This window comes from Echiichthys vipera (assembly GCF_963691815.1).
Source record: "Echiichthys vipera genome assembly, chromosome: 12".
Taxonomy (NCBI): Eukaryota; Metazoa; Chordata; class Actinopteri; order Perciformes; family Trachinidae; genus Echiichthys; species Echiichthys vipera.
Window position 1 is genome coordinate 7,226,278 of NC_139837.1, and position 144,179 is coordinate 7,370,456.

Consider the following 144,179-nt stretch of genomic DNA (forward strand, 5'->3'; position numbering starts at 1 on the left):
ACCGCTTTTCTTACTGTGTTTCTATAAAAAGTGAAAAGGCACAAGTGAATTTATCGACTCCCAGAGTGCATTTTGTAAAGAAACATCCAACCACTGAGCTTATAAGTGCCAATGGTGAGCTGAAGCTAAAGCCCACACTGTTGAAGAAAACTATTGATAAAATCTGCAGCTTTAATTCATTTTCTCTTGGATTTTGAGTCAATTTTTGATGAACAGTGCAACTATGACGCTGTGTTTTGCGGCAACGAAAAGGTGTTTTGAATTTGCTACTGAACAAGGGCAAGGAAAGTTTATTTTTACAGCACACTTCTGCAACAAGCCAATTCAAAGAAAGGCTGTCAAAAGTTTCTAAACCTCAATACTTTTCAGTACCATGTGTTTCAAAACAATACAAAATCCACATGTGATAGTATCGGAAGTATCGAAACCATTTAAAAAAAAAAAGCATATCTGCAATAATCTTTTCAACCAAAGTGCCAGCTGTGTGTTTGTCTGTGTTCAGTGGCTTTTTCTGTACCAGTACTGTGTGCAGGTTGTTCATTTTTGTTAAAACAAGAGAGAAAAATGTTCCCATTTGTGTTTTTTATTCATTTTGCAGAGGTATCGAGTATCATTTTTTTAATACTAGTATTGTATCGAAGTTTAAATTGCGGTTTTCGTGACAACCTTAATTCAAATCGCTTTATACAAAACATCAAACGTATTGCGGAAAAGTGCAAAAGGACATTTTAAAACTACTCGTCATGAAAGAGCCAAAACAGGGAGAACAGAGGCCGTGGCTGAGGGGCGTCCACTTTACCAAATGACCCAACAGATAGACAAAACATGATCTTTTTATGTTTTTTTTTATAATAGATTATGGCAAAAATCATAATCTCGATTATTTTGCTCAATATTGAGATTGCAATTATTTAACACATGACTCACTGACTTTGGAAAAATCCTGGATTTATTGAACTTTAGAAAAAACACTGTCTTTTTAACAGTGGACTTTCATGAATAACTTAACTTTTCAAAAATCGGTAAATATTTAAATATCGGTAAATTTTATTCAACATATTTCAGTCAGTAATGCTGCGAGTGTAGTCAGTCCTGTGTCTCCATATGAAGTAACACAGAGGATATAAATAAAATACAAAAATGAAATGGGGATGTAGAAGACGTTCACACAGATGCTCGTGCTTTGCATTATGGGAAATGTAGGCTCCAGTGTTTGTAGACCTTGACTCATAGTCAGGACATCTGTGCCCCTGCTGCTTTGATTTGAGGAAAGCACAATACGAAATCTCTGGAGTTTGATCTGTGTTTCCTTGTTTCATTTCCACTCATGCTGAGAATCATAAATCAGAGGAAAAGCAACAATAGTAGTAGTGCGCCTTTAACCAGCGTGCGTGCGCACATGCGTAAAATATAGTAGGTGGCCGCGCATGGCATCTCGGTGCCTGCTTGCGCTCTGCCGTCCTCTGCCGCTGGGTCGCTGATGATGCCGAGCGGAGCGGGGCGCTTGTACGTTTCTATGTGCGGCTACAACCGCAGTTCCCAAGATTGAAGTCGGATGAAACGGGAGAGGAGGTTGAAATGTGGTGATGGATCGTCCGAGCTGCTTCTCATCGCTCGGACAGCTGTAGCGTCGGCGGACACGCGCGGATTCATCAAAGGTGAGAGTGCGGCTGTGAATCACGGAGGAAATATCCCCCTTATTCACCCTGGACCACTTATCCCCCTCATCTGATGCTGCTGCTGCTGCTGCTGCTGCTGCCGATGATGATGGTGATGGTGGTGGTGATGATGATGATGCTCTAAACGCAACCTGCGTGATTATCCTCCGGTAAAGGCCAAGCTGAGCTCACTTCTGTCTCTTATTCGACTGTCGAGACACCAGTGAGAATTGAAAAGATGCAGGATTGCCATTGTTTGGTACCCCCCCCCCCCCCCCCCCACACACACACACACACACACCAAAATGATGGGCATCACGACACATAATTTCCAATTGCGGAAATAAAGTAAATCTGCTGTTAGATCAGCGGTATGGCTGCGTTTGCGTTCTTCCGTCGCTTCAGGAGTGCATTTGAAGTGCTGCAGGATTGCTCACTGTGAGAAATGAGGCTCGCAGAAACCGAGAAGTGGATGATATCAGCGGAAGGGAGGTACTGCAGTAACCGAGTCCTTATGTTGACTCGCGTCAAAGGATGTTGTCATTACCCCGAAGCTGAAGGTGCGGTTACAGTAAAATGCACCTTTACGGGCCTATAACGATCACCACACAGTCTTTTGTGTCACAGAAGGGCTGACATCAAACGTGTTACGAACTTGGGATTGTGTATGTGCGAATGAGTGACTAAAAAATCTCATGCATTCAGATCTTTTGGACAGGCTGTGCCTTTGAATGTGCCCTGGTCTGTGAATTAATTGTGTCCATGAATTATTGAGAACTTGTCTCAGTTTCCTTATCTACCACAGAAATGATCAACTCATCCATTTACTGTCACTTACTGCTTACATTTCTCCAAACACTGCCTGCCAGTGCATGGACTGAGTTGCCTACAGATGAATTTCTGCAGTTACTTCATAGGCTCAATATTTACAATGAAGCATTGTGTTTGTGTTTTGCTGACATGTGTCTGCTGGGTCTCCCACTGCATAGCAAACGTTTTCTTCCCTTTCACCAAAAGTGCATCGGTGCTCCTCCTGGCATATTAGACCTGGAAATACAGTGTGCGATGCCCCATTTAGGACGCCATTTAATACGTAATTAGGCTGACCAAGTGTTTTCAAGTGCAGTAATGGCCAAAGTGAATCCTTCATCCTGAATGAGTTATAGCCGTGATTTTCCCACTGAGCTGCAAAGAGCCACAAGACTGTTTGTTGTTTAATTTAGCACAAAGTGGTTTATTGTTGACCTCGAATGCAGATATATCATTCACTTCATTTTATGTAAGTATTCTTATAAGCAATTTAACATTTCATTCATTTTTCAAGAGAACGTGTTAAACATTCTCAGGTTTCAGCTTCTCCAAAGTGAAGATTTTCTCCTACTCGTTCCTACATCATCGTAAATATATTTGCATTGCTGGTCATAAAAAACAAGACTCTTGTCACCTTGTGATGGGTAAGGCTCCAACCGATGGTTATATTCACTATCAATTAATCTTCAGATGATTTTTTGATTGATTGCTTTGTCCATAAAATGTCAAAAAGTAGTGGGAAAATGACCGTTAGCTTTAACTTTCTAGAGCCCAAGGAGACATCTTCAAATGTCTGTCCATGTCCGTCCACTCCACAATCCCCCCAAAATACTTAATTTAGTATCACATATGATGAAGAAAAAGATTAAATTCTCACATTTGTGAAGCTACAACGAGCAAATGTTAGTATCTAAAATGATTATTTGATTTTCAAAACAGTTTCTGATTAGTTTTTTTGTTGATTTAGATGATAATATAGTATTTAGTCCACTAATCTTTGCAGCTCTAGTCATGGGCTTTTTTGATATTTCATAGTTTAAATCGATAAAATAATCATTGATTGTAACCCTGATCATAAAATATATTGTTTTGAATAAAAATGAAATAATGCATAACTGAATTTCAGTGGACAATGTTCTAGCTGGTGCCTCTGAGCGGCAATAAGAACCACTTAACACAAGCCAGGGTAGCAAGTGACTGGAAATAGGCTGCGTTATAACAGTAGAGATCAACGTGAGAAGAAGACAAGCACTGAAAAAAAAGCAGAGAGAACCATGCTTGTGTGTAGACTACCTCGGGGGAGCAGAACCTTGGCTTCTTTGCTTACGCTCTGCTGGTCAGCGTACTCACCCTGAGAACATGCATGTGATCCAGGCATGTTTGGGCCGTTTGGTACGAGGCTGTCCGGGGCACCCAGCGCTTCCCCCTCATTGGCCAGCTGTAATGTGCTCTGTGCCCGTCATCATTAAGTGCTTCCTTTGCTCTCAGTCGGTGTCATTAGCCCACAGGATGCAGTCACTGCTGAGCGGGATGTCATGGAGAATTATCATTTGCACAGACCACAGGCGCTAGAGTGTTCCCCAGTCGGCTCGCCAGTATCTCTACAGGAAGAGAGAGAGAGAGAGGGGAAACAAAAAAGTACAAATTGAGAGTTAATGAAGTCCTTGAAGGAGGGAGAGAGGGGACGTGTTAATTACTTCTTCAAAAGTCAAGTACATTTTGTCAGCGAGGAATAGCTTCTCTCTCATAGTAATGGTGACATTGAGCTGAAAGACACCCTCATTTACTCTTCCGATCTGTCTTTTCTTCACAGGGTCGACGTTTCAGGCTGCACTTTGTTTGAAATTCAGCCAGCGACAGGTGAATATTGAAATCTTAAGTTACATCTTATGTGTTAAAAGATATGGTGTATCTGTCATGTATAGTCTAAAAGCAAATTACACTATTTTCAAATACATTATACCACACATTTATGCCACTAATATAGTACTATTAAATGTTGTAATTTCATAAGAACACAAGGTAATATCGCTGTTGAAGAGAAAGATCTGTTTTAAATTAAAATGCACACTGTTGAAGAAAAATGTCACCTGAAGAAACGACTTGTACCACAACATTAAAAGCCCCGATGACACTTGTTGAGGAATAGCAGAATGAAGGAATAATGAAATAAGGAAACTTGGATTGTTTCAAAGGCAATTGGTATTCCACAAGTATGAGTACTATGTTGAAACAAAAAAAAAACAGACACACACAGTGAATCCTCTTTGAAAACACACAGCAGAGTCCACTCTGAAGTTGTATCAGACGTCAGAACCAAAGCTCAAGTTTAACCAGTTCAATAGATGTAGAATCTTTGGTATGAAAGAGACGCGTTTCCTTATTGATCCTCCGTACAGCATCTGACACCTGCTGCATCCTGAAGATTAAAGTCCTCTTTATCAGCTTGTGCAGTTGATTTTAAGGCTAAATACAGATTGTCAACACAATTTAAAGGAACTGTTTGACATTTTCGGGATATGTTTCCTATTTGATTTGTTTACGGTTAGCTTAGTTAAGGAATAATAATCTAGCACATAACATCCTACATAGAACCACAACACTACATGTTTGCTTTTTGTACAGATTAAATGCAAATATACAAGAGATATACATCTTTTATACATCAATGTGTGGGCTTTTAGTCGTGCTGGTAGGTAGATCTGTTCTCCTTTAACTGAGCCGAGCTAGTTGTTTCCCCCATTTCCAGTCTTTATGCTAACCTCAGCTAAACGTCTGACAGGTACAAGGCGATAAATATCATCAAACAATATAAAAAACGTATACATATTTCTATATAGTTTCTATTCCTCAAATAACCAGCTGTTATTAACTGTGTTATGGCATATTTACATCCTTTGTCAAGTATGTAATTAACACAGAAAGGCTTTACCATGTGGTTATTTCATAAACTCAATTAAGTCATTGAATTATTTACAAGAAAATAAACTATTTTGTGATTATTATTGTGAGTTATGAAAATACATATAACAGGATAGAAGATTTTGTCCATATCGCCCAGCGTGGTGTCAATCTTATCATATAATTCTTAGCAAAAAAAGCAAATAAGTGTATAAAATGTTGAACTATTCCTTTTGAATAAAAGTTATATTTTTGTCAAGATTACAGTTTCTTAGTTGCCGCTGAGCAACACTGTTGTTTAACTGAGCCACGATACAAACAGTGACGATTTAAATGTAAGACATTATACTGTACCTCTTGTTTCCATATCTCTCATATTTTCAGTGATTCAAAAAGTGAAACAAACTGACCTCAATGTCATTTCAACCCTTTAATAATCTACCAACCAAAGCCATGTAATCTATTCATTTTACAGTGAAGTGAAAAGCAGGAGTGATGACTAATACAGCCCTTTATGTACACGGTAAATAATAAAGATGAAAGAACACATTATATTCTTCAGGTATACCAGTGTTCAAGAGCTCACATGCACTTTAGCTGACCATGAAACGGGCGCAGTAATTCACACAGAAACAGCAGATCTTCTATATTTAAAATATGTTTATTTATGAGTTTTGGGTAATAATTTATTTTGAATCCAACCACAAAATTATAAGTTATAGTCTACAACATTTTCTTCAATTGTACTAATAATATTTATGTTAATCATTGTCACTTACATGGTTTCTGATGTATTCTGTACAAAGAAAAGAGCTGTAATTGAACAGTAAGCGTTGAATGCTCTACTGTTTGATGTGCCACAGAATGATCGAGGAAGGCAGTAAACGAGGCAAGGCCATGGTGGAGAAGAGGCAGCTCTTCATGGAAATGAGTGAGTGGAGTCGACTGAAAGAAATCTTTTTTCACTATTCATGCTCAGCAGCGGCACATGCAAGCCTTTGACTGGCTCCAAGTTTCGCAGGAGATATTTGTTTCCTCACACGTATAGTATGATTCCTCCCACGCAAAGACAGTGATAGTGTTAAAATGTACCTTCTCTAAGCCTGGTTGTGGTTGGAAAGACTGCAGTGAAGTGGACAGGCATAGCATTAATCAGATATCTCTTCTTTTCCTTTATGCTTTTGTTTTGCAGGAGCTCAAAACTTTGATGTAATTAGACTGTCGACTTACAGGACCGCCTGCAAACTCCGGTTTGTGCAAAAGAGATGCAACCGTAAGAGCATAAAGATTCTCCTCTCATGACACTGTGCCACCAACAGAAGTGTTTGTTCCAACATGAACACAGTCACAGCCTGATCGCAGTCTGTCCGTTCCCTCCCTCACAGTTCATCTGGTGGATGTCTGGAACATGATCGAAGCCTTTCGTGACAATGGGCTCAACACATTGGACCACAACGCTGAGATCAATGTGTCGCGGTTGGAGACCATCCTGTCTTCCATCTACTACCAGCTCAACAAGCGGCTGCCCACCACCCACCAGATCAATGTGGAGCAGTCCATCGGGCTGCTGCTCAACTTCATGGTGGCGACCTATGACAGGTATGGGGCAGGTGGTCAGTGCAGAGGAGCCGCTACACTGATCATTGGAATCACTTTGTTGTTAAGCTAGCGTCGATGCAGAAGCTGCAATACATGTTTAAATGTTAACAATTGGTTTCACATTTCACATTTTTTGGCGGTGGTTCCCAATGAAGGTATGTCTACTAATGGGACTTTGCCACTGATTGCATACACTGGTTCTAAATCACAAATGAATCATGATATGATATTATATCGATTCTTTAGACAACCACACTATAATTACTGATATCACAAAGTCTGGCGCGATATGATTTCGATTTGATACAATTCAGGGGCAATTGATCGGTGTAAGATGATGTCATATTAATGTTAATACTAGAGACCGTCTTGTGATTGGATCACTCTATCCCCACTGCCAAATCGGACCAGGGGTGTAAAGTGGTGGGGAAATGGCCCCTTCCTAACTTTCTAACCCCCTACTTCTGCCGCCGTTGCTCAGACCACACAGCAACTAAAATAGGATTTGACAATGTTCCAGATCAATGTTACCCTGAAAATCCAGACACACCGCTCTGCAGCTGCCTCTGGGCACAAACCTCCATTAACATTAAAGTACACATTAATGCATCAATATAATATGCATTATTCTGAAAGTCTATTCTGCATAATTAGTAGCTTCTGCCAATACTTTTGTATTTTTACATCAGTAAGATTTTTATTGTATGACTTTTACTGTAACAGAGTGTTCAGAGTCATTTTTGTGGCATCAGGGCAAAGTGGTACCCTTAATGACACTCAAAAGAAAGTTGAACATTTTGGAATTATTTATGCATGTAGTGGTTAAAATGTTATAGTATTATTAAAATTGAGAAGTGCAAGGAAATATCTTATCCAGCAAAAATGTAAAAACGAAACAAAACATAAAACAGCGGTTCTAGCTTCAGCAGGGATTTACTGGATTTAAGACGGTTACATATTGGGGACGAATCTTGGGTAGAGGTGAATGTGTGTCAATAAAGTTTACAAAAGAGCAAAAAAAAAGTCAACACACAGTGACCGTGAACATGACAAGACAGAGGGATCTGAAAGAACAGGTTGTTACATCTTACTGCCAAAGAGGCCGCTAGAAAAAAGTTAAAATCTTACGGAGTGCAACTTTAAATTCTGGTTTAAAAAAACTGTAGAAGGTAAACACCCTCAAATTCCCAGTAAAAATGCGTGGCGAGTGACTTTAGTGTTGTCCATGGTAACTCTGGCCCTGACTTCAGACAGGTTTTAGTCCTCAGAAATCAACGAACTGACAAATGTTGGACAAAAGACATCTGCCTGCTTTCTTTATCACACAGCAGATGGAAAAAAAGTCTCAATCAGCTGAAGTATTCCTGGTGATGTTTTATTGTATATCCCTTGTCTTAACGTCTGCTCTGTGGAGTGCAGAGGTTTATTATTGACTGTAAAGCTCTCTCTCATTATTGGACCCCGTGCGCTCAAATTGATTGGCTGTTTGCCCCGTCCATTCATCGACCCATTCGTCTACTTTTATCTGAAAGGCCATTCTGGTCCCGCTCTGTTATTGTTCATGCTGCCGTATCTCTGGGAAACTTTGTGGAAATGACTGTCTGTGATCACAGGAAGCAGTTTCGCTATCTGTCCCTGAGGTCCAAACTGAATTAGGCAGAAGAGCTTTCATGTACTCGGTTACCTCTACTCGGAAGCCAAAGCTAAATTAATCTGAAATGAAAACGCTGTTGTCTCTCTCTTAAGTTACGGGGTCTTGAGGCAGCGTAATAGTGACCTGAATATGTACTCTGCATGTTATTGTGTGATTTAAGGCTTAGCTCATCATTTTTGACATTTTACACACTATTGGATGCAACCACAAAAGTGCACTGATAATTCTCAATTTAGGTTGGCACACGTTTTATAATCTGTTCATCATGGTGTCAAGGTTTTCATCTCAAATTCATGATTTCTCATGTTAAATTAGATAAAATACATCCCACTTTTCAATGAAACGCGTAATATTTCTGTGCCAACGTTACATTATCTTCTATTAAAGCGAGTTTGCTGTCTGTAATTTGATCTGAAATGACATTTGTGGGGTAATATTATATGCTAAAACATAGAGTGACAGTAACATAAGTAGAGAAGAGTTAGTAGTAGAGAAAAAGTGACTAAGATCTACTGGTCAGACCAGACCAGCTAAGGCTGGAGTGGCAAAACCAGTAAGTGAACTGAACAAAGGTGTGTGTGTTACTGCTCATGAATTTAATATTCTTTCTTTCTACTTGCAGTGAAAGCCATGGGAAGCTGACTGTTTTCTCCATGAAAGCCATGCTGTCAACAATGTGTGGAGGGAAAATTGTGGACAAACTACGCTGTAAGTACATTTCTCAGCACGCTAATAGGGATGGGACAATAATTGTTGTTATCGCGGTGTAAAAACACTCACAATAAGTTAATTGTGGTGAGTAAGTAACTGTTCAAATCAAGCAGAATGTATTTTATTTTACAGAAAATTCATCTTCTCACTTAATGTAGCCTACTATGTACCTGTTGGATCTTCCTCACAGCAGCAGCCCGGGTTCATCTCCCACCTGCAGCCCTTTGCTGCATGTCTCTACCCCATTTCCTATCAAACTTCAGCTGTACTGAAAGATTAAGGCATAAAAAAGCCATAAAAAATAAACATATCACCGTACATGTATTTATTAACCTCGTGATTACTCAAAGTCTGTTCCGCTGTGATTTTTTATGACATTCTTTACTATGACTTATTTTTAGTTAATCAGGGGACCTTATGATTTATGATTTCATTAATTTAGATGGTTTGTTTTTTACTAAAAGGGATGTTCACAAGAAGATATGTGTCCTGTCTGTGATGCAATAAAAATATTTCCTAACAAAATGTAATATAAAGTGCTTCCAGTGTGTTTTTGGTGGCATTTTAAGAGTTTTAAGTATATTTGGATGATTATCTGGATAACTTTGTAACTCACAATTGTGGATAATTGTGACATGAAACCTTTACATTGTCTCATACCTACACCCAACACATACGCTGTCAGAAGATATGCATGTGAAGAGCTGCATTTTTGATATGGTCGGATTTTCTGAACTTACGTCATGGCTACCTTCATGTAGTTGCTCCACTTAAACACACGGGGGCACTGTTGGAGCATGTATGCAGAATTCATTTGTGCATATTTGGATCCTCTACTGAGTGTGCAGACTGTGGATCAATAATGGGTTAAACATTTACAGATGTGCCAAAACCCTGCTTTTCACTTTAATTTTTGCTAAGAATAATAAATCTGACATTTGCTGTCTTGCAGATATTTTCTCACAGATCTCTGACTCAAGTGGAGTCATGATGTTTGCAAAGTTTGATCAGTTTCTCCGTGAGGTACTGAAGCTCCCCACAGCCGTGTTCGAGGGCCCTTCTTTTGGCTACACCGAGCATTCGGTGCGGACGTGCTTCCCTCAGCAGGTATGAGGAGGATATTTTAACCATGCATCCTCTTGTTCTTCTTCTTCTTCTTTTAAATCTCTAATACTTTTCACGTCTTGTTTAATACATGTTTGTGTGTGTTTGTATCTAGAAGAAGATTATGCTGAACACGTTTTTGGATGTGTTGATGGCAGATCCTCCCCCTCAATGCCTCGTATGGCTACCACTCATGCACCGACTTGCTAATGTTGAAAACGGTGAGATTTGGACTCTCAGCTATTTATATTCACACTGTAAATTCACACTGAAATATCAACAATTGAACATAAGCATTCCTCATTAATTTCTCTTAATTATTGTCTGACATCTGATAAATCATTTTTTGTGAATTAATAAGGGTGAAACTCACAAGTTTTATCACAATACAATATTATATTGATTCTTTTGACAGCAGCATGATATTTGCTCATATCTCAAAGTCTGCTGTGACATGATTTCAATTCAGGGGGTGCGATCAATACCAGATGATATAATTTGCCCAATTAATTTATACCAACTCACAAAAAGCCACTAAAATACGATTTGACAATTTTATTACTGAGCTTTTCCAGACGTTTAAATAAAAAACGAATTATTATTTTTAGTAAGAAGTATAAATATAAAGTGGGAATTTCAAAATAAATCAAGAACTTAAAGTTGACGATATGCATTGATATTTTCACAGTACATCGATGATATTGTGTTGATCATGGAATTTATATAAACCCAGCTCTGTGTCGTGCTTCCCTCTGTGGATGAAATCCCTGCAGAGTGGAGCATTGAAGGGCCACCAAAATCCGAAAATGACAAATTTTGTGGTATCTTACCTCGAATGCTACGAGCTCCATGCGCTCCAGCCATGAAGAGAAGCCATACATGGTTCATCCGCACTTACTGCCCACCCTGCCATGACACAGAGCGGGTTTAAAGTCAGCAAAATGTCTCTTTAAATAAAATATGAGAGTACTTCTTCCATCACCTGTTTTTTTATTAGGATACACAAGCCTAGCTTATCATATCTTTTGCCATCTAAAATCTTAATCTATAAGTAACTAGTCACTATATTTGTTAATAAAAGTAGTGGAGTTAAATGAACAATATTTCCCTGTGGAGTAGAAGAGAAGTAGAAGTATGAATTAATATAAAATGGAAACGCTCAAGTTAAGTACCTCAAAATTGTACTTAGTACAGATCTTGAGTAAATATACTTTTTTACTTTCCACTACTGGTCCCAGGGCGACATCAGACAAAAAAGGTTGGGAACCACTGTCTTAAAACTAACAGTATGCATAGGTTTTTATAAATAAGATAAGAAAATACTTTATTGATTCACAGATGGGAAATGTTGGTGCTGCAGCAGCACAAGGTCAGAAATAAGCTCAGATACCAAGTGAAAGCTATAAAAAATAAATAATTAGAAGTACATCAAATAAAAACAACAAGATAAAAATAGAAACTATAAAAGCGTAACTCATCAATAAAGATGTCTCTGCGCTGATAGAAAATCAATGTCTTTGTGCGTTTTACCGCTCAGTCTTCCATCCGGTGGAATGTTCATATTGCCGGAGTGAGAGCATGATGGGTTTCCGGTATCGGTGCCAACAGTGCCACGGCTACCAGCTCTGCCAGAGCTGCTTCTGGCGTGGCCATGCCAATGGTCCCCATAGCAACCAACACCAGATGAAGGAGCACTCATCTTGGGTAAGGCAAAGCCCTGATCAGTCTCTGTTTAACATCCTGTTGTTCCCTTTTATAAGACAATCCCAAAGTCAATTTCTCTGAGAGAGTGGAATGATTTTACAGCATGGTAGATCACTCAGCCCTCTCTCTTCATTTCCTGTCCCATCAAAGCAATCTAAGAGGGATTTTATGAGGTTTTACTCATTTTGGCAAATGAAGTTGTATTGATTGAATTTTTTGTGTTGCCGCATCCCCACAAACTCGATCATTATGTTATAAATCCAAACAAGGGAAGTCGTAGCCGCTGGATCCCAAATCCAATTCCTATTCCATTTGGTTTTTGACTTGAAAAACATCCCTGAATGCATGAAACACATAACAGTCTGAAAAGCATATCATATTTATCATGAAGGTTAGGTGGATGAATCTGTTCTGAAAGAAACATATCTGGGTCATTGTTCATCAAATTTTATTTGGTTTCAAGTGCTGAAAACAACCTGTATTGTTTGGCTGAGTTTGTTCAACCACCACAGTTCTAATTAGTTGTAGGATTACTGGCCCATATTAACATTATTTATTATATTTATATATTATAGCTGCTCATACAGGAGCAAGACCATTGTTGCGTCTGCTGCTAGTGCACTATACATACTCTCCATCGTAAGTGTAAATTGCACTATATAAAGTCAAGGCTATTGTATTTCTTAAACACATTTCAAAACAAAAAAACGCTTGTGATTTACATTAAACTCTTTTCCTAAATGATGATGCATGCTACGCTGATCATCCCGCCTTAAGACACTGGTATCCCGTCTCACATGAAATGATGAATTCATTTTTTTTTTCACCGTATAGTTAAATTACAAATCTTGGAGTTTGTTCCTTTTTATGCACGACAACAGTCAGATTTGAAACACTGAAATTGGTTATCAGTAAATTAAGATAAAAAAATATGTAAAAGTACAGCTACAGGATCCTTTTATATCAATAATGGTATGGCTATGCCACATTTATGTCACATCAGCAATACGGTAACTGCCCATTTCTGATTTCTAAATTATGAATGGAAAAATGAAAGTTCCTGATAAGGTAATTTAACCCAAATTTGGCATATATGTTGTTTTTGCACAGTATAATTGTTTTATCCACAATAAACTCTGCAATCTAACAACTGTCTTCAGTTGTCCAGATAAGATAATTTATTGTCATTGCATGTTAAACACAATGAAAATTGGTTTGGCAGCAACCCACTCCATGTACCAGCAAATGTGTAGATTTTATTTAGCTTTTATTTGGATTTTAAGTACGTATACATAGTCATAGTTATATACTGTCCATTAAGCACATGGCACATACAATTATAAAAACAGAACACAACCATACATGGATCTAACATGGAATGGACTTGTACTTAAACAGTGCCTTTCTAGTCTTCCAACCACTTAAGGGGCTTTTACACTACTTGCCACATTCACCCTGCACACATTCATACACTGACTGGCTGCCATGCAAGGTGCCACCAGGGTCTTATTTTAAACATTCAGACATACATTCACACACACCGACGACACAGCCTTCAAGAGCAATTTGGGGTTTAGTGTCTCGCCCAAGGACACTGTGGACTGGAGGAGCTGCGGATCGATCCGCTGATCCGCTCTACCTCCTGAGCCACAGCTGCCCGACAGTTATATGACATGAATGTAGAAGAATGGACTCATACTCATACAGAGTAATATGCACAAACTACAGCTGATCCACACTTTTGGCACAAAAACAAACTGTTGACATAGTTATGTAAATTACTTCTGAAGCAACAACACAAACAATACTTTGTTTGTCATGCCCTCCTCACAGAAGTCTCCGGCCAAAAAGCTGAGCCACGCGATCAGCAAATCTCTAGGCTGTGTCCCCATCGGAGAGCCGCCACATCCTGTGTTCCCCGAGCAGGCTGACAGACCACAGGAACTCACCCATACTGTGTAAGTGCCATTCCCAAAGCATTTGTTACCACTGGTTGTGTCATTAATGAGGGAGCCCAACTGATTTGCCAGTGTGCTCATGATCTATAGTCTGTCCTTGTCATGTAACTGCCTCTACCTTTCCATTTCGCTGTCACTTCATGATTGATAGAGTGTCATCTAAGATGTCAAGCCAATGATTATTTGCTAACGTGGACATGGTGATATACAATGCAGGTTCAGCAGCTGCTGCCGTTAACAGCACCATTGTCCTCATCAGTCTGTTGGCAATGAAATGGGGACAATGGTATAAATCTCACACTCCAGGCTTGGAGGCTCCTGGATGTCATTATAGGGAACGCATTATATTCTGCCGCTGTCTTAAACCCAGCACACTCATTTACATTTCAGTTGAAAAAGTGTACGATTTCCATAATCAATTCCACCACTGAGATACATCCGCAGAAGTCCACATCGCTACGGTCACTTCATATTTTTCTCATCATCGTTGCACCAAAACCCCGTTGCTTTTGGCCTCCATCAAAACAAAATCTAATAATGTTTTCAGATTTAAAAAGTGATTTATGATTTTGCTTGTTCATGGCATTAATAGGATCACAAGAAATCTCTCAACTTACTTTTAACATTCTCATGGTACATTTCATAACAAAATCCCGCTTCATATTCCAGTCACGACCATAAATCTAAGCTGTCTGTATATGGCTTTGCTTCTGGCAAGTGTCAGTGAGTAATTGAGAGTGAGCTACATCGTGGGGGAGAAACCAGTTTGGAGGATGCCAAGAAAAATAGACACAACACAAATACATCAGCATGAGTCCCTGTGTTACTGCATGGTAGACACCACCATCTCTGAATCAGCTCTCATATCCAGCCTCTGCCTACTGCATTGTGCCCAAACTTATGCATTTAAGATGAAGTTTACATCTGCATACCTTTACAATTCATCACAACGCGCAGGGAGAATCAAGTGTCGCCCCGCATTTTTTCCTCCAACTGAGAGATAATGCGATTGGATTAGCCCGGCGCTATAGGCTGTGTAGCATGAAATTACATCACACAAGTAGATCAATATTGATTAAAATGTAATTTGGGGCTAAAAATAGTTTGGATTATGCCCCTCCAGTGCCCTCAGCAAGTCTTAATCTTTGTCCATTTTTTGTTTTTTTTTGTTTTTACGATGTTGACTATTTCAGATGATGAAAATATTGAGTTCTGCCCAGTTGGGGCTCTTGGTTTTATCGGATTTTATAGCACAAAAGCTTTTTACGGTTATTGTTTTGCTCAAAAGGATTTTTCCATAAAGTGGAGTGTCCTGTCTTGACCCTTTAGTATTTTTACTGTAAAGATATATTATTATTTGAAGTGGTGGAACGTTTTCCATTTTATGTAACTTGTTACATTTCAGAAGGAAATAATGTACTTTTTATTCCACTGCATTCAGATAATTACTAGATACTTTTCAATTGAAGATTTTACATTTAAAAACATATGATTAGCTTATAAAATACAATGTGTTGTTAAAGATTAAAGCAGCGGTTCAACCTTTTGCTTTACAAAAAAGCAGCGCCTAACTTGGGCCGCTTGTCACGTTTCAGATGTCTGTGTTGTTAGATGTTAGAAGCTCCACCAAAGAAACATTTAACAAACTTTATCAGATGGTTTCATTAAAAAAAAATACTCTAGAGGCCTTAATAGGTCAAATGATCCAATCTTTCATAAAAAGCAAAAGAAAAATTAAATCAAATTAAAATCCTCTCCCATCAATCATCTCAGATTTATCTTGTTTTGGAACCACGGGGCAACGTTTGATATAGAGTTTGTTAACTTTATATGAAGTAGTTCAAACTAGCTCGACCAGCTACAGTAGTACATTTCTGCTTACACACTGATGCATGAGTGTTGACAGCCTAATAATGAGATATATAAAGTGGTGTTTTAAATGGAAAATTTATTGGCAATAACTACTTTGGACGTTATTCCCTATTTCACATTTCCCACACAGTTTAACACAGGTGATAAACCGTCTGAGAACATACTCCTCAACTTGCCATTACACTGCTAAACCCCCGTTTATATGTGCTGCCAGCTTGCATAGCTAACGTTATTTGCCTAATCTCACTGCATTGTCCCGCTTCTTTCATGTTTGGTAATCCTCTCAGAAGGATGCTTGTGATCCTGAAAGCCTGTTCTTGACCAGGTAACATCGCCTCCGAACAATAACACACAAGGGAAGCAAAAAACGTCTACTCTGAGAAGCTAGAAGTTAGCAAAATGATCCTGTAGAAGCACTTCATGTTGAATCTGGTTATTTTTACCAGAGGTTTTGTTTATATCCTGCAGCTGGTCGTCACCGAGGTGTTACACCGCAAGTTTTTTCTTCACGTTTTTGTTGTGACAACCGTTAACTAAGTTCTTTAAAATAAATACTAACGTATGACAACAAATGATGGCAACAGTAAAACAGCCGGAATCAAATTATTGCCACCCACTTTCAAGACTTTTGACAGGCACATAGTGGCTCTTAGTGTGCAGCTTTCCCCACTTCACAGCCTTTTCAGCCAATTTTAACACCATTTTAAAACTACTGTAAAAGGCTTTATCCAGCTACTAACCTTACCTTGTAGGAATCATCTTATCTAAGTTGCTCAATAGCACTAAAACTACACATTTTTCCTCATGTGTTGCCTCTAAATTTACAACAATAAACAATAGCTCACAGGTGCCATTTTTCTGCCGAAAAAAGTACTTGCAACACTTCTATAGACCAGTATACATGTGAATGCAGACATTTCTTCCTTGTAACTTCGGATTTTATGGTTTGTGTTCTGGTACGGTTTCTTGAGTGAAAGGTCTGAATACTTCTTCCACCCTTTGGTTATTGGATACAGTATGCTGGTGTATGTATCTTTAATATCCCTAAAAATGGAAGTTTTTGAGTAGAAATTCCTGGAACTTCTTGTCCTTATATTCACCTTTAAGACTTTAATGGACAAAGTGCATTTTCATGCTATCGCAGATGGCATTTCAAGGGTGGTGGCACTGCGTGTCTGTGTTCGCTGACTTTTAGGGTAATGGATGTGACTGTTGACCCTGGAGACTTGTTTGCATGTCTCTCCGTCTCTATTGTATTGTCTGACGCAGGTCTATTCTTGTCTATTTTCAGTTCCAGAAGCATTTATGTTTTGATTTGTGTGTGGGGATGGACTAGCACCTCTCATCAACTGTATCACGAAAAAATGATGTTTTTATTGGTGACTACTATCTTCAACTCTGGTTCAGATTTAATGCTTTCATATTTAACTGTGAAAGTCCACATTGTATTCTTTATAAGAGATTATAAAATTTAAAGAAGATGCTGATACCCCTCCGTCTGCCCTGCATATCTGTCTAATTAATATGAGGCCACAGCCACAAAAAGTTGAACTATTATTCCTTTACAACGTAATTATTGTCTTAAAGTAAAAGTCTTTCTTCTGCACTCTCTGTAGCCATGAGCTAAAGGAAGAGCTGGCACTGATGGAATAATTCTCACTTGTTAACGGTAAATTTCAGAGAAATTATGGGTGAATATAGTAATTGTTCGCCTCCCATTCCCATGAGGATTTCCCTGCTTAGCACAGAAATTTTCTTCAAACTGGATCCCTCAGATAATTAGTCACAGTAAAGCTGCCAAGCCTCCAATTTATTCTGAATTTCATTTATTTAGCTGTTACTGTTATGCAGCAATATTTGTGCCTCAATACTTTTGGAAAAAAAAGTTTAAACTCACCGAACTTTGCTCCTTTGAGTTCCCTCAAAAAAATGATGTTGCTCCCTGAAAATGGTCTTAATGGAATTTTATTTTCTGTTTCTTGAAAGACGATAAACTTCAAGCCAACAGGGTGACTTCAGGGACACAGTAAATGATGGAAGTCATTTAAAAAAAGGTTACCATACTTCTTCATAATATATAAATAAATAATAAATAAAGATAAATCACTGAGAGTTTAACATGGCTTATAAAATGAGAGTATTTCATAATTGTATGGCTTATAGTTCTTAGTCATGGATGTGGTGAACTCGTAGCCTGGAAACCAGATCTGTCAAACTCGTGTTTCATTTGTTTCGTAGGTCTGGCATAGAATGGACCAATTACAACAATTTATCTCATGTGTATTGGACAATAACTGACAGCTTAACCATCCAGACTGCATGTCAGTAAAGTGCAGTTTTTTCTAAGGTTCATGAAACTCAGATCAAACTGTGAAACCAGTCATTGCTGATCAAATTTGACTCAATATTCTGTCACTGTGTTGCCTGTGTGTGTGTGTTCTCAGAAACGCATTTTATTGTACCGTTAAGCTGTAAATTGAGAAAGTTTGTGACCCAGCCGCCATTATTTTCCACTGAGCAAGCACCAACGTTTAATTGCTGTGATTGGCTGCAGATTCAATTGCGTCCAGGAGCATTTCGCCGTGCACCGTTGATAACGCCCCTTGAAAATTGAAAATGAACTGAAAGGGCCCAGACTAATATCTATTTTGATGGTCTGGTGATGCCAGGCTAGAAAGATCGAGCACATACCAAAAAAAGGTCAGTAAAGTTAAAAAGACAAAGAAAAACGTTTTTGACGTGCATTGTTTGGTGTTCACATGATTAAGAAGACCGTAATCTATAATTTAAGCCATTTGTTATAAATATTTGACACATTTAAAGAAAATATGAGGAAGTAATGGGGACAGAAACGTTGCTGCATAACAGAAATGATGATCCATAACAGAGAGAGAAATGTAGTGTTTGTTTTCTAAAACTAGTGCCAATCCTGATGAATGTTGTCTGTGAAGAGGTGTTATTTCATGTTGTGAGCATGAGGGAGAGAGAGAGAGAGAGAGAGAGAGAGAGAGAGAGAGAGAAAGAGAGACAGGCAGAGAGGCTGACGAAGCGCCTGTGAGTGAGTAATAATGGCAGAATCGGGGTAGAGCGTCAGTCTTGATCAAAACTCCCAAACTGAACGGACATGAGTCTCCCAGTTGTCCAACCCCTTGCATCGTCTCCAGACAAAGTGTATCTATTCTGATACAGTTTTTGAAATATTTACTGGCATCTGAAAGCAAAGACTAACAGTGAGCTGAGCTGTGAGTTTTTTCCCTCCACTCAAAATGTCAGTGAGATTCTTGAGGTTTTGTTTTGGAGAAGAGTTATAAGTTTGGGCACCGGTTCTGCCAAAAGACTTCAAGCACGGAAATAGAGTTGAAAATAGGAATCTTGCTGTATTTTGCATTAATGTGCAACACACACTATAGTGTCAAATTCTCAGTGCCATGTTTGGTTTTTAGCAGTTTTCAACTTTCTATATAATCCCCAGAAATCCCTTCAAATGATAAAAATACCTTCCTCTGTTTTCAACATTTTGCTAATTCTCTGGGTCAATGCGAATTCCATCAATGTCATTAAAATGAAAAGAACAGGCATGTAATTCACTTTTCTGTAAGCGTGATGCTTTATTGTTGTTTAAGGCTGAGGCATTCGGAAATAGGAGCACCTTTGCCAGCAGGAGAGGATGCTTCATATTTGCGTATTCATTTTAGCCGGCTGAGGGCGATTAAAGGCAGCCATGCATCCGTTGTTTGTCAGAAATAAGGTGAATGTGTGTGGACTTAATTTCCCCTTGTACCCCAGCCAACTGCCAAGTACAAGGAAAGCTTGGTACATTTCCATTCCCGGCACGCAGGTAGCATGAGGCTTAGCGCATTGCAGACTTTGATCTTTTAGTGCCTAAATGTTGTGTCAACTTACTCCCATTTGACCTCTGAGGCACCGGCTGAGTTACTGGACTGTGCGTCTTTAATCAGCATTTCTTCAGTCAGTGAAGCACGGGACTGCAGACGCTGATGGGAATGAGTTAGGACGGCTGTTAGAATGAATCCAAATCTGAGAGGAAAATGAAATACTTTTACGTAAGAAGCAGCTCTATTTTTTAATGCGTCCTACAATTCTACAGCAGTTATATTGGCGTGCTTGAAAAGGATGATGATTATTTATAGAAGGATAGCTGAAGAGCTTTGACTTATGTAACTCGCTGAAGGTAAGAGTTAAAGGACCCGTGTGTAGTAGGATTTACAAGAGTCTATTGGCAGAAATCGAATATAATATTCAGAACTATGTTTTCATTAGTATGTAATCACCTGAAACTAAGTTTCATTGTGTTTTTGTTAGCTCAGAATGAGCCCTCCAGGAAAAGCCATCTATCTCTCTATATATATACAGTATATATATATATATATATATATATATATATATATATATATATATATATATATACATATAGATAGCCTTTCCTGGTCCACAGAGCCTGCCATGCTACACACTATGTTCTCACAGGAGCCAAGAATGAACAAACAGCTCGTTTTCATTCCCATGGCGACACTGTCATGCACCCTCGGTGTGTGATACTCACGAAATAAGGCATCCTTGAGCTTCCACACGAAACGCACCGGGCTTTCAACTGTAAACCCTTCCGCAGCAATATGAGACATTCAGTTTGCTTCGCCCCACCCACAATCTTTTCCTAACCCTAACCAAGTAGTTTTGTTGACCGAACATGACCAAGTTTTGTTTAAATTCACAACGTTAACCACGTGATTCCTACGTTTAAAACAACAACTTTAGTGGAGCGTCACAGAAACCTACCCAGTGCGTTGACAAATGACACCAAGGAGTTCTGACAAACTATCTGTATGTGAGGAGCTTTCAATCTCTGCACGTCTCACTCAGGCCATGTGCAAATATGCTTTACAAAAGGCCACCTCTCCCAAACGGGCGTGCCACACCTAGGCGCGGTACGGTTGTACTCACACTGGTCAAATGAACTAGACTTTAGCCGTGAACCGTCCTCGGGCACGATATGGATAAACAGTGTGAGTGCGCCGTTAGTGACGAGTTGGGATGAGAACAGCTTGAGTATTCAGTTGGTTGCCATCTTTAACCTTAACTAAATCCTACACACTGCTCCTTTAAGATATATAAATGCGATTATAGTAAAGCTGCAGAGGCCAGTTTGTTTTGTTTTCTCCTGCAGGGATAAGAGTAGATTTGTGTTTTTTTTACAAGTTGCGATTGAGGTATTTTGAGCAAATGACATTTCCCTTATTTCCAGTGTGTATTCATGTGTGAGAGAGAGGTGAAAAGACAGAGTCAGAGGAGAGAGCTTCAGAGAGGAGATGGAGAGAGATAGAGTGTGAGAGACAGAGAGAGAGAGAGAGAGAGAGAGAGAGTGAGAGAGAGAGAGAGAGAGAAATCTACGTCGTCATGAAATCATGTGACCGCCGAGTTCCCTTGGAGACAGCAGCAGTGTAGTACATTGAGATGCTCGCTTGCTCAGTTGAGGGCAGATTAGGCATCTGGCAACAGCAGCAGTTGGATGTATTTTGCCAGCCAGGCAGGTGCTTTCTCTCCTCACAGAGGTAAGTGATGCCCTGTGTCTCCTCCTCTGTCTCTCCAGGGTGGATTATTGCAATGTTATGAGAGTTAAATGAGAGGTAAACATTTACTTGGAGTATTTATGCACACTCCTCTGTGAAGGACACTAGAAAGCAGCATGTGCATGTTTGAGTAGTGACAGTTGCTTTAGCTTTTTCCTGTTATTATAGAGTGGTGTGAAACATAAAAATGTGGTGTTATAATATAATATATAAATAACTTATGTAGCACCGTCCACTGTTGTCTGTTGAATCTGTTAGGATCGTCCTGAGGGAAATTTAAATGTGTGAACCAATAAATAATAAGTGTCTTAAAAAGAACTTGCTAAACCCCGATGAGCATCCACATTAATGCAAAGAATATGTACTTTGGTCCAGATGTTATGCAGTTTCTCTTGCTCTTATTTTTAGCAGCACAATAATACACAGAAAGAGGCTATGTGTGCTGTTGTGGCTCTTTAACAAAAAAAATGCTCACAGTGTCTTGTGCTGATAACAGTATTGTGCACAATGTGGATATAAATAGTTAGATTTTTCACCAAAAATGCTGATTGGACAAATAAGAAATAATAAGATAAAAGAGGGGGCACCACGCTGTTCGGTGCTTTGCCTTTTATGTGATGAGTGCTTTATTAAAAAAAAAAAAACATCCGTTACAATAGAGTAAAGCTACAGAGAGATACTGTGTGCAGATTGAGGAGATGCAACTACAGAGACATGGAAATCGTGTGCTGTTTCCTGTGGCGGGTGAAGTGTGAAGCAGGGAGCACCTGAGATGTACGGAGTGATATTTGGATCCGCTAATGAGACTCTGTGGTCTGAGGGTGTGAGCTCCGATGAGCTCGCAGGGGCCACAGATTCAGCCGCCAGATGGACCCCATCGCTTTGTTTACTCTCGCAAATTACCTCCCTCAATGTTACCTTTACTATTTTTTTCACAAACTTCCAGTTTAATTAGTTTCCTTGTTTGCTGTTGTTGCTCTTGCTCGTGTTAATTAGGTTGAAACTAATAGCCCTAAAAACATTTTAATTGCAGTTCCCAGAAAAGTTAATTATTTCACTCCAATTTTAAGTTAACTCAAGTACAACATGTTGCCTATTCTTTTGCACCATGATCTGTAGTTTATAATGAGCCCCCTGCCTCCCCCCTGTTACCCTCTTTTGTACAGTTGGATTACATTGAAGTCAGGATCGCTGATTCATGATTGCTAATAAAATGCAAATGCCCTCTACTCCATTCCCTGGTGACAAGCACCACAGGCCTCTGCAGTGTAGCATTAAAGACCTCTAATCTTGTCTTTTAGTCAGCCGAAACCAGGGGCCAACAACATGAACGACACAATGCTCATGTCCTCTGGGGCAACTACTCCTACCAAAAGGTAAGCATCCCCAGGCATAACGCACAACGCTTTTTGAGGATTTTATCCCACAGCATAAGCTATGTATTCTTTAAAGATGACAAAATGTCATTTTAAGTTACATACATCAAGAATAAATGATTTTAATCCCACCGAATTCAGACTGTGCTCAGAATAGGTGACAGATTCTCTCATCAGTGGAAACAACAAGAATAGCATGAAAAATCAGACTACAGATGTTATTTGTTCCCTCACACATTTCTGCATCCGAGCAGCATGCCCTTGCGAGTGTATTTATAGAGAAAGATTGGTTACGCTGTCGTGAAGAATATGTGAGCACTCCTACTTAAAGGGTTGATTTGACAAATAGATTATGATAGAATCAGAGCCTCATCATGTAAGCAGATAGCAGAAGATAGCGACATGAAAGCATCCTAATTGTCCTCTCATTTCAGTCCCTCTCAGTTAAAGGCCACCTCTATTATTACTTACTCACAGTGGTAATGAACAATTATGGTTATGAATGATAATGGAGGGCACTTTGAGACGGCTTTAATGTATCTGCACTCTGTCCGGCTGCAAGCCCGTGCGGGATGAATTTTCCTTCTGTGTACAGTTGTTCTCTCTCTCTCAAACAAACCTTTCCGGCAACTTGTGTTTGCAAGATGCTGCTCAGGGACTCAGGACATCACATTAGACGGGAGGAGACGTCACTGTCTGGTGTTCAGAAAGAACACAGGTGTACACATTAGCCCTGTTTAAGATCAGATGTTTGATTGATATCCAAGCAAAGACTTTTGAAGAGCATTCATAAAGAGCTTGAATGAAGACTTTTCCACCCACCGGGTTATTATACAGTACTAATCCAAGGCCCGAGGCAGATGAAGGGCAGCATGCACTCTGTGAAAAACGTCCATCACAGCCAGATTGAACCTTAAAAATGTGAAATGAAAGAGGTGAAGTCCTATATATTCCCTTACTTCTCTCAGTTAAATTTCAAGTGTAATTATTCAACCTTGCTGGAAGATTTCCTATCTGTATTTCGAAAAAATCAGATTCTAACAATCAATACCAGATTAAATTTCTTGCAGAGATGAACATTTTGTGTGGTGCAGTCTGGTCTCCGAGGGCTGACAGTATCAAGATTATAGCAGGTTTGAAGGAAGCTGACAAGATAGGGACACCCGAGGCTGTAAACGATGCCTTGCATCCAGTTCCGTGGAGGTCAGTGGAAGACATCACGTGTCGCAGCATGTACAAGAGCAAGGCGACGCTCTCCTGAGGTTTGTTTCACTGTGGCAGTAATGAAGAAGCCTGATAACCTTTGTCTTGACATTTTGCTCTGTGAGTCAGAGCTGCTTTGGGAAGATGTCATGCACTGAGGATGCTGTTGCCTTGGGGAGGCATAACAACTACAAAGCTGCCATATTTAGGGCAGAAATTGCGCATTAAGCCACCGTGACGCTTCCAAAATAGGTTGTGTTGAGAGTCGGCGTGGATACCGGTAAATAAGGTATTTAATAAGAGGGGAAGGAGCAGGCGTATGTGTGGATGTCGAGAACAGAGGGCCAGTTCCTGCCAGCCTCTCACTGTGTCGAATTTGGTTTGTAAATATTAATCTATTACTATATTTACCAAGCATTGGCCTGTCTGCTATCACATAAAGGGCCTATGAGTCAAACATGTTGCTGCTGAATAATACAGAGCTCCTTATGGCTCTGCCTCAGTTCAAGAGCCCCTAACGGGCCAGCGCTGGTGCTGTCCTTGTCTGTTGACCCGTTTGGATTCAGAGAAATATATACTAAGTCAGTGTGGAGCCTAAACTGAATGCACTCTGTTTGAAAAATTGTGGGTGTTGTGCTTCCAGCCTCCATCACAGTCTGCTCTCTGTTACTGTCTGCTCTGCTGACATGGCATCTGCTCCCTCCCACCTCGCTCTCTTTCTCTCTCTCTCAGACAATCGCTCACCACTAGCTCATCCTCCAAGGGCAAACCGCAATTTATTACCCGTTAGTCATGCAGAACCACGGCGGCAGAAGATAAAATTTAAAAAAAGAAAAGCTGTCTTGAGTTGATGAGTTTTAATTCAGAGTTGACTGAGAATTGAACAGATGTGAGTCAGCATGAAAACACAGCAGCTGGTGTGTCTTTCGGGCGCTGTGATTATGTAAGGCTTATGACCCAAAATATTTCATTGAATGACGCATGCTTTACATTAAAGTTTAAATTAAACATTTAATCATTACCTGGTGGATAAACCCTCCTTACGTCAAAACAAACTATGAAAAAATATCTCAATGGAACTAGTCAGGCTTCAATTAAATATTCAATTCAATATTATCATTTATTGATTTTCAGTGGAACAGTCTTGTAATGAAAGAATGATAGATATTTTTTACATAATTTGGATATAAAATAAATGGCTCTAAGCAGATTTTGCTAACAAAATCAGTTTAGTCTAAAATAATGCACAACTGTGGAACAAAGTTCTTGCATTGCTTTGGACATTAATTTAATTAGTTTAAATGTTATTTTGCTTACATTTAGTCAGGGCTTTTTAAAGTGGTTGCTAGGACTGCAAACAGGCGTCAGCTTTTGGTTACATAAACTGAAAATATGGATGCCATTTCAATCCCCTTACACTTTGAGTAATGCAGAAGCTATGCAGTTATGAAAACGTCATGTCAGTCAATCAGCTTAATTTTCTTTGCCATTTAATACATAAATATCACTAATGCAACAAATATCAAAATCTATTTATTTTGGGGTGCATGTTTTGCTGTTTGCCACTGGTGGCAACCATAGGCCTAGAACTGGTTGCCAATTTCTCAGAAGGAAACCTGGCAACTGTGACTGTCAAGCCCTGTTAGTAACACTTTACTTTAAGTCGCCCTATTTAGCATTGACATGCGGTAAAAAAATGACCAAATTCAAATGTATACTTGCTAATTGGAATAATTTTCATGTAAGGTAACATGAGGCCAGGAATTACTGCGTCGCTAAACAAAATAGTCAGAACCATGACGACAATGAAAAACAATGTAACTACACTAAACTTTATAAAAAAGATGACCTATATGCAAAGCATTTTATAAGGTCATCCTCACAGCTGTTATGGAAGCGTGAAATGAGATCTGTGAACCCTCTAACCAACTGAATATCTAGGGCATTGCAAGATAATTGTCCCTTCTTTCAATAAGTCCATCCAACTTTGCGATACAGAGTAATGATGATTATACAATGTGTCTTTAGTAACAGGAACGAGATGCCTTATACCTCTAAAAGTTTAGACCTTTAGTTAAAGTATTATCAGGCCAATCCGAACAGTGTTTAAAAAGCTTAATCTCACACGTTTCTGACCAAAATAGGACCAGTGGTGTCTTAGATATTGCGTTTGAGTAAGAAGTAAAATGGAATCTTCAAATGTGAGACGAAAATAAAGGTTTCTGGGAAACATGCCAGTTCAGGAGAGCTTGAAGGCAGTTCATGCATCTTTGTCCAAAACCTTCAGGTAGTGCCAGGAAACTCCCTGATGGAGCAGCTTCTATACTGATAGCTGAAAGATCCAGACATGCAGCTCCAAAAGACCTCATTGAGCCATTTCCTGAGCCAACCCAAGCAGCTCCCTGATGTGCGTTAATGTATTATTTTAATTTTACAGGAAACCCCAGGCTGTCTATGCTTTAGCCTGAGGATAAGACTGTAAATTATTTAGAAAGTGCTCCATTTAACAAGATATTTCTTGTCAGTCTAGTGCAGACCAAGTGAATGGGTTTTGGAGTTAGGTGGCATTATCTTGAAACAAGTCGAATGATCTGCCGAGAATTTTAAGATATCATCACTGGGCAAAGACAAACCTTGAAATAAGCGAAGTAGGAGATAAAATTATCTTATCACACCAGCAGCTCCGTCTTTATCTGCTTTGAGAAAGATAAGATTTTAATACAAATTGGGATTAGAAGGCTGGTTTGTGGTTTGTTTATGGCCTGGGTAAGGAAAGCTGCAGGGACTGTGGTTGTTGATGCAGTGGGTTTGAAGCCAGATTGGGTTTAATGGTCGTAATCATCGCTCACTCTCCAGTCAGCGTCAGATAGGGCGCCGCACCATTTCAGCTCTCCTTCACTCTTCGTTGCAGTCTGTCTGCCGAATAGGGACAGCATATGTCTTGTCATCTGTCCACACCATATGCCACACCCCTGATCGCTTAAAGTATTATGCCTTATATGACATTTCCGGTCAGTGATGAAATGGCCAGAACGGGCATTGGCACGGTCACAAATACATTTGGCATGCTGCATTCTTTCTTATCCATCTGAGTTCATTGACCAGTTATCTCAGACTGTCCATCGACACTAGAGTCATAGCCAAGTATCATCTTTTAAGGTCACCTCAATCACGTCAATTATAAAGTTTTTCTTTGACCCTTCAAACTTTACCACATACTTAAATAAAGATATTTTTACATCAGTGTATACTGTATGTCTGTGTGATGTATTCCTCTGTCTATGACTTTGGGCAGTGTCTTGGAGAGTCCCAGCCGGCTAGATGAAGAGCACCGCCTCATCGCTCGCTACGCTGCCCGCCTGGCAGCTGAGGCGGGCAACTCCACAGTGAGTGTCTCACAGGACGCCCCGCATTTCACATCTAATGCTTTGACAAGTTATTGTTATTGTTGTAAAGCTCGTCATTGTGGCTGGAGAACTTGAAAATAGTGAAGCTGAAGCTGAAGACTACTTGTTCAACACATTTAACATTAAAAATCCCCTGTAAAAATGTATTAATTCATGTGACTGCTTCACAATAAAAGACAACCCGTGTTCGCCTGTCAATGGCTTTTAATGCGAAGCAGCAGCTGTAGGAAATGTTTTGTTTGCACTCGCAGTAATTTTATACATCTCTGGTATGGTTTAAACAGAGTGAACAGCAAACAGTGAAGCTGATATCAGTTAAATCAGATAAATCTGCATTGGATTGCATGCATTTTTCCTGTGAATCCCTCATGTGTATGTAACCAATCTAAATCCAGTGTGGGAATGGCAGACTCCCCCACTACCAATAAAAACGGCTATATATGGGGATAATTACAGAATGTGAGTAAATTGATAGCTATGAAAGACTCAAATGTGGTTTGATTTAATAAAAATCTTAAGCTTTCTAACTTTAAAGCCTTTGGGAACAATAAATATTCATGACTAAATTAAAACAGTCAAGGGTCTTGAAGGGAGAAGCTTGTGTACATAAACATTTCGAGAGATACGTTTATTACGACTCCCAAGGAACAGTTTGCTTAAATTTTCTATGGCAGAAAGTGTTCATATAGGGTTACTTTGGGTTTATTTGGATTTCTACTTTGCATCCCTTTATATGGAGGGATAAAGGAGAGCTGTGGTGAGCTGAAATGGCTGGCTGTTTATGCAGAAACATAATACAGTAAGTCTCCAGCAGAGAGTCATTACTGCTCACTGTGGTCAGAAGGTAGCTGTTGCTGTTTGACTTTTGTTCTCCCACTGTTGTTTATGCCATGCTATGCTAATTCTGTTTTTCAGCAACAATGTCCTCCAACCGATCTGGGTTTCAACTTCGATGCCAATAAGCAACAAAGACAGCTGATTGCAGAGCTGGAGAACAAAAACAGGTACAATTTATCAAGACTTTAAACAAATCAGTATTGTTGTACTGATTGGCTGGCTGACTGGCTGGCTGGCTGCGTGGTAGCCGTGAAAATTAACTCAATATTATTAGCTTAATTAACTTAAGTAATGCACTTAAATGTAGTTTCTAGGTACCTGTAAGTAAAAAGCAAAAAAAAGGATTTAAGTTTGGTGTTTTACTCCTTTAAGTTAAGTAAAGCATCTCACTATTTCAGCTGTTTACTTAACAGACTGATTAACTCATTCAGGGAGATCCTCCAGGAGATCCAGCGGCTGCGTTTGGAGCACGAGCAGGCCTCTCAGCCAACCCCAGAAAAGGCCCAGCAGAACCCCACACTTCTGACTGAACTGCGGCTCCTCAGGTATTATCCCTGCTATCACCTCCACACCTCTTACGAAAGCATCTTCCTCCCAACCACAGGAAGAAAGAGTCATATGTTGTAAAAAGTGAGATTTACGTGTCTTTTTTGATAATAAAGCAGGTTGAGGAGCTATATAAATACTGTGAAAGTATCAAAACGCTGAATCCACAGAGAAATACACACAACCCGAACTCAAAAACTGTCATCAAATGAGCCGTCAGGACTTCTGTACGGTTGTGATGTCACTACTATGCTATATATAGGTAGAAAGTGCTGTTACAGTCATTTACTTGGCTGCCATGACAGTGCAGAGAAGCAGAGAGTGCAGATGTGGAAGACCCAGAAACGCTGACCCATCAGTGCTAAAACTGAGCGTTTCAGACAGAGGGTATGTGAATGTGTTTTTTAACATTAAAGCATATACACATGTTCTAGTAGAAAATAGAAACATAAACATATGACCCTGAAAATGGGCGTAGTATGTCCCCTTTAAGAAAATCAAGGAGTAAAACCACTTCAGGGCTGTTGTGTTAATGTAGGCTTGAGTCATTCATTAACTAGAAATAATGTCCTGTTAAATCAGAAGGCTGTTTTTGAATTAGTTTAACTAGCAGCAGCGTGGGCATTTGTCATGCTGACGGGATGATGAGACCCTCGGGTTCAGTTCTTGGAAGCGGCTCACCCTGAGACGACATGTCACAGCGCTTGTTGCACTGACTCCTTGTTTGTCTGGCCTGGCCTAAGTAATGAATCAGCAGTCAGGTTTATCGTCAACAGTCGTGACATCGATTTAAATTTAAATTTTATATTATATTAATGTTTTATCTATAACATAAGGTATTGGCTATCCTTCAATGCTGGGTCAATAATTCTCCAGTTCTCTGGAGATGGATTTGAATTATGTTTTCTCACTCTTTGGCATGTTGGAGGATTTGTGTATGTACAGTAATCTAATTATATGTTTTGTTTTAAAATATAGTCATTAAACTGCAAAATAATTGATATATCATTTGAGGATACATTTATTCCACTTGCTATTTCTCCCTGTTTAATTCAAACATGTCTGGCATGTTTGAATTAAACATGACATTATTAATAATTAGTTATAATTAGTTAATAAACATGACATCATAGAGTAATAATATATCATCACAGGCTGTTAACTGTGTTTGGACCCTGGCTGGCCAGTTTTTATGATGCCTCTATGCAAACATGGAAAAGAGTAGAGGTGTTTACGGTCCTAATTTCGAGTTTTTAAAAGGCCAACTCCAAACAGAGATGATTGCTACAGCTCTAATAAGGTTTTGCAAAATGCAGTTACTCCTGGTGAACACCAGAGGGTGATAATAAGCGAGGATCCTCATCCTAGAGACATGGCCAGATATTTATTGTCAAACGCAAGTAGCCTGGGGGCCATGTTGTTCCCTGACACCAGCCATACTGCTCTGTACGTTAAGAGTGAGTGATGCTGCTGAGATTGCATTGCTGGAGAAAAATCAATTTTTTTCCTTGCAGATGAGATGCATGATAGTCACAACACATTAATACATAATCAATTGTATTATACAGTGCTCCAGGTCAACATTTCATAAAGATGCTTGGTTGGTTATTGTGACCCTGTCTGACAACACACTGTACGGTTGTTAAGCTTCTTCTTGTGTACTTATCTGCAAAGTTTAATCAAGAAAATTTGGGAAATAAAAACATTTCATAAAGATGTGACTGATCAACTGATTTACAAAGATGTTGTGCAGCAGCTTTTAGCAAAGCCCATTTCTTTTACTAAAGCTGTCATGTGGGCCAGATCTGGGACCCCTGGTTGGTAGTTTAAGACCCCTGCTTTAGGATGAGGTGAAGGTGTGAAATACATGTCACTTTTATCAGTGTTGAGTGAACTGATGACAGATAATGACAGTTAAGGTATTTGTAACAGTGACATTGATACGGGTAAAAATACTAGGAGAAATACTTTCATACAAGAACAACCGGAGCTGCTACCATATGACTCGATATGCAACTAACTGATCCTTGACTTATTGGACCCTAAGGTAAATCTGACCCCCCTCACATACGTCTACAGGTATCTCGGGAAAACCTTACATGGAATACACGCATTAGTGAAATCATTTCCAGATATCCCACCCCCACAACAAAAAAGCAAATTGATTCCCCGAACAATCAATGCATACTGCTTTGTTAAAGAATCGTATGATATCAACGTGTACTTGTGTACTTTCATTATCACTGTCAGAACCAAGTAGCTCCCTTGTGTTTTAATGCGTCCCTAAACTTTGTCCTGTTGCTGCAGACACAGGAAGGACGAGCTGGAGAGGCGCATGTCAGCCCTTCAGGAGAGCAGACGGGAGCTGATGGTGCAGCTGGAGGGACTCATGAGGCTGCTAAAGGTAAAACCATCGCCTGTTTAAAGAAGAGTCAGGCGTGATAGAAAATAAATCTGAGTTTTGATATACCTAGTGTAGGATGGTGCATAAACACCAGGCCATTGTCCTAAATAAAAATTGAATTTTACAGGTTTCGTCTGTGCTAATCTAGTTTACATGATTTGGTTTTAAAGCTTGGTGGCATGTTTGATTAAATGAGAGTCTGGCATGTTTGATTCTTTAAAACCAACACATGCGGTAATCTTAAATTATGTTAATGTGCCGTATGGTGCATGCAGAAATCTCTTTCTTCTTCTTCTGCTGCTTTAATTCTGCTGCTCTCACTCTTCTTGCTCTCTCTCACTGCTTACCTTTGCTGGCTGATAGGATGAGGAGCAGAAGCAGGCTGTAAGTTGCCCTTAATTCAGTTTGCAAGGCTATATACCTGGCTCTAGTCTCTGCACTTAGTTTAATACTACTACGTCCCCCCCTTCACACAGATGTGATTGAAGGAAGTTTTAATAGATTTTAAGAAGGATGTTAAGGAAGATAATAGGATTCAACTATCTAAATGGGTTTCATTGATCTAAGCTTCTCCACCACTTCTTTGCTAGCACTATTGGGGAGCTAAAACTACAGACTGTGACCACATTTTTAAAAGCAGTTTTCTCAGGTCCTTGGCCCAAACAAGGTGAGAGAACTGTGTTTTTCTTCAGTCCAAATGTCAGGGACCTGCTCCTTTCATCGGCACTAACAACCTCCCTTCTAATGTGACTGCAGTCTGGCCAGCCATCTGCTGCCTGGCTCCGAGCCATCGACCTGGGCCTACACCAGTCGCAGAGACACACAGTAATCCTTTCTCTGTGAGATATATCTCGTCTCAGCACAAGCCCCAGTCGCTCACTCACACGTGGTTCTCATTACCCCCTAGATGCAGTAAAGGTGCACTTTAGACACACATAATATAGCCAGCCAGTATAGGATTTCCAGAAGATTTTTTTTGCTTTAAACCATTGTTTTTGTTTGTTATCCCTATAAGGATTAAGTTCTTTTGGTCACATCTGTGTCTGTTTGTTTTAATGAAAGTCACTTTTAGATCCATAGAGGTCAAGTTTTCCCAAAGCTGCAATCTTTGATTGCAATACGGTGTCTTTCATTGAAATGCAGTTGATCTAGAATTGGCTTTGTCGATGTAGGGATTAATTGGATTTTTTCTCTGATTCACCAAAGGCTTGCAGATGGAATACTATCCAAGATGTCATAAAGAAAGAAAAAACCAATATGTTATCTTATCTGCTAACTCTGCAACAGCAAAAACATGCCTAGTATTATAACCCTTTGATGAAAGGGGTCAAGACTGCGGGCATCTCATAAAAGTCATGAAAGAAGGCATATTGTCTTTTGTATTATGAGATGACTAAACTTGAGTTTAAAGGAATAATGCGGCATTTTGGGAAATATGTTTTCTGCAGAGACTAATGTCTGTACAGTAGCTATGAAGCTTAGCATGAAGACTGGAAACAAGGGGAAACAGTTAAACTGGCTCTCTGTGTTATTGATGTTCTCATCTAAGGTTTGGCAAGAAAGCAAGTGTAATCCCAAAATGTCAAATTATTACATCAGTACAGCAAATGGTAAATTCTAAAAGGTTAATTTCTTTGCTGATGATACTGTAACTACCATGGGTGTTTTTATGTTGCAGTCCCAGTCTGGAGGCTCCCCTCATTCCTCACCTAGTCACGGTGCGGGCTGCTCCATGCCCATGCCCATACGCTCCACCTCGGCTGGGTCCACCCCAACTCATACACCACAGGACTGCCTGGCAGGGGTGGGAGGGGACGTGCTTGAGGCCTTCGCTCAGGGTGAGTACAACACCCACACCTGAAAACAGTTATTTAAGATATGGACTTAACTTTTTTTGAAGACCTCATTAGCATAACCAACATTTTTGAAAAGTAAACAGTAAACATAATCTTATACATAAGTACATTTAATCAAGTACTGTATTTAAGTACAAATTTGAAATACTTGTACTTTAATTAAAATGTCTTTTTTATGCTACTTTACTTCTACTGTACTTTTTACAGCCCTGCATGTATTGTATATGTACATAGAGTGACTCCACATTGACAAATAACAATATCAAAATAGTTATTAGTGATGAAAATGGAATAATATAATATTCTCTAATAATATAACACTGTGACATGAGGATACTGCATAGTGAGTACTTTTACTTTTGTAAATTAAAGTACATTTTGCTAAAAATACAACATGTTTGTGTTTGTATACCTGTAATGGGGCTTTTTTTAGACCAAGGTATTTCTACTTTTAATGTACATACTTTATTTCGCTTTCACAACTTCTCAGCTGACAAGAAACTGAATGTGTTTTTGATTTGAAAATGTCTCTGTTTTCCAGGTGTCCCTAGAAACCTTCGGAATGATCTATTAGTTGCTGCTGACTCAATCACAAACACTATGTCATCACTGGTGAAAGAGCTCCATTCAGGTTAGTCTATAACATGGTTCATGTTTTTTGTTTCGATTTAACATTTGTCGTTACTGAGATATCTTTCTCTGCATGTTTGTCAACCTTTTATTCTGGTATGTCTGGTATTAAATCTCAGCTTTTATTTTTAAAGTTGATGACGTGGGACTAGAAGAGGAGACAAACATGAGGAACGGTGGGGACAGAGGTAAGTCTAAGTACATGCGAGCAGTTTCCTAATTTAATCTTTCAATTCAATTCAATTCAATTTTATTTATAGTGCCAAATCATAACAAAAGTTATCTCAGGACACTTTACAGAGTAGGTATAGACCACACTATGACTTATTTATGATTTACATAGACCCAACAATTCCCCCGTAGAGTACGGTGGCAACGAAAACCTTCCCTATAACAGACAGGAACGTCAGACAGACCTTTTAGAGCCAGTCATACCGTTGCGTCATACTCTTTAGAGTAGGCCACTCAAAAACAGAATGGAGAATTATTTGTGTTCATCATAAAGATTGGCCAAAACATAAACATGCAGTATTATCTTCCTTTTCTTCAGCCCAACAACAAAAAGTAGGAATTATAATCAATTAGTGTTATACTATGCATAACATAGTTTGGAAGCCGAGAATGGCTGTGGCTGTAATCATTTTATTTCATTCTCGAGATCAGAAGTTACTTAGCCTGTTAATTTGAGATATAAAATTGCTTTCTCATGATAATGGGTTTTTAATCGAGGAAAACTGTTGTTGTATATAGGAAACGACAGCTTATTTTATTGAGATAACAAAATAATTAACCCCCCATCACGAGATAATGACTGATATCCTGAGACAATTAACTCATGATCTCAAGATAATGGGATGAATTGATTGCAATCACAGCTGTTCTTGGCTTCAATATTTCAAAATGTTATAGTAGAAAGAAGCTCATTTATCTGCAACTGGACAAAAAGTAGTTGGTGCTAATTATGACAGCGTTGCGTCTTCATTTGGAAGAGTTGGCTGCACCTTAATCAGCCAATAAAATACTTGTTTGGCTCTTTATAATGAGCATCTGCTACAAGCCTCCATCCAAAGTAGCATGACACCATGGCACATTGCCACAGAATCATTTATACTTTCTATTTTTTTTCTTTTAGAAATTAATTCAGAATATTCCCGCTGTCAGCATCACTTAATTTGCTTTTCTGTGTGTGTATCCAGGCGCATTGAGAGTACAGAAGCATTGAGGACATGCAAACACCATTCCACCCTGCAAGGACATACGGTCATCAACTGGGAAGAATCAGTAACAACAACAACCACCATCCCTGGCATTAGCACGTAGAGTAATGCATGCTGTAATTTAACAGGATTTCACTATGTGAAAAAAACGTCTCTTCACACCTTGCAGGTAGCAAGATGTGTCTAATTAGCGAGTGTGTATGTTGTCCTGTAAACAAAAACTGCTGTAATTACCCAATGATTTCCCCCGTGACTGCTAAGGAATGGCTTGCTGTGCTTTCTCCCCCAACATTTGCAGCATTTGCAGCAGATCATTCTGTATATAAAATACTGTAAACACATGACCACAGGAACGTCCCGACGTGATGGTGACAATATGTTCCCTGTTATTGATTTTGTAAGATTAGCACTAGTATTTTTTTTCTTTTTTATTATTATTATTATTATTTTTGCATGAAGTTGCACTCGCATTTGGATTTAGGTACTGTACCATGCTATGCCAGCTCTCTGTGGGATTATGGTGACAGCTGGGGTGTCAGAAGTGTCTTGCCTCAGATTTCACACTGAGTGTGTTTACTTGAACATCCGTATTCTGAAATTTGTTTTAAAAAATGGTGACGTTTTTAAAAGCAGAATTCTGTATATGCTCCAGTTTCACATAACAATAGTTCGACATTTTGGTAAATTTATACACTTATTGACCTACGTGCTGAGAGTTGGATGGGATTGATACCATTCTCACATTTGTGCATCAACTATTAAGCTGGAGCTAGAAGATGGTATGGTTAGCTTAGCATAAAGACTGGAAACGGGGAAACAGCTATGTCGAAATGTAAAGAAATGGAGAGGAGAAACAGCAAGCTTTGCTCTGTACAGAGGTAACAACAGCCACATACCAGCATCTCTATAGCAGGGTGTCATATTCTGGACTATATCTTGAATGAGCACAGTGACTTCCTACAGTCAACAACTGATTATTTGATAATGAAATTAGTTGCAGTTGTTCTCTTTAGGAGACAGTTGTTTTCCATTATAATATTGGAGTGTCTATTTAAACCCAGGTGAAAATAACCTTTGCTGTGTGATCTGGCTATTAACACCTGACCCCTCATCCACCGCCTCAGAGAGAAACTCAGTGTGGCAGTTAACTGTAGGTGAGTGGGTTAGGCGTCAGCTTTTCAGCAAGTAGACCATGGTTTGAGTCCAGATTGGGACATATTGTGAAATTTCGTTGACTCAGTATTTACGCAGTTTGCTTAGGTTTAGGCAACAAAACTAGTTGGCTACCGACACCCGGGTACAAATAGCATTGATATTTGTACCAGGGTGAAAATAGCCTTAGCCCTTTCTATGAATGTGTGCAGGGATTTCTGTTGTTACAGTATGAAGATGCACAAAAAAAATCCTATACCCATGCACACTTTAAGCAGGAATACAAGCTGATATCAAGAATACGGTGTGCATGTAAACACACTCACTGAGTCACATACTGTACTGCTGCTACTGCGCTCTCAGTGAGCCACCCTTGCAAATAATAGGGCTGTGAGATTAAAAAAAAACCAGAGGGGCTACTACAAACACAACAATGAGCCGGGTCTCGTTGTTTCCTCCCTGTGAAAACTTAACTGAACACTCCTTACTAGCTGGCAGCCTAAACATTTATTGTTTGAAGCGTAGGGAAGAACCTCAGGATGTTTAACTAGTAATGAATTAGGCACTGAATTTTAGTTGTGTAACAAAATGAACACTTATACAGTTTATGAGGATTTAAGGTAGTAGTAAGCAAGTAGGAAATGCTTTGACAGCTTTATTTAGTTAATAAAGGAATACTGAAAATGTTTATGTGCAATGAAGGTAGGAGCTCAGGGACTGCAGAGCTACTCTAGTTGAAATATGGTGGTAATGTCCTTCAACTTCTGCACGTCATTGGCCGTAGGCTGAGAGGTAAAAGGTCAGTGATTATTAAAAAATGGAGGGTTTCATTCCCATTTTGGTGAAACGTACAAAAGTAGTTAATTGTACTCACATTTCACCAGTCTATCTGTCTCATTTTGGAATGAAACTGTAAATATAAAGAGGAAAACAACAGCAAGTGATTAAACGTTGGGTACAGAATGCGAATAATTAGAAGGAGAGAAGTTTTTCTGAAGTGCTATTTGGTGAAGCATGTTGTTGGATATACAGTAGTTTGTCTGTGTGTGAATTTGTGTCCTTCACAGAAAAGAAAAGTGATCTGTCCATTATAGAGGTAGCTGTCAACCAGAGAGGATGTTTACGTTGAGTAAATTCCACATTTTTGTCTTCTTGTTTAATGTTTTTTGTCCTTCAGGTTCACCATCATCTCAAGAAATGAGCAATGATTGGTTTTGAGTAAATGCAATGTGATAATGTCCGGGAGCAGTTGTAGAGTAATATGTCCATCTCTGAAAGGAAGTAAAATCGGACTGAATCGAACTGAAAAGCATGATGTTTTTGTTTTGAGATCTGTACAGTAAGCCTATCCTCTAAGCTTAGTATGAGGTTTCAACAACCTGTTACACTGTGTCAAGAAAAAGAAGTAAAAGAGGCTCCTCTGTTAGACATTTTAATGTGATGTTTTTACTAAGTTCTCTGTTTTGCTCTGTTATCATTATTGTTTAGTATTAGTGGAGTATAGTCAATGTAATGAATTTGTCAGAAAGGAGATTCACGTGCACACTCGCGTTTGCGTAGTTGCCCGAGTACAAATGAATGCGATGAAAGAAGAAAAACTGAGGTATCGTCATACAAAATTCTGTGACCACTGCTACGCAACAAAAAAAAGGTCCAGAAATGATTAAAACGCAAAAGGTAAAAACTTGAAGAGGTAATGTCTTCCCCGTCACTCTGGCCACACATTTGAATTCAAAAGTTGCTTTTCGTTCTTTCCGTTTGTGCCTGTAGTTGTTCTGTAAAGTGCTGTATAAAGTAACCATTCAGCAAATTAGATGATCTATCAGCATTTATGTCTGTGACTTTGTAGAGATTTTATTGATTTATTTAATATGTTCTGGGGGAAACTCATGCTCAGCCTTTACATTTGTGCCAAACTGTTTGCTGACATTGTGTGTCATACAAAGTACAGGTATATATCAGAGTATATCTGCATAAATATGTTGTTGTTGCCCATAGTTTATTCACAGAATGTCTGTTTCGGTTTCCACTGCTGGAAAATCCTTTAATTTCCAATAAAGACAGACAACACATTCCAGATATACTGATAGACGCACTAATGTCAATATAGCCAATGTGGAAACTCCAAACCCTGTCAGAACAACTTGGGGTGACACAAATAAAACACAGCCGGTCATTCAGAGGCGCATACATTGTGATACTTTTATTGTTTGCACAGAGACAATGCGCAAAGAGGAACATCCTCAACGACGACGCTCCCCTGATGTTATTTATCTATGTATGTGTTCTGTACGGTTATGCTTCTGGTACACATTTGTTACTCATGTTGATTTTACAAAACATAGTTTTATGTCACAAAGCCAATGTCTTTTGTAAATAAATCAAATGTGAGATATATTAAAAAGATTTAAAATATGACTTTGACGGGTCATGTCATGATTGTTGTGGGTTTTTTTTAATTATCAGTAAACACATACATAATTCACTAGTGTGGGAAAGTATCATTTTGAGGTTCCTTAACTTCTACTTCACTACTTTTCAGCAGGAAATGTTTTACATTTTAGTCTATTATGGCCGCTGGAGTTACTAGTTTGCAAATTGAATGTCAAAATTGAGTGTAAGTAGTAGTAAGGTTTAGTCTGTATAATATTTGTTGTTTATATATAAATATTTATATATGTTGTTTATATATAGTTGGTAACAAAAATAATTTACTAAAGTTATTATTAAAGTATTTCTGAGTCTGATTCTCACATACTAAACCACAGAATATGTATTAAATATATAGAGAATACAGATGTGATATTACAAAATCAGAAAATAAAGTATGTTGCATTGTTATTGATTAAACTACCCAGAAGAATATAAGGTAGCTAAAATGAGCTCCATATTGACCAATGACAATAAAATGCTGCTTACATTTTTACATATTTATTACAATAATATATATACATGTATATAACAATATAACACCTTTGAAGCATGCGTTCTGCTGCATAATGAGCACTTTTGTTCCTGATTATAGGACTTTTACTGGTAATGGAGTATTTCTACATTGTTGTATTGATACTTCGTCACCTCGTAGGAAGCTAGATAAAGCTGTATTTCTTTATGATCACATGCTACTTAAAGTGGTTTGTTTTTCATGGATATTGCATTAAAAAACACCTTAAATCACAGTCTCTTGTGCCTGACTTGTCCCTCACAAGCTTCCTCTTCATCAGCTTCTTTTAAACACAAACTGTGTAAACACTTCCTCCCAACAGGTCAGACAAAAAACACGGACCTTTACTGTTTCACCTACAAACCATAAATAAACCATATCGCATCAGGCACCGACAATGAAAAAAACTACACAAGTGAGATGAGGTCAAGACACTTTAACCTATCAGCATCCTCCTCTGTGGGTTTCTAGGTTGAGGCTGAGTTTCCACCACGCAGCTGGCAGCACACATACCCCTTTCTGTGGGTCATGCGGCATCATCTTGCTGCTGCTGAGGCTGCTGTCCTCACATGAACCACTTAGTGCCATTGACTCTATGAGAAAGAGGAGACGCTGCTGCTTCCAGATCAGTGAACCACATCCGCCTGCTGCTCACACATTTCCTCTCCCTCTCGTTGCCCCTAAAGAGCGCTCAATCTGCCTCACAGGGAGCTGTTCTGTGAGCCTTTTAACCCTCCAGCATCTGGAACATTTACCTCACTGTGTCTCCGACTAGTGGGCGTGTATGGGATAAGTGTTGGCTGCAGTGATAGGCTAAGGCTGCTGTAGGGTTAATGGAATGAATGTGACAAGAGATTTGATATCTTGTTTTAGCCGCACTCTAGGAAATGAAATGAAAATGTGGTGCCAGAGGAAGATCCTGCTCAGAGGATAAAATCTGCAAGACTGCAAGAGATGAGCTACATGTACCTACATCCGTTGTGATTTCCAGATTTAATACCAAATAAACGAGTGCACCCCGATATTAACTGGTCTGATCATCTACTTTAGAAAGTCCAATTCTAGTTGTTTATCAATTCATTTCTAAGTAATGTGTAAAATGCTTTCATATGCACATAATCATATTTTTTCCATTAGTACGTTGTCATTGTTTTGTTCTTACACATCAAAATTGTGCCAAAACCCGCACTATGGCATTGTTTGCATCCCTCACTTTTATATGGTTTTTAACAGCTGCATTATTGACGTTTGTGACAGGAAACACAACTCTTGGATAGGATAGGACAGTAGTTCTGAAATGTCTGTTGTCATCATACCCCCCCCCCCCTTTGGAAGCTGAACAAATATAAAATAAATGTGTTGCATTTTCATAAACCGATAAAGCAGGAGAAACAACAAAAGGAGCTTCGTTGAATTTGACTAAAATAACAGGATTAAAAACGTAATATGTATAATTCAAATGATTAGTTACAGACTAAAGACAGTAGTTTCCTGCTGTTCTGACAGTACCCCTATTGTTTAGGATTTGATCAACACGCATCACCAAATACAAGTCTGTCCATCGTGTACTATGGTTTTTGCTCACATATTTTTGTACTTTCTTATTTCTGCTTGATAGCATCAGAGCATTCCTGTTTCTTTATTGTTCTTAAATTAATCTGATTGATCCCACACAGCACACATTTTTACTTGTTTCAACAGGAAAAGTACAGGTGTTACCAATAACGTTAATGATGGCGCCGTTCCAGCAGTTCATGCAATGCACTACAGCAATTAAGGATGTTATTGGGAACACCTGTGTTTGATAAGTCAATATGTCTGCTGCGATAACAGATCAATTAAACCAGAGTACGCAGAATAATATAAAAATATATAACGAAACAGCTTTGAATGTATGTCAAAAGTGTACGAATGTAACTGTAGCAAGTGGAATGGTGGAACAAGGTGGTGTAATAGTTGAAGTTTGTGCATATGTAATTGTCGGCAACCACTATTATAAAGCACTTTAAAACACTTTATGCACTTAAACATCTGTGCCTACACTTAGTTCATAAACTGAGCACTTACACTTTAAACTTATACTGTGGTGTGAGTATGTGTAGAAGAAGAGATATTAGATTAAGAGTCTACATCAATGTCAAGAAGTGCATGTGCCGGTAGTATCATGAGAACAATAACTGTAGAAAGCACATGTTTCGCTTCACTAGGCCTCAAAGCTGGCCTGAAGCATCAGCTAATTACATGGCTGCTTAGGGCCCCACAACCACCAGGGGGCCCATAAATGCAGCAAATTAAAAATGAGGAAGTCTCCTCAGGTTCCTGTGTTCATTGTCAACATAAAAAATATTACTTTGTGTGCTGTACAGATTAAAGCTCCATTGAGCAAAATGTTAGTTTATTGTTTTACCTTTTTCTGAGAGTTAATTGTGTATTATTTAATATGTGCACATAGCTTTGCACCATGAAAAAGAACATTTCAAAACACTAAAGTTGTTTTAGTTTAAATGCACACCGCATTTTATACTGCACTGGTGAAATCTTTGAATGTAATATAACCATATCACAGCAATTATCTACAGTTCCTTCTTCATGTTTCACATATATGACTTGGACTGTTGTGTGACCATATAATACACTTTGTATGAAGGGGGTCAAACAAATATTCACTTTAGTCCGAAGCCCCAAACAGGCTGGGACTGACGCTGCTTGGCCTGAGCAATAAAATCAACATAAACTAAATCTCTCTAAGGGGAAGTGGTAATATAAGAAAAGGGCATTCATCTTCGCACACAGGTCTAGTGTTTATCTTTGCCCTGAGGTCACATCAGAGGGGCCAGAGTGCTTCTGTGGGGGACTACTGGGCCGCTCAAATGTCTCTCAGGTGTAACATCAGTTTGAAAAATAAGCATGGACGTGTTCCAGTTGGGAACTAATGTTTAAGCCTTTAAATAGAAATGCTGAGGCATCCTTGTGGCTGAAGATGTGAACCAGGCAGTCATAACATCCCCGGTTTAATGTAGGCTTTGGACCTTTGATGCATATGACACCCTTTTCTCCCATGTGTTTACTTTATACATCTACAGTCATATCAAATTAAGATGACATTTGTATTTAAAAGGATATATGTTTAACTTTAAAACTGACTAAAGAAATGTTTTTTGCATACCACTGTTGACTGAGAGGAAGATATCAAAATCCATCATAATGACTTTTAATCCCAGATCACCTTCACCCCACTCCCTCTGCACAGTGTAGTGATCGGCGGTCTTTAGGACCCTGTGGCTGTCGGCAGACAGTGTGCAGGCCCCTGCAGTGAGAGCGGTGCATCTGGAAGAGAGCTAGCCGGCTGGGGAGGTGGAGGACGGGGAGAGAAGAGGAAGGAGGCTCCGGGAGCAAGCGAGACAAAAAGGGTCAGGCCTGGGACTTGGGAAAATCGGGTAACGAACACACAGCGATTCACGCATTTAAATCCGTTTAACCCGGCGCTACTAAGCGCGCAGGGCAGGAAGGGTAACCTTTATGTGAACGAGAACGTGAAAGCCCAGAGAGCGGAAGGCGCTCGATGGAAATAGCGAATTAGGCTTTGCTTTTTGCAGATGTGCTGGTTTGGAGATCGCGATGTGCTCTTGGACTTGACCGAATTTACAGCACAGAGCTGGGACAGCGGCTCCTGAAAACATTGGCCTCATTAAACCAAAAAGATAATAAAACGGGGATTTATTCTTGAGTGGCCGTGGCCTGTAAAGGAGCCACAATCCCCTGGGTCATATTGCAGACTTCCCCTGCTGTACAGATGTCCCAAACTTTGCAATTTTAACGCATAAGCAAATGACATGATGCATGCGAGTCAGCCGATCGCAGTAAAGTAAGCGTGTGGCCTGGTTGTGGTTTGATGTGCGGGGAAACGCGGTGACATTAGACGCCTAGCTGTGTGGCCCAATAATAAATTATTTTTTTTGAAGATAACACGTTCTGGTTGTTGCCTGCAATTCTTTTTTTCAGGAGCGAAGACGTCCTGCAGCCTATTAGACATTTAAATTAGTCAGAGCCGGCTGACATCAATCTTGAGTTAACCCTTAGAGGAAATGAAACATCCTACGGGAGATGAATATATAGATATACGGCTTATGATTTCCACGAGTGCAACAGTGTAAGTGTGTCTCCGCTGTGGCTGTGTGCGCATGGCTGACTGCGAGAGTAACTTTAACCCAGACACTTAAGGTGAAATGAAATATGGATTTTAAAGAATAAGATAATCATCGCCGATTTCTTTTTGCAGCGTTATTCGGGATACAGGGCGCACATTAGCAGCCATTTAATGTCGCCTGCTGTGCATCCACACATCCATGTGGTGAATATAAGCGGCCTACAGGCCCTATAGGCGATAGTAGCCATACAGTATCCTATAGAAGCCTGTGAGGTTCCTATACATGACGTGCACTCAACAAAGGAAAGCTGATGCTCAAAAAAGAGCCTCTTCATGACAGAAGATAAAATGTCCTTAAACCAACTGGTTTGAGCAAATATGCACTAAATGTGTCACTGCAGCATGAAGCTCTGCTCACCTGTGGGTGAAAGCATCAGCACTAATGCTAACCTAAAGCCTATCTGACACACAAACTGAATGTCACTTTCCTTTCTTTATCTTCCAGGAGAGCGGAGAGAAGAGGGATCATCTCTCATTTCTTTTCTTTTATTTTGTTCCTTTGAGTTTATTTTCACCTCATCTACATCGCCCCATTTTTAGAGATCACCCATAAGCCACATAAGCCTCTCGACGATGCCGTCCAACACTGTCACCAACACCAACACCACTGCATTTAAAGGCTCAGACTACGCTGATTCACCTGGAAAAAGAATGGTAAGAAACATGTGGGAAATATAAAAGTATGCCTCAGGAATCTCACTGCAGGTATTTATGAGACTCCTCTGAAGCTTCGTATGTTGCTGAATGACTCGTTCATTCAGTCGTGTTTGGGCTTTTTTGAATGACTTGAGCTTAGATGTTGATTAGTATCGGATTTGAGTTTTCATCAGTGCAAAATGCTTTTTTTTTTTTAAATGCCCTCAAACTCACCAGATTAAAAAAGGAGATTATTCACTCCTGTGTGTGTCTAGAAAGCATGTAGTATAGTGTGTCTTTTAGTGTTTTCTTAAAAAAGAGTACATGTGTGCATGATATGCATGAATGTGTGTGTGTTTGATCAAAGTACAGGTTGTTACTACTTTGATGTTACATTGATGGAGCCCTGATATAAGAGGAATGTGGTTTGTACAGTCACTTCAGGTCAAAGCCCATCAAAATCTTTCCCAGTTTCATGAACGTAAATCAATCTGTCAAGATAATACCCTTTTGATCTCTGCAATCTAAAGATGTACGCATCAATTCCCCATTAATTAAAGAAATAGTCTGATTTTTACTGAAGAATCCAAGAGCATGTGGAGTTCCATGTCACCTTTCATGATGCAGACAGACTCATTATTACAGTCTGTGCGTAACTGCAGCCTCACTGATGCTCCACAGAGGCAGCGATGGCAGCATCACTGTGGAGGCTTTGGCGAGGTGCAGCTGTATTATGTGACATTCGCTGTTGTAATGGTGGTTAGTGACGTGGGCGTTGGCTGGTGTAGGTTGAGCTGGAGCTGGAATGGCTCTACAGATTTTTTACTGGGGGAAATCTGTCCTCTTCCTCTATGTTCCCATTACACAGTACTGCCCTTAGTCTTGTTGCCTGGCAACAGACCTTGCCTTAAATAACCGGCTATCCAGACGGATATAGTGCCAAGATATTGTCAATGTAGTAAGGGTTCACTCGAGGCAACAGCAAATCATATTTCAGGCTTTTCTGTTGTTTTTTTCCACCAGATATATTAGGGTGAAGCTGTGTGTGAAAATGGCGCGTTACTTTCCATTCAATGTGTCTGAGCTCTCTGGTTGGGAATGGGATGGTGTGTGTAGGCTGTTAGCCAGGCACAGTTGAATTGTGTCATCCATGTAAGTGGTTCCCAAATGAGCTTGCACACCATGCTGCACTCAAAACGTGCTATTATCTATGCAAATTCTGCCGCCCTGTAAGGAAAAAAACACCAAAAGCACCAGGCTCTCTATTAGTAACCACACAATGAACTGGCACCATCTGCAAAAGACATCCTCTCACAAAAGCATAGATATTCAAAGTAACCTTTTAAAGGGTTGGTGGTAACCTTTGTTTTTTCATCCATTCATTGATGAATATTCTATGATTTTTTTTATCAATTATAACCATTATTCACAGCATCAGTTACTCGGATCACATCTATCTCTTTATTCAAATCAGTCTCTCACCCCGGGACACTTATGGTTGATGGATTTTTTCTATTTTAGCAGCAAACATTCTCAGGACACAACATGGCCTGACCTTTGAAATTCCTGCCTGTGGTTATTAACGTCCTCCCTCTTTTAAATTATTTCCGAAGTCTGTAAATGTCTGCTGCACATACCCGATGCCAGTTTTTATAGAATGTTTTTATGGTATTTCTGCTTTCACTGGACAGTTCATATGATGGGGCGGCTTCAAACATTATGCTCCAAGTTCATTCTTGACCTTGGAAACAGCAGTCTGGGAAATCTCACCCCATATAGCTTTTGATCGTCACATGATCATGATGAGCAGATGGAGCGTTCCAAAGGGTTTATATCTGAAATAGAAAAGATAAATCCGTGGAGTGCTCAAAAAAAAAGGCAAACTGAACAACACAATTCCATGATAACTGGGCAAACACTATCTGCTGCTGATGATGATTGTGTGATAAGATTGAAAGCTTTTAGAGCCGCTACTAAATGGACATTATGGTCTTAACTGTTGTTTTCATACACGTCTAAAAGACACCACTGATTGCTCCGTAGCCTGGGTAGCACAGTATTATGGGAAAATGCACACCCAAATGTAGTTTTTAAATTGCAATTTATGCAAGTTTCCATATAGTTTTGAGATAAAATGTTCAAGAGCAGGAAAATGATGTGAGTGTAGAGTGTTAATCTGGCCAATGTAATTGCGATTCATGACATTATACCAATAATTATTAAAATATGCTTGAAACTCTTGAACCTCACTGGAATCGCTTAAATTACATTTTGTTAAGAAACAAATATTTTTATTGCATCACAGAAAGGACACGTGTAATTTTTTGGTGTGAAAAACAAACAATCGTAAATAAGGTAATCAAAATTTTAAAAGAAAGTTGTAAAAGAAGTGATAATAAAGTTATAAAAATGTCATAAAATCGCTGCGTAACAGGCTTGCAACAATCACAAAGAGAGCAGAATTCATAGAGAAGCCCAAAGGGAATGTAGATGGTCACTTCTACATGCAAACAGCCTATTAAAACTTACTTTTTTTGTTTTGTCGTTAATAAAAACATACAGCCTGTACTGTACCTGTACAGGCTGTGGCCAAATTAATGTTTGGGTTAGTAGAAAAACGAATAAACTGCAGTAAATTCACTTATCAAGTCTATCATGGGGACATTTACAATATTCACGCTGATAATGGACATTCACCGCTATCAACTAATTGTTTTTTAAATTGCGATCTGCAATAAAATCATATATTGTCCCATCCCTTTTAGAACCTGTGACTGGTCTCCCCTACTATTCTTCTGTAATTTAGTTACTGAGTTGTGTTGCTGTATTTAACACCATCCATTATACAAACACAAAGTCATCTTACAGTTATCGTCTGTCATGTTCTCCCATGCCACAGTGCCACAAGATTAAAGTAAAAGTACTTAACAAGTCAGCAGAGGGACTCGGTTGCAGAATGCCTTACAGTGCGGAGAGCTCATTTATCTTTGAGCGAATCTCACATACAACACTGAAGGAATTTAATAAGGACCCAGCCCTCCACCCCCCTCACCGCAGCTGTCAGGAATGGCCTTGCAATCTCATTTGCATTCAGACCTGGTGCTGGTGGTCCTATTCAGTCAATATTGAAACTCAAAGCATCTACATTAGGATCATCTTTTCTCCCATCAACGCCAGGGGTACTTGGTGGTGGCGGACATGGGGCTTTGTTCACTGGGGTAGACAGTTTTATTAATCAAAGGGAAATTGCAGCAGGGGGAGGTGGGGGCCGGTCGACGTCTTTGTAACGGTGTCAAGAGGGGGATTGTCTGTGGAAGGTCAGCGCTCCGTCCGTGGAGCTTTCACTTCAGCCTAGTTCAAAGGAACGTGCCATTCAATTTCTATCTGTCTCATTGTACACTCAGCCAAAGACACTCAAGGACCCGCTGCAGTCCCCCGCCAAATGTTCAAGTGTTTCAGTGTGGTGCAGTTTTGTGTGTCCTGCAGATCTAGTTTTACTCCTACGACAGCTTTGGCTGAGGTGAAACCGCCACTTAGCTTACTGTAAGCACAAATACAGTCTTTCATAACCTGAAAAGATGCTTAGGTGTATCCTGGCCTGACATAAAAATGTGACATCTCCTTAGATAAGGGCACTGTTTCTCCAATTATTACAATATACTGAGTCTAAATCATGATGTTGTGTTTTCTTGTTGACAGGGTGAAAGCACAATACTGAACGTGGACCTGATGACGGAGGAGAAGTCGTCTAAAAGTAGTGCCTCTTATAAAGTTGGCAAGCCTGGAAGGAAGCGCAAACAGTTTCCAGTGAGTGTTGATCTGACAAGTCAGACTTTTTACAACTACATCACCCATCCATGCATACCTGTTTTACAGTGAACTGTTTTCAATACATGGACTAAATATTGCTCATGGTCAAGATTAGATATCAGCTTGTTCTTGAGCCCAGCAACATAAAATGAATACAACTGTAAACTGTTTTTATTTGTTTGGTTTATTCAGTAGTGCTTTTTGTGAAATAATTCCAAAGTTTTCCTGCTATCGAATAGGAAAATTGGGCCAATGCCCTTCAAGGAAATTCCGACCCTTAAATAATTTATAGCCTGGGTCTAAATGAAATTTTTTATTGTCCCTAAATAGGCTATGGCATGCTCGATAATAACTAGTTCATATGTTTCATTCAAGTCAAATGAAAGGCAAAAAATCCAACAAAAGTCAAGTCACATCTTAAGGCAGCTGTTATGAACATCCACACTCGTGGGGTGAAAATCCTGCTGTCATGGAGAAGGGCGAGATGTGATTAATCAATTAGACATGGAGATAACACACATTTTCAGGCAGTCTTTCTGGAAGGCATTCACTGCGTTCTCTCACTTATTCATACACATGAAAAGTGACAGAAAATAGCTGAATAAAGACACTTTGAGAGAGAGATTCAAACCTCAATCATTACATGGAGTTGGTGTGAATCGATTGTGAGATTTTCAGACATGGGAGTGTGTTTCAGATGCTGTTCGACCATCCGATAAGCACTTTGGTTGGAACATAACTGTGTGGTATCCTTCAAACAGAGTGCTTGTTGGTTCGTCAAACAGCATTATAAACCTCCTCTCCCCTAGTCTGTTAATCAGACAGAATTGTCACAATTACATGAGTCACTGAACAAATTGGAGATGTGGGCGGTCATTTAATGGCCTGGAAACAGGCTGCCCCAGACACACATCTTTCCAACATAGAAATTGCGGGGGCTGTGTTAATCGGACATTCACCCACACCACATGCAGGGATAGGCCGGTGTGTGGAGGAGAATAAGTATCCAGGGTTTGAACTTCAGTCTCAAGCTCTCTTTTGTTATTCTTCATCAAAACAAAGTGCAATATAGTGAATGCCTTTCAGGAGAAAATGTCAAAAAGTGTACGACGTTATCTCAGTTGGAACAATTATCAAGTTTCCCGCTCTCTATAACCGTGTTTCCATGAACAATTTTTAATGGACATTTTGAAAATTTGCATTAGAAAAGCAGAAATAGGGTTGATGTGCAAAATGTTTGCCAAATTAGTTCTAACGCAGCGAACATTTAGCTTTGATGACGCTAACATCTAACTCACATGTACAACTTGCCCAATTGAATTAAATTCCTGAAGACCTCTCTTAATTTTTCTTGCAAAAATGGGATTAGATGACCGAGGCAACTGGAGGATTACAGCCATCTGTAACTTACCTGTATAGTGCCAACTTCTGACCAAACTACTCTGTAGCCTAGTTTATTCGCTCCAAGCCAGTTGATGGCCTAGTTCAAATTTTTTTTGTTATTGCAACATTTCAAAAGTTTGCTTATAATTTACTTGACAGTTGAATGGAAACACAGCCTATGACAGGCAACTTTTCACCACCACCATCAACTGAGGCCATCTGGCACAACTATAAACACTTTTGCCATATGACATATCGTGTGAACTTGTTTGTTTTAAACACACCCCGACCTAATGCTAATTTAGAGGCTTTAAATAGTAAAAGACCAAATCTAGGTCAAACAATTTCTGAAAAATTTTAGTTTTTGTTAACACCTATCTATACTCTCTGTATAAAACTAAAGGCGTTATTTCAGCCTTTAGAAACACCACATATACTACCTAATTCATGCATAAACATCACATCTTCTCCACCATGTTTCACTACACCAACACCATTTGTAATCTGTTTGTGATGTTTTTTGAAGTTAAAAGCCCCGATTTAATAATGACTCTTGGGCCGACATGTATCTGCCTATTTTTTTTTCCCTGAGATGTTATCATTTGCATAAACCTCAGATTTAAAAGCCTTTTAATTAATTCTTGCAGTGTGACTGAATTACAAAATGATTTACAGATATTGCATGGTAGGGAGGAACCTGCTGGGTTGTGTCAGTGTGTATTTCAAGCAGCGGAGTTGTACTACCACTAACAGATAAAGACAAGCTATATTCAGAATCAGGGCCCCTTAGCAAGTGTTTTCAGAGCTGTGGGGGATTGACCACATGTGCCAGATGCTGCAGTCACATGGGTGTTTTGTTTCGTTATTTGTCTCTGAACGAGTAAAAAAGCATTTGAAAAGGGCATTATTTTTCAGTTTGAATCCTGAAGCTTCTCTGACATGGAATAAATGTTGCAATCCTTTTTTGTACAAATTATGAAATGTCAGGTTAGGCAAGTTAAAGGCTGTCAAATGTGCTGTAACACAAGCCTCGAGTCCATTCGTACACACACGAAGTCCTCGTAGAAAATGTTGAATGACTGCATGAAAAATTCCAATCACAGTAAAGCATTCATTCATTCACCTCGGTTCACACGACTTTTGTGATTGGGTAAGGGTCATGTTAAAGAAATGATCAGCTAGTTACACTGAATCTCCACTAAATCTATGTAGTAATAATTACACCTAATTTCCCTTTGTTGGATCAATAAAGTGTTATCTTAAAGCATGTCAGAGTGAAACCTACTACTTCTCAAAGCTCTTAATCCACAGAGAAATGCACTCAGCCTGTATACAGAAACTTTGTGCCTTTAAACTTCTGCACGATATCACAACTGCTAAAGTTAAGTTCATTCCCCAGGTGCAATGACAGTACAGAGATGCAGATAAAGGAAAACACGGAAACGCTGACCAATCAGAGCAGATTACATTTTTCTTTAAATAGACAGGCGCTAAAACATTTCAGACAGAGGGTGAATACTGGTATATTTAGATGTGTGTCAGTAGAAACCCAAATAGTATGAACCTGAAAATGAGCAGAATATGGGACCTTAAAAACAAACTGGCTGCATGGTGACATGCATTTAGACTAAGTTATTTCATTGATTGCAGATCAACAAGTAAATCTCCCTAAATATATGTAGATAAAAAGGGTTTCATGACAGTGAATGGCTGTTTTTTTAGTGCATCCTTCTAAATGTATCATCATACCTATAATTACAGCTTAACCAAATAGTTGTGTGAAATTCATATGATAATGATATGTTATATATACTACAGCAACATGCCAGCAGTGCACAAATATACATATATATGGTACATTTGCAATTTTTAAAGGATTGAGAAAACTCTTTTTGGTCTCCAACAACTCCTGACAGAAATCCCCAGCTCTTTAGTTGCTAAATGCTCCACTGTTTACACTATATTTCACATTATACACAGTCATTTCATCCATTGTAAATAAGAAACATATTGATTTGTGAAGCTTTAATGTATTATTAAACATACAGGTGCAAAGCTGCGGCAGTAAGTTGGATTATGCAGCCAGTGTTGTATTTTGACCTCTGTCCTCCTGTCTGAGCTGCTTGATTTACTGACTGTGACCTTTGACCTCTGGCAGGGGCCACATGTAGTTCACTGGGTCACTAATCTGTTGCATAATTCTCTCAGCGACAGTTGTGTGTACTATGTGTGTGTGAGCATATGCCTGAGCTTGTTTATGTGTTTGCCTTCTGTTTGTGCCTAAACTAACACACACCGCAATGTTTTGAATTGAGTGAGAATATTAAAAATGCCTCAGCTGTGGATTTGTTGCTTTCATTCATTGTGTCAAACACATTTACTGGAGTGCTGCTGTTTGAATGACTGCAACAGTTTACAGTTCATTTGTTCTCAGTTACTACAATGATGAAGGCATTTAGAGTTTTGCAGCCTGCAAGAAATGCTTAAAAACCGACTTTGGATTGATGTAGCATTGTTTTATAAACCATAATGGGAGAGATACATTTGACCTTTGAGCTTCCAGCACAGGATCTTGTGTTTAAGTGTCGTCTGCTGAAAGACAGATGCCTCCTAAGGCGTTGCTGTCGCCTGCCTTAAATGTAAACTGCTGTACCTACATTTACAGGAGATGAAAGCTTCAGCGCTGCTCTCATCAGTGTTGACAGTCTGATCTCACAAGACATGCTCCACTTTCTGCTCCCAGTAACCCAGTAATGAGATTCTCTGGTAAAGTGTGTTTTTATGGCTATTTTTAATCAGGAGCAGTGACGGTGTGTAGTTGAAACAAATCTTTTCTAGGTCTTCTGATACATTTGCTTCTTTCTTTTTTTTTTAAGATCTTAAATGTCTGCCACTGTAACTGAGACTGCAGCTTTAGATAGGCCAGCTCTCTTTGAATTCACTCCTCCGCACAGAATGAAATAGTTTAACTGGGCGTTCCAAACTGGACCGAGTGAAAAACTTTGTTGTCAAACAGCCAACATTCTTGACATATTTCCGTGCTGCTGTAATCCTGAATGCACGACTAAAGGAAGTGCAGTAGTGTACCTGATGAACTTTAATGTAATCCCTTCACTCACTTGCAAGTTAATGGCTGTATAGCACATTTACTGGCACAGCTTTGAAGTTTACAAGTCTAGTTTAACAGAGCTGAATAGGAAATGCGATAATTCACTGACTAATAAGTGTAGAAGTTGAGCTACATGTTTGGTTCTGTCCAAATATAGGAGGAGGAGGCTTAAGGAATATTATATAAATATTTTGTAATATAAAACGGATGAAGGCTTTCAATAGGGCTGGGTGGTGATTCAATATAATAATTTATTGCCTTTCATTGGAATCATATTTTGAAGAAATCATAACGAGATATGGTGATACACAATCACGTAATACAAGCAGAAACTAACTTGGATTTCTCAGAAAATCTGATGTGAAATACTTTGATTGTGTGCTGATTGTGGTTTTGTTTTTACATCACACTTTACATTACCACTATTCAGCTTTCATGTTCATTTTGCAAGTTCTTCTTTAAATGAGAAATTACTCAGTACTTTTTCATTTTGCATATAATTCAAAGAGGAGTATACAAAACAAGGTTTTGCCATGGGGTTATTTCATATAGACCATTTATTTCTTGAAATACAAGAAAACATGCTATAGTGTAATACATATCGTTATAGAGATATGAAATATCCTATAACGGGATGGAGGATTTTGGCCATGTTGCCCAGCCCTAACTTTAATTCATCTTTTCTCTCAAATAGCCCATTTAGCCAACAGAGACTTAAGAATGCTTATCCTCACTTTGATAATGCCATCTCTTTTATTGTTGCTCACTGTGGTGACCTTTCCTGAAGCATGCTGGATGATTTGTTGTATTTCCTGAAAGGTTTTGTTTATTGCACAGCTAGCTACAGTTTATCCAATGATATTCCATAACTGCTGAAAGGCTCAAATCTGTTGGACACCTTCAGAACAACAAACTGTAACATACTGTTACCGCCTCAACAAACTGTTAAGTTGATATATTGCCAGGATGTTAACATTTCAACCTCCTCTTCCCCTGCTTGCAGGTCGAGAGCTGTGGCTCTCTCACAGGCAGTGTGGGCATTGGCAACAGCTACACTGGGGTGGGGAGGCCGTCCATGGCACAGGTCCACAATGGAGACGTGGGCGGGCACAGAGACAGGACGTCCGACGCCTGCTTCCCCAAACAGGAGAAGAGGGAAGTGGAGAACGGGTTCCCCAGAGACACTTCCTCTTGCCGGGCAGAGGACAGCTCCCAGGGTCAGAGCCTGAGCCCGTCCCTGGAGAACGGATTCCTGTCCAGCCGAGAAGACTTGGATTTGGAGAAGGACAACGACAGCCTGACGACACCGTGCAAGAAACGAGGGAGGCGGAAACTGGAGCGCCCAACGAAATGTGAGTTTTTGGCTTCTGCTTTTTCGGCTCGGCTTTTGATCTGCTCTCTGTGGACCCCCAAGGCAAAGTCATGTGCATGTGACTGGTACAAGATGTTGAGTAATGAACTGTAAATGGATGTCAGATTGAGTGGTACTGTGCAGCTGAACACAGTGAGCACGGCACTGACAAAGCAAGCCTAAAAAGTGTTGCATTCATGCTGCTGCAAAAAAGGAAAGGCACATGTACGCATTATACCAAATGTTACGCATGCTATATTTCACTTCTTTGAAATGTCTGAGTGTGGCTTACCAAATGCTTTCATTATGCACAGCCAGTTGACGTTTGAATGTGCAACATGCACCAAAATGAGATTTATGATGGAGAAACAGGCAGCTGTGAGAAAAGAGAAATACTGAATGGATTATAGGTAAAAAAAAAAGAAAAATGTGTTAAGACAATACTAACATAATATATGAAGTGGAGACTTTGAAAGAATATAATTAAGTGACATGGATGCTTCACATACATCGACATCTCGGCTGAGTGGTTAGAGCAGTCGCCCCATGTAAAGAGGCTGAAGGTCCTTGAGGCAGCGGCCGCGGGTTCGACTCCTTTGCTACATATCCATGTCTCTCTCTCTCTCTCTTTCTCTCTCTCCCTCTCTCTCTCTCTCTTTTCATCCCTGTTCTGTATAATAAAGGAAAACTGCCACAAAAAAACAACAAAAGAGCATGTGACCAAATGTCTCCCCTTCGGTTCCTGAGTTATGGCGTTGAATAATGGAAAGAAACATTATGACGTAACAATGAAGCTAACCTTCGACCGTTTGGATATTAAATGTCATCACCTATTCAACGTTTGTGTGAAATGTTCTTGCCGGCCCAGAGCCATGAAAAGGCAACATAAATTGTTCTAATGCATAATGCAGCAAATATTTGTTTCCTGAATTAGTCATAAATTAAAGCTGCAGGAGGTAAAAGGCAAATTTTCCAGAATTTGAAGGAGCGTGAGGCGTCTTCCTGCAGCTCTCCAGCCCCCCTCTTTGTCTTGAGCCAACAGGAAAGCTCTCTTTCTCTCTGAAATGACCTGTGATTGGCTGAAGTCTCCCATCATTGGCTTTTTCTAAAGGCTGAATACAGAGCCAAGAGGAGGTGCAGAAGTCTGAAGTCTTAAACTGCAGGCCGTTTTACTATAATGCATGATTTTAAATTGAGTTCTGGTCCTACAGAACTGAATGTGCACCAGCAATAGTGCAGCAGCAGATAACCTTAGCATATAAAGATTAGATAAATAAGGGGGGCATTGTTGTGAGAAAATGGTGCTGACAGGTAATTTTTAGTCCAAGATGGAGATTAACAATATCACTTAGCCATCCCCTCCAATCTCTGCTCTTTATTCCTCTTTCTCTCTCCCTCCCTCTCTCTCTCTCTCTCTGAGCCACGTGTCTCTCTCACTTCTCTCATGGCCTCAGAGACACCAGCTCTGACCTTGATGAGTAGTGCAGTAAATAAAGCCAGGGGAGGAGCGACTCGTATCCTGGCAACGAGCCTCTGTTGGGAGCTGGCAGGTCTCTGTTGTGGCCGCCTCCCCATTGGGGGCCCTGCCATGTGGATGGCGTCGTGCCCAGAACTCTTTACGAACTGAGTCTGCACTCTGTATTCACCTGATCTGTGTGTCTAGGATCTGTTACTTCACTTTGAAGCAGAAATCTGGGAGCCTGTTAGCTGTTGGTGGAAATGGCTGATAAAACTGGTTTTCTGCACCAAGTCTGCAACTCTACTCCTAATCTGTGTTTGGGTCCAGTGCTGCTCAGCTTTAATACGATACAGTGGTGAACACAAAGGACATGACGAAAATCTAAATTTAACTTGACGACAATTCTACGTTATAGGATCTTTATATGAAGTAAGATGTTAAGGGGGCACTCCACCAATGTAACACACATGATCATTTCTCTATTAGAGGGAGCACTGGTCAGCTTTTAAAAACTCGTTAAATGTATAATGCAAAGATTTTATTGAGTTGCATTATGGGAAGTGTAGGAACAAGACTTTTCAGAGTCAGTAGTGAGTATCTAGCCCTCAGTTACTTATATATATACATATACATATATATATATATATACAGAGGAGATCAACATTAGAGAACAAAGTATTCATTCTTGATTTATTCTGAAATACTGTTCTTTGAAAAACTGTTCATAATTTGATAGAATATCAGCTGTGGCTAAACCACTGCTGCACTAGCATGTTTTTTTAAATTACCAAGGGACTTCAAGAAAAAACTTTTTCGTGAAAGAAACCGTGAGCTAAATTAGTGGCATTCAGCAGAATTTACGTTATTATCGTGTTAACTTCGACAGGCCTAATATACCTTATATATACTGTATGAGATACACTGGATGACAATGACAATGATTAAAGAGATTAAGTTTGGCATTAACTTCTTTAAGGTGACCATTTAAAGAGAAGATATAACCTAACAACAAAACCCATTAGCTGTGCGGTTAGCTCCCAGTTAGCCTCTCACTAAGACTCTCGCATATAGAATAACTAGAGCTCATCTGACTAGATTGCGTGGAATCAACAGAAAGAGGTACTAAGTTTTCAGCATAAGCTGTTTAAGCCACAAAAACCAAGCCACACAGGGTCCACAGGTCTTTCAAGACAGCAGGGGTTAGTGACATGTTGTTTCTTTCTTTTGTTGCAATGTGTGAACATGCTGTAGTCTGTTGTTTGCAAGGCTCACACACACATACATGTTTATGTATGCTGCTTGGCATTGTAATACTTGATGCCTATGAAACTTTGAAACAACATCTATAAAAAATTATTTCAAATCAGGACATTAAAAAAAATCTTGAGAATTAAGAAAATAAAAGGCACAATGATTACAGGTTAGTGAGCAGGCTTGGGTCCAAAGTATTCTAGTAGAAGGCAGCTGTCGGGCATGTTGAGTGGACATGTGCAACGTTAAAAACATACTATTCATTCAAATCATATCATCACAAATTACTGCCCACAATTGAATTGCTATGTGAGAAAAACAGCCCACACTGTTGCACCTGCATGATGTTTTTATTTACCTTAAAAGCACTAAAGGGAAACAATATTCATTAAGGGAGGTATAAATCCTGTTACTAAACAAGTCTGAATGTAGGGAGTGTTGGTATATTCATCTCAGAGAGGCGAGTCCTTGGTGGGGGGCAGTGTGGTGGATCGATAAACAGGGTTTCTGTTATCCATCTGGAGGGCACAGGAAGGATTTGAGCTCCGGCTGGAGTGGAACTGAGCTCTAGCAATACGAGCGCTGGAACCCGCTCAAACTGGCAAGGTATACTCTCTGTGGGCAACATTATCCAGCTCCCCTCACAAACTCAATGACCTTGGCAGTCCACACCGCCTCACCGATTTGTTATATAGTCACTTATTCCCGATGAGGACGAGAAGACCAGGGAGGGATGGAAAAAAGAGCAAGGGGAGGGAGGCACAGGGGGCTCAGCCACACATGGAACCAACTTGAAGAGGCTGCTAAGAGAGCGAACTATTGTTTGGACGGGTCTGAGGGTACTTCACTGACAAGCCGGTGTTAGCTCTGCTGAAAACACACCATCAAAAGTTGTCCTTAGCCTCTCAGGGCTCAAGTGTTATGACTGTGTTTGGGCTTCGACTCAGCAGATAGTCATGTTTACTCAGATTGTGCCATCATACTAATTTAAGGCACAACTGCTTGAATTATGTGTATATACGCCGCTGGTGTCATATCACCAGAGTCTGGGCACTTTTAGAAACACTTCTAACATTTAAAATAAACATTGTGAAATTAATACCAGAGGTGTTGGTTTTTTTTCTGCTGCTGCCACGGGTAAAAACACTTTTTATGAATCATGAATCATGACACTGCTGTCTTAGTGTTTCAGTTGGGTGGTGTTCACGCTCTCTGGCTAACCTCTCACTGCTCTGCTAAACACAGGAAAACAATGCTGTTAAAGAATGAATAACATGCCCTTATTATTGTGGACCGCCACATCTTAAACCATGGCCAAGTTAATGGGAAATCCCAACTGGAGCTTTTATGTGTTTAAGACTTTTTTTATTAGACTGCGGTTTCAGTGCATGTTTCACCAAATATTTTCTGTGCTATTTTTGACGATCTTTACGCTGCTGCTGCGCCTCACTTCTGGTTTTGCAACTTCCTCTGTATAAGGGCATTTTTCTTTCCTGTGGAAAATATGTCTTTATAAGAAACTGTTAACTGTTGATATTCAAGAGGTATATATCCTTACAATACATTATTGTTGATAAAAGTATTTAGATCACTTAGTTAATTAAAAGTAGCAATGCTGCAAAATTAAAAATACTACTGTATGTGCTGCATGAAAAATTGTACTGAGGTAAAAGTCAACAAGTATAAGCGGCAGAATATATTTAAGTGTCACAAGTAAAAGTAGTGATTATTAGAGCTGAATCGAATAGGGATCGTGAAGCAAATTTTACTACTACTGCTTGTTATGCTGTTTGCCTTTGCCCAGTTATCATCGTTGTATTAAAGACTACTCGTCTATGTTGTGAAGTTTAAAATCTCTGTAAGTGCTCAGAAAATATGGAAATCGGAAAATCTACATTTTCATGGCACCTGGATCCAGAACAGTTACTAAATAGACCTTAAGGTGAGATTATCTTGTCAGCAAATGTGTAGGCTGTACCATCATTTTCTGTTCCAAAATAGGAGGCGAAAAGCAGCTTCTTCATCTCTCCACCATCCAACCAACTACTGTATATTTATCCAGAGGGAAATTGCTGTGCAGAAGTTGCAATACAAAGTGGGAAGGGTGCAAATATAAAGCGTTCAACTGTAAAAGTCCAAGATGACAATAAGGTGTAAATCCAAAATACGTACTATGTCAAAATTCGGTAAACAGTATGAATTGTAAAGATGGGGCTGGATATATGGGGTTGCATATAGATATGTGCAGTATATACAGTAACACATTTGAAGGAAAGGTAGTGTAAGAATATATAGTTAATACAGAATGTCAATGCATATGTCCATGATTTTGCACTTAATGTCTCATTATCGCACTTTTTTTTAATTTAAGATAATTTTTTGGGCAGTTTTCAAGCCTTTTATTATATAGGACAGACAGGAAATGGGGTGAGAGGGGGGGGGGGCATTTCTGCCTCGAGGACCTTCGGCCTCTTTACATGGGGTGACTGCTCTAACCACTGTTCCACTGGCCGCTCCTCATTATTGCACTTTAGTGACTTATGTCTTGATCTTGTTGAGGCTTCGGAGATTGGCAGAGAGATTATATACGGCCCCAGGGTCACAGTCAAGTGAAGCAGTACGTTGTTTCCTTTACGGCTGTGTCAGTGTTGTGGGAGGGACTATACAAATAGCAACCAGCTGTGTGTCTCATGAGGGGGATATAAGGTCAGAAGTGTGACATTTGCCAAAGTAAACCTGGCTCGGCTCCACACTCATCACAACCTGGGAAGCCACTCCAAACCCTCTGGGTTGCATCAAACCATCACATGGCACCTGAGCACACAAGCTCCTGTGATCCCTGACAGTTTTAAACTCTTGAGCATGTACAAGGATTTTCCCCAAGCCAGTATCTCTCAGCAGTTTTATTAATTTGACTTCAGCTTGATCAAATGGGATTAATGGGATGATGTGGAGGGTGAGCTTGACAATTTCGGTTAATAAACGTGTCATGTGGGTTCCTGATAGATGCTTGGCCACTTCAGTTTAACACAGATGTGAAGATAACTGATACGGTCAATTTCAACTATGTATGATTCAGGCCCTCCATTGTGTCGCTGTCTTCTCTCTAGATGTGGAGCACAAGGAGGAGGACAGACGTGATGCAGTCAAGACCGAGGTAAGATTTCTGCTCCGTTGTGCCTTTTTTTTTTCTGGCTATTGTAACTTTCAAGGTATCTTTCACACTTGTCAGGGCTGCAGCTTCCTTTTCAGGTATGAATTACCTTTTCTGTCACAAACTGGGAAACCTCTGCTTGCCAGCATGATAGATGGCCATGGTGCAGCTTAAACAGAAGCAAAAGTGCTTTTCTTAGCTTGAAACAGGACAGTTTTTGGAGGAGAAATACCGAATATAACTGGACTATAGTTGGGCAGGTATTGTTCGACATTTTGGGAATTACATATATTCTCTTGTTTTAAGTTGGATAAGAAGATTTTAGTGAGTTAGCTTAGCTTAGCATATAGAAATGGGAGGAAACAACTATCCTGGCTTTTTCCAAAGATAGTCCAGTAATTACGCTCCCTTTAAAGGAACAGTTTGACATTTTGGGATATACGCTTACTTGCTATCTTGCTTAGAGTTTGATAAGAAGATTAATGCCACTCTTATATCTGTTAGATATGAAGCTAGAGCCTGTTATCTTAGCTTAACATAAAGACTGGAAACAGGGGGAAATAGTGTGTCTGGCTCTGTCAAACAATGACAGAGTCCCCATACCAGCTAATGAATACCTTGTATCTCTTCTACAAAAACCAATGTGTAAAAACAACAATTCTTCTCATCTAACTCAGTGTATTTCTCAAAATATTAAACTAATCCTTTAAGCTTATTTCTGTGTATGGTTAAACTTTTTGCCACGTACTCTCCCACAAAGAGCTTGTACCGAAAGTAAACTGTATCTGCACCATTGCTAGTCTAGAAGCTGCTCATAGTCGCCTATCTCTAAGGTCCAGAACAACCGAGTAGTTCTCTTGCCTTTGGACTTGTGAAAGAAATGGTACCTAGTGGTGTATAGATTTGAAATATCAAATACACTTGGGAGCTTGTTGTATCATTTGGTGCCGGTGACCTTGAGACTGTTGCCAGGGAGTTGTGATTAGACACTGTGGCATCACTTCTTGCTGCCTGACCAATCACAAGCTGACGGTGCCATAAGGCAGTCAACGTGTGGGTCATCGTCTTTTGAGAAATTAGACAACTCCATCTCCTTAAGCGCAAATTACTCACTTGTTAACTAGAGTCTGTCTCACAGGCTGTAGTGAAAGATTAGATGCACAGATTTACTACAAATCTGGATGCTTCCTTGTGAGAGAAAAAGGAAGACTCAAAAACAAGTAGCTAACTTTTTTTTTTTTTTAACACCTTAAACAGGGAGGTCGAGGCAGGAGGGGAGTTGGTTGGGAGATCAGCCTTCGTCAGAGGCCCATGCCCAGAATAACCTTCCAGGCTGGTGACCCTTATTACATTAGCAAGCGGACCAGAGAGGAGTGGCTGGCCAAGTGGAAGATGGAGGTGAGTACCCCAGCTCTGTCCCAGCCACCGTAGATTACAGGGTCAGGCGTGGACTTAAGCTGCCAGGGCCAGTGATAGGGTCTGTGGTTCATTAACGGCCAGGTGTATTTGATGGGTCATTTGATATCACATGAAGGTACCATTTATTTCAGTGGATTTCCAGGGCCTTTGGCTCAGTTTGTCCTCATTTCCTGACTTTGTTCTTGTCTATTGTATTAGCAGAGGAAAATGCCTCAACATGATGAATGTTGCTGTAAATTTAGATTTGCATCATTCTGACTGCTTTTTCCTTCCCAATTTCATTGACACGGTTTCTTTGATGGGAAAGTAGTTCCAACTAAACTCTCCACACACATTTAGAGCAATAATAAATAGTCCATTCTTCACCTTGGAAACAGTAGTTGCAAACTCACCACAAGTTCCATTTAGTAACTATGTTGGAGCTTTCAGTTGTATCACTCGGCCTTAGATCTTAGATTTAGAACAGCTACTAAATGGCCCTTTTGGTGAGATTGTTTTGTCAACTTTCCCACGTCATGAATACGAGAAGTCTTTTAGGCATTCAGAGAAATGGAAATTTGAACATCTGTAATTCTATGGCAACTGCGCAAACTCTGTCTTCTCATGAAGATGGAAAGCTACTAATTTATGAACCTTGTTGATTTTTTTACTGCACCTAGAATGATCACACAGCACTTTTGCTCTGCAAATGTGGTAACCAACCTATCCAAGCTCTGGTTTCCTTTTGGGCCATTAAGAGAAGCTCCTAATGCAGCATGATGTTAAATCTTATTAATATGAAGATCCCTACATTGCTCATTACTTAGTCATGTTAAATATGACTCCTGGTAGTAGTGTGATGTAGTACAACTTCATCTGTTACATAATGAGGAGTCTCCATAGTATCAACATGGGGTCTTCCATTTCTTCTGCGTCCCTGCCCCCCTCTGCTCTACTCTGGAGAGGGCTCGGAGAGCAGCCATAAAAATGTCTCCAGGGAGGACATATTGCCAAATTAGCAGGACATGCCGGAGTCCCACAAGTGAATTGTAATAAATTATGATGCAAGTAGGCAGTTCACGTTTACAGAGGTAGTTTTTCCTGAACAAGTAGCTCTACAAGGCTGAGATTTAAGGGGATTTGCAAGATGCAAATTTTGAGTTTGTTTTTCCCCTCTTTTTTCATCTGGCATATTTCATGCTTTGATCTTAATTTGCACAAAGACTGATTTGTTTTTGCATCAAAGGAGTAATATGATGCATAGCCTTTAGTTTTTTCTCTGTTCTTGACACAGGGCTTTGCTGTTGCGTGTTAGTGCAGCAGGGATGGCATGGTGGCTGAAAGGGTTACTGCCGTCTTGCAGTTTCTCCAGAATCTCTCTTTTTTTTCATGTGCCTTGTGTTACAGTGGACTTTTTCGTCTCTCCCTCTCTGTTTCCCTCCCCCATTCTCCTCCTGACCCCTCCCCCAACTATGGAAATGAACTCTGTGCTATGGATATGAGGGTGAAGATGAGGTTTGCAGCAAATTTCCAGCCCTGCTTGCAAGACAGCCTCTTGGCTCGCTGCCAACATTTTGCAAGTCCTCTCTAGCCAACCAGAATTCCTGTCGGCAATCACCTGACCCTGAATTCCCAGACAAAGAAATGTTCATGCTTTCTTTTTTTAAGCGATCTCTTCTACCCTGAGAGTGGGGGTGAAAAAAACTCAAACCCCACACTGGATTATGAGGGTTGCGCGCTGGTGTGTATGGGTATGTGCACTGCATTGTTTGTTTGATAACATGGAGGAATAGTGTGCATGTCTGATTAGCCTGCTTACAGCGAGGGGAAAATGCTGACTTCAGGTATTTCCACGAAAGTTGTTGTGGACCATCTGCTCTGCACGGCTTAAAGGGAAACCGTCTCTTTAAAAAAAGGAAGAGTGAGAAGGCTTTAGCCGTGTTTGGGAAAAAGTTGCTTGCTTGAAAAAAGTTTTTCCCGTGGGGTGAATTTGAGCTGAATCTATTTCCTGTTTCATAGCAGCGCCTAGAAATGTCAGTCATCGGTTTCTTTTTAGGTTAGATATATTTACCTTAAGAATGTTACTGGTTTGTGAGAGCCACCATGATTTCACCTTACATAATATTTAACTGGGAAAAAGGTGATGTTGTTGTGTAGGCCTCACATCTTTTTCCTTCCCATCATTGCAAACTTTGTTCTGTTTGACTCAGGTCATAGATTTACTGTAATAATAATATATTTGATAACTTAAAAAGATTTTAAAGAGCTTTGGAGGAAGCCGAGCTGTCTCCTCAGGGAGCTTTTTTAACAACTTCACTTGTGGATTCATGGAGCATTCTGTTTATGTATTCATGGCTGACTCTGTAATATTCCTAATTATCTCTTAAAAGGACGCAATACAATGAGAACCAGATGGCCTATTTGGGTGTGACCCCCCAAGGCCACTCATGAAATACACAGCCTTTGTAGGGATTTGTGCTAAAACCAGGCTAATGAATACAGTGGCCACATCGCTGCAAAACGGAACCTGCCACTTGTGCATTTTCAGACAGTATTTCCACATTACAAGCAGCCTTTTTAAAGCTTTGGATCAGCTTTTGCAGCGTTATTGGTCTGATGCATCTTAAGTTAACTACACTTGTCCTAACTTAAGGAAGTTTTTTATGATCGGTTTGCAGTCCTGCTCAACAGATAAGCTTAGGTCTTTTCACTGAAGACATATGTCACAATATAATCCATCAAACAATTACACAAAACAGTCCCCGCTGTGTCTCTCCTGCCTGTTGCGCATGAGAGACTACTGCATTCCAAGGTCAAACTCTTTTGTGTTGCTTCAAAGGCTCGCTGTCACGTTGTGTAAGGAAGTAATGTTCAGTGACAGTTTATTTCATCTAACTTTTAGCTTTAATCAGTGTGCATAATGCTTGTTTGTTTTCGTTCAATGGCACCTGAACTGCTTTTTCATTAATGTCTGATTTGTTTGATGCTTGTTGTTGGTTGCTTGGTGTTTCCGCTGAACAACTGCACCTTCGCCTCTTTGAGACTAAGAAACTTTCCCCGTAATGTTAACAGCCTTGGCTGTTGTTGTCTTATAAATAACTTAAGCTACACAGTAAATGTGCTCTTTTTGTTAACAAGCAAAGCCCAGATTAGATACTAAAGTATTATCGCTATACCCCAGAGACCAATATCTCTTCTCTGTTTTCTGCCTCCAGTGCACTCTGTCACCCCTTGAGCCCTCGGGGTATCATGCTGCACAGACCTCTAAGTCAGATTATCCCTTATTGTGCACCCAACATGTCTCTACACTGCCAGAGGCCTACGGTGCTTCTGCTTTCACTCCATCCAAAACAAAATCCACGATTACGTCAGTACAGTAACTTAGGTTTGGTTTTCCATTGTAGTCATATATAACATTGTTTTTCCAAGGAGAAAAAGTGTAGATGATTTCACTGTGAGGTTGTTTGAACACATTTGCTCTGTGTTTATACATCAACAGTAAGTCCGCTGTCATTTTTGGTATTTGTCTTTAGCTTAGTGTGACAGCAGATACAAGTGGTGGTATGTCTGAGCTGTCAGTGACGGGCAGGCATATATAAATGATAAAAAACGCATTGCTACCTCCTTTGCTATTTTCCCCTTTAGACTCGGAGGGCCTGTCTTGCTAGTGGAGCTGCATACACACTGTGAGGCCCCCAAAAGGGGGGCATTTACAACTGGGAAGAAGTCCAGAGACAAATATCTGGTTCTTATAGCCACTGTACTTTCTCTCCTCCCCCCACTGGCATTTCCAGCTTCACTTTCTCATTGAGAAGAAGGAACCCTGAAGACAGTTTGACCCTAAACGCGCCAAAACGAACACAGTAACAGTAGCTCAGCCACTTTATTGCCATTCACAGATCTCCCAGTATACCTGTGGATACTGGTCACCAAAGATGAAGTAGCTCACTCTGGAGTAAATTCATAAAATCTTGCTTCTCAGTTATTCTATTCTCACTCATTTCTTCTAGCAACTAGTCTTCTTCCCCAAACACATAACCCATTTAGCAGTTTAATTGACATTTGTTAGTTTTTGCAGTTTACCATCTGGAACCACACATCCAAGCAGGCTGTCGAACACCAACTCCAATGTGCTTGTGCTGGAGCCAAGAAGCCTTACACATATGGCTAAGGGCTTTGAACCATCCATCTAGGACTACAGTACAGATATTTATAAACCACAGCAGAGCCTCTTGATTGAAGAGCACATGTTTCTACTCTTCTGCGCTGAAACCCCTCCCCAAGCCGTCCAAGCACCACCTCCTCTTAAAGGCGCTATTGTTTACGAGTCACACTGAGAGAGGACGGAGGATTGTACTCTACTCTCTCAGTCTCTCCCCTTCTTGCCTTTTTTCTCCTCTTCCCATACACCCAGTCCACCTCTGGACATTTACAGTGTGTGTGAGACCTGAGAACCTGAGAAAGACTTGAGGGAAGTAAGCACAGCTGTGCAGCACTGCTCCTCTCAGATGGAGCCTATAGTATGACTAACACGTGTTTACATATGGGACTGCAGATACACAGTATATTCTGTAAGTGCGGCGTGTTTTGAAGAAAAAGAGTCAGAGGAGGAGAAGAAAGTTAACATGTGTGTGCATGTGAGTCTTAACGTTTGTATTTGAGAGAGAGAGAGACATCAGAATGAGTGCAGCTGTTGGGGATTTACTGCGAGAGGCTTAAGGCCCGGCTGCGTCTTGTCGTCTCTGATCGACCTAGTGGTTCAGTGTCAGGTACCACAAACCCAGTGAACTCTCCACTGCAGCTTTGGTAACGATAGAGTTACTGTATACCGTGCTGTTGATGAATGGGCCTTACAGTCGGAGATAAAGCCATGTTTATTAAGGCTGCCACAATAAAGATTCTACCCTTACACAGTAGAGGGCCTGCACAACTTGCATTGGTGCACAGCTAAACGGCTACAAATGCAATCAGCCTCTATTTATACTGTCTTTGGTAGTAATACAATTTTATTCAGAGTCCTGCATGGCCGCCATTGTCCCCCGTCTCTGCAGTCTCCCTTGGCTCTATGACGTGTTTAAACAAATTTAATGTCATTGTTTTGTTTTACAGTAAAAGCTTATTTAACCGGCTATGTCTTGTTTATTTAGCATCGCTTTGTATGTATAGCACCTGAACTTTGAGTCAAGTACTCTCATATTGCACTTAGTGCTTGCTCAGATTCTACTTTCTTGCTTCTTTAACTTATTTCCTGATTCACCTGCCTACTCTTCTTCGCAAAGGTTAGCGTTAGCCAGGGAGCAATGGTTAGCGCGGCATCATGGCCAGCATTGAGAGTTGGTTTTGTTTTTCTGGAGTTGTTTTGGTTTTGAATTTGTCAGGTCTGACTTTTTCTTCATTCTTTCAGTTTCTTTTAGAACACTTTCGCTCAAGTCTTATCACTTTCTATGGTATTTAAGCTAATTATTGGAAGAGTAATGTGTAAGCAGAAGTTTGACATTTTTCCTGATTTCAAGTTTTATTTATATTTTATTCTACTATTATTTGTATCAAAACTTTAATTTGAGATGTGTTTTTTCTTTGTTCAATTGTAATAATCTTTTTTTCAGATCAAAATGTTTAGATTTAGAAGAGTGAATTATTCTGGTATTAGATACTCAGCTTTAAACACTGGACACAGACCTATCCTCATCACTGCTGTCACTGGACTGTGTTTCAGGCAGAGAAAAAGTCCAAACTGATGTCAGCGATGAGTGCGATGAATGTGACGAAGGATCATGAGGAGAATGAAACAGAGACCCAGAAAGAAGAAGTATCAATTATCAAACACCCATCGCCTTCAAAACAGCAGCAGCAGCAGCAGCAGCAGCCACAGCCACCACCTCAGTCACACACTCAGTCACAGCCTCAGTATCAACAACAATCACAGCCGTCACTGCCACAACAACAACAACATCAGCAGCCACCTCAGCAGCAGCCTACTGACCCCGCTTCCCCTACTGTGGCCACGACCCCTGAGCCAATCGCCATCGGAGGAGGAGACAAGACGTCCCCCAAACCTGCAGACACTGAGCCTGAGTATGAGGTAAGATAATACTGATTCACAATGATTAATGTCCGGCTGTAGACTGATGGTAATTTACAACAGAGATTTCTATTGGAAAAGGGATTTAGTCTAAGACCAGGGTTAATCCGTGTCAAGTAAAGCAGCCATTCATGGTTATTTATTCACTTTAGGTGTTTTGAATCAGCCTAATGGATAACTGAAATTTTATGAAGATAACAAATATGTCATGTTGACAAAATGTGTGTGTGTACCACGCATTCTTACATTTGATGTATTGCAGCATAAAAATGTTTTATGTTAGTATATTTCACTCAGTGGAAGAATTGTAATTTTATTCTCCCTATACAAAATATAAATAATACTATCATATTGTGTTGTTTTCTGAATATATACACTGGAGATCAAAATTAGAGAACAAATTATTAATACTTCAGAATTTGACATTTTAAACTATGTTTTCTTCGGGCTATAGGATTCAAAAATGAATAGGAAGTGTAGAGGCCCTTGCTTTGAATGACTTCAGAACGTCTGCGCCCACAGGACATCAATAGTTTCTCACACTGCTCTGGTTTGATCTTGGTCCATTATTCTTGCAGTCTCTTCCACAGTTGGGTTTTCTTAGGTTTCATAGCCATTACTTTGTTGCCAAGGATTTCCCAGAGATTCTCTATGGGGTTGAGAGAATGGGCTGCTTGTCTTTGTCTTCAGTGATAATAAGAGTTAAATATCTGTTGATTGAGATTTGGGCAATTCTGGTCATTTCTCACTTTTTAGTGACATTTTATAGTTAAAAAAAAACAACTTTTAATTAAAAAAATAATCAATAAATTAGTTGATAATGAAAGTAATCCTAAATTTGCCAATTCAAAGTATTGGTAATCAGCTTTACATATCGTCACTACTGCAGAGTATATATTGTTTTGTATTACATTATTTAATCTAACTTTGGTCTCTGTGGTGGAAAAGAGTTCACGTGGCTCAAGTCTGCACCAGGAAGCTGCTTGACGTTGTCCTTGATCCATATTCTCCATATACGTTTACGGTCCACTATAATTTGGTCAACCTGATTGTCCATATTTTGATTTGTTTATTCTATACACAAGACATCTATTGCATGACTGTTTGTTTTGGGAGAGGGATCCCTCCTCTGTTGCTTCTTCCAATGTTTTTCCCTGTTAAAGGGTTTTTGGGGGATTTATACCTACTCAAAATCGAGGGTTGCTGTATGCTGTACAGATGATAAAGCCTCTTGTGGTGAATTAATGAAATTGACTTGACTTTATCCAAGGAAAGTCCCAAAGAAACACAAACAGACAGTGTTTAAAAAGATTTAACAATTATGCCCAGAAGTTAATACAGAGCGGATGATTTGTCTTTTATTTTGGCTATAGGACGGCCGTGGTTTTGGCATAGGCGAGCTGGTTTGGGGGAAGCTTCGAGGGTTCTCGTGGTGGCCAGGCCGCATTGTATCCTGGTGGATGACAGGACGGAGCAGAGCTGCTGAGGGAACCAGATGGGTCATGTGGTTTGGAGATGGAAAATTCTCAGTGGTGAGTGTTTAGAGCCAACATCAATACGTCAGGTGATTTCTTTTTCACCAGATATTAAACAAAACAGCCTTCAGACACCACACACTTTATAATGAGAGTTTTTAGTTTTATTTTCTCAACCAATTGCTTCTTTCCAGTATAAATATATAAATGTCAAGACACGTTTTATCTCAATAACGTATTTCTTCTAGCCTGTGAGATAAACAATTATATAATTGTCTGTTTATTTTTACAGGTCTGTGTAGAAAAACTCATGCCTTTAAGTTCCTTTAATAATGCCTTTCACCAACCAACTTACAACAAGCAGCCAATGTACAAGAAAGCCATCTATGAGGTGCTACAGGTGAGTATAAGAGCAGTGGGTTCAAAAGCTTTTCAGTATAATCTAATTTTTTTAAGCCTCATTCGCTCATAAAAAAGCATACCTATTAAAATGAGCAGATTGAAAATTATACAACTGCAGTGCTTTTTTTGATGATAGCACATTTTATAGTGTTATAGTGTTAGTTTACTTAAACAGGCCCTACAATTTGCATTTCTATAAGAAATAGTTTGATATTTTTGGGAAATGCGCTTATTCACTTTCTTATCAAGAGTTAGTCGAGAAGATGGATACTGCTTTTATATTTGTACACTAAAAATTAAGAAAGAGCAAATAGACAAGTGGCTTAGCTTAGCATAAAGACTGAAAGCAAGGGCAAACAGCTAGCCTGGCTCCGTACAAAGTTAAAGAATACTCCGACCAGCAACTCTTAAGGCTCACTGATTAACATTCTTTATTGTGTTTGTTCAATCTGTATGCAAAAAGAAATGTAAAAAAGAACAAAACAGTATTTTTTCACATTTAATTGTTTGCAAGAAATCATATGATGTATTCCTTTAAGTCTTTCCTGAGCATCTATAGCCAGAGGCTGTCCATAAAACCATAAAAAAGGTATTGAAATTCAGTGCAATTAGCGCAGGCAGATAAGGAAAAAAAAGTAATTTCACAATAAATGCATAGATGAGCGATAAATTAGGGATAAAGAGAAATAATTATGATCATTTATTTGGGATATCAGGTAGCTGAAGTCTTTTGTTGAGCGGTTTCCTCCACTGAATCATTTAACTGTAAGTATATTGAGGATGAACTTCATTCATAAATGTTTTCTATCTGTTCGAAGGCGGCTAGCAGCCGGGCAGGCAAAGCCTTCATGGCCTGTCCCGACAGTGACGAGACAGAAACCTCCAAATCAGTGGAAATGCTGAACAAGCAGATGATTGAATGGGCTATGACAGGATTTCAGCCCACAGGACCCAAGGCTTTAGAGCCACCAGAAGGTAAGAGGAAGTCAATATTATGAAGCCAACAGTAAATTGTTGGATTTTTATCAAAGTTTGTTGCCAGCAACTAGGAGTCATACGTATCTGCACCTTTATTCCTCACATATGAAACTGTTTATTGACCTCTTCAACCGCAAATATCTTAAATTAAGCATGTAATATTAATTGTCTGACATGCTGTGCCCCCCAGAGGAGCGTAACCCATACAAAGAGGTATACCCTGAGATGTGGGTGGAGCCTGAAGCAGCAGCCTATACACCTCCTCCAGCCAAAAAGCCTCGCAAAAGCACAGCCGAGAAACCCAAGGTCAAGGACATCATTGATGAGAGGACACGAGGTAAGGTGCCTCATTTATAGGAGTCATGAACTCTATATTCCTTCCCACTGAGTGGACTCAGCAGAGCTGTACATCAGAATGAGTGGTCGGAGAAGTAGTGTGTGGACAAGAAGACATTAGCGTGGCGACTTTGAAAATTAAAAATGTTAGAAACGTTATTGTTAAAACAAGCTGTCAAACTTATAAGTACAATGGTTTTACATTTCTCCATGTTTGACCATTTATGGTTTCGCGTTCTATGGGCACCTTTTAATGAGTACCTTGTAATTCTGATGCTATGCTAAACTCTTTGAAGTGCTCTCTGTATATTTAAGTGCTGTACAACAATATGAACATCACGTCATATATTAATTAGTTATCTATTCCTGCTTAGACTCTTGAATAAGAGCCAGATCTATTAGCATCTGATTATTTATCTAACTTTGACCCTAAACTGGATGATTTCCGTCAAGAAATAAATCCTCCAGAAGCATTTTGTGTACCTTTTACTTGTACTGGTATGAGTAATAATGCTCCATCTCTCTTACATGAAAAGCAAAGAGCTGTGATGGATTTAATGCCAAACTGGACCCAAACACATACCTTTTTGTAACGGTTTCTCTTATGATAATAGCACTGAGAATTTGGTGTACCACAAAGGTCCCCTTTAAGACTCCATGGTTCCTAATTTAGAGAAACTATCTGTTTGTAAATTTACGTATTTTATTTGCTGAAAACATCAGGAACCTCAGGTTTCTGCAAAGACATGTATTTTTTTATAGTAGAGATGTCTTTTAGTTTAATTTTGTTTAAACTATAGAGGGCACACATATATTTTTTTCTGACTTCTGAGATTCTCAACACTGTAAAGTGTATCCACTGCAAATATACAGTTTATACATGACTATTAAAATCCCCAAAGCAATTCAGTCAAAAGCAACTGGACTTGGTTCAGTTCATGAACGCGTCTGACTGGACCAGTCTTCCTAGAAACGTCTTCCTAGACAAATAACCAAGTCCAGTTGCTTTTGACTGAAATTGCTTTGGGGATAACGATGACCTGGACAAATGAGAACATTCACAGGACTATTAAAATCGTTTTTTAGTAAAGCATGTAGTAGCTTTCCACAAACACAGAAACAATCATCAGCTGCAGTCTGCAACCCTTAAGCAGATTTAAGATCAATTTTAAATTTCAGAAGTTAAGAGGATTTCAGTTCCTTTTTAAAAAGCTCTTAAAAATGAACTAAACACCTCTGAACCTGTGTCAGAAAGGCCCGATTTCCAACTTCTAGCATAAATTCATCTGGCTTTTACATTAAAAACTAAATGTTCTGACTGTATTTAATTCTGCACAACATATTTTTGATTAACACAGATAGCATGATATTTGTGGTTATATTTTTTTTTCTTCAGATCTGTGTGAACAAATAAACTAAAACAACTGAAATTGGCGGTTGAAAAGAAACAGATTTAAAACTGTTGACCTCACAAACGTATTGTTGAGTGTGGATTTTGTTGACCTAAATTTCTCATCGGGTGTATCATGTGTTGTATTTTCAGAGCGGCTTGTTCATGAAGTGAGACAAAAGTGCCGCAGCATAGAGGGTAAGTGATGTGTCCTCTGTGGTCTCTAGCTTGTAGCAGCACCGGGGGGCCTCTCAGGGGATAAAAACTTGCGACTTACACTTGCCCTTGTTGTTGACAAGCCAAGCAGAGAAATATTGCGTCAGTGTTAATAAAATTATAAAAGAGTCAAGGTGTAGAAATAACATTTCCATGATTTGTTTTGCTTTACTGGCTCTCTTGTGAGTTCTCTCCAAACATACCAGCTACGCTCATTAGATCTTCACCTCCATCACAGCTGTTCAAATAATTTCATTGAAGTGTGAAGTTCGGAGCGTTGCAGCAGTGTTTACACCTCTATGACCCCTTTTAAATACTGACATACTGCACTTCTTTCCACAGACATCTGTATCTCCTGTGGAAGTCTGAATGTTTCCCTTGAGCACCCGCTGTTTGCTGGAGGAATGTGCCAGAGCTGTAAGGTAAGCTGCGATAGAGGTCATTAAAAGCCTGGAACTGAACTCCAACTACTGTGTCGTAAAAAATCACAGCTCCTTTCAAAGCTAATAATAAACTGAATGTATTTCAAGTAGCACCTGACCCCATGATTTAGTTTTTCTAAATATGTCAAAGTACTCAAAGTTTTATTTCATCTCCTTTCCACAGAACTGCTTCCTAGAATGTGCATATCAATATGACGACGACGGTTACCAGTCGTACTGCACCATCTGCTGCGGAGGACGAGAGGTGCTCATGTGTGGAAACAATAACTGCTGTCGGTAAGATTTCTACTGGGTTCTACTGTGTAATGGCAGCAGGTGGTGATAGAATCCACAAAAGCCACAATGTCTTAATCAGCAGGGTAAATGTTAATATTTTGCAGAGAGTTAATATGCTGTATATGTGTCCTGTGCTTGGCAGTGTCACAGTATCAAAACAAAGTTCCCAACGGGTTTTTTGGTTTGCAAATATTCTGAGTTGAATGAATGTAGATAAATTGTTTATGGCGTTAATTTTCAGGTTGTCAGATGATATTAAACTAGCAGAAAAAAGGCAGCATCCTGCTTTAAATGAAAGGATTTTGTACATGGCAGTCAATGGATGGTCTTGATCTTTACATAATTTCAGGGTTACAGGAGTGGACACTTTTACAAGACACGATAAACACTATTTTTTATATAGGTCCAAAAGGGCCCCAGGAGGAAATCCCAGTTTTCAAATTACCTTTTCATCTGTGGAGAGGATGCTACTGTATCCCAATCTATCAAACCTGGAGATATGTCTGGAGGCTCTAAAAATATCCACCCTAACAGCTAAAAAGACACATTTCATTTCAGATCTGTCCAAGAATAAACACAAATTACAAGAGTTACTGAACCAAACCATCCACAGAACTTCCAATGACCTGACAAAAAAGTTCATGACCTTATACAGTATAATGTGTTCCCTCAACCGATTTCATTGTGTGAGCGTAGATGTTACACAATTTCTTATTTGAATATTTCCAGATATGTTTACCCTGAAGACATATTGTTCAAATACATTTCCATAGGACATAAATGCACCATCTTAACACAAGTCAGTAATCTGTATGTCACTGCCTCCAAAGTAAAATTGTTTGTCCAATACAGATAGCAGGATTGTGCCATCATCGCACATATTGAATACATAATAGAGGCTTTGTAGTGTGGTGTCACAAATATCATAGCAGTAATATTCACAAATATTATATAATGTAAAGTATTCCCAAGATTTAAGTCTACAAAAATACCACGAAGAACAGATTGAGCCTTGTCAGTGACACATTGAAACACACAGCAAAGAATGGTCTGCTGTGTGTTTCAATGATAGCATTTGGCATTTGGATGAGAACTCATTGCCCCATAACCTCATTCAAGACCATTAAAACTGAGCATTATAGATGTAAAACGAAGACCGACTGCAATAGGATGGCCTGTTTCTGACCTTTTAGTGATTTAGAAACTGATTTTGGGAAGAGAGATGTCAAACATTTATTATACAACCTACTTTTTCATGATAAAAAGTGTAATTGTTTGGAAAATGCAAGTTAATTTGCTGCATTAGTGAGTATTTACAGTAGCAGGATTGTGCTTGTGGGACTGGCTCAAATAAACTAGTGCCCATGTTTATTGTAATGAAGGAACATGTCACCCATATTTTTGGAAAACCCAAAACTACATACTATATGACTACATCATTTGTACGACAGTAATTAACCCCTTTGGCCTTTGTTCAGGTGTTTCTGTGTAGAGTGTGTCGACCTCCTCGTCGGTCAAGGAGCAGCCAGCGCAGCCATCAAAGAGGACCCATGGAACTGCTACATGTGTGGTCAAAAGGGCGTGTTTGGCCTACTGGGGCGTCGTACTGACTGGCCCAGCCGTCTCCAGCACTTCTTTGCAAATAATCATGACCAAGATTTCGTGAGTAATGGACCTTTAGGCTGTAAATCCCCCTAATTGTCTCACCAAGGAGCTTTTTTTTCCTTTTTTTTTAGTGTGACTCATTTTCTTCCTCTCTCTCTCTCTCTTTGTGTTTGTCTTGTTTTTCAGGATGCACCAAAGCTTTACCCCCCAGTCATGGTGGAGAAGAGGAAGCCCATTCGTGTCCTGTCACTATTTGACGGCATAGCAACAGGTTAGAAAATAACTGGATCCTCTTTCACTATCAAACTCTGTATGAAATGTTCTGTGTGTAGCAATAAGCACCAAATGCCCCTCTTCTTTAAACGTAATCTCATTTTGGTCACAGTAAAATGAAAGGCATGCTCATGATATATACTCTATATATACTATGTGATAATAACATATATTTATTTTACTTTCCCAGTATTAACTTTGTTGTCCATCGAGAATAACATTCAATTTAATCCGATAACACCATCACAGTCATTGATAACACGTTTATCAGTCAATATGTGACTGATATTGAAGCGTTATATTGAAAAGAGACTGATGGTTGAGCATGTTTCAGATACTGTATGAGAATTAAATTGAGTGGTCATTTTCAGTACTACTCAGCATATAATTTGTTTTCAAAATCAGAGCCAGCTCCAGAGCTACACATCAGTTTTTACTGCTACAAGCACAATCCTGCTACTGTTCATTGGTTTTGGTGTCCTCAGTTTTCTATTTTGTCTGACCTTTGACCCCTTCCTGTGCAGGGCTACTGGTGCTGAAAGAACTTGGCATCCAAGTGGATCGTTATATAGCTTCTGAAGTGTGCGAAGACTCCATCACTGTGGGTATCGTCCGGCATCAGGGTCGCATTATGTATGTTGGTGACGTGAGGACTGTAACACGCAAACATGTGAGTTTAATTTTAACATTGTTTTTGCTTAGGGTGGTGTCAAGTGTGCATGGGCTTTTTCATTTGTATCATGCTTAACATTCATACAAGGTGTTGGCATATGCAAACTTACTGATTAAATCATAACAACATTTCATCAACATGGACAGTTCCTTATACTTGGGAAGTGAGCACATATTTAACGACTTAGTAAATACAGGGACACACAATGAGTGATAGTTAAATATGATTACAGGTGTGTTGCTGAGCAACCGCAGAAATCCTGCAAGAATATGAAATTCAGAAAATAAAAAGACTCATTAAAAGGAGAATCTGTGCAGAAAGAAGGAAAGAAACGAAAAATGCTTTATTTGGATGAGATGGTGGCTGGAGACATGAAGGCAACACGGACTTTAAACTCTAGTGAGATACAGGTGATGTCTGTGGTTACGACTACAGTTGTACATATTAAACATGTTTAAAATAATAATAATGAGCGCAATGGGAAAATTATTAGAATTACTCAACACCACGCACCGTAAAATGTTTACTCCCGTCTGTCAGCACAATTGCCCTGGAACAGGACTTGAAGCTTTCTTTTTAATATTCGGTAACATTTTTGTCAATGAAACATGCCTACAAATGAAAAAGGAAGCCGAATATAGCAGTTTTTGGGGTGGAAATTACGCTTATGATCAAATCTCATGAATGCGCACCTCCTCATGAACAGATTACACTCATTAGACTGAAACAAGCAATTTACAACAAGCTTTTGCAAATAAGAGAGTTTGGCAAAAACTAGTACGAGAAAGACCTGACTGCAAAATACAAAAGAAGTTTAGGATAAGAACACAAAAATGTTCTTGCATGAAAGCCAATGTCTCCTAAGCAGCAGCAGGTCTCCTTTTGTAACACTAGTCAACCACAGAGAGCTGGATCAAAACCCTCCCAAACATAAAATATGAAGTCTCTTATGCCGGATCGTCAAGTTTCCTTAACATGCCATACAGTATGTACAGTTTACTGCCAACATATCATGTGTTTCCTGACCACTGACATTCATTATCTTTAAGAGAAAAACAAAACGATGTTGCGAACTTGCCCCATTAGGAAAGTGCACACTATACCTAAAAATTGGAAGAGTGTAATTCTGGATAACTTTATTTTACAACATATCATTATCTATACTGTCTCTGTCTTTATCTCTGTGTTTCTGACTGTATCTTATCTGTATACAGATACTGGAGTGGGGTCCTTTTGACCTAGTTATTGGTGGAAGCCCATGCAATGACCTCTCTATTGTCAATCCTGCAAGAAAAGGTCTTTTTGGTAGGTTTACTGTTCACTTTGAGTTTCTTTGTGATGTTGTTTTGGATCCTCAAATAGTAACAAGTTTATTGTCTGAATAGACAAATCACCCAGTATGTGCTCCTGACTGTGATTCAACATTTGTTTAATGACTGTTTCTGTCCCACAGAGGGCACCGGCCGCCTGTTCTTTGAGTTTTACAGACTGCTCCACGAGGCTCGGCCGAAGGAGGGGGAGAACCGGCCTTTCTTCTGGCTCTTTGAAAATGTGGTTGCCATGGGTGTCAGCGATAAGAGGGACATATCTCGCTTTTTAGAGGTCAGCTGAACATGTTGCTAAATATTTATCTCACCCTGAAGGTCATAACTTCTACCAACTAGTTATTTCTGAGACAGTACTGTAGATACAGTATAATGTGATGATAGTGACATATGGCTTGATGGCTTATGAATGCCCCCTTGTGGCACTAAGTCATTATCTTTAGACACACATCATGAAAAGGGAGCACTGACTCTCCTAATCTTGATGCAATCATTTTTAATGTTCTATGTTTAATGTAATCAAAGACAGTGTCTTCTTGTCTCCATATTGTGGTTTGTCATGTAAAGACCTAGGTTCAAAAGTATTAGCTACTTTGTGTTTGGCTTTTGAATCCTTTTAAAATGGAGAGATACTGTGAAAAAATGCATTGAAACTGAACCTGACCCTAAATTGATTTTAGTCAATCCAATCTACACAAGGAACTTTCCCAATACCAGTAATACTGTGCGATTAAATTGTAACTCTACTTCGCATTACTGTAATACACTGTATGTAAAACAGCACCTTACCTTGGTTCCTGCTGTCTTTCCTCCTCTGATTTCAGTGCAACCCAGTGATGATCGATGCCAAGGAAGTGTCTGCTGCCCACCGTGCCCGCTACTTCTGGGGTAACCTTCCTGGGATGAACAGGTTGGTGTGTGAATGGTGAGGGAAGCAGCAGTCTGTGACATAATGAACACAAAGGAAAAACTAAAGCCTTTGAACAAGGGACTACATAGAACAGAGTTGCTGTGAAACATTTCCCCAAACGTTTAACAATTACAATAGTTAAGATAGTGACATATATATATATCATATATTAATTGATGACATGACCTGCCACCTCTCCAAAATATGTGAATACAGATACTGAAACTAGTTGACGTGAATATAAAAAGAAGTCTATCCTGTAAATGATGTGGGTGGATAATTTAGGAGAAATTTGACATTTCCAGTACGTACTTTTACCTGTTTGAAAATGAGAGGACATTACCCTGCATATGGTATCAGATGGGTCACAAGTGTATTTTGTGATTTATATATGAATGACTGTCTCCACAAAACATTTTTTTTTTTTTAAAGATTCTTTTTTTGGCAGTTTTTCAAGCCATTAGTATATATGACAGACAGGAAATGGAGTGAGAGGGGGGGGGGGCATGCAGCAAAGGGCCGCAGGTCTGAGTCGAACCTGCAGCCGCTGCCTCGAGGACCTTCAGCCTCTTAAATGGGATGACTGCTCCAACCACTGTTCCACCGGCCGCCCCCACAAAACAATTTTGCAAATAGAAATATTTGTTGTTGTATATACACATGTACATCCACATATAAAAATGGGTTAGAAATCCACAAATATGTGTTTTAAAAGTACTTGCAATTTGTATCTGCTACTATAGCAGCATAAAGACAAAGAAGAAAATGTGTAAAAAATACACTTAGCCTAACATTCACTTTGTGAAATGGGGGACTAAAATACACATTCATACAGCTAGAGGCAAGGCATACAAATGCTGGCAAAATACACAAGTGGCTGTAAAAAAAGAGGTAAAATTTAAATATTCACTTGCCATTTTGTCAGTGGACAAAAACATTAATTTTGCACCCTGTCAATTGGACGAGGCCATCTTTGTATCTGGTTATACAGCACGTTAAATGAAGTAAACTACCTCACCTTAGTATTGGTATTGGGAGGCACGGTTGTAAGGGTGCTGGCTCCTGCCCTAACTGGTGTGCTCTCTGCTCTGCTCTACTCAGCTAATTTAAACGGTAGTTAGCTACAGGACAGGTTTCAAATAATTATCTAAAGAATTAAGTTAACGTCAGAACTTACTAGCATACATTTCGCCACTTAAAACCGTTTAAAACAAGCTAAAAATGTAATGTTTTCACTTAACGTTTGACCAAAGAGGTTCAACTCCAAACAGCCGTTTGACGTGCTTTCACTGGCGCAGGTGTTACGCTACGTGATTACGTCATCATACCCTACCATCTACCCTTACCTGATTGGCTGGAATGGAAGGAGACTTCTGATTGGCTACAGTTAAAATAAAATAATAATAAAAATTCAGACGTAAATGTTTCATATTTGTTTTTGGATTGTTCTGCAGAGACATTTAGGTCAGAAATCCTAGAGTTCATCCAAACGCCTCCCATTGCAGATATTTCTTATCGTTTTAATAATGTTTTCTTTAGTGTATTTGATTTTTATGGAAGCTGAGATCAGGCGTCCTTGCAATTATTTGTTGTTATGTCGAGATAATTAACTCGTTATTGTTTCCTTTTATTATTTATTATGCTTATTAGAGATCAGAAGTTAAAAAGGCCCAGGTCCAGCTGACGGTGACGGACTTGGCGAAGTTAGCAGAAGGAAGGATACACGTGTGATTACATCCGGTTTTCAAAATAAGGTGTTAACAAAAAAGTATAAAAAATACACACGAAATAAGATGACTTGGATTATACTCACAGTGAGTTTAAAACATGTCATCTGTGTCCCAAAATTAAAAAGAAAATGCCACTAAATTGTAAGGAAAATGTCTGTTGCCGGGAAAAGAAATGTATTATTATTCCTGACAATGACTGATAGGTGTTGAGGACATCTCTAACTACATACAAATTCAAAACGAAGCATTTTCACATCATCACTTAAGAGATATTACAAAGTCATTTCAGCTTGATCTGAGCTGTTTGAATGTATTTAACATCTATGTCAGTATGAGTGGATCAGAGTTGTAGTGAAGGCTGATTTGAATGCAGTGCATGAAGGCACTACTAATCTCTGATAAACATTATAAGTCAGGGGCCGAAACAATCTTTTGTTTTCTTGTGATAACAAGGTAATTATCGTGCAATTTTCAAATAAAAAAGGTTGTATTCCCGAGATAACAGAATTAAAAAAAAATATCGCAAGCAAGGCTGTTCTCAGTGCAGCAGTAGTAGATTTAAATTGAAGGAAAATATTTAATTACAAATATTGTATTTTTACTTGCTAAATACCACAAATGCAAATTAAATGGTTCTAAACATGTCTTTCCTGTTTTTAAGAATGAACTCAGTGACTATGGCATAAAACATTCAAAGAACTCTAAAGTTATGAGGACTGTGCTATTATATGCAACTTTTGTAATCTTGGGAGCTTCGTAGACTGAAGTTGGTACTTTGACTTTAGACTCTTGAATGAAAAGCCTTGTTGTCCTCTTTACCTGTACCCCTCGGCCTCCTGTCTTCAGTGTTGTAGTTTGTATGTCTTTGTATATCCAAGCTATCTGCTTTTTACTTTTTATATATCAAGATAATTTATTGTCATTGTACAACACAAGGTTGCACGACAAAAAGGCTGTTGTACCTAGTCCCCATTTTTGTGGAGAGAGTCAAAATCACAAAACACATTAATGAAAATGTCTGTGCACATTCAGTAATATCAAGATCTGTGTCCATAAATGCAGCAGAGTGTGTGTTGTGTTTAAATCTAATCAGGTGTATGTAAGTAAGTCTATTTTAGCGGACATTTGAAAAGACGACCAACTCAATCTAATTAGCATGGTCTTCCCAGACGACAGTCAGCAAAGCATAAACAAATGTGCAGTTACTTCGCCAAGCATCAGATTAGTTAAATGGAGTCTAAAGTAATACAGTCTAAAGTCTTAATATACATGTTGGCTCATTGTTCTTCTCTTTTTCAGGCCTCTGAGTGCCATGTGCAATGACAGGGTGGACCTCCAGGACTGTTTAGAACACGGCAGAACAGCTAAGGTACTTGTGTAATACTTGCTGGGACATATGTATTTCAACATGTACATTCCTTACATCACATTCATTTGGTAGAGGCTTCTGTCCAAAGCGACCCACAATAAGTGAATTTAAAAGTCTGATGGCAGAATTGTGTTTTGGCGAATGCTTTCAAAACCAAGGGAACTAGTTAGTGACCGTCAGAACTGTAATTTTAGTCAAAAAAATAAAAGACTATTAAAAAAAAACGAGAAAAACAGACAGAAGGCAAGGAGTGGGAGCCACTCACTGTGCAATTAATAATCTACCCTTACATACCTGGACACTTATCTTCTTTTTTGTGCAATAACTTAATCCACCATTTAAGTGCAATAATTTAATGTTACTGCTCATTTCTGTCATATACAGTCATACATATTTTATCTTATACATTTTATCTACATTTAACTTATCTGATTTAATTTTCTGTGAATTTTATTTTACCTGTACTTTTATCTCTACTTCAACAATATTTAACTTAGAGTTTATAGTTTACTTTTTTTATTTTTTTTTATACTTTCTTTTTTTTTTTTAGCTAAGAGTTTATTGGTTATCTTATACTGTATTTTTTTATATCTTCCTTGTGTTTTTGTAAGCTGCTGAAAATTCAATTTCCTTGCTGGGGTCATCCCAAAGGGATCAATAAAGAGAAGTCTCTAAAAAAACATTGAATTGCTCAAAGCAGGAGTAAGAAACTTTGCACACAGGCGGCTCCCAGTGGCAGCAGGAGGTAACAGTTTAAAAGTACATAACACAGAACTGACAACGTTACCACACAGAATCCTCATCTTTATCAATCGATCTGATCTGTAATGTACGTAGTAATGAAACAGGTAAAATCATATGATAAAAACATAGAACGTGTTAGACTCATGGAATATATTGTTGTCTTGTTTTTCCCTTTTTTTCTCTTTCAGTTTGAGAAAGTGAGGACCATCACCACCAGGTCTAATTCCATCAAGCAGGGCAAGGACCAGCACTTCCCTGTCTACATGAACGAGAAGGAAGACATACTCTGGTGCACTGAGATGGAGAGGTATGTAACATAAAGATCGTCCTTCAGACCACCTTTTACAGCTCTGTCAGCGATCAAAATCTCAAAATGATCTCCCTGTGTCTTTCCCTGTACTGCTCCCTCCCTTCCCGCCTGTCTGCCTGTCTGTCTGTCTGTCTGTCTGTCCTGCTGGTTGTTTTGTGTCTGGCTGGTTTCCCTGTCAGGATCTTTGGCTTCCCAGTTCACTATACGGATGTATCCAACATGAGCCGACTGGCGAGGCAAAGGCTCCTGGGCAGATCATGGAGCGTCCCGGTTATCCGCCACCTGTTTGCACCACTCAAAGATTACTTTGCCTGTGTTTGAGCAGCAAGGAAACTCGCTCAGAACCATTTAGGAACTACAACTGTTGTTGTGAATAGAAATAAGAGCCTTGATCCTCAAATTATACTCTTGTATAATTTGCAAGCGATACGTTGACGTAGATTTCACATTATTTCTTGTATTTGAATTGTAATTCTTATTCTATTTAATTTTGATATGTCATTTTACCTTTTAGCAGTGTTATCAAGTATTGTTGATTTGTTTGTGCAAGCTATACTTGAGACTATGCTTTCTTCTCAAGACACTGAGACAGAAAACATGTATTTTAAAAGAGACGGCGATGCGATGGGAAAGACCTGGAAGATAGGAAATGGTTTTGAGATATGTGAAATGTTTCTGCTGTGTGAGCGTACTGTACGTCGGGGCTGCAACAGGCAGTGCGCCCATGCTTCCAGCTACTGAGCCTCACAGAGATGTGAAGAGAAAGGCGATTTTCTTCAGTGTCACGAGAGCTGTGTCTCTTAAAATCCAAAACACCAGATCACATATACCTCTTTGTTTACAGTTTCTATACACAACTGAAGGTAATAAAGGTACTACTGTAATATGGTTACAATACCATGGTGCTCCAAGACGATGAGAAACATCATAGCCCATGTGGCACTACAACTTTAGACAATACGGAGCTCTTTAACCTGTTGCTGGAAAAAAACTTGTGTTCTGTTCTGTGTCATTTTTGTTCACTTCAAAGGAAAGTGACAGACAGTAGACTGCAAAATAGAGCATATGCTCTTTTCTGCATTTTACAGCTTTTATACAGTTTGTACTGGTGCTAATTTAATCTCTTAGCCTTGCCACACCCAGGCTCACTGCCTGGATCTGCACAAACAGAGAGTGAAGCTAGCCACATGGGCAATGATGTTTTCTGTCAAAAAACTTAAGATCAACGTCTGTGAAACTATTTTCTAGTTTCATCCTGACCAATGACATTACTGTACAACTGTTAGTAAGTGTGGTCGCTGGAGGGAGGGAGGGTGACCAGGCCGGGTAACTCTCCTCGTCAACTTCCACCTCTCTAAACTGAAAAACTGTCAGGTGCAAATCCTCAACATTATGGTGCGGCTTCACAAAGTTCTTCTACCTTTTTATAGCAATTTTGTGCTGTTTTATCAACATTATAAAGCACTTTTATATGTATACTTTCTTTTTTTCTTGATATTTTAAAAAAAAATATTGGTTCTTGTGAATTGTTTTTTTGTTTTGTTTTGTTTTATGATGTGAACTGATCTACCCTCGTGTAATACTTTTTGTATACAGTAGGGCTGTGCCAATAGAAGTGACAGAATGGATTTTGATATGTGAAACCCATGTTATTTGACTCAGTGTACAGTAGATGGATTGACATTTGTAACCCCTTTCCCTTCCTCCATCATCCATATTGTTCCCTGTCTTAAAGCAGTGATACAGTATGTTACTACCCAGATACAAAGAATGTCTATTTCTATTAAGATTGTAAAATGTAAGCCAGAGTTAGGGAACTATGTCATGCGCTTTGTATTATATTTTGTCCCTTGTGAAGGACAGTCGGCCATTTGCCATTTCCCTGATAAAATCGTAGTCGTCATGTTGACAAATTTAATTGCTGATCCGAATTTGGATTACATTCACAAAGTAAATTCTCTTGATTGTAACCTCTGCGATAAAAATGGAGGATTTAGGCTGCAGTTTGTCAAAACGAAAAACTGACAGTGTTTGACGAAGACGTCGGCACTCAAAGAAAAAAGAGGGTAATAAAACACAGATGCTATCGCTTATCTATATCATATTTAAGATTCTAAATTTGAAATTTAATTTCTTAATGTAATTAATTTCTTAAGTGACCTTATTGCCATCACTTTTGTCCGTGCACACTGGGCTTAATATGAGCTCGTGTGTTTTGTGATACTTTAACCAGATGCTATTCCCCCCTCCTATAATACTTAACATCCCCTCATGTTTGTACATTTTGTACATAGAGTTTTCCGGTTGCAATTTATTTTTATCTTTTTTTTTTAATTACGTATGAGATGTACAAATATAATTCTTTGCTAATATATATCATCAAATTAGGGAAAATCTTAGGATAAAGATAAAAAAAAAATCAAGTGACAAATTTGATTCAAAACTTGCTTTGAGCATTAGATGTAGGGAGACTCCTAGTCGACTACTTTATCGTACCGATTTGTTTGTGTCAAGTGAATCCAGATTTAATGTCATGTGATCTTAATAGTGGCCTATGGACAGCTTTAAGATGAACGGTCTCAACTTCACTGCACAGCCCTACATGGTGGTGTTTTTTGCTTCTGTTTCCTTTTGTAAGACTTTAAAAAGAGGGATTGTCCGTGTTTCTGATGGTGCTAAACATTTTATCTAAACAAGAAAAATATATTTGATTGGAAGAGAAATAATGTCTTGACAATGACTGTTTTTAAGTTCCTTGTAGTAACGGAAAAGAACTATTATTTCACTCATATAAATATATTAACAAAGGCATTTTAACTTTGTACTTGAAAAAAAACAAGGATAACAAATAATGAAAGGTTTCCTATATTGTTTTAGACTAGAGATTGCTGTAGTTGGTGCTTATCTGTGGGAAAATCGTGAGAAAAAAACGGTAATAACTTTTACTGTAGCATAATGTATACTTAATACGCATTGCTTCTTAATCCTACATTCCATGCCGTAATATTCTCCATGTCTGTAATCAAAATGTTGTTTTGAATTGATGTTTTTTTAAATCAGAAACAACATTTGAGTTTTACTGTTCAAGGCAGGTCAATAATTCTATATTCGGTGATACTGTTGACACTCTGTGTGACTTTCTTTCTGTCATAACTGTTCATGGCCTATAAGCTTTTCCTCAAGACCAGTTCGTACAGCAAATGTAGCAGTCATTCTCAACTCCGACGCCCCCTCTCCCCATACTTAAGTTTAGTGTCCAGAGAGAAGATAGAGGCTCCGTATGTACTTGTGCTGGAGAACACTTGAATAAATGTATTGTTTTTGTGCAAAAAAACATCTGCCACCTCCTGTCCTTTTTTATTCCTAAACAAGAAAATGTACCTGACCTGAGTTGGAGTCCCTATTTTTCAACCTCAAATATTCTCTGTAATATTAAATATGTATTATTAAAGGTTCCACAGTCAAATTAAACATTGTTAATATTGTTATTTATAAAGAAATAAACTGAAAAACCCAGTTAATCTGCTTCATCAGGACTGTGTGGGTGTGGTTTGATCAGATTTAATTGACAGCGGCTGGATATAACAGCAAACAACCCAAAAAAAGCTATCAGATTTTGATTTGAATGTTGCTAAATACTTATTGGTGAGATCGAATCACATAATATTTATGAGATACTATCTCAGAATACTAAAAAACCTTGTTATTACGATCTCAAGTGGCAAAAATGGGCTTTCTGTGACACATGGTCTCATTATAATGCTAATATTTTGGATGTTGGACGTTTCCAAGCATAATTAATATTCACATTAGTCTGTTTTGGCTTCTAATCATCAGGGGGCTGATAGAGGAGATGTGGATATTGGTATTCAGCTCCAGTTTCCATGCCATCATGCCCTCCAGCAGGGGATTTGGTACGCAATGTCTTGACACCTGGGTCTCCACCAGCAGCAGCTTTAAATAAGGGAGTTTCCCTGCAGCTCCTTTCTGATAAGACCTGCTGAACATGTGGCCACTCTATCGCCTTTTCAATTAGCCATTAATCACACAGAGTTTATGGGTTTGCACTTTCATTCCCTACTAATGCCATGTGCTCGTGAATATATTATTAATTTGCTTTATTTTTAATTCTATTATAACGGCTGCAGATCAAGCCCAGGTTGTGTAAGTGAAGATATAAAGAACATTATGCTACTACTATATGCAATTATCATACACGTAAGCCATTAAATCCACAATAATGGTGATGATTATGCATTCTAATAATCTATTATGTAGCCTCACCCTGCTGTTATCTTAATGTCACCCCCTTCCTGTGACAGTGGTACAGCCTCCTTACAGTGGACACGCCCTACGTCCAGAGTAATTGGTTGCTTAGGCGACCAAGCCTTCACTCAGCGCTGCTGATTGGAGCGTCGCACCGTCTCACGGCCTGGATGCTGCGAGCCGCATCAAGTGAACCCCAGAAAGGTGGAATGGTACCGGAAAACAGGCGATTAGCCTACAAAACAAAAGCATAGAAATATGTCCAGAGACAAAAAAATAAAATCAACAATATTAAACAAAAATAAAGAAGATGATTAAGCCACTGCAACATTTTGTATTTGATAAAGTAAACACTGGACAGATTATTTAAATGAATTGCATTGCTGTAATATACATATGTGTAAGAAGAAGACATTATACATTTCAACAATATATTTATAAACATCTTATTATATGACCATTTCCTAAACATATGCAACACACTGGGTCACCCAAAGAGTCATTTGCATCATTGTTTTTAGTTTTGAGATATTTATTAACGGATTAATGTCACTTATTGATTTTATTACCAACCAGTATGGCATGGGGAGTATATACGTTTTGATTGTAGTATAATGTAAATGAATAAATAGTTTGAAAACATGTTCCCAAGATGAGAGCAAACACATTTTCAATGTCATGCAAATTGCTTCTTGAATGCAGTAGTGAGAGTCTGACATCTAATTTTCCCTATTTCTACTTTGCGAAGGAAAACCATTCGGGTTTTATTTTGAAATGCATAACCGGAAGTCTTACTTGCATGTCTTTGTCGACTTGATGGTGATGATGCTGCGGTCTGCTGGTACCGGACCGGCCAGGAAGGCATCCATCTGGTGTGTGTATCTCCTTGGGAAGTGCCATCCACGGATTGTGTAGCATTTTGTTCCTGTGAGAAAGGAGAGCCGAGTGGAGCAGCAGCAGTAGCAGCAGCAGCAGGCCCATAGAGGAGGTATGTGGTCCACATCATCAGCATTATTCTGACTAGTTGGCTGCAGCGTCTTGGGGAGGAAATCCTCCCCTGGAGCCTTTTTTTCCACACATACCCCCTGGCTACACACAGCTACACTCGTCTGGGTGACTGCCCTGCATGCTGTTCCTGCCACCCTCCCAGGATCTATACACACCCTTAAGTACAATACACCATGCAACCTGGCAGTATAGGGCTGTGTGATTATAACGTGAAGCCACTTTGCGCCGAGATAGCGAGCTTGTCTTCACCGTGGAGGAGTGAGAGGAGGGACTAGGGCGGTCTGAGAGTTGGGAAGGCGGTTTCTAGGTCGCCAGTGAGCGCCGTGCAGCCGATCATGCCGGATGGAGACCGGTTTCTTTGTGTCAAGTGGAAGTGTCATCATTCCACCGCGATCACACTTCTGAAGTAAAATTACATTGTTTGCCGCGATATTTTATTCTGTTTGATACTGACTGACACCTATCTGCGATTGCGTTTGAATTATAGCAAACATTTAATAGATTTAATGGACAAATCACATAAATATAAAGACATGATTTGGCCAATAGTAGCAGGGCCTATAGTTTTATAATGGCAGTACGAAGTGGACATTTAAACACGTGTACTACAGTTTCATACATTGCATCTGTATGTATTTTATTTGTTAGTGTGCATGTCTTAATACAGGTAAGAGAAGCTCATCTGTTTTTTGTTATTGAACCGGAGTCAACTTATAGGCCCTGTATTATAATAATAACTTTATTGTAGTCTGGGGCTGCCTCCACGTAAATATTGCACGTGTGTTTCCCCTCTTCTAACTTGAAGCCTGTTAATATCAATGCCCATCCTAACCCATCATCCATCAGATCTAGATGTGTGAAGGAGTCCATGCCATGCAGTAAAGTTGCCGCACCCTCATACGTACGCATCATGCACGCACACACGCAAGCACGCAGGGTGTACAGACACACACACACACAGACAAACACACACACACACACACACACACACACCATCAATACAGTGGTGTAGAAGAGAAGGGAGGAGGCAGATCTCGAAGATCTTTGTTATTGAAGAATAATCACTGACAATAGTCACACCCAGTTTACCCACTAACTGATATTAAGAAAATACATGTTTAATTATTGTTCCTGTGATGTTTGTGCTGTTTAGAGCGACCTTTGTAGTTGTGACCAGGACTGTAAAAACACTGAAGTCATGAGACCCCAACACACCTTCAAAATCTGGACCTGGCTGACACTAACAAGAATTATTGAATTCATTTCAATTATGTACATTTAGCAAAATGAAGACGGTAATAAAACCCTGAATACTGAATCCATTCTTCTTCTTTTGTAGTCCAAAAGTCATCTGATTTAAATCTACTGCGTCAAAAAACGACAACACTTGAATCTGTCTATACCAAACCATGTGTATATGTTTAATTTTTTAATATAAACATCTCACAAGTTGCTAAAATTCTCAAATTTCCAGGAAGAAAATCCAAGTACATGACTTCATAGTTCGTAGTGGTAGCTACAGCCTTGGTTGTGACCCCTTAGTATAAAGTCATAACTCATCACAGGTTGGTTTTTATGATCTAAATTTGCTTTGTCTGTGAGTTGTGAGCAGCAAACAGCGATATAACCGTTTCAGATTCCGTCATTAGAAGCATTTCAGATGCTGAAGGGGTAAAACTATTCAATACCTCGCAAATAAGAAGACTTAGATTCATCTCGAGAGCTACTGATCTACAGCAGAGCTATTTTCCATGAATGTAGTGGAAGGAAGGCACCTCAATTTCTTAGTTCATATTTTTCAGGCACTATCATTTGTTCTGTATAGCTTCATATTGAGTGAACATCATTGTAATTAGCTTAATGCTGCTTTAGTCCCCTCAAAATAATGGCCTCATTGGCCCTTGTCTACTGGACTCCGCTTCTTTCTATTCACCACTACGTCACTGTCTATTCGGAGGTCAGGTCGCAGGCAGTGACCGACACAGCCTACTCAGTCTTGTAGCTGATGTCAGTCACAGCCGGACAGACTGGTTACAGGGCAGCATCACTGATTCTTGTCTCTGCTTGACTCACTACACTGTCTCATGATGAGGTTCTGTAAAAAGTTATCTCTCTTAAGTTTCTTGTAGAAAAACTTGCTTTAGCTGTAACTTTTCTTGTGCTTTTTGTAATTGAGTGCTTTAACTTTACCAGAACTTTAGCAGCTGCCATTGGTAAATCTTTTTCTCTCTCTCTTCCTTACAGAGCTATAGCCATGTCTTCCAGCTCAGCGATGGTGCGGATCCTGATAAAGGGCGGCAAGGTGGTGAACGACGACTGCACCCAGGAGGCCGACGTCTACATCGAGAACGGCATCATCCAGCAGGTTGGGAAGGAGCTGATGATTCCAGGTGGAGCCAAAGTGATCGACGCCTCTGGAAAACTGGTCCTCCCCGGGGGTATCGACACCAGCGTCCATCTGGAGGAGAGTTTCATGAACGCAACCACGGCAGATGACTTCTACAGCGGCACCAAGGTAACATCCTGCTGGAAATATCAAGAAAGATGAAGACGGAAGGGTTTAGATTGGAAGTAAGGCAAGAGCATGAAATAAGAACCATGTTTCTGCAGAATCAGTATTCTCATTCTACTTAATGTGCTAAATTTATCTCGACTCAGTTGGATATCTCCCCTAGATAAATAAATAGTAATAGTCTGTATGAAAAAAATGCATGGTTAAGCCTATTTTTGTGTGATTTAAGTACTTGACAAACTAAAAGTAAGAGTATTTTGTCATTAGTGCAAAATGAACATAACAGTTTCAAGTGAAATCACATGATAGTAAATATTTAGTTGACATAATTTGTGTTATGATATCTCGATATATAATGTGTTGGTTTTAATATCAGACAGAGTTGGGTGAAACTGATGCCAATTTTAGCCGAGATGTCAGGTTTTCTGTCTTTTCTTACTCTCCTATGATTGTAAAGATTGAGTTTTAGACTGCTGGTTGGAACAAACACCCTGCACTTTGATCTGTAGACTGTTGAAATGCTCTTCAGAGAGCCAGATGTCACAAATCCCGCTTTGAAATTGCGGGTGATAATCAAGAACCAGATAAACCGCGGACAGAAGCAGGATCATTGCTTAAAAAACATGTACAGAAAACAGCACAGAACCATTTAAATGTAAGAACAAGCTGCAATGCAAACTACAGTTGTGATGGCCATCTTTCATTTTACAGACACAATGATTGATCAATTATTCCAAAAAATAACCAGTAGATTTATAGTTCTAATATTTTCCTGGAAGTTTCACAAGGCTGAAGAGTGTCTTTCACCATCATTACACAACGATGATCTAGCACTTTTGCTCGTGGAATGAAGTAGGGTCGTACCGTTATGGGATCTTTAAGGTCAATACCCATACCGTTACAGGTATTTAAAAACTTTAACATTATTATACTTTATATAAACATTTTCAGTTAAATAAACTTCACGTTCGGTATCAGTCAATCACAGACCATTTAAAAATAAAGAATAAATAAAAAGAAAATAAAAAGCAAAATAATACTGTGAGTTCAGTGTCAGTTGCTTAACATTTAAATAATAATTGATATATGAAACCATTTCAAAATCAGACCAAGTATCATTTCCTGCATTATATGTTCGTAAAAAGGTTCGCAGATACTAATAGGTGCCTAATATCGGCTAAGCGATATATTGGTCTGGCTCTAGAATGAAGTCATCATGGCTGCTGATACGGACTGGGATATCCCACTCTGCTTCAGGGCACCATGATGACTCATCAGTCTGTAGCACTATGAGATGATGTGGTATGAGAGATGACGGAGGATGTTTTAGTAACTGGACAGACAGACCGCGGCCGCGAGACACTGGTGACAGACACTATTCTCCACTGTTCGCTCCACATTCCTCTCTCCGTCTCCCTCCTCGCCCCTCCCTGCCTGCTCCGCCGCCGTGCTCCAAAATAAGTCCTTAGACAAATGCAGATGAGTATCTGTTTCCATGGATACCAGGGGACTGCTGCAAAGACTGCTGCAAAGCCTTTTCACACACGCCATTGTGCTTGGAGACAATGGTTCTCAGACCCACGCCCCCCTCGTCCTCCCTCCCACTACACACCACTCAGCTGACAGATGCTCAGTGACACATGCACTTAGACACAAAACAAACTCTGTTTTGGGGTTATTACGATTTGCTGTAGTTTGGGTTTAAAACATTTAAATCTATTTTTTGGAGGATAGTAAGTAAGAAGTGCTTATACCGTAAAGAAATGATACTGTGAGGGGCAGTCAATCCTAGCTGTGCATTAACTACTGAAGGATTTATGTTTCCCTCAGCAGTCATCTGCAAATAACTATTAAAAAAATGCATTAATGGCAATTGAGCCTTCTTTTATGCTTAGAGCAGGAGCTGCGTTGATCAGTGGATCACCGTGCCTTCAGTATTTATGGGCTTAATAAATCAATATCTTCTGCTTCAACGTCACTCAATGCCTTAGTTTATTGATCATTTTGTTAATTTAACCTCAGTTCATGTTAGTCTTTAATGGCAATTGAAAAAAACACAGAATAACAGACTTAAAGATGTTTCCACAATACAGATAGCAATGACACCCTCAATTTAAGTAACTTGAGAGCCGTTGTTTGCATTTCTTCTAGGCTGCTCTAGCAGGGGGTACAACCATGGTGATTGGACACATTCTGCCAGAGAAGAATGAGTCTTTGCTGGAAGCCTACGAAAATTGCCGCAGCTCTGCGGACCCCAAAGCCTGCTGTGACTACGCTCTGCATGTGGGAGTTACTTGGTGGGGACCCAAGGTACTCCAACACTGTGCCTCCCTCTCCACATGATAATTTTTCTTTCCACAATAGTTCCTTTTAAGGCAAAATAAACAACATTAAGTCTTGAACTATTAGCTGTGAGCAGCATGTGAGTGTTAGTGATAATAGTTAATCATTGGTAAAAAATAATGAAAAACCTGATTTTTGCAATAGATATATTAGACTGTCTTTATCCACAAAAAAAATATTTTGCCAAATATTATGGGTACATACGAATTGCTGAGATCTGGATTCTACTGTGTACACAGAAAGACACTGGTTCAAGCTGAGAGATGCTAGAGACCATTTACACTTCCCTTTCCTGCAGGTGCGAGCTGAAATGGAGAAGCTGGTGAGGGAGAACGGAGTGAATTCCTTTCAGATGTTCATGGCCTATAAGGACATGTTCATGCTGAGGGACAGCGAGCTCTTCCAGGCTCTGCAGCACTGTAAGGACATCGGAGCCATAGCAAGAGTCCATGCTGAAAATGGGGAACTGGTGGCAGAGGTGAGGGGGACTCATCATCATCCAGTCTATTATTTCTATTGGAGAAATTAAATGATCATAAATGGCTTTTTTAATGAACTTTGTATTAATTTGTTGTATACATAATTCATGATATCTCCTCTCCTCTTCCAGGGCGCAAAAGAAGCACTGGACCTGGGCATTAGTGGCCCAGAGGGAATTGAAATCAGTAGACCTGAAGAGGTATTATACTGTAGCCAGGATTTAAAATAAACGTTTATTATATTTAGACTCTTTCTTTCTTTCTTTCTTTCAGTGATGAAATAAATCCAGTCTCTATCTTAGTTTTTCACTATGATTCCTCACAGTCTTCTGTTTCATTACAGTTGGAGGCAGAGGCGGCCCACAGGGCAATTACCATCGCCAACAGGGTGAGTGAGATCTCTCCAGCACAACTAAAGAAATATATGATGATGAAAAGACAAGATTATTTTTCTTATATTACATACTGTAACGTGTGTGTGTGTGTGTGTGTGTGTGTGTGTGTGTGTGTGTGTGTGTGTGTGTGTGTGTGTGTGTGTGTGTGTGTGTTTTCTGATAGGCCCACTGCCCGATCTATCTTGTCAATGTGTCCAGTATGTCTGCAGGAGACGTCGTGGCTACAGCCAAGATGCAGGGTAGGAACTATTTTCTGCTACAATTCCCATTATCATCTTGGGAATTTTTCCAAAGCAATTAATATAAATTTAGAAATGCAGTGCCGATGATAGTACAGATTTACTTTTGGAATTTTAATTATACATTAATAGGATAGCTCCATCAAATTTATTCACCTTGAGAGATTTATGATGGCAAACTCGGATTTTGTTCTTTATAAACCCTAAAATGTAAATTAACCACATAGGCACATAGATGCCAGCGCAGATGGGGCAGTAGATTTTCCTAACGTTCATGCTAAGAAGAAGAAGAAGAAGAATTCCTTTATTAGTCCCTCGAATGTGTGTTAAAGCGTGACACCAGGCTACCTCTATAAAGGTACTATGTTGTGAATGATGTGTTCTTAATCAAATGTGATATTAATACATTATAACTCCCATCTTGCTTGCTGTGCGCTCATCAGTTTCTCCTCTCTGCCGCTCCGCAGTCTGAGTGCTGGGCAGCCAAAGTCATTCAAATTGAAATAGAAATTGAAGTCATTTGGGCAAAAATCCCACTTGTGACATTCACTTGGCCAGAAATGAGTGCGCTTTGTACAGGTATAAAGGGTATATATATATATATATATATATATATATACACACACAAATATATATAGCCTGCACGCTGTCCAGTGCTGTTACAGATATTTCCTGGAATGATTCCTGCAATAATAATGCAGATTCTTCAAGAGCGCAGATGTGGAAGACCTGGAAACACTGACCAATCAGAATGCTTTTCGGGAGGGTGGCTTAAAGAAACTTGCGCAAAAAGTGTTGTGTGTTTCAGAAAGAGGGTGAATACAGGTATATTTACACAGACAGTATGATGTAAAATAATGTAGCCTTTGTTACATTAAAGCGTGTAAACATGTTCTAGTAGAAAGCCACAGTTATAAACCTGGAAATATATGAATGATAAGGGACCTTTAAAATGTTTTTAAAATAAACTTTTGAAATAGTAATTCTCTGGACAAAAAAATAGATTTTTAAATAGTCACTGGTATGTTTTCCCAACGTGTTTTAGAGTGAAACAACTCATGGTTTACTGGCTTAATCTTTTAATCTCTTGCTTGCTTAATCTCTGCCTCTTTGCTTACAACACTCTTTTCCCTATCATTTAATCCAGTGTGCATCCATATTGTACTGTCTAACCACAGGTAAGGTGGTCCACGGTGAAACAACCACAGCCCACGCTGTGCTGAACGGTATGCAGTACTATCACCAGGACTGGGCCCATGCTGCTGCCCACGTGACCGTGCCTCCTCTCCGCCTGGACCCCAATACTCCCAATTTTCTAATGAGCCTGCTGGGAAAGTGAGGAAAACGCTATAAAATCTCACATTAAATGTAATATGATGTCAGTGTTTCTGGTTCCCTCCACCGCTGCAGTAATAAATGTGACTTTTAATCTCACTCTGTTCGACCGCAGTGACACTCTGAATGTTGTGGGGTCTGACCACCGTCCCTTCACCATCAAACAGAGAGCCATGGGCAAGGATGATTTCACAAAGATCCCCCACGGGCTTCCTGGCATTCAGGATCGCATGAGCGTCATCTGGGAGAAAGGAGTGGTATGTGTTGTTCTTTCGTTCCTGTCTGGCTCTGTTTTGTTTTGGTGGTTATCGATTTGAACTTTTAAAACAAAATAAAAGACGGCATAACACAAAGTAAGTCCCAAAGAAACATCTGCTTCTGAAATCAGTTGTTTCAGTCAGATGTTGTGTGTGATACTTTGTTATAATTCACAGATTGGAGGTAAAATGGATGAGAATCGCTTTGTTGCAGTCACAAGCTCAAACGCAGCCAAGATCTACAACCTCTACCCCAGAAAAGGAAGGATCATCCCAGGAGCAGATGCTGATGTGGTGGTCTGGGACCCCGAGGGATCCAAGTATGAAACTCAATCCATCCATTCATCGACCGCCTTGCCTCGCTGCAGCTTTTATCTCTCGAATCTCTGGAGCGGATTAGCTTTTTGTCTGATTTAACCTTTCTCTCACCTCACCTTTTTCTTTTCCATCTCTGTCTGCAGAACCATTTCTGTGGATAACCAGGTCCAGGGAGGAGATGTAAACCTTTATGAAGGTCTCCGTTGTCATGGAGTACCCCTGGTGACCATCAGCCGTGGCCGTCTGGTCTATGAAAATGGCATATTCACGTGTGCCGAGGGCTCTGGAAAGTTTTGCCCCTTGAGGACCTTCCCAGATTACCTTTACAAGAAGATGGTCCAGAGGGAAAAGGTAGCAGACAGAACTGTCTTTCCTTCTTTTGTTTCCTTCTTTCTCTCTTCTGTCTTCCTTCCTTCTTTACTTCTTCTCTCCCTCATTTCTTTTTTATCTCCCCTTCTTTCTTTCTTTTCTTATTTCCTTCCTTTGACTCCTTCTCTAGTTTCCCTCTTTGAATTTCTTGTTTACTTCGTTTCCCTTTTTTTGTTTCCTTATTTGTTTTCCCCATCCCTTTCTTCTTTCTTTCTTTTCTTATTACCTTCTTCGGATTTCTTCTTAATCTTCCCTCTGAAGTTACCTTGTTTCCTTCCTGTGTTTCCTTAATTGTTTTTTCCATTCATTCATGCCTCCCTTCTCTCCCTCCTTCTCTCTTATTTCCTGATTAATTCATTTTTAAGTTTCCCTCTGTAGGTTCCTTTTTTACTTCTTGCACACTGTAGGCCAATAATGGTTTCCATGGCCACAAGGGTCTGTGTCGGCCCACATGCGCTAGAAAAGCAAGCTGCAGACTATATTCTCTATCCTTGGTCGTATTCTTGTGAAGTGGTCGCACACTCTTTTCCTTTTTCTTTTTTTTATTTAGATGGACAAACATAAATTTTGACCCTGACATGATTTAAACATGCAACCTTCTCGCTACAGTTGCACCAGAGTCAGTGTCAGGCAGTGGGATAAAATGTATCACAATTCAACCTCTGACAAAGTACACCAGTGTTGATATTGAGCTGTAGTCCAGCTAAGCTGCTATCTTGGTTGTCAAAAGAAGAAGTTCTCAACATAAGTGATCTTAATTCTGCTTGAGTGATATCACTATTAAGTCACCGTATTTCTGCTTGAAAATAATATTATACTAGTACTCTGTTACTAATGCTATTATTACTGCTACTTCACTAGTTTCTTCTAAGAAATCATTTTCTATTCATGTTTACAATTCAGTATAAAACTATTTGAAACGACTTTATTTTTTTTGCATTCACATATTCATTAACCTGGATGTATGCATTAATGTGTGTAATATATCTGTGTATGCGTGTTGACATGTTGACCTACCAGTGCCAGGCTGTGAAAGCTGTCGAGCGGGAGCCCTACACGGGTGATGTGGTTGCAGTGGTCAACTCGGGAAAGAGGGACCTTGGCGATTCAGATGTGGGCACTCCAACACGCCCCTGCACCCGGCACGGGGGTGTGAGGGACCTCCAAGAGTCCAGCTTCAGCCTGTCTGGTAAGAATCAACAGATTCACTGAGATATCAATATTTCTATTTTTAATTTATATGATGTGTAAGAGAGGGAGTATTTTTTAGGATGCATTCTTTCATACTAACTGCAGTCTTTTTGGTAAAATCTAGAGAAATGCTATTCTGTCACTGATTTTCCAACCTATATTGGCCTGAGGGCGCCCTATTTAAGAAATTTGTTTTTATAGCCCTTTATAAAAGAATGTTACAAATTGCTTTGCCAAGCCAAGGTATATTAGAAGTCATACACATCCTCTTTTCCGTTATATTCTTCATTTATATACATATTCAGACTTCAAAGTTCCCCACTATACGTTTTAAATCATTTTAATTGGGACAGTAGAGGTTGGATAGGAAATTAGGAGATTGTCGGGGTCTGACAAGTAACAAAGTTTTGTGGCCGGATTCACACTATTTATCGACAGCACCTTCACACATAAGCAACCAGGGAACCGCCCCCAGTACACATTTAGACCAATGGGGAATATTTACTGAAATTATTTTGCATCAAATGTACAATATGTTGCTGCCTGGTAGGGCTGTGTGATTAATCAAATTTTAGTTTCAGTAAGGAGTTTGGCTTGCAAAGTCCAGCGCACCCCCATAGTTCACCAAACTGTCGGTTATATGCTCAGGTGTTTTCAGTCGGTTATGGCAGTGCACTACCACATATTTGATCTTATTTATATTGATGTACTGTTTTATCTTTAAATGTGTATATATTTTCATATTATTTATTTATCTATATTTTGTTTATTTTTTGTATTTGTTTTGTTGAATTATATTTAAATTTCCCCCAAAAAAATCAGCAAGTTTTTTAAAGTTCATTCAATAAATGTTTTCAAAGTTAATGAGTTAAATAATCGTGATCTCAATATTGACCAAAATAATACCATAGTTAATAAATAATAATTTACCATAATTGAGCAGCTCTAGTGCCTGGGAATTAATTTTGCCTTGGAAGTTTACAGTTTGCTCTGTTTGATTAAAAAATGATTATTCAGGCAAAAGAAGGGCCAGATTCAATGTCATAAATGCACTATGTACATACATTACACCCATACTGGCTGCTAAACAGAAATGGTTTAAGTAGCATTTGAAATGGAATAAGAGGAATTGAATTGATGAGTATACTTGCTTGAACCCCCCTGGAACTTAACTTAACATAAGCTTAGCATAACCCTTTACAATACCACAAGTAAAGATGATTGAGCTGCACTTACATACTACGAGGAAACAGAAGTTCCTCGTGTTTCACTGCTGAACCCATTCACATCATCACGTTCCCAGGTGCCCAGATCGATGACAACCTCCCAAAGAGATCCTCGGCCAGGATCCTCGCTCCTCCTGGAGGTAGATCCAGCGGAATCTGGTAACCAATCAGACGGCCGATACGTGAAGCGGAAGAATGACACCTGAGGGAAACATATGGCCAAGCAAGATGATTTGTTTTTTCTCTCTGGAAGCTTAGGATGTGTGCGGGGCGTTATGGAGTCATGTTTTTTTTATTTTGAACTCAGCACAGTTACATAGGACTGTGAAACGTTAAGGTGTATGACATTTTCTGTAATACTATTGGATTATTGCTACCAAATTACTGTCAAATATAAGCAGCAAATAAAAGATGAGTTGTCGGTGAATTAGTTTGGCAGTTGGACCATGTTAGGGGAAATATGTTACAAATAGATTTAGGAATATGAGGGGTGGTTTTTATGATGCGATTGTGTTACCTCACTGTAAAATACGATTTTGCACTTGTATCATGTTCTATTTAGATGCCTTTTTACATGATTTCATGTCACAAATATCACAAATGTCTTTTTACTGCGAGCCATGGTGAGTGAAATGTAATAAATTATTACGAGGGTGTCGGCATGACGTTAATATGTCAGTTATGAAAAAAATGTAGTTGACCAATTGATGAAAAATATCATAATGCAAGCTAACCTTTTGTGTGCATTTGTTTGTGTATTTATTTTTTATATATTGAACGATTTGTGCTATTTTCCGTTGATGCTACCGTTGTTTCCTTAGTAGGAATGAGGTTCAGTAGTTCATTATTGTCAGATCACCATTTCCAAACATGTTTACAGCCTTATCGCAGAATAGACTTCTGTTCCACCCCCACCAACTGTGAATGAGCCTGTGCTGTTTGTACTGTGCATGGTAGCATAGTTAGAACTACTGAAATAAGCACTAATGTTGCTCATGTTTCGCAGCATTCTTTGTGATTGTCTCCATTTTTCCACAGAGAGCAAAAAGTCTCACCCAAACTGCCTTTTTCTCACCTGAGAACACTGACACCCACAAACACATCGTCCCACACTGCCGACAGATCGTGACATGTTGATCGTTGTCGTTTCTTTTAGAGCGGGCACTTTTTACTCGACTGAAATGGCAGGGGTCAAAATGTTACTCTGACTGACATTTCCGATGTAACACACCACTATGAAGCATATAGAGAAGGCGAAGTGATCCTCTTCAGCATTCAGAGTTGAAGTCTAACAGCCGATACGTTGGTTAATTAATGCCATTTCTTCAGGGGATCAAACGCCTTCACACCGTACGCCACTGAAAGCTCAGCATCAAAACTGGAAGGCATGCTTGTTTAGCAACTACAGAAAAGCACTGATACTATTACTGTATTTTAATTGTTTGTTTTTAGTTGTGAATAATTGTCAAAGTAACTGATTTTGTCGTGTTTTTGTTAAAACTGCAGTGTAAGCAGGGATGCACACAAGATTTTGACCATGTTTAGACTCAGTTATGTATAGAAGATCATCAGTTAAAGTTCAGTTAAGGTTGTTTGTTTTTGGACAGATTTATCTTTTAGAGGCTCCAGTGAATCTTGTTGTGTCTTCCCCCTCCCAAATATACACTGGTGCTGAACAATGTGTTGTCACATTGACTTCCTTTTATCTCTTATTTCTTCTTGCAGCTCTTTATCACATGATTTGAGTGCAAATAAACCACAATGAAATCTCCAACCGAATCCTGTGTCTGATTGCTGACCCGTGATGAAGTGCTGAACTTGTACCGCACTTTACTTTAAAACTTTAATTTTATGCTACTTTATACTTCTACTTCGCTACATTTCAGGGAGAAATATTGTACTTTTCACTCTGCTACATTTAATGAACAGGTATTTATTTTTAAACCTGTGGGTTTCAATCATTTTGGCTTTTTGGCCTCTAATAAAAAACATTGTCAAGTCTCCTAGTAGTGGACTATTTTACAATGTTGTTAGAGCTGAAACAAATGAGTCAATCAACAGAAATTTCGTCTTCAAATTTTTTAATAATCAATCAATTGTTTAAGTCAATCTTCACCCTCATTTTCAGTTAAGATCCCCAACTGCTTTTCTTGCTTTTCTCTGTTTTATATCATTTTAAAATAAATATCTTTGGGTTTTTGGCTGTTGGTTTGACAAAACAAGCCATCTGAAAACACATATTTAAGCTTTAAGAAGCTGATGGATGGATCGATTTCCACGATTTATGACAGTCCAAAGACGTGCACGTGTTTGGTTAATTGATGACTCTAAAATTGCCCGCAGGTGTGGGTGGTTGTCTGTCTCTGTGCGTCTCTATGTGCCCTGCGATAGACTGGCGTCCTGTCCAGGGTGTACCCCGCCTCACGCCCGATGTCAGTTGGGATCGGCTCCAGCCCCCCGTGACCCCGACAGGGACAAGCGGTTGAAGATGAATGAATGACATTTTAGACCAAACAATTAGCTGATAAATCAAGGGAGGAAATAATCTACATATTAATCGATAATGAAGCCCTAACTGTTGCATTTAACACTATTCTGTGCCTTGCAGGCCGGTCAGCAGATTAAAAAATTGTGCAATAGAACAGATGATTTTATATAACCTAGTGTATTGTTTTATGTTGCTGCTACATTCATCTATGGTGCTCTTACTGTATGTGTTTTTTTATCTTACCTATTTGTTTTATGATTATTTTGAGGGTATGGATATTACCCTTACCTGTTTTATACTTTTATAAGTTTATGATTTTTTTTTTTACTATCGAGACAATTCAATAAATCATAGACAATAAATAATGTTGATATGGCAATAAATATTGATTCTTGAATACTTCTCCCACCATTGTTGCTGACATTTTTATCCGGCAGCAGATAAAATATAAACATACGGCATTTTGTGTAGCCTGACCTCAGTAAAAACCTCAGTCCCCAGCAGGTCTAAAATCTAACCAGACACATCATGTGTCTCTTAGCTGTAACAGGCCAAAGTCCTATTTATAATGAACCTTTAACAGCATGGAGTCAGGCGCATGCGCGCTTGGAGCTGGATTGTTGCAGCCCCAGACAGGGCGGCCCGTTACCAAGCGCTGCACCGCGCAGGTTCTGACAACGACGACAGCAGCGGGCACTGACACAAGGAATACCAACGTGATAACAACACAGACGCTCCTGAATACAGTGAGTATCAACGCACGAAACAACACACGCACACCCGCTCTCGTTTTGTTTGTTTCCCGTTTTGTGCAGCTTGTGTTTTATTCCCATGCAGTGAGGATATTTCCCGTGCACTGACAGTGCTCAGTTATCCGGGGAGGCCTGTAGAGGGGGCCGCTCGGAGAGCAGCACCAGCGTTGCGGGTTTCTAACCCAAAGGCACACAGCAAAAAGGGCACATTTATTGTTCTCGGCTCGGGCTGGAAATGTCAGACCCCCGCCCATTTGTTCTTGTTACACTAGTGGGTTTTGCACCCAGGATTTTGCTGCAGTCATCATCGGATCTTTCTGGAAGGCCCGGCAGGTTTTTGGAGAATAGATTCACGCGATACAATAATCCATATTTATTTAAAAAAAAAAAAATACACCCACTGCGAGGTATGCGCCTGATAATGTAGCTGAGCCTGCATGGTTCGGCTCTTTAAACGCTCTTATTGTTGGTTGTATGGTTGGAGTTTATAATCATGTAATTGCTAGCCAAGCCCCACGGGAGACTGCTGCACGCTGCCGAAGGTGCATTCACAACATTATTGGTGTAGAAACCACTGCTTCCATGGTGATTCAGTTGTTTTTGAGTGTGAAATAACAGCCCACTGTCATTTCTCTTTATGGCTGTCACCTGCCCGCAGACAGAGCGGCGTGTAACCGTATAACCATCATTTCACAGTTCATGACTTGATTGTGTTAATGTGCATTTTTACTGCAGGGGAAGTCAAGGTGTTACAGGCCCATTTTGACACCACTGACGGTATTAGCAGGCAAGCAAAGTGAGCACAGATAAAGGCTGGAGCTGCCAGATGTGTAAAGCTGCTCACAAACATCAGGATATTTCTGTTTAATCTAGGGGGGATTATGCTCACAACACATCTGTAGATTAAAACTGAAACTAAAGATGCTTCTGAGGCACTGTGTTGACAGTCCAATATCAAGGGTATTTGTATCACCAGTGTCAGTGGGTCCAACAGGACCACAAATGCAACATGTTCTGACCCAGTGCAAGATCTCTAATATGAGGCGACAAGGAAAACTGACCCTGAAAACCCTGGGACCAAAGGAAAGTACGTTTAAAGAGAGACCCCCCTGCGTTAATCGGTTGAAAGAGATTATAGTCAGGTCTAATGCGACTGTACAACATCCTAAATCTGACGTCCAGGACAATTAGATCAAGAAATGGGTTCACTGAAATGAGTCCAGTAAAGTAGGTCCGTGAATAAGTCTACAGCTGAAACAATAAGTCAATCAACTGACATATAGTTTTCAGAAAATGTATTCATTTAAATAAACGATTATTATTATTAATAATTAAGTCATTTCTAAAAGTCAAAATACTAAATATTCCCTTGCTCCAGCATCTATTTGTGCTGTTTTTCTGTCTTAAATGATGATAAATCAATGATTTCTGGGTTTTGGATTGATGATCGGACAAAAAGACATTTGGAGACATTTAGGAAACTAAATGGGAACTAAAGGGAATTGTTGGAACAGGCGTTTTTTCTGTATTTTCTGACAAATTTTCTGAGTTACTGGCTGTAAAAATGTTGAATATATCTTTAGGATTTTTTAGTAGGTTGTGGCAGTTCACTAAAACATAGTTGATACATTTTTTTAATATTTATTTAAAAGTATCTATATATATTATTTATTTACATTCATTTGTGTTTCAGTTGAATTATATAAATATTCATGCGTTCATTCATTCATTTATCTTCAACCGCTTGTCCCTGTGGGGGTCACGGGGGGGGGGGGCTGGAGCCGATTCCAGCTGACAACCGGCGTGAGGCGGGGTACAGCCTGGACAGGACGCCAGTCTATCGCAGGGCACATAGAGACAAACAGAGACAGACAACCATTCACACCTACGAGCAATTCAGAGTCATCAATGAACCTAACACGTGCACGTCTTTGGACTGTGGGAGGAAACCGGAGAACCCGGAGAGAACCCACGCAGACACAGGGAGAACATGCAAACTCCACACAGAAGGGCCCTAGCCGGTATTCGAACCAGGAACCCTCTTGTTGTGAGGCGACAGTGCGAACCACCAAAATCCAAGTTTAATAACTGTAGGATCTTAATAAAGTCGTAATACTCGTAATGTCAATATTGACCAAAATAATCACAATTATGACATTTCACATAAGTATGCAGCGATATATGTAAATCAGTTTAGCATTTTTCTAAGTTCAAGATGTCTGCTGAGTTAGGTAAAGGTTATGTGGAAGATCAGTGGACGGGGCAGTGGAGGACGTGGTCCGCAGCTTAGTTTCGTAGACGTTGGGATATCCTGGGAGATGGATAAGAGCAATCTTAGTAAATCTATTCACATACGGGGGTAAATTGAACGACAGATGAAGTAACTTTCAACCAAAGGTTTTTGAGATTCAGCTGACAAAAAATCACGTCAAACTGAGCGTCTAATTCTCTCTTCTCACGCTGTTTGTTTCAGGAAGGGGATGGCAGTTAATGTGTACGCCACATCTGTGTCGATTGACAACCTCAGCCGACATGACATGCTGGCATGGGTCAACGATTCTTTGCACCTCACCTACACTAAGATTGAACAGCTCTGTTCAGGTAAGGCTCCAGTCAAATACTGCTCTCAACAAATAAAACCACAACATGACTGCAAAAACAAATTGTTGTGTCTTTGTGTGTTTTCCAGGAGCGGCGTATTGCCAGTTCATGGACATGTTGTTTCCAGGTTGTATCCTTCTGAAGAAGGTCAAATTTCAAGCCAAGCTGGAGCATGAATTCATACACAACTTCAAAGTTCTTCAGGCAGCTTTTAAAAGGATGAGCGTTGACAAAGTCAGAATACTTTTGTGTACCACCATATATGTTTGATATTTATTGTTTCATCATATAACAGCAGTATAAGATGCATGTTATGTCCCATGGCGCTCCTAAAACATTTCCCTGTTTCCATCCTCCAGATAATTCCTGTAGAGAAGCTCGTAAAAGGGAAGTTCCAGGACAACTTTGAATTTGTGCAGTGGTTCAAGAAGTTCTTCGACGCCAACTACGACGGGAAGGAGTATGACCCTTTATTATCCAGACAGGGGCAGGACGTGGCCCCTGCCCCCAACCCAGGTGATCACTTTATCCACAAACCAAAGAGAAACCCAGGTAAACCAAACAGTTTTGCCTTTGCTGCACGGTCTTGCTGAGCTTTGGATGGCTCAAAAGCGCTCCCTGCAAGCAAGTGGTGTGAGCAGCACGATTCACAGACTGACTGCTGTCTTCTTAGATCCATCTCACTGCCCAGCATTCACAAGCAACATGACGCTGTGTAGGTATGATTGAGTCACTGGTGGGATTGTAGGAATCACCACAGTGACTACTGGGATGCAGCAGTGGGGTTGGAAATCCACCTTTGAAAGTCACATTTCCAATTGTAATTGACAGAAATATCAACCATTTTCTCCAGTGTCTTGCATCAAGCAGCTGATGCAACACTGCTGCAGCTCCATCTCTGATCAAACTGAAGATACAAAGTTTGTCTCATTTTACTAACAAGAGTAACGTCAGCCTGACCAGCCTTGCTATGTCTCTGTGAAAGCTTTTTGCTTGGAAATCATGGCGAATAATCTAATTTGACTTGTAGTGTGTCCTAGGTCTGCCTTGTGACTCTGTCACTGGTAAGCAGTGTGGTTGTAAATGGGCATTTATTTTCCAAACTGTGATAATGCGTGTTGGCATGTTTTGACTTTTAGTTTAACACCTCTGCTGAAGCACTTATAGAGGTTTGGCAGGATGCAGGGTTTTTCTGTTTTAAAGATTTCGACTCAAACATTCAACCATTTCAAAATATTCCATAAGTTCTTATTTATAATTTAAAGTTTTTGATAATTTGACTTAAAATCCGGCTATCCAAATTTGTGTCTTTTAAATCCATTCTTCTTGTAAAACAATTTGAAATCCTTTCACAAAAATGGCATACCAAAGGCACAACATTATGCTATAAGCTGATAACATCAGCTCTCTATAATGTGCTATATCCATCGCCACAATTGCTACAAAGCCAATATAAATGCAGTTATTAATCAGTATTAATTCAAATGCTTAACATCTCTGATCACCTCTGATCACTCCAGGACCACAGAGGACATCTCCAACAGTCCCCAAAAACATGCCAACACCACAGCGGGTCCAACACAACACTCCAGCCCTGAGGAAGAATCCATCATTGTCTAGAAACGGGGGCAGTGATGCTGAGATCATGGAGCTAAATCAACAGGTAGAGAACAATAGTGCAATCAAACTATGTTATCTATCTTGCCCCTTCCTAGTCTCATATCTATTGTTTCCGTATGGAATTAAGTCCTACTTAAAGCAATTTACTTATTGCATTAATAGCAATAATCTTTTCAGATAAGACATTTTGACATGTTACAGTAGGAAAAGCTTTTCCTCAAAAGTCAAAATGTCTGCTATGAAGAAGTGTTTTGCTTTTTATACATGGAAAGTCAAGATTCACACTTGTTTTTTTTGTTTCTCTCCAAGTTGATGGAGTTGAAGTTGACTGTAGACGGACTAGAGAAGGAGAGAGACTTCTACTTCAGCAAACTACGGGACATTGAGCTGATCTGCCAGGAACACGAGAGTGAAAACAACCCTGTCCTCAGCAGGATAATCAACATTCTCTACGCAACAGAGGTATCTATCCTTTATCAGCAACAAATACAGGCTGCGCTGCACCTTTTTAATCCACATAGACTTTACTCAGAAACACTCCCACCATTCAAGAGTCAGCTTAAATCCCATCTCTTCAGGATCACCTACAACACCTAAAATCCGCCATCTTCCACCCTCTGTTCTTCTATTAATGTCATTTTCTTTTGTTCTAGTGTTGTTTAACGTGCTTCCTGTTTGATTGTCTATTTTTTTTTTTTTTATGTGTAAAGCGTCTTTACATACTAAGAAAAGCGCTGTATAAAATTGGTCTATTATTATTATTATTATTACCTTAAAGTGAGTTACTATAGAGAGCCGTGGCGAAACCTCAACATCCGATTTCTGTTCCAGAAGTGAGTAAATCTCATTCAAAACCCCATTGATGTTTGTAATAAAGTGAATTCCCTGGAGGCTTGAGGAACAGAGGACCAAACAGTGTAGAAGACAGCAGAGACTACAGCAAAAACGTTACGGATATCCTAGAAATGGGCGAAACCAAGCTAGAGCCTGTATCCATACAGTGTTTTTCTCTGGCAGAATGATAAACATATACAGCTCTTGATGGACGGGCACAGCCAGAACAAGCTTCTCCTCGTTTCTCTTGGTTACCGGAGTGAGGAGTCCTGCCCCGTTTGATATATGATTGGTTGCCTGAAAAAGAGCAACACTGACCACACCTGAAAAGTTTAAATATTCTCAACTACAAGCCGTCAGAGCGGCCACACAATAATGTCAGAACACTCTGAAATGACGCTGGGTGTCGTGTACCGCTCTCCTCTTTGGGAACAACTGAAAAAGGTGATGCTGCTCCGTGGACAATCAGCCGTATGGTGACAGAAGCACTCGTATCGATGCGCTGGGCACATTTTTATGGGTAGTTTTGGTATGCAAACAAATTAATTGTTGTTGAGGATGCCAATTTGTCTTATTACATGGAAAGTTCACCACGTAGCACATTTATTTTTCCAGAAAGACCAATAAAACAAATGTAATGAGTTGCAGAAGCACTTGAGCTCACATATGTAGAGGACATAGTTTATCTGTTTGTAAGTTGTCTTCAATCAGGAATCATTCAGAAAGGCTAATAACAGAATAACCCCCCGTGTTTTTCAGGATGGCTTTGCACCTCCGGAGGATGAGGACCTCGATGAACAAGCTCACCTGGACCAGGATGAATACTGAGCCCTTCCTTTCCCTCCCCCACTTACATCCCCATTTTCCCTTTCCTTTTCTTTTTGCCCTCATTTGTTTTTACTCTCTCTGCACGCTCTCTATAGATACTCACCATTATCCCAGCTCTCTGTCTGTCTGTCTTTTCTTTCTCATGTGTATATCTGTTCGTAACCTCGCCCCATGAACCCTCTGGCTGTCTACACACTATACACAACTATTCTGCATCATCTTCTGCTGCTCCTTCCTGCCTCCACTTACACAGTAACAAAAACAGTAATGTACAACATATCCCAGTTATTTCAGCATGAGTAACACAGAAAATCGAGCCACACCTGGCATGGAGGTTGTTATGGCAAACAGTGAATTTTAAGTCTGTAAATATTGCCAACATTAGGATTTCTGAGAGAACAATGTCTTTGCTCATTATGGAGTTATTTATTTGCCTTTGGTGCGCTGTGAAACTTGTATTCGAGCACAGAACAACACTGCTCCAATGTGCCATCAAGACACTCCCTGAGCTACTAAAACTGTAACTAAAGTGACTTTTTAATACCTATTTCTTATTTATTTAACTTATATTTAATTCAGATTAACTTACTGTAGCAAGATTGGTGCAAAACCTACTGTACATTAATTGAAAGCTGAGGCCATGTGTGTTATTTCAGTTATGGTTTCTGCTTGAGTCAGCATCGAGCTTTTAGTTTCTGTTATGGTGGGCTCATGGCATGTAGAAACGCAAAGGAAGGAAATTCTTTGGTGTAATGACTCAAGGCGTATGATCAGTACTCTGTGATTATTCATTATTGATCAGCAACATATCTGAGCATGAGAATGTTACACATTGACTGTGAATGAGTGATATTTTGTATATGTATTTTGTGTGGAGATTTTGTCCAGTGTCGCACGATCCTGGCTAATTGCCGTTGTATCTTTTAGGCCGACATGCAGAAGCCTATGAGTTTGAAATTTATAAGTGGAAAACCACCTGCAGACCGACAACATGGTTATAGACTGTAGCAGTTGTAATGTTTTATTCTAAAGTATAAGGGAGCCTGACGCTGAATTAATACAGACACACTTTCACATGACAGATTTAGTCATGTTTTTCCTGCTAATCATACTGTTTTTAATTTGCTGTCAAGGGTCGCCCAGGGTATATTAGTCAGTATTAAGACATCTGTGACCAGTTGACTGGTCATTATAAGCATCCACTTAAACCAAGGAAGACTCCTTGTCCTTCCCAAGCTTTTTTTACTTGCAAACTGACTGTCGTCTGCTATGGAACTTGCATTCATCGACCATGTAAACATAACAGAACACTCATCTTTTGAGTTTTGAATAAATAAAACAGTTGTGAAATAAATGGTGGTGGTTTATTTTGAGTGATAATGGATTTGTCATGCAGATTACATGGACCATGTGTTCACTTAATGAATCTTACCAAACACTCCCTGTATATGGGGATAGTTTATATGAGCTTATTGTGGTCCACACTAAAGCCTATGGAAACATATGAACAATTAGATGCAAAAACATCGGAAGAGACACCTCATTTGGAGTTTTGATATGCATGTTAAATAATTATATTGAAAAAATTAGCCAGTTGACACACAAAAAAAAGGTGTGAAATAAATGGTGGTGGTTTATTTTGAGTGATAATGGATTTGTCATGCAGATTACATGGACCATGTGTTCACTTAATGAATCTTACCAAACACTCCCTGAATATGGGGATAGTTCATATGAGCTTATTGTGGTCCACACTAAGGCTTATGTAAGTATATGAACAATAAGATACAAAAACTTCGGAAAAGACACCTCAATTTGAGTTTTGATATGCATGTTAAATAATTATATTGAAAAAATCAGCCAGTTGGCACCAAAAAAAAAAAAAGGATGGAGGATGCGGGCATCGATCCCGCTACCTCTCGCATGCTAAGCGAGCGCTCTACCATCTGAGCTAACTGCGACCGGATTGAGGGAGTTAACCTTCCGCTTTATCGGACTACTTGTTATCCAGCAGGAACTATAAAGTCGTATTCGTGGGGCTATGCAAAATACACCGGTTGAATATTACATTATCGTGTGAGGACTTGAGGAACAGCAGATGGCAGCACAGCACCATATATGCTGGAGAGGGCCAGTGCACGTTACATGTAACTGTATCACCAGTCGGACACCGTTCGCTGGTATTATCCCTATTCGGACGGATCTGGTCTGCCGCAGTTTCCGCTCTTTTCACGGTGCTTTTAATAGGTGGCCGCCACCGAATATGATTAATTTACGCAATAATAAGAATATACAAGTGAAGTTTCATATTTGTACATGAACATTTGCACGTCAAATTAGTAAAATAAAGTGACCATGCGGAAAGAAAGCAGCGCAGGTGGTAGTTTACAATAAAAATGGAAATTAAGAAGACTTTACGGTGTATTTTGGAGCTGTTAAAGCATATCATTTTATTGTGAAGGACTGAAGTATGGTCCCGCATGTTGTGATAGCATTGTTTACCGGTGTTTAGGGCGAGGAGATCTGGGTGTCCGACTAGGGCCGAGAGGAGCACGCGGCTAATTCACCGGTGTTAGCATCCTTTTGACCAGTGTTGTTAACACAAAGATAAATTAGGCCGTAAAAACTATATTTGGTTACAAATATAACAATTAAGACTTTAGTTTGCCACCATTAAATTAACTCTAAACGTTACAACATAATTGATATTTGTAGGTAAAACAGAAAGTTTGATCAAAATTTAGCCAAAAACCGACTGGTGACACAGAGCCGTTACACTGTTCCAGAGACTACGAGGAAGCATTTCACGCGTGGAAATGCCCGAAAAGAGACTTTTATTTACCGATAATTTAATATTCCCTGATTCCCCACACTTAATCTAATTCAAACACTTCATTTTGGATTAAGGATACATGTCAAAGTTTGCCAATTTACCTGTAGGAGGACACCGTTCCCGCCGGATCGTCTGATCACCGTGGCAACCGCGGAGGGATACTGAACCAAAATGTGTTTGGTTCTTTTTTTACCAACTTTATTTTTAATTTACAAAATACACAAAATGCATCAAAGCAAATGTTGAGCACCACATTAATAACAACTGGATAACAAATAGACTCAACAACAAAATAAAAACATACACAAATAGAGTTAAAAAAATAATGATCATTTTTTTAAAAAGGAGGAAATTAGCAGGAACAATGAAAATTAAATTGAGTTATATTAAAGTGGGAGCACAGATTTATAGTTTTGGTAGATTTCTTGTTATTAGCAGAGGATGTTGACTTGAAACACACCTTCAGTTCTTTCATGAAAACACAAATTTACACTTGCAAGAATTAAAATGAGATTAATTAAAAAGTATTATTTTTCATCTGGAGCGTCACTCTTTTGCAAGAGGAGCTCAAAATCACAGCAGATATTCTCTAAAATGAATCTACAGATATCTTGCCACAGTTTACAGGTATATTAAGAAAGTCTCAGTATGGGAGTCACAAAAGACACTTCAGATCTAGATCAACATATTTGAATTTGATAAAGAAGGAATAGGACCAGGTGGAGAGATTAGATCTCCACACTGGCCTGGGAACGCCTCGGGATCCCCCAGTTAGAGCTGGTTAACGTGGCCCGGGAAAGGGAAGTTTGGGGTCCCCGGCTAAAGCTGCTGCCACCCCGACCTGACCCCGGATAAGCGGTTGAAGATGAGATGAGATGACACTTCTTTAACCTTATTAACCACAGAAAATAAGTTATTTACTAATCCAATAAAATATAAGGAAAAAGAGATAATTAACATTGGAAAAGACGGATTTTATGATTGTTTTTACTCCCAGATGGGCTGAAGCATACCTTACCAACTGGTGAGTCAGTTACATCCTTTTCTAGCAGAGAGCAAATCATATTTCAAGCAAAACTGACATTAGTGAGTGTTGCTCACTAAAACGCTGGAGGGAGCAGGTTTGAATCCCACACTTCCCAGAAAACGGTGCTTGACTGCAGTACTCATCAGTTATTTTTCTTTATTATTTGCCTCACTTTCTCATCATTTTTAAGAGAAATGTTTCCCCTCCCTATACTTTTGAGCACACTGAGGGTTTAATACATAGTCTTTCTTAAAAAACAACAAAATTAGATTATTTGGTCACTTAAGAAGACTTAAAATAGTCACTAAATCGCTGCATAACTGAAGTAAACCTAATGTTTAAGCACCTACGTTATAAAAGATACTCATCACTGAACAACACTGGAGAGCTTCAATAGCCATGCGTGGGAACAGATGACTGGACACATTGTGTTAAGATTACAAACGTTTGTAGTTGTCAATTTATTCACAAATTCAAAGGTCAGACAAATACTGCACACTGTTGAGATCACAATAAATCAGCACAAAAGTGACGGTGTTACCTTACAACAGTAGCAACCACAACAACCACGGGAACATCAAAAATGATAATAATGATGTTTTAAGCAAGATAAAACTAAGCATCATTGTGAAATAATAAACTTGCACAACAACATTGCAGTAATGGATTGTAGTAACTACATAAGCCTTACAGCCATTCTAATGCGTATGATCAATACATTACAACGTGATGATGTCTTATGTCAATCTTTTTTCAAGAACACAAGGGCAGTTTACAAGTGAATGATTTCTTTGTGTGGGAAATAGCAAAATCCATACAATGTCTCAAGCCCCCAACATTTTCTTCACCATGTAACCGGGCATGTTGTAGAGGAAGAGCGCCAAGATGGCCAGCAGCAGGAGAGCCGTGACGATCTTGATGGTCAGCCACCTGTACTGGTCACAGATCAGGTGTTTCGCAGCTTTGAAAGGGATGAGGAACCAGAGGAGGGCGATATCTGGACGACTGGTGGAGACAAACGGTGTAGAAATGAGAGATTTGACAATATAAACTAAACAAATCCATTGGTTTCATTGTTTCATAAGTGGTGCGGTGACAAAGTACTGATACAACTTAAGCTAATAATCACTTCCCCTCCACTAGAATTGAAGGTAACCTATTTGGTAAATGGACCGCATTTATATAGTGCTCATGGGGGGGCGGCAGTAGCTCAGCCCATAAGTTAGCCGGTTCGAGTCCCTGTGTGGACCATTAATGGAGTGTGGACTAGTGGCTGGAGAGGTGCCAGTTCAGCTCTTGCACTGCAGAGGTGCTGTTGAGCAAGGCACCGAACCCCCGACTGCTCGGGGCGCCGATCCATTGGCAGCCCCCTCGCTCTGACATCTCTCCATTACTTGCATGAATATAGGTCCTGTTTGTGCATGTGTGTGTATTTCGGGCCTGTGTGTGTAACATGTATAATAACAGAGTGATCAGAGGTGATTCTAGAGTTTGTTGGGGCCCTAGGCAAAAATTCAAACCAGCATTCATGACCATTATAAGTTTGTTTGGACTAGATCATGTACGTTGCTTGCAAACAGAGTGAAAATAAACAAAACACCTCTGGAACGGGGCCCCCTACTGGCTCCAAGCAGTTACCTGCCTTGCCTGCTGGTAAGCAGCGCCCTTGGCTACCATGCAAGGTGCTGGCCAACCATCAAGAGTAATTTGGCGTTTTAAAGTAAAGTACTTTTGGACTGAACCAAAAACACTCTGGTTCAGGTGGACAACACGTTCTTCCTCCAACCACCGCAACTATTTTACAGATTCTCCTCAATGCAATCAGGTTGTTTTTCATAAATGTAATTTTGATTCCACCAGATTATGATGAAATAAAAGACTCAGAGGAGGCAAATGTTATATTGTAAAGGTGTAAATGAGATGTGATACTCCATTTAAGTTTGTTTTGAAACTTTACCATAGACTTCTAAAGAAAAGATGATCTTCACTTTCAAGAGCACGGCAAGGAAGGGATTGGGTGGATTTATTAAAATTGCTTAAATCATTTTACTTTGACAGTGGTGTAAGTCATTGTTTGTGTAGTAGCTATTTCTGTTTTACTTTGGAAGTTTAAAAAAGGAAGCTAGCTTTTACTTGATTCTGTAAGAATGAAATGCATATTATTGACTGAGCCACAAATGTCTATCCATCCATCTTCAACCGCTTGGCCCTATCGCAGGGGGGCTGGAGCCGGTCCTAGCTGACATCGGGCGTAAGGCGAGTACAAACATCACATTTACACCTACGGGCAATTTAGCCCAGAGAAAGTCCACGCAGACACAGGGAGAACATGCAAACTCCACACAGAAGGGCCCCAGCCCGGATTCGAACCGGCAACCCGGCTATGAGGTTACAGCGCTAACCACCACATCACCGTGCTGCCACTGTCCTTTCAGTTTCATAAAACATATGTATACAAATGACAGGACTACCAGGAAGTCAAGGTGTTTCAGACGTATATTTATGCACAAATTTGAAATATTGTACATTAACAGGACAAAACATTGTTAAGCAAGAAAACGCCAACATAAGCCAACTCATAGGTGATTAATGGACATTACATTACAATTTAATGGGAACTGCACTTCAAGAAACAAGACAGGCTGCAGTTGTCACACCAACAGTAGCGATATGTTATATGTAACAATTATTTAGTCAAATAAATAAGTAAACTTGACAAAACAATTCTAACATTTACTGAATGCACACTATTTGCTGGTTTTAACTCAGGCCCCTAACATTTTCTTCACCATGTAACCGGGCATGTTGTAGAGGAAGAGAGCCAAGATGGCCAGCAGCAGGAGAGCCGTGACGATCTTGATGGTCAGCCACCTGTACTGGTCACAGATCAGGTGTTTCGCAGCTTTGAAAGGGATGAGGAACCAGAGGAGGGCGATATCTGGACGACTGGAGGAGCACAGAAACGTACACAGAATTAAAGAATACCAAAGACAATCAACGATCTAAAATAACGTACATAAAAAGATGCTCCTTCAAAGCTCTGATATAACCTGAGAGGAGATCTGCTTACTTCCACACCAGGTTTGATTTCCCTGTTGGACTCCTGTTATTGAGCATGTATCAGTTGTGTTGGTGTCAGAACTGAAACGGTTGTTCGTACTGTACGTGGAAAAATGTATGGGTCGCTCATTCCTCTTGTCAAGACCGGTCACGTCTGCTGAAATAATCACTTCACGGTAACTGCTCTAAGAATTACAGGACAAAATCCAGTCCTAACTCCACTTAAAAATGCGTTTTAACATTAGCTTAAATGCACATGGGGTCATAGCTAAGACAAATCTAGCGCGTATCTTTCAAAGTCCCAGTCTTTTTAGTATAAATTTCCCTGTTTGTTACTCTGTCACTGCAGTTCAGCATGAAAGCACTGTTTAACAAAACAAACGTGAGTGAATTTCAGACTAAAACTACAAACATTGGAAGACACCCACTTGATTTTGCTTCTCAGACTGCTGAAGCTGCATTTTAACTTTGGCTAAACACCGAAAAGCTTTTTTGCGTGGCATGAGGACCGCAGTTTTTCCCACATCGCTTTCATTCGAGGTTAGCAAGGCATCATTTTACAGCCACTGTGTGGACCGGAGGAATAAATACAGTGACCGATAACTCTTTAAATGTACTGTATATATAGATGTAAACTTGAGTGTTGTGCTAATGAAGACTTTCTCGGATCTTTTAATCTGATTTTAACAAACTGCTTTGTGTTTTTTGCAACTCAATTTAAATTCCGTATGCTCTTGACATTAAATGCAAATGAACATTCATGTAAACCAGTGTAAATCTGTGCTAACCTAACCAGGATATTGACAAAAATGCACAAAACTTGAAAAATGATGTTTAATTTCATGTACAGCAGGCGTTACTAAGGCAATGGTTAAATCGCTCCTTGTAATAGAAATCTGTTTCCAAGCTTCCACTGCAGCTGTTTTCAGTTGTTGCTTATATTGTTCTTTCCTTCATTTCCTCTTGATCAAGTGAAATACACCATGAATTAACCAGGTTTGATCTCGGATGAAGTTCTCACTTCCCCCAGTAGCTGACTATGTCTTCAAAGCACTGCACATTGGGATTTATTGTCACGCTTGTATGATTGAACAGGTCTCTCTTGCAAATGAGACCCTGGGTCTCAATGAGATTTTACCTGTATAAATAAAGGCAAATTAAGTAAAATGATCTGGATAACCACGGCTAAAAATAGAAGTTCTTCTTTAAATCTTTTACATCATACAAACATTTTTCTATGGAAAACTAAGATATATTGAAATGTGGAGTGATGAGGCTGCATCGCTTCATTAAAACTACTTAAACCTAAACTGAGCTGGTGTTATTTTTTCAAACACGCTTCATTTGCATCTAAATATGCAATGAAATGACAGAAATGTTGCAAGAGACATCTGAATCAATTTGATCGACAGACAGCAAATATCATTAGTGACTATTGGGATTGACTTCTACCGTACTTTGGAGGTATTGCCTCGTTCCTTTACCTGCTCAGTGAGTTTGCATGGATATGAGGTTACACTCACTCAACATGATATTTTGGATGCACCAACGCTGATCCTCACATAATGATAAATTATGGATTTTCCCTTTTACACAAAACGTTGACAAGTGGTCTATCAACATTGAGTATCTTAAATAATCTATTTTTTGTCAACTGATAGCTGAGAGTCAGTATAGGAATATCCAAATCAATAAACAAATTTCTAAGATTGAGGAGAATATGCTTAGAAGCTTTTTGTGTCATTTAACACCCTGTTCTCATTATGTTGAGGCAAAAAACTACTTGGTTGGGTTTAGGAAAAGATCATTGTTTGGGTTTAAATAAGTTTGTTATGTAAACTAAGTTATATATGTGAGTAGTCAAGTAAAAAAAGTCCACTTTTAGTTTCACGCGGGACACGAACAGCGGTTTCCTGGGTGAAACTCCATCCTCCACCCTTTATCAATCTCTATAATTAATCACTATATAAGTCAGTAGAGACTAAATTACATGAAATGACACGAAAAAAATGCAAACGCAAAATAATTTAAGACATTGGCGTGTTATTTATACGCTAAATGCCAAGCTGGCTCTTTTGAAAGCATTGTCAAAGCAAGTTGCTTTGTTGTTGTTTTTTATCTTGGCTCATAAAATGACACATGGGGTCTACTTAAATCATTTCATTAGTTCCATTTAGTTTTTATGATTGAATAGAAACTGTAGACAGAAAGTAGGAAAGGAAAAGAAGCCATCTGGTTCATTCAATTGCTGGAACCTTCTTCAAAAGGTGTCTGAGCAACATCTCAGACTCCCAGCATTTTCTTGACCATGTAACCAGGCATGCTGTAGAGGAAAAGAGCCAGCATGGCCAGCAGCAGGAGAGCTGAGACAATCTTGATGGTCAGCCACTTGTACTGGTTGCAGACCAAGTTTTTAAAGGCCTTGAAGGGAGTGAGAAACCACAGAAGGCTGGTGTCAGGGCGGCTGGAAGGACAAAAACAAAGGTGTTCAGTAATACAGACTTCCAGCATTACGGAGCATTATTGTTGCACTCTTTCTAAGACGAACTAAAATGTAAAATATAGCTGATAATATTGAAATTACGATAAAGTAAAAGGCAAGACAGAGAAACAATTTACGGTTATTTTGAGAACTTAAAGATGACTCTAGGTAGAAATACATAAAAGGTATGAGGAAACAGCAACTTACCATGTAAAGAAAGAAGATCCTAGGTATAAGTCCAGAACTTGGTCGAAGTCAATACAAATGTCTTTTCCTCATTTCGGGAAATTGTTTTATTGTTTTATTATGTAATTTTATAATTTTTTAAAAGTTTGCTTATAGTTGTTTTATGCTTGGTTGAGAATTCACATTTTGTTTATGATGATTTATGCTTTTATTTATTCATGCATTTATGCTTTTATTTATTCATGCATTTAAAATAATTTTATTTATTACAGTATTTATGTTGTTTGTTCTGGCCTGTTTTTCATTAGACCAACTTTTGGGATTGAACTGTTTTTAATTGCTGAACAACATGTATGCATTTGTGTGTCTGTGTGTTTATGACAAGGGTGAAAGGTAGCCAAGCCATAGAAAATCAGATCAAAAGAGTGGTCATCAGTAATGTGACCAGTGGGGTGATAACAGAACATCCTTCATACTTGGGTTTCTCCAGTGGCTCTGGTTCGTTGCGTCCTTCGCCAGCTGGGCTTCTCTCTGCTTCCTCTCCTGTCAGGAGATGCAGCTCTGCTTCCACTTTTCCCTAAAAAGACAAAAGAGGAAAACAAAGAGGTTTTTAGGTTTTATTTTTCCAGCTCATAGACATTTATTCATTTCATTGTTAGGTTCAACATTTCGGGTTGCTTTTAACTCTGACCTACCGTGAGTTCAAACTCATCATCTTCATTTCTGGCCACAAATGGCCACCAGCCTTTGATCCTCTTCTGTTTGAAGATGGAGACGATGGGCATCTCCGTTTCATTTGTCACCATCTCAATGGTGCACTGCTTGGCAGTCTTTGCACCACGTGGAAAACGGTTCAGGTCCAGCTCAATTGCACCTATAAAGAGACATTATTTAACTCAGTAAAATGCAATAAAGCTTACTTGACACAGTGGAATAAACAATAAGTAGTTAACAGACGGATCCATGTCTCAGGATGGTCCAGTCTTCAAAAGTGGTATTTGGTCAATAAAGCTCTCAAGTTGCCCTCTGAGCAGCTTCTTTTTTAACTGTGTGGCAATAAAAGTGATTCATCAAGCCAGCGTTATCATAAATGATCATCCACTGCACCTAAGAAGTCATCTGCAGAGAAATGGTCAGCATCCCACACTTGCAGATTAAGACGAGCTGGGATCTTGTATTCAGTCTCATCCCAAGCGAACATGGACTCTTTTTTGGAGATGACGATCTTCTCTTCAGCCATGAGGTAGTCAAAGGGGTAGACGAAGCGCCAGTTGAAGTTGCCCTCTCCAGTGATGGAGTGGTAGTGGACATCTGTGTCCTGCTTGTCCTCCTGCTGCCCTTTCAACCAGCTGTTACAGGAAAAGTTGTGGGATAGATTCACAATCTCGAACATTGTTTTTAATAATTGGTTGTTTTTTCATGTCAATCTAAAACAGATCATTTTGTGCTGCAATTTATTGTGTTTTGGTCTAGTTGTGCCTTAATAAAGACGGCAAAAATATGAAAAATGAAACTTAGAAGTCATGTAGTGTTTATAATTACCCTCGCACAAATATGTCACTGGATTTCTCGCCAGTGAAGATATCATCATCCTCTAGAACAACTTCATCTGTGTTCCAGATTATCACCCTCAGTTCAAACCTGGTCACAAACATGACACAATGAAACGCTAATCAGTTACGACGATGAAAAGAGTGCCTTAAACCTTAACATTTATTTAGATGAACTCCTCGGGCTGCTGGACTTTTTATCAGCACTGTTTGTAAAAGCTGTAAACGGACAGGTTTGAATAGAGAACATACTTTTTTGGTTTCCTTGGTGAAATATCGAGGGCAGGGCCAGGTGCAGTCATATCCTTAGGGAACATATCCACCCACATCTCAATTCTTCCCTAAAAGCAATTGAACATAAGGAAATACGGTCTTAAAAAGTGCACGTTATAGTATAAATTGATTTGATTTAAATGTGTAGTAAGCTAAAGTTGAGCAATCACTTGTTCAATTCCTGGTTTATCAGGATGGAGCAGTGGTCTGGTCTCCACATGTTCTGGGACAAGTTTGCAGCCAACCCGTGGGATTTCCTCCCAGTGCTTCAACACGGTCAGAGCCAGATGTTCCTCGGTCTGCTTCTTCAGACCTGACACACATCATCAAATTCCTTTTTTTTAAGTAAAAATATGATTACGGTAGGAAATTAGTCAAATTAAGTGGGACAAACAAAAGGGAATGTACCATTTTCATCCTCTATCTCAGTCTGTGCCATGAAGACACGATTCTCCACCTTCACTCTTCCTCCAGGGCCGTAGTGAGGCCCATCCAGTTTGCCTTCCTTACACAGCTTAGCCAGGATCTGTGTGGGTTTCATCGGGTCCCGCCACACATTGTAACCATGGCTACGGAAAAGAGCAAAAAACAGTCACAGTTACATAATAAACAATGCATTATACTGTATAAACTCATGATATCCCTACAATGTGTAGATCAGATTCTGAAAAACATCTAACATTTCCTGACTTTTAATGAGCGCCTGAATATCTTGGACATGTTATTACAGGAAAACTGACAGATGATGAAGATATTTATAGGAAATGCCACATGGTGGATGCGCAAGCAACCTCCTGTTATGCACTACAGATGGACTGAAGATGTCTCTGTTCAAAGACTACTGTACCACTCTACTGTATACTGCACACTTGTGGTCAAACTACGGGAGAGCAAGCTAACGGAGACTTCAAATAGCATTGTGCAATGAGAATATTAAGTGCCTGCTTTTAAACCATGTTTTCATATTGTGCTTTTGTGTGATTCATTCTAAGTGATGTCTTTTATCTGGACCCTGAGTCTATAGTAACATTTTGATTGATTGATTGAATATGTAATAAAAGCAGCTTCAATAAAAGAGGTTAGGACATTAAATTAAAAAATCCGACATATACAACTATGAAAATGTAAGTATTTTAAAGTCAATTTCATGCTCAATTCTGACTTATGAAACCTGAATCTTCATCATACTTCACTGATCCTGTAACCACTATTTTTACACAATCTACCACTCTGCGACAGGGAGTTTGGTATTTGACACTTACATGGCGTAGTTACATGTAATACCACATGTTGCTCTGTGTTTGCTGTAGAAACGGTTCTCAAGGTCAACTTTGGTTTCTCCAATCAGATCATCGGTTCCCACCAGGTCCCAGTCATAAATTGACACAGTGAGTGTGGAGTCCATTGGGAATGTGACCTCCACGTCGAATGATCTGAAAAGAAATGCAGCATTTGTCAAGTTATTATTATCAATATTCTCCAAATTTTTAAGGATCGCATCAGAAATGAAGCATTTCCACTTACTTGCCAAACAAAGGGTTCAGCTGTTTTGAGATGTAGTTCTCTTTGTCTTTGATCTCTGTCTTTCCCAGTTTTATTGCAATGTATGGATCAGCTTTCCCGTTAATGTCAGCTGGATGCAGATCAGTTGCCTACCAAAAGAAATTGGATAATTTATGAGTGAAATGGATAATCTGAGCGTCTCCAATAGCATCCTCATTAAAAGGCAGTAAATCTACTACAATCAAAGTTTTCTATCCGCACTATAATTTCACATTACACTGATATTACACATTGTAAGAGACACTCACTTTTAAAGGTGCTACTCAGCCCACACCACAGTTTCACACCGTCTCAGCACATGGACACCTGCACTAATGTTTTGAGGATTTAAAAACAACAAAACCTGACCTGGAGTAACAAGATTGAGCTCGCCTCTCACAAAACTGGGACCTGGCGCCTTGTCGCAGGAACATCTAAACTAAATAGCCTGCTATCTGGTAAGCTAACCTACCCCAGCCTACCCTCCCTGGTGTGTGAAAGCAGCCCTTACCCTCTTCAGCTCACGCCAAGTTAGGACTAGTGATAACAGCCTTAGCTTTAAACCCCTTGACCAAACTAAACTATACCAATGCAAATACGCAACTGTATATTCCTTGTAAATATAATGTAGTTTTCTGTTTTATTGCCTATTTTATTGTTCACATTCTGTCATTCTGTACAGCAGGGTGGGACCTACAACAACACATTTCTTTGTGTGGTCCTGTTTTATATATTGACAATGATAAATCCTTGAATCCTTAAAGCGCCAAAGGTGTAGCCTACCCTGATAACGTAGATGCGGACGAGGACATTAATGGGGTCGTTGTGAGGAATGTTCTGAAACATTCCCATGTTGGAGTCGAAGCTCATGTCTCTGGGCATGTCATCCGACACTTTGTACATGCACAGTGAGCCCTAAAGGGACACAGTCAAACAAATGAATTGTTATACTGCAAAAAAAACAAAATAACTTGCAATGTATTCTGTATGACTGTCTACTAAAGTCTTATATTAGCTAAACAAAAGATAAATCTATGACTGTTTTCAATAAATGTCAAAGGTTTATACAAACTATTGATGTAATTGAAGGATACAATTTGTGTTGTACTCCTAACATTTTGTTCCTACTTTGAATTTTCCAACAATTCTGTCCTCATCCGTCACGTTTTGGTCGTCATCATCACCACCTTTTCCCCTGAACAGGTTAAAGCTATGGAGCCAGTCTTCAAAGCTGTCAAAGTCACTCTCCAGTTCCTTAGGGTACACCTTGGTCGAGAACACGAAACATAAATTTGGGTTTGAATGATCTCTTTTTCTGAGAATGTGACACTTTTTCCAGGTTATCCCATCTTCTCAAGTAAGACCATATTTTTATTTATATATATATATATATACATATATATATATATATATATATATACTAAACAGGCTGAATGCAGACTGCTCTTAGCTGTGGTGTAGGTGCTGAGTGCGGTACCTTCAGTTCATCCAGCTTTGGCTTTTTCTTCTCGAATGGATCGAATCCCAGCTTCTTCTTTTCCTTCTTTCCTTTTCCTCTCTTGGTGCCTTTCACAGGAGAGTCATCAGGTTTGATATCTGAGTACAGGTTTGCGGTGAGGACAGAGCGAAGAGGGAGAGTGGGGGTGGGGGTTGGAGAAGCAGAGCACTCGAGACATGAATTCGACATGAAAGTTGCCAAAAACAGTTGTAAACGACAAGCATACCATTGAATTGTATACTACAGAAGTATACAATTCAATGGGGATACTTGGTGGTGTGACAGGATCCTCCAAGCAGGTAGCTGTGTAATCTCTGTATAGCTCATTGAAGCTCTCACTTATTATCATCCAAAGTCAAGTCATGTCAGTAATATGTACCATATAATGCAGTGTATTTATAATATTTTGTCATAAATATATAAATATAAATAGTTGGTTCTGTGCAGCCTGGTAAATGATCATCATGTCATCAAATTGGACTGTCTGTGTGTTTGATTGACTGTAATTTTTCATTGACAACTTTCATGGTAAGCATACGGCTAATATGCATATGGGAGAGAAAAAGCGGTTGTCCCACGTAAGGAAATTTGGATTCATGTCAGCATCTACATGGAGGCATTCTTGGGCTACGAGGTTCACTACTGCACTGTAGAAGAAAACAATCAGAGTTAGTCAGCTCATAATAGATGAACATGCACGAACACAATATGCACGGTCAAAGTGCAAGACGGGTGGTGATTTCTGCCAGAGAGTTCAGATAATCTAAGGATTAGCATCTGACTGTTTTATATTTAGTTTTCCTCTGTTTTATGACCTTACCAAAAACACCACAGCTACTCCACCACATTAAGACAAGGAGTACTTGTAGCTACTACTTGGTTTAGGGCTGACGAAGAGGTACACAAAATCATGCTGGATAATATAAAACTTTGAAATGGATTACATAAACAAACACACTGGTCTTGTTTGCGGTTTTACCTCCACCATCTGCAATGTCCATGTCATCTTTGTCCTCTGAATCTGAGAGAGCAGCTTCTTGAGCCTTGAGAACCTGCAGGAGCAGATGGTCATTGCTCAACTGAATTTATCAAGACCAAAACTTTCTTCAAGATACTTAGGTTGACCAATTAAAAAAAAACAATATAAGAGCATTTAGCTGCCGTCATACTTTATGGCCTAAATGTATCCAACTCTGCAGTCAAGTAAAGCTAAAGAAGAACTCAAGAGGGCTGTGCTGTTTTCCTGTTACTCACCTCTGTTAAAGTTTCAATGGAGGCAAAATATTTGGACCACCAGTCCAACATGCTTTCGTCAAGTTCCTCCTCCTCAATCTCATCACCCTTCTTCCTCTTCTTCTTTTTACCCTTTCCATCCTTGTCGTCATCCTTTTGATACAATACGCAATAAATATATTGTCAGTCAAAGCTTTAGGGTTTCTTTGCAACAATATAACATCTTTCAATTTTTAAGAATAAAGTGTAAAGCACTTTGCTTACCTCCACTTTGACCACAGCATCAGAGCCCTATGTAGAAAACCAGATCAAATAATGTGACGTTTGTTAGTTTTTTCTAGCGTGCAAATGCTGTCTGTTGATTATTCATTATTTTTCAGACTGGGACTAATTCTTTTAATAAAGGTTAGACAAAATGTACAAACTTACAGAGTCCAGTTTGACCACGGTGTCCATCTTTTTAAAACCAGGCTGAGATTCCATGTTGACAACAATGATTTCCTCTGAAAGATAAACAAAGACTGTGAATGTGTATATCTATATAACTGGAAACTCTCATTGGTTTTGAGCTGGCAAACACATACTGTAGTTTATCTTTTCAGTTGTGATTACTGTATGTTGTTCAAGTAACTGATGTAAAGAAAATGCACTATGATGTAATGTGCCTCCAGGTTTTAGTTTATACCTGTAGTGGACCAGTTGTTGGCCTGCTTGTCTGTTGCCCTGTAGATGAACTTCCGCAAGCTGGTGACGGCATTGGAGCCAACCAGAGTGTAGCGGCCAAAAGCCCTGCAGTCCACAACTCGGATGTTCAGTGGCGGGTGAAGCAACTCATTCTCAGGCAAATCCTGACACACAAAATCAAGAATTATTTTAATTGATAATAATAATTTTACATTGAATTATTTTTTTAGAATAGTTTGTTTCTACTGTGCATGGAATGTAAATTTGACTTAAATTTAATAAAAAGGGGGTTAATGTCATTTAAATGATGATTACCACTTCAAACCACTTGACAAGGGTGCTGAAGTTGGGGTTTTTCTTGTAGTTGGGGATGAGGGCGGATTGTACACCCTTTCCGGCACATTCAATGTCCACACGAGGCCGATCCACCTGGGCCAGATTCACCCTCTTCAAGTCCCTCAAGCCCCAGAACAAAACCTGAGGGACAGGGAGGTTCGCTGATTTCGTTGTTGTTTTCCTTTCCTTTTCTGTTAATAAATAAATAACACTGGTAAAGTTGAAGCAAACACAAAGTCTCTCACCTCAATCCTATATTTGCTGAGCACTGGTCTTATCCCCAGCGGTACTGGCAGGATCGGGCCACGGTCCATGTCTGTGGGACCGTCTATGGGAGGCAGGTCAGCTTTCCCATTGGGGCCAATCTAACAGACAACACAAGGAAAGCATTATAAATCATTTATTTTAAATGTACTTTAAACACTACCCTCACAGCAAGATGGTGTCTGTATCTGAGAGTCTGACCTGCAGCAGTTCAAAGGCTGCCAGCATTTCTCCGGCGGTGCAGTTCCCACGGTAGATCTGATAGTACTCCAGTTGAGGAGGGAAGCGTGGGGGACCATAGTGCTCGTCGGCCATCTTGACCACAGGTTTGGCAAATGTTCTGCCCATGAAGTCAGCTTTACCCTGGAAGCACATAGTAAATTTGTATTTCAGACTTAAAACATGAATTCTAGGTTGAATATTTGATAGAATGGTCTTTTTAGCCTACCATATCCAATCCATCAGTGTTCATAACACACATGTATATATTTTAGAAAAGGTCGATTATGGTGTAATCATTCATTATTGGATTCGTTCTATCAGTAGGAAGAAACATGGCTTGAGATGCACATGTTTCTAGGCAGACTCGATAAAAAAACCATTGAAGGTAAAAGTGAACAAAAGCAACATACCTAAAATAACCAGTGAACTGCAAAACAGATGAATTTATGTAATTTATAAGATCATTGAAATATGACTTAATGTTTAAATAATAACAATAATAATATTGAATCTCTCTTGCAGTTAGTGGTTATGAAGAGTCCAAATTATCTGTTGGCCACATACAAAAAGCACAAAATGTTACTTAAAGGAATGCAACAGGTATAAGTTCATATATCTATCCATCCTTAGGGACATATCTTATTCCTCTTGCATGCCTTTCAATACAATCTACTCTGCACACATTACAGTGCTTCTACAGTACATCAAGCCATCAGAATCCACACTCTACTTATCCAAAGGGTCATCCAAAACAATCGTGTTATTGTCAGGAGCAAATATAGAATTGTCAGTCAGCAAAAGCATTCTTTCAAATATTATTCATATCAGGTTCTTAACGATAAACACATGTATTGAGGGCATATCACATACTGGTTTTAAACTCATGAAGTGACATGTTTAGTCTTACATTTCAAGTGAAAGACAGGCAGACTCCGACTTAAATTATCAGAATGATAAGGACGGAGGAGAACGGTTGCTATCTGGTAATTGAAGCTGGGCAATGGTAGACTGTTTGCTCACAAATTGAAAACAGAGAGGCGTCTCTATTTCAGAGAAACCCTTACCACTGTGTCTTGATCATAAAGTTCAATGACAATAATAGGAGGGTCGTCTCTCAGTTCGGTAGCCTCTCCAAACAGCTCCACATTCTCAAAGACCAGCAGCTGGTCCCATGTCGGGCACAGAGTCTCAGCCAGCACCTGGAAGAAGAACATTTGATAAAGATGCAGGATGTGCTTTTTGATAAATCATATCCCTTTGAGTGTACTCACCTCAGTGACCTGGCTTTGTGTTGAGAAGAAAACTCTTGCAAAGGGATCGGACAGACCTGTGCTGTCAGCAGCAAACAGGCTGCGAGCTTGGTACATGTGGACCCGCAGCTGGAAGATCTGTTTCACTGTAGACAAATAAAGACCAAATGAAATCAATTATTTTAGTCAATTTTCAGATCATGATTATTTAAAATTACTCATCTTGATTATCTTGTCTTTATAATCGTTGGAAGACAAAACTTGTAATTGAAAATAAATTTGATGAATCGGGCCGACCCTACACTAAATGTGTGAGGGTATTTTTTTAAATATTGGATAGCTCATTTTATTATTACAGCCTTTGTTTCAGTGTAAATTTAATATAAAAGAAATATTAAATTGGTTGATGGTCTTACTCATGTAGGTGAGGCTGATGGGAGGTGTGCACGGCATGCCGGGTCCTCTGGACAACTTATTTTCCTCAAATCCATTGGGCAGGCCGTTCAGGTAGTCTTTGCGCTGTTTAGTCAGACCCAGCCACAGATAAATCTCTATCTTGGACTGGACTGTCCAGCCAGCAGGTCCAAAACCTTTCTTACCAGGGATCTTTAGTATATGAGAGAAATAACAATCAGAAACAGAAGGTGATCGGGAACTTGATGCAAGATAAAAAAAAACAGATGACGGATTCGATTGACTGCCTTTTGATTAATTTACTATATTTAGTGAAAACTCACCCTCAGAAAGATTGTCTTGACTTTTCCACAGTCCTTTCCCATCTCCTCCTGTGTACTGGAATAAAGGATGTCTTTGGAGGGAACACGTGCATAAGCAATGCGCTTGCCATTACTTATCATCCATATGAAAACATCAGGAACGCTGTGTTGAGGCTGCAGTAAGAATGCTCACATTAAACATGAAACGACCCCAATGAAACGAACATGCACGACAAAGAAAATCATTTGTAAATGGTAGTTATTATGTTGCGGCTCTCACTTCATCAGCCAGGAAGCGCAGCCTTGTGAGGAAGTTCTGAGCCAGCTTGATTTTATCTCTCACTGTGCTTTTCTTCACCTGTGACCTCATGGATTTAGCTTGCTGACCGATGCTCTCCTAAACCAAGAAAGCGCTCAAGCATTTAGCAAGACAGTGCAAATATTAACAAATAACGTGTAGAATGAAACACATAGCTCATTTGTAGTTGACATACCACTTCTGACATGCACAGCTTCAGTCTCTCCCTGTCAAGTTTGGTTCTGCCAGACTGATTCGGGTCCTTGTTTGCCAGCGAGAGAAACTGACTGAAAGAAGTGGAGCTCAGTCAGAGGCAAAGTATATACTCATCTATTAGACTTAAAATTAAAAACTACTAGTTTTAAGTTTACACACTACAGACCTGCAGCCCTGGCTGAGTTCCTCAAGGACGCCTCTCAGTCTGCGCTCAGGATAGGTCTTCTCTGTCTTGATGATCTCTTGCACATCATTCAGTCCGTCCTCCTGTAGGAGCAATAGAAAATGTTGAGATTCATTCAGCAAAAGTCAGTATTCAACTTCCACTACCCAAATGAATACTATGTTCTATTTTCTTAACACTATGCTCATCTGCTTATTGGTAAAGTGCATGACTTGCCAATTTATCTGCAATGTTGTCGATAATGTTGGCATTGTACAGCCTCCTTCTCTGGTCCTGCCACCAACTCTTGATGTAGATGCACGGTTTCCTCTCAAAATACGGCAGGTGGAAGTAGTTTCTGAGGATACGAATACATTTCATCAGATGGAAAAATACATTCCCCGGCTGGTTAAAATGTGATGTTGATCGAGGAGGCTCTAGGTTTACATTTCAAAAGGCATAAATAATACTGGTCTGTACTGTAAAACAAGTATAACTATTCAATCTAAAAATCACAATAAAAGAAACAGCTAGGTATCAGTGTTTTTGTTTAAGTTAGCTACGTTCATGAATCCCTTCCTAAACAGTGGATTAATTGTTATTTCCATGTTCTCGTTTTCGCTCTGACCGGTCTGTGATGACAGGTTTCATGGGAGGAGTAGTCGCCACTGAGGTCAGGTCCCCGTCATCATCCATCTCCTCATCACTGGAGTTGTGGATCAGTTCAGTTTCCTCTTCGTCACCATCTCCTCCCCCTTTCTTCCCCTTCGTTTTAGGCCTGGCAAGCCCATCAATCTCGTTTCCATAGTAACCTGGCACACAGCATCTAGGTTAGTAGTCACATCATTAAATGTGCAGCACCTTCAACTCCTGATGATAACTTGGTCTCCAAAACTCCTTGCTATCATATGAACTACAGCAACAACACCATAATGTTAACAATGTGTGGTAATTCCTTAAACTGCTTGATGCAACTTTCATATGCAGCACTAGAAGTTACTTTTACTAAAAATTTGAAGATTTCTCAAGAAATGTTCTTAAAAAATCAAACTGAAAATGAGTTTAAGTATCCAAAGATTTGAGACTCAAGAAGTAAATGGAAAATACCTATGGTGACCTCAAAGTTCATGGGCTTGTCACCAATCTTTCTGTCAATCATTGTGGCCTCCAGGAAAGACCCAAAAAGGAAAAATTCCTCAACCTTCCCGGTAGCGGTCTGTGAAATAGACAAACAAGTGCGACAATGTGAGTAAACTCTGTCTCACTTCTTCACTTTTTCTTTATTATTATTGCTTTAGACACTTGATTTCATCAAATTTTGAAAGCTGTCACACTTTGATGACATATAAAGAAACGTAGTGGTCCTGACAACCCTGTAACACAAGCTGTGGGACAGTGAGAACTAAATCCCTAAGGACCTGGGTTTACGATCTCACCTGTCCTCAATTGAATTTGCTGTGTGACTTACATTGTCCACCAACAAAAAGAAGCCAAATTAATGCAAACATCATGTTAATAATGCACCAGGTGGGCTAAATGAAGACAATTAATAATTCACAACAACTGCAGCACAATGAGTAACAATTGGCTTCCTCTGCATGGCTGCCCAACCGAGCAGGGACCCACCTCTGAGATGTTGGGTACTCCCTCCAACTGCACCTCTGTGGAGTTTGTAATGTCAGGCGAGGAGGTGTCCAGGATCTCCACACCCAGGCTGATGAGCAGACGGGCCCTGAAGGACACTCCCTCTCCGAGCCCTTCGTTTAACTCCTGGTACTCGTCCATCAGGGTGTAGGTACGTGTGGAGCCGTACATGTTAACCCAGGCAGGTCCCAGTGTGGGAAGGAAGCCTGAGATGTAAAAAAGAAATGGAATTTGTATCTGATAATTAGCAAATTATGGATGGAATGGTAGTACCTGATAACTGCTTTGAACAGCACTGAGTAGATCTGATTGCAAGGTCAAAAAAAACTGCATGCTTGATGTTAAGTGTGCTAAGTGTGTAAAAGTTGCTCAAACTGTTCCCTTATTTAAATCAATTCTTCTGCAGTTCATTGAATAACAATGAACCTTCATGATGTTTTGTAAATGGCACCACCCACTACTTTCTGTCCAGATCAAAACAACATTTCAGACTTTCTTTTAAGGAAACATTTCTAAACAGTACATCACCTTTGTCCCCATCATTGGAAATCTTCCGCAGGTCCAGGAAGTGTGTCCCCATAGCAACATCATTCACTTTATCTGAGTCACGGATCTGGATCTTCATGCGCTTGCACAATGGTGGGAACATCTCGGTGAAAACAATTTGCTCATTCCAGATCGGTTCATAGCAGCTCTTTTGAACTGATGTTTTCCCCTGAAATCATACATTACAATCACAAGAAGAATCCGACAAATGGACAGAGGGCAATGAATGTTTGGGTTTCCTGACTATTACTCACTCTCTGCCCAGCAAACAGTACTTGGACATAAGGATCCACCAGGTCCTTATTTTCTCCTATGAAGGCCTTTTTGACGTTGGCCATGATGCTGGTGTTCATTCTGGGGAGTCCCTCGGCTCTGTAGATCTTCAGGTAATAACGGGCCCACTGTCGCTCTGCAGGCACCCCCTCTGGTATCAAGAGATTGCTGAAACAGAAATGGAACACAATAAAGTAAGCAAACAAAAAAGATGCGAACATCTGAGCTTGTCGTCTTAAGGCAAGACTGTACAGGCAAAAACATTGTTTTCTCATGCACTGGTTTATTTTCATTACTACTGATCTACCTTCAGGCTAGTGTAAAAGAGAATAACCGAAATATACATTTAGGTGTTTATTTTACAACTCTTTGTCTATTTCCATTTGTAGATTCCCCTATTAACTTATTCCTATCTATTTTTTGAAGGTTTTTACTGAGGGGTTTGTTCATACATCATTCATAGCATAATTTATATTTTATGCCTAAAACCATAGGAAGAAAATGACTTTTTTATGTCTGTTGACAGTATTTTCTGATTTATGGAGTGATAAAAAGAGATTAAAAAAAATCCGCTCTAACATATCAAGAAAATTAAACAAGAATTTTGTTGCAGTTTTCTGTTCTGGATATGTAAGCAGATTATTACATATTATTTAGTAATGCCTCATTTGCATATTCAAACATAACATTTCACTTGTAATACAAAAATAGATGTTTGAATGTAAGTAATAACCAGGGGAAGTTTCATGGGGATATCTAATAGTTACAGTTTCACCCTATTCTTATATCTTTAAAATCAGAAATCATGTTCAATAAATATGTAGTTACCTCTCTATGTCATCTTCATCTGACTCATTGGCCTTGTGCGGAGTTTTTATGGTGTCTCCTTTGGCCACAACTGCAATATCACACTTAATGTAGCCTTTACAACCTGCTGAGATGTCATCTGGGTCGGACAACAAAGCCCACTTGTGGTAAAACTGATGTTCTGCAGGACAAAAGAAGAGAAATTAATTAAAATATCAGTAAAATAGTTTCATAACAAAGCCGATTTTCAGTGATTTTTTACCGGGCTGGGAGTAGATTGTGCCAACATCCAGTTTAAAAGTCCCAACCAGTGTTCCACTCCGCAGAAGATTTTTGGAGTGGATTACCTAAGAGTTGGTTCAGGGAAGTTAACACTGCAATGTTAAATACACTTGTCTTGTAGCAAACAAGGAAGGATATGAATCTGTTTTACAATGTTATGAATCAAACAACTTACAGACAACTTCAAGATTTTGTCGAACATAACATCTGGAGGGACGTGGAAGTCGAACACAAAATACTGGAAAGAGAAAAGAGTTGTTGGCGATTTTGTTAGTGTCAACCCTGTTTTTAACAAGCTTGACTGAAAGAAATATGAATATAAATATAAGTTGTAATGGCTCACTCACTTCATTGTAGTATGGGCAGTTGGTTGATTCCTTCATTGAGGTGTACTTTTTATCTTCTCCAATCTCCACACAGACCATTGGATCCATGTTCAGTCCAATCAGCTGTCTGGCTTCAATCACTGTCACACTGATCTGAAATTAAAGGATCAAGTCATTGACAGCTGAGTTAATGATTTTTTAAGCGACCGATTATTTGCCAATTGTGTCAGACAAAAAACATGCCTGTGCAAGAATAATAACATTCAAATAACTGGTCAGCAATGCATCAGGACACCTAAGAGAAATTACACCGGGCCAATAAAATGATAATAAGATCTATTTTACTTGGTAATCGACTGGTCTTCCAGAACTGGGCTCCATCTTTATGTCTGGCTTTGATCTGTAAGACAACAAGGTGTCAGACATTAGTGAGAATCTGACAGAGTCACATGATTAAATATAGTAATACATGTTTTTTTTTGTTTTTTTTAAACGTATCCAAATGCACCACAGAACCATGCTCGCCTCTTATTTGATACATTGGTGGTGACGGCAGTGACTGAGGCCAATGAGATGGTGTCGGGATCTGGGCCTCCTCCCATGAACATGCCCTGACGGTCCAGGTTCTCCGTTTCCAGAATAGCTGGCTCATCTGGAGATCGTATGAAAGACACACAATGAGGACAACTTGTTGTTGCACCACGGAACAACCTGCTCAAACACTTTTCACCCTAGGGGCTTTATATGAAAGTCAGTGACAAGTGATAAGGGTCGTGCATGACAATTAAAAGCAGAAAGAAGGTGTTATAATGTAGTTGATGAAAGCATTTTTGTCTACTGCAGCATTAATTAATAAAGGCCTCAAAAGCTACAAATCCATTTACAGCTCAACAAGATCAAAATATGTCAAGTGAAGTAAGTTCTGCATTTGTATTTTTCAGGATAAGAATAAATGTAAACTGAACTTTGGTTTGACAGAATGTTCTCTTGTGGCCTGATAGGGTTAGTAAGCAGAGAGGAGTTTGTAATGTCTTCTTTGACCTAATCTTCAGTCATCCATCTTAGCTACTCGTACCTCCATTTCTGTCCTCCTTGTGTCCACGGTGCTTACTGCGCTTCATGGTTCAAAACAAACACTTTGTGTGCTCTGTGAAAGCAATTTAAAGAGATTCACTATGTCATAGACAATACGTTTGCATATTTATGAAGAAAACATCATGTGTACATTTTCTTGATGCAATTACTTAAACATCTGTATGCTCGACTACTTTCACTTAATTAAAACCAAAGACGTTAACATTTTTTATTAATGTTCTGCAAACTCTGTCTGAAAAGCTGCAACAGACTAAACTGTGACACAACATCTTGTAGGCCAACAACTAATTGCTCTCAAAAAGAAGTCCAAAAGCAACTGGAAAATGCCTTAATTACTACGAGCATTTAAAACGTTTAATGCTTTAATGCATTTATTTAAAACCAAAACATATGACTAAGGAAAAATATCTCAGAGTGCCATGACAGAATTAAAGTGCAGCATGCATGCTAAAATTTTTAAAGGGTTGTCCGTGTGTGCTACCACACCCTGGATTAGCCTTCAAAAGAGGCTTTTAATTATTCACATCAGCTGACCTTAATACATCAATTAAAGAGGATACATTTCACATGCATTGTGAAAAATAATACACTTAAAATTAGGTGAATTAAGGGTATTATTAATCAGCAAAGATGTGATCAAGTGTGTTAATTATTTCAATTATGGTATACACAAATGACCTAAAGGGCTGACACTTTTTCTTCCTGTTTTGTTTACGTTTTTTCTAATATTTTCTCTACATTTTTAGATCTGTGTGCAGTAGTTGATAACCGAGAACAAGTGCAACACATCACAACTCTGCACCATATATGTTCAACACATTACAAAGCTTGAAACCTAGTCAAAACCAAGACCTCAGCAAAGTAATGAAACACACTCATGAGATGCATGTTTCAGACATTTAAAATAACCAAAAGGCATGCAATTAAATACAACTGCAAGAATCAGAGAATTCATAGTTCTGGATATTTCTGCTATCTAAAAAAAGAAGTCAGCTCAACATTTTAACAGAGCTGAAAACATTTAGCTTTGTTAATTATATCTCTGCTATTAAACTCTGCTAACAAGATAAATATAATAATACATACCATACAAGAAAATAATGCTTTTGTCTCCCTCCTCTGACTAGCTCCAAGAGGTATCCTGAAAGGGAAACGGCAACTTCTTATTTGGACGGAAGCACTACATAAACATTTTAGACATTTACACAGCAGTAAGAAAAGGGCTACAAAGCAAAGTTGTACAGAAAAGAATTGGGTTTGTCTGGGTCTGAAGTTGGGCAGGAGAGATGTGATACACCAATGAATAGTGCATGAGCGTCGAACCTGAGACTGGTAACTATAACTAGGGGCCGCTGAGAGACGTCACTGTGAGCAGAGTCTGCCAATCCACATAGGCTGTGCACAAAACAAAAGAAATTATGAAACGTATTATTTTTCCTTGAATTCTAAATCCTCCTTTAAGATGCTCGCTGAAAAGAGAAAAGGGAACTTTTGCGTACAGGGCAACAGGCTGTTGAATTAACCCAACCTTTAAATTGTAATTATAAAGTGATTCTGCACTATGGAGCCCAACAAAGCACCATCCTCAACTACAGGAATGAATAGTGACAAAGTGCAAGATGTAACCTTTTGTGCTTTTCAGAAGTATTAAAGTGTCAGACATGCTACAAAGTGAAGAGGAACACACAAATTAAAGTCCTTGTTATATACAATAGTGTTTGGCAATGGGCATCTACTGTCATTGTAATATATAATACGTGGGTGTAATATATGCTGTAATGTATATCAAAACAGTACTTCGCTGGAAAAGCTTCAAAATGTGTGAGGATACGGTCGTCACTATATCGCCATGTCACGAGTTATAGAATTTCACTGAAGTAAACAAAATGTCAGGCCAGCCTAGTTGGAAGAATGCTCCCTTTTAATCTTTAATAGAGTGCTTTTCCAAACTGCCTCTTGGTGCAGACACACTCCCCTTTGTCATGGAATAACCTTTCTGCAATTCACCTTGTGTTTCAGTTTCAAATAATTTGGGTTTGAGACTGAAGGTTTAAAAAACTGACCTCACTTTTGAGTCACACAAGCGCTGTTGATACATTTTTGCATACGGTTATTTACTTGAATAAATAAGGATCGAATTAGGAAAACATTGTTGTGACGTGTTTCCCAACAAAAAAAGCCGTCAAAACCAAAGATTAAATTGCATTATTTTTGCTGTGTTGGGGCATGCTTTAGCAACTTCTATTCAATGCAACTTCTATTCAATGCTGAAGTACAACTCATCGTCTCATCAATTACACAAACCAGCCAGTCTGTAAGCCATACGTCAAAGTCTAAAGTTGCTGGTATCCGATGAAACAAGGCTCTAAATTATTTAAGCGCTCCAGTCAGGGTTGCATGTGGCCATCCTCATTATGTGGAGGTATCAATGTTCACAACAAAAGAAATAGATTTATCTTAGAAGGAATAACAGGGATACATGTTATAATTATTATTGATTTGGGAAATTATATTTGTTTTACCCACTTAAGGCACTTTTTGCGATCTATGTTCAAATACACATATATAAACCAATGTTTTGTAGATGTGTATCAAATAAAACATCATGCATAAAGTTATGCAAGTACTTTCCTTGTCTTTACCTAAAACTGGAAAGAAAGCATCCTTTTCCTGTCCACTGATCTAAAACTGTGTGGTACTCTCAGTGACACCAACCTGACCACTCTGTTGAGGGATTCTGCCCTTAATTACATGACTCAGTACCGACTACAGGTAGTTGAGGAGATCCTAGTTCCTCCAGGATGGCCGGTAACCATGTCAGCAATGGTGCAAAGTTACTGGTTGCCCATGTAGTTTAATATACCAACCTCAGTCTCTGATGGATGTTGTCATCGAACGAAACTTTAAACACTTTGAAGTTGACAGCAGCCACCAAACCACTGTGCCATGGTTGACTTTTCTGATCTGATAGAGAAGAAAAAGTATTAAATTTGATTTTTTTTTTTTAAACAATTATATGCAACCTTACTTTACATGAGAGAATCTCTCAGTAGAGACAAACTTTCTCTCTCTGGTGCAAGATATTAGCTTTAAAACAATTCCAAGGCAATGAAAAAAGGGTTATTATGTGTATTTTGGATGAATATTTAGAATACATTAATTAATATGCATGAGCAAGCAACCAAGCCCTTAAATTGACACCTTTGACAATGTCGTCTAGGGTGAACCACAGAATGACTTGATACCAACCGTGAAACCTTATCCCATGTAGGTCCAGTGTCCAACCTTTTTTGGCTGTTGGTTGTAGACCGGTTATCACCATCTTGTCTGTGCTCCAGTGAGTCTGTGGGCACACCACCTGACAGTGGTGTAGAGTATCCTTATGACACATTTATCTCCAACTCTGGATGGTGGAGTTTGGCAAGCTTCATCGGGGAAACACAACCGGAGGTTATTGTTGGTGCTGGGAGAGGGGACATTGTAGGCCTACTGAGAATCGAGCACGTAGGGTCTGACCTCAGTTGACCCCAGGTACTTTCTTAAAATTACTCAAAATCCAAATCTGCTTGGTTTATTATATGGATTTACATGTCTGTGTTCTATATAAACAAACCCTTGCAGTCTATGTTACTTAAATGGACAAAAGGTTTAGCCTTTCCGTAGCACAATCATGAAAAATATACTTCCTCCAGTGGCACAACACAAGCAGTCTGTCATCCAATGACATAATATAGTTGGGTTAGCCGCTAGCAAAAACACAGTCTACCATATTTACTGTAACGTTACATGGGGTATCTGGATAAATGGCTTTTTGGGCCGATATTAACCAAACCTGCAGTGGACAAAAATGCATTCAGCAGGTTTTTGGCTAAATTCTACCAAACTTTCTGTTTAACCTACAAATATCAATGATGACGTAACGTTTAGAGTTAATTTAATGGTGTTTAACTAAAGTCTAACTTCTTATTTTTCTAACCAAATATCTTCTTAACGGCCTAATTTATCTTTGCGTTAACAAGAGTGGTCAAAAGGATGCTAACACCGGTGAATTAGCCACGTACTCCTCTTGGCCCAAGTCGGACACCCAGATCTCCTCGCCATAAACACTGGGAGATGCTGGTCGTTCAAATTAGCATCAATGTTGTCAAAACATCCGTTACCATACTAAAGTCCTTCACAATAAAATGACATGCTTTAACAGCTCCAGAATATATCGTAAAGTCTTCTTCATTTAAATTTTTAATGTAAACCACCACCTGAGCCACCGTCGCCCAAACGTTCTTACTGCTTTCTCTCATCAAGGTCACTTTATTTTACTAATTTGATATATAAATGTTCATGTACAAATATGAAACTTCACTTGTAGATTTGTAGAAGTGTGTAAATTAATTCTACTTGCACTTCGGTGGCGAGCACCCAGTAAAAGCAACGCGAAAAGACCGAAAACTGCGGCAGACCAGATCCGGCCGGATAGGGATAATACCAGCAAACGGCGTCCGGCTGATGATACATTTCCCATAACGTTACAGTATTACACATTTTTTTGTGCTTATAAATTTCATGTATGGCCCCAATCGCTTATCACTCGTTCCAAATATGTCATGTTCGTTTCAGTGGTAGCTGGAAGGCAATTTAAATAACTTAGTTTACCTGTATAACTCAAAGTAGACTCACTGTGCACGGGTGTGAAGCTATTTATAACGTCTACGCTAAGCTAGCTAGCTGTGACTGCCATGCTAAAGTAACTTCTTCGGTTAACGCTATATATTGATAATGTCCAAACTTGTACTTTCCCCAGAAGTCTTTGAACAAACGACTTATGTTGCAGAAGTTTACGAATATAAACCTTAACGTTATAAAACGTTGGCTTAGCAGTTAGCTTAAATAGCTAGCTAACGGTGGCTGTCCCCCGCGCGTTAGCGTTACCATAGCAACCACACGGAAAAAACAATTTACGATAAAGATTTGTGTTTTTATGACTTACCACAAAAAGCCTTTTGTTAAAACTTAATGCATAGGATTGTTAACACGCTTTTGAAATAATTACATTTAATTTCACAAGCAGCATGAGGACGTCAATGAACCTGTTCCCCAAAGGTCAGAGGTGAAAGGTCATCTGTGGTTCAGCTTCGATTGTGTTATCAATGGTTTATCAATAACAGAAAGTGATTCAGTCAGTTATTTTGTAAAATATGTAACCATATTTGCAGTAGTTAACTACGTCATTTTTCTCTAATGTTTAGTTTTATTGAAAACAATTTATCCTTTAAACTAGTCGCAGACTGTTGACCTCCCATGTGCTTGTTTTATAAATAATTGATCTTCTTAACTGGCTATGACCTTTTAGAGGATGTTGTTATTATTGTTGTTATTGTTAAGTAGTAATTATTACTTCCAAGTACCAAAATTAAAACATCTAATTGCTCTGAATAAGGGAAGATGGTCATTTTGCAAGTCCTCGTATTCTTGATTAGACATAATTATGGTTACACATCAGAGAACTATGATTAGACTTGATATAAGCAGCAGCTTCTGAAAAATTACCCAGCATATTGTTTAGACTGATGATTGTATAAACATCTGTAGTGATGCTTTGCTGAAGCCAGAGCCATTTTGAAACATCACCTTCTCATTTTGGTTCAGGACATGTGCCTTCTCATGTCGAATATTCCCATCATATGTCGAATGGTATTTTTATTGTGTTGAGTGATTTTCTGCAGTTCATCTCTCAGATGAATGAGGAGGTGGAGGACATGCAGAGCGCAGTCCTTGTTCTCGAGTTGGCCCAAGCACAGCCACCCTCTGCAACCCCGGGCCACACAGAACCTGCACACAATAAATGTTTTGGAAAGGGTGAGGAATCGGCTCGCAATAAAAGCTCAGTTCATAGGAAAGTAACAGGTCCTTCTGGGGAGATGGGAAGCACAGAAAGTGAACACTCCACTTCTAAAGGATGTGGACCAGCTTCTCATTGAAGCCTGAGACCATGGACTCATGCAGGTAATGAAACCTCCCTCGCACTGACACAGACTCAAACTAAGAAACATTACACTGCAGACTCACATCATACCCACAACAGGTTGAATGTTACAGCAAAGGGCCCCTTTAAACATAAGCTTATTACACCTTTAAAAAATATTCTAGCACATTTGTAGAAGATGTGAATATTGACTGTATTCAGGATCCTGAACCCGTGTCATCAAAGACGGAAATCAAACTGTATTTTCTGATTTCTTGTTTTCAACTTGGCTTATTATTCAGTTGTGAAGAAATGGGTTTGGTTATACATAAAAAGATAATTTTTGGCCTTGAATGAAAGTATCACATTTGTATTTACTTGTTAAGTCTACTTGTAAAGGCAAGACCTGTTCTCCAGAAAGAAATACCTCCATCTAGTGGTCATACCGTTTCATTCATCAGGGAGGAATCATGGGTAAAAAATTAAAAAAAATGCCTGTCTATTGAGAACACTGACTCCATCTGTGCGAATGAATGTCCAAGCAATGTGTGTCACTGAATATTATACCACTGTTGTCATGGTAATTGTTAATGAAGACTGCCTTTGCTTCCATTTTTTATCTCCCCTATACTCTGCCACATCCCTTTAGCCACATCCAGCCGGCAGTGTGGTGGGGGAATTAAAGTGACACAGCTATATTATGTGAAAGTAAAGCAGAGCAGCTCACAAGGGTGATATCTTTAAAGGGGGAGTAGCCTTTTTATAGACAGGACTCATTGAGGATCAGAATCTTTCTAGACTTCTATAGCCTTAAAGGAGACAGGAGTACATTATTGGATAACCTATATTGTCACTCTAACCCTTAAAAAGGGGTATAACTGGATGCCCCCCCCCCCCTCCCCTCTATTGGTTTAAAAGGCACAGATGAACAAGCAGCTGGTACAGAGGGCAGTTCTCTGCACAGCGCACTTGGAAAGCAAGGACCCGAAGGCATCTTGAAATAGAAATTCAAAAGAAGAAAAGGAGGAGGAGGAGAGAGGAGGGGGATTTAGAGTGAGAGCATTGGTATGCCAGGCTCAAAACCTAGCATGGCTGTGCAGAAGAAACACAGTGACATCCCTCCATCGCAGGGACCACTTTCTACACGTACCATCGAGAGCCAGAGGAAGAGGAATGGATTTGAAAGAACAGGTTAGCAGCTTTTATCTATGCTTTTGTTTGGTACGTTGGTTGATTTCTATGATAGCCGATCAAAACCTTTCCTTGAAGCAAAGCCAGAATGGCTGTAAATCACAAACATTGGATCATCTTATGTTCATGACGCATGAATAGAAAAGAATGAATGGGTCACATATTCCCTTTGAGAAATCATTTATAGTTTTGCAATTGATCATTGCCACCATGAACATGAGGAAGTCAGGAGGCATCTGTGGACATCACACACATAGAATAATCATCATCATGTTGTTCAACCCTAAAGGAATACGTCCACGTGATTTTCTTTTTTTGCCCCTTGTGCTTTTATACAAATTACTCATCAATTACCTCTGGTGCCTCTTATGTCTTGACTTTTCTTGTTGCTTGTTTTAGTCATCTCCATGAGGACTGATCAGGCGCTAGCATGTCCTCTTCACCTTTTATACGCAGGCAGTTTATAATGGCTCTTTTATTTGCTGAACCTAAGGCCATCCCAGGACACAATAGCCACTATTTGGGACAGATTTTTCAAGCTGATTTGACATGTATATGTAACAGCCCCTTCACATCATCTGCTGTACTAAAGGATGTTTTTACAGATAGAATATCCAAATTATAGGAATAGTGTGTCAGATTTTGAGAGATAAAACCTGAATAACATGCTGTTTCCCTCCCTCACTTTTAGACAGTGGTGGTTGTATCAAACCAAATTCACAGGCAAAGAAAGCAGCCTGTTCTGTCAACAAGCCTGCCCAAATCTGCAACACTCCACGGGCCACTGCAGGTTTGATACAGCTCTCACATTAACCCTTTTATCAGGTGGCTGTCATGTCATTATTGTATTGGATAATGACTTTCAGCTTAACTTCCTTTAACAGAATATAGACTTTGGTTTTAATATTTAATAGAACTGGCAGTATATTAATGTAATGTATGGCATCAAACCCTACAAAGTATTATTTTGACATTCCAGTGGCCAATGGACTCAATGTTGATGAGAGGCTGAAAGCGGCACGGGAAAGAAGAGAGGAGCATCAGAAGTTACTGGGTATGTGACACCGTTAATGCATTGTCCTCAATTTCTAAGAAGATTAACATACTGTCATCTATTTATAGTGGTTGATTTTATTTCCTCAGCCTCTCGGGAACAGGGCAGGTTGGAGCGGGAGCAGCGGGCCAGGCAATACCATGAACAACAACTGCAGGAGCGCAAGAGGAAACTCCTGGAACAGAGGCTCAAAGAGGAGAGGAAGCGTGCTGCAGTGGAAGAGAAGCGCAAGCAAAGACTGAAGGAGGAGAAAGTGAGTTTTTTTTAATGGTGGAAATTAATAACTTTCATTTTTTTTAATGAGGCTGATGCTTTGGCAGTTTTGAGTTGAGATACATCAACACTGAAGTTTGTTTTCCCTGAATTAAGGAGCGATATGAGTCTGTAGTACGGAGGACGGTGGAGAAGAGCCGAAAAGCCCAACAGAGCCTCAGTCAAAACTCAAGAGGGAGGAAGCTCACCAAGAACGGTAAGGAGAGACGAATGTGCTTTCTTTTTTCCTTCTCTTTTCACATAATCTTTCTCATAACTCATAACACCATTCTTAACCGTATCTGTTCTCTGTGTAACACTGCTTAACAATTCCTGGAGTGCCTTATCTTTTGTTTTTGCTGCACTTACAACTTTATACTGATCAATATGCTAGTTCCACGTCGCTTGCCACTGACAACATGGGAGAAGAACTTGGTCAGTCGCCTGCTTACTCCTACATGCTCTTATCTGGCCAGGAGCAAGAGTGCTGTTTGTCAGTCAGGAGAAGAAGGTACTCTCCCTAATGATAACAAATTGCACCCTGCTTTCAATATTATGACAATGCTAATTATTTGTAGTGCATTTGTACGAGACTACTACAACTAACCAACTGCTAATTTTCCTCTCTATTTATGCGCTGCTTCATAATTCCCTCATTGTTTCCTCCATTTATTCACATTTCTTCCAATGTCTCATAATTATGGCACAAATGACTGGCTCAGTTGTCCATGTTTGTCGCCGTTCAGTTTCATTCCACTCCATGAATTCCACCACCAACACCCCTCACAAACCCCAGCACCTCTCTGGTCCAGTCCGCCACAGGCCATCTGCCTCCCCCAGTCCTAACAACAGCCAGCACAGAAGCATCAATCTGGGACAGGTAATTTTTGCTCTCCCTTTGGTTTAACATAATTTTTTAAGGATCATCGAGCTGTCTCTTGTTTCTGTTTTTACATTTTCAGTATTTTAGACTATTCAGGAGAAAAAAATGTTAAAAATGTTCTGATTGTTTATTTTTTTTTGTTCAGATCAACACAGCAAGACAGCAAGATGCTAATAAGAGAAACTCAAATACTAGATCACCTGCCAACTCCAGAGTGAAACCAGCCAAAGTTACACAAAGTAGAACAACCTCCCCCTCGCCTGAACGGTAGGTGAAATGTTTGTGAACAAAAAAAAACGAACGGCTGTACATTTATGACATAGTAACAGTGATCTGAACAAAGTGGGACATCTGCTCTCTTCTACTGGATCTTAAAGGACCCCCCGAAGATCAATCAGCAGACATTCAACCCCACTGCAGCTTGAGCTCCCATCGGTCCCTGAGGAAGATGTTGCTGTTTGTAGCCCTGCCCTCTCTCCTGGTAACTCAAGGCCTGTGACGATACCATCTGACAATCAGCGAGAGAAAGTGAGAGATGAAAATTCACCAGAGGCTCCATGTTCGAACCTGCCCGACAAACAGGCAGCAGCCATAACCAGAACAGCAGGACATGACAGTAAGCAAGATAACTGCTTAAAACAAAGTGCCGTATTTAATGTGTACTGAAGTGTAAATTATTTCTCTTCAGCTCCTCCCCAAACACCTCGTCATCCAGCTCCTCGGCCTCCTGAAGTCGTGTGCAGGCCTTCAGCCGGGACTTCAGACCCAGGAGAAGCCTCACGTCTCCTGGCTGAAAAGAGGAGAGAGGCCCGACTACAACGGGAGAGAGAGGAGCAGGAGCGCCTGCAAAAAGAGGAGGCCGAAAGGTAAAAAGCATGTCAACCTACAAGATAGAAGCACTGCGGTAGCAGGCCATTAAGACTGTTGAATTAAAATTCATGATTATTGGGCATCATTTTATGAATTTATGTTCAGGCGGAGTCGTGAAGAACTGGAACGCAGGAGGGCAGACGAGCGAGCACGACAGCAGGCCGAGGCTCAACGTCTCATAGAGGAGAAGATGAGAAGGGAGGAAGAGGAGCAGAGACAAGCTGAGGAAGAAAGAGCTCAGGCTATGAAGGAAGCAGCCCTCCTGCAGAAACAGGTGGGAGATGCAAACATTACTCAGGGCGTGAGGGAATTTGCAGAACCACGTCTTCACCCACAGGCATCTTTGTGGATGCTTTTGTTATTCTTTTCCTCATTTATCTTTAATGGATAATCACTGTCTTTCCTTTTTAATCAGAGAGAAGAGGAACAAGCCAAAGAGAGGGCAAAAGCAGAGCAGATGAAACAAGAGCGAGAAATACTCGCACAGAAAGAGGAGGCAGCTCGCCAAGCAAGAAAAAGGGTAAGTTTGATTAAAATAAAGGTTTGATTACTATATCCGTAAACAAGTATCAAATAAATATAAAAAGTTGTCTAATATACTGAGACTGAATGGTTTCAAAAAGCCTTCTATGACAGCATTTCAATAAAAGCTGTTTTCTTTTCCAGCGACTTGAGGAGATCATGCGGAGAACCAGAAGGACAGATTCACCAGATACAGTGAGATTAACTGTTCAGTTTTTTTTAAAGCACATTGCCCCTGGACTCTTATGATGCACATTCTTTATCCACTAATAACTAAACAGCTCCACTTCTAAAAGCTTGTCCTTGACCAAATTGGTCAATCCTTTTGAACACAGAAATCTGTACCAGGGAAGATTCTGCCAAATGAAGCCCAACCAAAGGAAAACACAGAGCCTGTGCACAATGGCACTATAGAAGATGTCGTTAAGCTGCCACTGGGGACGAAGACCTCACAGCTGGGGCTGAATAATGAGGAGGACATGGTACCTGTTGTGGCCTTCAAAGAACGCAGGTCCCTCAGGACTCTCACAGGCCTGGAGGAAATCCAGACCCACCAACGAGCAGGTGAGACGCGACCAGCATATCACTTTAGAACACTAGGCCTCAGGGTGGGAAATTAAAACCAAGAAGCCAGATTCTGAAAACTTCTGACTGGACTTCTTAGAAGTCAAGCACCTTATGAACCTAGAAACTTACTTATATGATTCATCATCCATCGTGAAGATGTAAGCAGGCATATCGGTGTTTACAGATACAATTAGGGCGGTTCATTCATCTCAGACTGTGAGCTGTGCAAGCAGGGTCCCTTACATCAGCCTGGAAACTGTATAGAAATCCATAAAAGGTTGGTAAACACAGGGACGCTGGTGCATTTTCAAGTCCAGTTGTCATTTAGATTGGTAGAAAAGAAAGTTTCCTACCCTGTTGGACTCTATGTAGAGTATTCATATCAATTTCGTCCTGTAAGATCTTGACATTAGTCAAAGCAAAAAAAGGTCTTAGTGTGTTGACAGCCTCTGCTTTTCCAGTATATACACTATTCCTTAATGAACAGTCTAAAAAAGGTATCATAAATGTTCTACTTATTCTACTTATTAAAAATTTCATATAAGATCTTTTTTTGTGCATTCCTCAGAGGTCATCTGAGTACCTGCAAAGTGGGCAGACGTTAACACCGCTGCAATTTCTCTGTGAAACAGAGGAATTACTGCAGTACAGCCATTGCGCTGCCCTTCAGCACCTTGACAGAGCATGCAAGATCACTCTCACTGAGGATGTCAGCATTTCATCACTTCTCTGTGTGTAACCAGTGGCACAAATATTGGGCAAGTTATTTATTACTTTCTTCAGTACAACAGGTCTCTGAACTAATAATGACTTTCCAAAAAACAGTAGATGTAGACAGTGGTAATGATAGTATGCCGGCGAGTGTTGCCTCTGTGAAATACTAGGAATAGCCATTCTAACAATCACAACATGTTAGCCATATGCTTTTTGCTTATTCCTGATGTTTCTTGCAATCTAAGCACTTTTCCTTCCTCAGTTTTGTCACTGTGGAATTAGAATAGCTCAAGTGGCTGTCTGCGCTGTAAGAACACAGGAGTTTAGGTTATTGGTGAAAGTTGGATTCCTACGTAACTCCCTGTCTTACCTTCTTAGCTTTTGATTCTGTGAGGTATAGTAATCAGATATTTCAAAGCTGCTAAGGAACTTTGCTTCCAAAAACTGCTTCAGTTCTGTGGGTGTCGTCTTAGAGATTACAATGCACAAAGCCTTTACTGCACTGACTGTTGCTTTGTTTCAAATGCGCACTCATCACTTTACAAAGTAAAGTTTGAAGCATAGAGGTTAAATGAGTTTATTATAATGAAAGCATATAAAAACAAATGTATGTGATCAGCAATATTTGATCGTATAGTTTATGTATTGCTTATAACTATCACTTGTTAACATGTTGAAATATATGCCATATTTCATTAAAGTTGATACTATGCCGCATCTCTGCCTTGTTTTTCACTTAATTTGTTGACTGTAAACATAAAAACTCTGAAATAAAATAAAACACATTAAAACACAATATAAAAATTCTGCTTGTACATACAGTGCATGAATGTTAACACCGCTCACAGTGCACATCTCTCAATATTTGTGCTGA

At 39.5% G+C, this 144,179-nt stretch overlaps 7 protein-coding genes across 10 annotated transcripts in view; 5 read left to right on the forward strand and 2 right to left on the reverse strand.

Annotated features, from left to right (window-relative positions):
• Nucleotides 1-1,547: 1,547 nt before the first annotated feature.
• Nucleotides 1,548-33,824, forward strand: dtnbb (dystrobrevin, beta b; the record flags this gene model as incomplete). Its single annotated transcript, XM_083924634.1, has 18 exons — nt 1,548-1,658; nt 4,282-4,328; nt 6,233-6,300; nt 6,562-6,642; nt 6,755-6,968; nt 9,245-9,330; nt 10,286-10,440; nt 10,553-10,658; nt 11,975-12,141; nt 13,975-14,099; nt 22,861-22,935; nt 27,434-27,524; nt 28,461-28,549; nt 28,814-28,927; nt 31,236-31,332; nt 31,696-31,716; nt 33,011-33,170; nt 33,730-33,824. The coding sequence occupies exons 3-18, from the start codon at nt 6,234-6,236 to the stop codon at nt 33,822-33,824; spliced, it is 1,743 nt and encodes a 580-aa protein (XP_083780760.1). The 5' UTR covers nt 1,548-1,658; nt 4,282-4,328; nt 6,233.
• Nucleotides 33,825-42,493: 8,669 nt separating this feature from the next.
• Nucleotides 42,494-84,835, forward strand: LOC310954631 (DNA (cytosine-5)-methyltransferase 3A-like). 3 transcript variants are annotated; one of them, XM_083924215.1, is made up of 23 exons: nt 42,494-42,568; nt 43,784-43,992; nt 47,674-47,781; nt 53,280-53,628; nt 59,448-59,494; nt 60,749-60,889; nt 66,606-66,971; nt 68,345-68,503; nt 68,739-68,846; nt 69,667-69,823; nt 70,017-70,163; nt 71,706-71,750; nt 72,111-72,190; nt 72,375-72,487; nt 73,966-74,149; nt 74,279-74,363; nt 74,890-75,035; nt 76,253-76,343; nt 76,492-76,640; nt 77,188-77,288; nt 80,303-80,372; nt 81,305-81,423; nt 81,606-84,835. In XM_083924215.1, the coding sequence occupies exons 2-23, from the start codon at nt 43,912-43,914 to the stop codon at nt 81,745-81,747; spliced, it is 2,988 nt and encodes a 995-aa protein (XP_083780341.1). In that variant the 5' UTR covers nt 42,494-42,568; nt 43,784-43,911; the 3' UTR covers nt 81,748-84,835. The 3 variants fall into 3 exon arrangements, with proteins under 3 accessions (XP_083780341.1, XP_083780342.1, XP_083780343.1); XM_083924216.1 differs by having other exon boundaries at nt 77,188-77,273; XM_083924217.1 differs by lacking the exon at nt 60,749-60,889.
• A 4,119-nt stretch (nt 84,836-88,954) lies between these two features.
• On the forward strand, nt 88,955-97,721 carry dpysl5a (dihydropyrimidinase like 5a; the record flags this gene model as incomplete). The annotated part of the gene is made up of 12 exons (XM_083923706.1): nt 88,955-89,215; nt 91,364-91,522; nt 91,854-92,033; nt 92,166-92,234; nt 92,378-92,422; nt 92,593-92,668; nt 93,847-94,003; nt 94,119-94,260; nt 94,438-94,580; nt 94,722-94,929; nt 95,968-96,136; nt 97,442-97,721. The coding sequence occupies 12 exons, from the start codon at nt 88,955-88,957 to the stop codon at nt 97,525-97,527; spliced, it is 1,695 nt and encodes a 564-aa protein (XP_083779832.1). The 3' UTR covers nt 97,528-97,721.
• Nucleotides 97,722-100,474: 2,753 nt separating this feature from the next.
• LOC310954282 (microtubule-associated protein RP/EB family member 3-like) lies at nt 100,475-107,788 on the forward strand. Of its 2 annotated transcripts, none has more exons than XM_083923682.1 (7): nt 100,475-100,598; nt 103,078-103,205; nt 103,294-103,439; nt 103,565-103,757; nt 104,726-104,868; nt 105,135-105,287; nt 106,419-107,788. In XM_083923682.1, exons 2-7 carry the CDS (start codon nt 103,085-103,087, stop codon nt 106,485-106,487), a joined length of 825 nt encoding a protein of 274 aa, XP_083779808.1. In that variant the 5' UTR covers nt 100,475-100,598; nt 103,078-103,084; the 3' UTR covers nt 106,488-107,788. The 2 variants fall into 2 exon arrangements, with proteins under 2 accessions (XP_083779808.1, XP_083779809.1); XM_083923683.1 differs by having other exon boundaries at nt 103,565-103,721.
• Nucleotides 107,789-113,112: 5,324 nt separating this feature from the next.
• Nucleotides 113,113-131,319, reverse strand: LOC310954359 (otoferlin-like; the record flags this gene model as incomplete). The annotated part of the gene is made up of 41 exons (XM_083923783.1): nt 113,113-113,293; nt 116,552-116,652; nt 116,771-116,949; nt 117,183-117,424; nt 117,618-117,716; nt 117,878-117,966; nt 118,069-118,211; nt 118,307-118,467; nt 119,161-119,331; nt 119,423-119,550; nt 120,224-120,355; nt 120,569-120,706; nt 120,918-121,036; nt 121,918-121,990; nt 122,193-122,324; nt 122,436-122,462; nt 122,601-122,674; nt 122,857-123,019; nt 123,171-123,332; nt 123,437-123,556; nt 123,657-123,818; nt 124,742-124,876; nt 124,949-125,073; nt 125,344-125,533; nt 125,665-125,817; nt 125,924-126,040; nt 126,138-126,224; nt 126,320-126,424; nt 126,558-126,678; nt 126,949-127,132; nt 127,428-127,536; nt 127,947-128,170; nt 128,493-128,679; nt 128,765-128,951; nt 129,612-129,771; nt 129,853-129,937; nt 130,048-130,110; nt 130,220-130,351; nt 130,544-130,598; nt 130,724-130,850; nt 131,274-131,319. The coding sequence occupies 41 exons, from the start codon at nt 131,317-131,319 to the stop codon at nt 113,113-113,115; spliced, it is 5,388 nt and encodes a 1,795-aa protein (XP_083779909.1).
• Nucleotides 131,320-138,294: 6,975 nt separating this feature from the next.
• LOC310954398 (ensconsin-like) lies at nt 138,295-143,863 on the forward strand. The gene is made up of 14 exons (XM_083923835.1): nt 138,295-138,443; nt 139,135-139,233; nt 139,423-139,497; nt 139,587-139,750; nt 139,867-139,966; nt 140,496-140,629; nt 140,778-140,899; nt 141,010-141,248; nt 141,321-141,498; nt 141,608-141,776; nt 141,918-142,022; nt 142,169-142,219; nt 142,360-142,588; nt 143,160-143,863. Exons 1-14 carry the CDS (start codon nt 138,320-138,322, stop codon nt 143,168-143,170), a joined length of 1,800 nt encoding a protein of 599 aa, XP_083779961.1. The 5' UTR covers nt 138,295-138,319; the 3' UTR covers nt 143,171-143,863.
• A 300-nt stretch (nt 143,864-144,163) lies between these two features.
• LOC310954855 (uncharacterized protein) overlaps nt 144,164-144,179 on the reverse strand; it is a gene marked incomplete at both ends in the record, with an annotated part of 4,127 nt that continues 4,111 nt past the window's right edge. Inside the window, one exon of the mRNA XM_083924540.1 lies at nt 144,164-144,179. This exon is cut by the window's right edge and continues 139 nt beyond it. Within this exon, the coding sequence (XP_083780666.1) occupies nt 144,164-144,179 (16 nt within the window).

Coding starts and splice junctions, on each gene's coding strand:
- LOC310954282 (XM_083923682.1), top strand. CDS start 103,085: ATGGCAGTTAATGTGTACGCCACATCTGTGTCGATTGACAACCTCAGC. Junction 103,758..104,725: donor CAAACCAAAGAGAAACCCAG/GTAAACCAAACA, acceptor TGATCACTCCAG/GACCACAGAGGACATCTCCA. Junction 104,869..105,134: donor TCATGGAGCTAAATCAACAG/GTAGAGAACAAT, acceptor TTTCTCTCCAAG/TTGATGGAGTTGAAGTTGAC.
- LOC310954631 (XM_083924215.1), top strand. CDS start 43,912: ATGCCGTCCAACACTGTCACCAACACCAACACCACTGCATTTAAAGGC. Junction 66,972..68,344: donor ACACTGAGCCTGAGTATGAG/GTAAGATAATAC, acceptor TTTTGGCTATAG/GACGGCCGTGGTTTTGGCAT. Junction 69,824..70,016: donor GGCTTTAGAGCCACCAGAAG/GTAAGAGGAAGT, acceptor TGTGCCCCCCAG/AGGAGCGTAACCCATACAAA.
- LOC310954398 (XM_083923835.1), top strand. CDS start 138,320: ATGCCAGGCTCAAAACCTAGCATGGCTGTGCAGAAGAAACACAGTGAC. Junction 139,751..139,866: donor AAAGACTGAAGGAGGAGAAA/GTGAGTTTTTTT, acceptor CCCTGAATTAAG/GAGCGATATGAGTCTGTAGT. Junction 141,499..141,607: donor CAAAAAGAGGAGGCCGAAAG/GTAAAAAGCATG, acceptor ATTTATGTTCAG/GCGGAGTCGTGAAGAACTGG.